Source organism: Patiria miniata, unplaced genomic scaffold (assembly GCF_015706575.1).
Source record: "Patiria miniata isolate m_02_andy unplaced genomic scaffold, ASM1570657v1 HiC_scaffold_22, whole genome shotgun sequence".
NCBI classification, from domain to species: domain Eukaryota; kingdom Metazoa; phylum Echinodermata; class Asteroidea; order Valvatida; family Asterinidae; genus Patiria; species Patiria miniata.
This window is the reverse complement of record NW_024037061.1, coordinates 10,457,866-10,590,939: the sequence shown is the minus strand read 5'-3', so window position 1 is coordinate 10,590,939 and position 133,074 is coordinate 10,457,866. Positions and strand designations below refer to the sequence as shown.

The 133,074-nt window shown below is 40.2% G+C and overlaps 10 protein-coding genes and 2 pseudogenes across 13 annotated transcripts; 5 read left to right on the top strand and 7 right to left on the bottom strand.

Moving 5' to 3' along the window:
• Positions 1-4,980: 4,980 nt before the first annotated feature.
• Positions 4,981-12,630, bottom strand: LOC119730042 (ficolin-3-like). Its single transcript, XM_038202831.1, has 5 exons — positions 12,585-12,630; positions 9,538-9,675; positions 8,765-8,940; positions 7,672-7,939; positions 4,981-6,840 (listed from the first exon to the last, which is right to left on the bottom strand). The coding sequence occupies exons 1-5, from the start codon at positions 12,628-12,630 to the stop codon at positions 6,554-6,556; spliced, it is 915 nt and encodes a 304-aa protein (XP_038058759.1). The 3' UTR covers positions 4,981-6,553.
• Positions 12,631-13,333: 703 nt separating this feature from the next.
• On the bottom strand, positions 13,334-18,338 carry LOC119730041 (asialoglycoprotein receptor 2-like). Its single transcript, XM_038202830.1, has 3 exons — positions 18,020-18,338; positions 16,423-16,557; positions 13,334-13,449 (listed from the first exon to the last, which is right to left on the bottom strand). The coding sequence occupies exons 1-3, from the start codon at positions 18,336-18,338 to the stop codon at positions 13,334-13,336; spliced, it is 570 nt and encodes a 189-aa protein (XP_038058758.1).
• A 3,504-nt stretch (positions 18,339-21,842) lies between these two features.
• LOC119730771 (development-specific protein LVN1.2-like) lies at positions 21,843-26,957 on the bottom strand. The gene is made up of 6 exons (XM_038203799.1): positions 26,826-26,957; positions 26,194-26,339; positions 25,663-25,747; positions 23,744-23,911; positions 22,288-22,379; positions 21,843-22,070 (listed from the first exon to the last, which is right to left on the bottom strand). The coding sequence occupies exons 1-6, from the start codon at positions 26,923-26,925 to the stop codon at positions 22,014-22,016; spliced, it is 648 nt and encodes a 215-aa protein (XP_038059727.1). The 5' UTR covers positions 26,926-26,957; the 3' UTR covers positions 21,843-22,013.
• Positions 26,958-28,873: 1,916 nt separating this feature from the next.
• LOC119729925 lies at positions 28,874-32,757 on the top strand (annotated as a pseudogene).
• A 4,636-nt stretch (positions 32,758-37,393) lies between these two features.
• On the top strand, positions 37,394-40,662 carry LOC119730501 (annotated as a pseudogene).
• Positions 40,663-40,757: 95 nt separating this feature from the next.
• On the bottom strand, positions 40,758-48,559 carry LOC119730502 (development-specific protein LVN1.2-like). 2 transcript variants are annotated; one of them, XM_038203458.1, is made up of 6 exons: positions 48,338-48,559; positions 46,837-46,982; positions 46,564-46,648; positions 44,280-44,447; positions 43,550-43,641; positions 40,758-41,660 (listed from the first exon to the last, which is right to left on the bottom strand). In XM_038203458.1, the coding sequence occupies exons 1-6, from the start codon at positions 48,435-48,437 to the stop codon at positions 41,604-41,606; spliced, it is 648 nt and encodes a 215-aa protein (XP_038059386.1). In that variant the 5' UTR covers positions 48,438-48,559; the 3' UTR covers positions 40,758-41,603. The 2 variants fall into 2 exon arrangements, with proteins under 2 accessions (XP_038059386.1, XP_038059387.1); XM_038203459.1 differs by lacking the exon at positions 48,338-48,559 and adding an exon at positions 47,635-47,775.
• A 14,301-nt stretch (positions 48,560-62,860) lies between these two features.
• On the top strand, positions 62,861-65,160 carry LOC119730040 (low-density lipoprotein receptor-related protein 8-like). The gene is made up of 3 exons (XM_038202829.1): positions 62,861-62,865; positions 63,855-64,000; positions 64,154-65,160. Exons 1-3 carry the CDS (start codon positions 62,861-62,863, stop codon positions 64,333-64,335), a joined length of 333 nt encoding a protein of 110 aa, XP_038058757.1. The 3' UTR covers positions 64,336-65,160.
• A 2,683-nt stretch (positions 65,161-67,843) lies between these two features.
• Positions 67,844-79,588, bottom strand: LOC119730345 (ependymin-related protein 1-like). Of its 2 annotated transcripts, none has more exons than XM_038203193.1 (6): positions 79,434-79,588; positions 74,215-74,360; positions 73,082-73,166; positions 71,330-71,497; positions 70,220-70,311; positions 67,844-68,785 (listed from the first exon to the last, which is right to left on the bottom strand). In XM_038203193.1, the coding sequence occupies exons 1-6, from the start codon at positions 79,531-79,533 to the stop codon at positions 68,723-68,725; spliced, it is 654 nt and encodes a 217-aa protein (XP_038059121.1). In that variant the 5' UTR covers positions 79,534-79,588; the 3' UTR covers positions 67,844-68,722. The 2 variants fall into 2 exon arrangements, with proteins under 2 accessions (XP_038059121.1, XP_038059120.1); XM_038203192.1 differs by lacking the exon at positions 79,434-79,588 and adding an exon at positions 74,792-75,075.
• A 3,326-nt stretch (positions 79,589-82,914) lies between these two features.
• Positions 82,915-90,798, bottom strand: LOC119730343 (development-specific protein LVN1.2-like). 2 transcript variants are annotated; one of them, XM_038203190.1, is made up of 6 exons: positions 90,574-90,798; positions 89,058-89,203; positions 88,785-88,869; positions 86,503-86,670; positions 85,722-85,813; positions 82,915-83,835 (listed from the first exon to the last, which is right to left on the bottom strand). In XM_038203190.1, exons 1-6 carry the CDS (start codon positions 90,671-90,673, stop codon positions 83,779-83,781), a joined length of 648 nt encoding a protein of 215 aa, XP_038059118.1. In that variant the 5' UTR covers positions 90,674-90,798; the 3' UTR covers positions 82,915-83,778. The 2 variants fall into 2 exon arrangements, with proteins under 2 accessions (XP_038059118.1, XP_038059119.1); XM_038203191.1 differs by lacking the exon at positions 90,574-90,798 and adding an exon at positions 89,855-90,097.
• Positions 90,799-96,945: 6,147 nt separating this feature from the next.
• Positions 96,946-105,902, top strand: LOC119730605 (very low-density lipoprotein receptor-like). Its single transcript, XM_038203592.1, has 4 exons — positions 96,946-97,241; positions 102,572-102,669; positions 104,601-104,747; positions 104,901-105,902. Exons 2-4 carry the CDS (start codon positions 102,600-102,602, stop codon positions 105,080-105,082), a joined length of 399 nt encoding a protein of 132 aa, XP_038059520.1. The 5' UTR covers positions 96,946-97,241; positions 102,572-102,599; the 3' UTR covers positions 105,083-105,902.
• A 2,680-nt stretch (positions 105,903-108,582) lies between these two features.
• LOC119730604 (development-specific protein LVN1.2-like) lies at positions 108,583-115,893 on the bottom strand. Its single transcript, XM_038203591.1, has 6 exons — positions 115,644-115,893; positions 115,084-115,229; positions 113,595-113,679; positions 111,888-112,055; positions 111,027-111,118; positions 108,583-109,595 (listed from the first exon to the last, which is right to left on the bottom strand). The coding sequence occupies exons 1-6, from the start codon at positions 115,741-115,743 to the stop codon at positions 109,533-109,535; spliced, it is 654 nt and encodes a 217-aa protein (XP_038059519.1). The 5' UTR covers positions 115,744-115,893; the 3' UTR covers positions 108,583-109,532.
• A 6,816-nt stretch (positions 115,894-122,709) lies between these two features.
• Positions 122,710-127,961, top strand: LOC119730602 (very low-density lipoprotein receptor-like). The gene is made up of 4 exons (XM_038203590.1): positions 122,710-122,858; positions 125,051-125,146; positions 125,713-125,865; positions 126,383-127,961. The coding sequence occupies exons 2-4, from the start codon at positions 125,077-125,079 to the stop codon at positions 126,562-126,564; spliced, it is 405 nt and encodes a 134-aa protein (XP_038059518.1). The 5' UTR covers positions 122,710-122,858; positions 125,051-125,076; the 3' UTR covers positions 126,565-127,961.
• Positions 127,962-133,074: the final 5,113 nt, after the last annotated feature.

Genomic DNA, 133,074 nt, shown 5'->3' with positions numbered 1-133,074 from the left:
TGTGAAATGTAAGAAAACTACACATTTGACAACACTTTTTGAGTTAATCTTGTTGCAAATGTGCACTTCTTTAAACATTTAACAGTTTCCATGCTTTTCCGGACTAACGCTGTTACTGTGATGTCATTTCAGTTTAGGGTTTTTTCTTACAAATTATTCAAACAAAATTTGCTAATTGAAAACATTTGTGGGAAAGGGTTGGTCATTGGCTTACTGCCATGTGCTGACACATCATATAATCACCAAATAAAAGAAATTTATGACAGCAAAATATTCAAAATTCTAGCAACTTTTTTTTGCTGAAATCTTGGCTGCCTAAAAATGAAATTGAATGAACCCCAAATGAAAAAGAAACCCCAATTGGACCACATGTGCAAAGCTCACGCGAAATTGGATGGCTGATAATGAAACTGATTATAAAAATTCGGAAATTCGCCGGGAAAACCTATATTATTTTTAAGAGCAGTTATTTACATTTTTAAGAGCAGTTATTATTATTTTTGAGAGTAGTTATTTATATTGTTCAGAGCAGTTATTATTATTTTTGAGAGCAGTTATTGATATTGTTCTCAAAAATAAAAATAACTGCTCTTAAAAATGTAAATAGCTGCTCTTAAAAATAATAATATATAAAAAGATGCAGTCTTTGATATCAATTTCACGCTCTTAATTAAATGAAATTAGCCCTGATTTTTTCGGGGTTGGGGGAGAAGAACATTTTTCGCCCAAAACCCTTGTACTTTCTCTAGCATATAAAATATTCTCAATTTTTCCTTTCTTTTTCTCCTTTTTTAGATTTTATATTTTTGTTCTTTTTGCCCCCCCCCCCGCGACGCCCATGCTTTTTGGTTTCACCGATCTGCCAGCTAATCAAGACGTATTCGATATTTTATTCAGGCGATTTTAATGAAGTTATGTTAGGTTGACAGCTTGTTGTTTTGGGGGATGGTCATTATGACTACAATATTTTGCCGAAGGCAACCTGAATTATTCATTCAATGCCATGATATACGGCTCGGCCTACTTACACTGAATAATTTAACGCGTGACCGTAGTTACGTAAATAAAATAACCAACATGCTTAAGGCCAAGAAAAAAAATAAGTCGGTCTCTGGTCAGCGCACGCGTCTATTTTAATCATGCGCGTCAATCCTTTTTTTTCAAAATGTTCCGCGGAAGCTCCAACAGCGCCCTTTATTGCCGCACTTCCTCAATTTGTTTTACCAAAGAGCACCAAGGAATGGAAAATTGCACCAAGAAGGCAAATGATCGAAAGCACCAAGGCAAATAATGGAGGACACCAATATACATGAGGACACCAAAAAAGCAAAATAGTACCCCACCTTGTCTGTACAATCCAAGCTTGAAGAAAAAAAAGAAGAAAAAGCCGCGTCGCCGCGTCAATTCCGACACTTTGGTCTGACCAGAGACCGAATATTTTTTTTTTTTTGGCCTAAACCGCTGCAGAATGTCAAGGCCGACGTGGGTAGTCGGATCGGTAAATTATTACCAAACAAATTGAAAGGTAGTTACGCTTAATATGTTAAGATGCATCCAGATCCAAACTCTGTACTAATTTCTGAAATGTTTGGTATGTCGAAACAAAGTGAACAATCGTAATACTTTCGAATGATCACCGTTGAGCGTAATGACAGACATTCGCAGTGGAGCTAATAAAGGAAAAGTTTCGGGAAAGAGCTGGAAACATGGGTGTCGCCAGGATTTTTTCTAGAGGGGGCTGGGCAAACAAATTTTCCAAAAAAATCCTGTTTTTCTCAACATATTGACTTATCAGTCCTCCCCCCCCCCCCCCCATTAAAGTTACAACAATATGACTTCTCGCTGCTTTTCTTTTCTTTTTTTTTCTCATTTTTTTGTCTTCTCTTTTTTTCTATTATATTCTATTCTGTATTGGTGATTTGTTTTTTTCATTTTCCTTTTCAATTTTTCCTTTATTCGTGGTGGCGGGAAAAACATTTTTCTTTTCATTATATTTTTTAATGGATATTCATCAATTCGTAGACCGTTAAATTGGTATTAGTGGTGGACAGCTGAATTTTGTGATCTCTTTATTAAAATAGACACGACTTGGGAATAGAGTATGCAAATTACGTGACATTTTCACGGCTACTACTCAATAACATGTTCTTTATCACAGTTATATTTTTTTTACAAAATGGGGTGTGTCATTTTTTTTATCATACGGTCACTTTCTTTTTGACTCGCCATGTATTCATCTTTTCATCTGTTATAAACACAAATTGAGCTACTGCCATGGTCACACAAAAATAGAGTCTAATTGCCTGCCTCGTCTCCTTCCTAAATGTCAATTGCGTTTGCATGAGTCGAGAAGACTTTTGTTCCATTAACTCTCTGTCATTTACCTCTGAAGGCCTGGCTAAGGCTGAAATGTATTGCCACTTAATTTGTGTTTAACTTTAATCTGTTAATCTTCCCGCCGTCATCATCATCATTAGCCTTTTTGAGAATTATGGCTGACACAATAGAAGGGCGCTGTCACAAACTGAATGGGGTGGGCGAGATGTACTTTTAGGATTCATGGCTCAGTGCCCACGCCTCTCTGTGTTTTGTACCGTGCCAGCGTATCGCCTGCATCGGCTACTTTGCCGGGCGATTTACTTAAATATTTTAGTGATTTACAAGGACGACATTGCCAATATTTTAATCGCTTATTGTGTTGGCCGTAAACGGCATATAGCGATTAAGAAACAAACATGTCGGGGCCACACAAACATGCAGGGTTGGAAGGAGAATCACAAAGAGGGATGGGGGGGGGGCAGACCAATCCATATCTGGCTACCATCTCTCAATTTTTGGGTCTACATGTACAAGTCTATATTCCATGACTGAAATTTTTAAAAATAGATCAATATTTTCTTGCTCCAAATTATTTTGGAATCAAGTTGCATTTAAGTATCTAGTCGTTAGACTAGTCATTGCTGAAACCAAGGGGGTGGCTGTGGAGTTTAGGGTCCGAGTTCCTATAATAGATGAAACATCCACCTTTAACTTTTTACTTTTGTCAAGTTTCAGCATTACAAAAAACTAGTACAAAATGTCGTACTCCTAAGTTAGAGTTCATCAGATTTACACTTTATAGTAGTTAAACTGTATTTAAAAAAAGTGGCAACAATATATGGAGTTCATCAAATTAGGTTTCCCCTTCTATAAATTAGGTTGTTTCCATTTTTTTAAATTAATTGTGACAATAAACAAATTCGGTTGTCATGTTGTAATTCATGGTATGAAGCAAACATGAAGCGCACATGACACAATTAAGCAGATACAACTAGTGATTGCTAGCTTTCAATCACTTCCTTCACATCCCCATCAACATCGTCATCTCAAGGACAGACTGTTCAGCTGTAATTACTGTCTTATTTTTATAAGAGATTAGTGTTATTTATTATCTGCGGTCTCGGTCTCGCAACTTCAGGTCTCGGTCTCGGACTATCCGGTCTCGACTACTTTTTAACATAAAGATATAAAAGCGCCACCGTTCTGTTTATTGAGATTATGTTCCTTTGTCTCCCTCCTCATTTCCAAGCACACAAGACATGGATGCGTCACTACATAAATCGATTCGATATATAGGCCCAGATTTCATGAAGGCATTTCGGAAGGTGATTTTCTTAAATAGTCGATGAATCCAAAATAATTGCAATTTTTGTAACTTCTACACGAAAATCCGATTGGAGGCATCGGGAATGGCGCCGCCATGCAGTGTTGACTTTTAAGCCCCATTGGTTCTGAAATGGCTAGATGCGATGCGAGGGCGCAGCCTATCCTACACCATCTCGGGACTTGCTAGCCTCCCTCCACTCTTCCCTATCCAGCATTAGGGTCCTCGGCTGAGTCCGTCATACGTCAGTGAGTCAGTCAAGTTAAACCAATTATTCACAGTTCGCAATGGTATAAACGTAAGCATGTACTGTCGAAAGTGTCACCACGCAGGTAACCCGTATGCTGCCCTCTATAGGTGAGATATAGGGAGCTGAAATAAAGGCTGCAAGTAAATAGCGCTGGAATGCCATCAGGACCAACTGCTTTTCTGCAGTTGATACGCCGTAGTTGGTTGAAGACATCCCATTCTTGTAGAACTGGACAAGGTTCCTGTGCAGGTAAGTATACTGGTAAGTATTCATGTCCAAAACAGGGATGTCCTCTGCGACTGATGTGAAGTGGTTATTTATGCTCGATCAGCCACTTGTTTTATAGAACTCGCTGGATCTATTCATGGTGATAGAATTATTGAGGGAATGGAATTAGACCCTCTTGTCATTGTCCGAATTTTTCCCGATACCAAGTTGCGGGGTTCGAAGCTTTGACCTTCTGAACTCGATGATGGTAATAGTTCTGCTCTGACTTGGAGATTAGCCGGATGATTTTATTTCTGACTGTCTTCCATTGAACGTTACCTCTTCTGAACAGATTTTGTTGCCTTCTTATCAGGGATTTGAACTCTGCTGTCATCCACGGTTTGTCTCTGCAATGCAATGTCACATCACAGCGGGAAAATGAAGACATATTTACTTGTGTAGTATTGCACACATAGCGTCACACTTGGAATGTACTTCTTGTACACTCCGTACCTCCATCCAGTAATGATGAACAATCCATTGGCCAAACTCTCGAAGTGCCGAATCTCGAATTGGTCGAACCCGTCAACATCATTGCAATGTTAATATCATCTTGCACCTTAGGAGACAGTCGTCACTGGTTGCCACTGCACTGTATTGTGGTCACTGTGCCCCAGTGGTGGCAAAATGTTCGGTTTTTGGCTGTGACCGGAGATGCTTGTGATGATTTTCATCAAGAACAGCTCCCACGAAAGCCGTACAAGTCAAACATTTAAACAAGTTAACATAAAACGATGCTTTAAATAAAGATTGATATTAAAAGCAATATCATACACTCTAAAAAGGCCCGTGTCGGCTTAAACAAGGAATCCGGTTTCTATTTTTAAGATTGACACTTCCAGGGTCAAAATGGACTCTTTTTGGGGGGTCAAAATGCCACTTTCGGCAAGGTTTTCTGGTCAAAATGACCCAGAAGGTAAGTCAGAGAAGTGTCATTTGGACCCGGAAATGTCAAATTTGACAGTAAATCATTGTCCATATCACCATTTTTCCATTGTGTACTAACTTGTTAAAGTGCATATTTTGATCTCTTCCGTAAAAACCATGTTTGCTCAGTCATCCATGACAATGACATAAAATTAATACTATTCGATAGAGGGCGTTCTAGCAGTTTTGTTCTTGTAGATGTCGCTTTCCGAAATTAAGAATCATTTATAAATTGGCATCCTTTTCTTTGAGACACCCTATAGAATCCGGATTCCTTGTCAATCTGACCAGATACTTTTTACTCGAATAAAAACATGAAATTCTCGATTTTGTTATCACGGGTAATAATAACAACTTGAAAGCACTCAGAGAGCGCAAAGCTCCGCCAAGGCTGAACAATTCCCCGCCATATTGTCAGTACACCTGAAAGAAATACTGGCATATCCATTGGACTTCAATATTTTATTTCACATTGAAAATGTCAATTGATTGCTCATATTCTGATTTTATCAAAAAAAATAGCAATGTTGACCGCTTTATATAGTTAGCTATTCAATAAAACAAAATTGATCCTAAACTCAACCATTTTGTAGTCTACATGTATATGCTAGTGTCGGTCTACCTCTCCACTCCCCCATTGTTAAAATGGTCTACTCCATTGACCTGTGTGGTTAAATTAGCTGAAGGGATACAAGGTCACAAGGTCAGTGCACGCCCACGAAGCTGGTCAGTTGTACACAGAGTTTAAATACAAAATGGTGCAGAATCATTTAAACCAAATCTTCTACCAGACACAGATATGGATCACTTCCAAAATCTAATCGATTTGTACTTGCACCAACGACTACTCCTAAAAACAAATTCATAAAAATCCGTTGTAGCGTGACTATACGACTCCATCAAATGTGGACTCATTGGTAGTATTGCGCGTGCGAGGGTACGATAATATGCTATTTTTAGGCTCATAATGGGAGAGTGACCTGTCACGTGCGAGGGCTTAACCAATTAAGGGGAGAAAGGGGTCCGGATTTTCATAGGAGTCGGATTTTCATATGACACCGTCAGTAACATTTTGAGTTATCCTGTTCTCAGACCAACCGACCAACCAACAAACAAACAAATCAAACAACAAACTAACCAACGCTGATGACAACATAACCTCTTTGATGGAGGTAAAATGTAGTGCTTATATACAGTGCTGTAAACCTGAGGTTTGTAAGCGCTTTACAGGTGACAATTACAATTGACAGCCAATACAAAGTAATTGTATAATAACACTGACGGCTTAAACTCTAGATTCTCAGTTTACTGGTTTCTTCGTCAGTTCATCTTGTTCAAATATATTTTCGTGTAATACCAAGTCTTGATTAATAATTCGACAAGTTCACTTTATTTTCTTTTAGTCTTACAAACAGCTCTTTTTATTCTTACCAAACCGAAAAGCCCTCACGGTCAGGCCAAGAAACTTAAGTCATACGAATCGCGAGGTGGCAAGATATTATTTGGTTACCAAACTCAAGCGCACCAGCCCACCTCACACCGCGGTAATCTTGCCCCGTGTAGTTGACTGGATAGGAATACTCCCCATTCAGGTTAGTCGGCACGAGATCCACATTCCCGACTCCTCCAGTACAAGTCTTGAACCACCAGCCTCCCTTCAGCTGAGCGGCACAATTGGCGTTGCCATCGGCGTCATTGTCGCGATCGTAAGTTGAGAACTGCTGGCCTGAGGAAACGTCAGGGAGAGAGTTACCTAGCAAACACACAAGAAATAATAGTACGCGTTGACATTTATCGAAAAGCAGTGTGCTGCTCCATTGAGCAAGTAAGACAAAAACTTCACAAGCTTCCCCGAATAGATGCGAATCCACGACTTCAAGCTGAAATTAACTGCAAACATTCGACAACCAAGGTAACCAGTGTTGATTATGACTGATACCAATCCAATATAACACAACGTGCATTTATGAAGTAAACTCCATCTTATTTTGGGCGAAGTCGAGGTGTAGAGGAATCGTAAACTCAAAGTGGCTATTTTCTGGCAAATTTCACAGGTGTTCATCAAAGACCAGTAAAACGTACATCGTGACTTTTTACTCGGTGAATAATCAAGTATATAGACTCGTAAAACAAATATGTTACGTTATGTCAATCATACGTGCAATGGTTTCAATGACATTAATTTGAATTGCTGATCACACTAAGTCCTTGTGTACACAATGATTGAAGGGATAAAGAATAAAGGTAATAACAAGAACACGCATCCAACGCTTGGTGATGCATTTGGAAAGGGTATTGTGGACCTGCTTATTGAGGCTTCGTGCACTTCGTGCGTTGTAATGCATTGTATAAACATGGTATTTCGTCATTTCAAGTACTTGAGTTCCCTTCAGTGACGTAATGTAAACAGAGGACGACTTTGGTGTTCGGTGTTTGGACAAGACTGCTTTTGATTTTTTTTTTAAATTGTTTCAGAAGGCTATTACTACAACAAGTATTGAAACAAAAGTAAAAGTTAAAACACTTTTGAGGGATTATAATGAAAGAAACACACTTATTTTGACAAGTAGATCAGATGATATACCTGTTGAAGAATGATGTTGCCATGGTTTCAGTGGATTCACATGTAGTGTGAAGTTGTCACCTGCGATCTTGAACGTTCCAAACTTTATTTTAATCGTGTATTTGGCTTCTTTTACGAACATCTGAAGTTCCCAAGTGCCTTCCGATGTGAGCTGGCGGACTATCTCGTTCCCAAGCCAGAACTCTCCCGTCATATCACCGAAGCCATCTCGGTACTCAGCCCAGCTACGGTTGAAATTCACTAAGCCGTTCTGACGCTTCTGTATCACCTGAAACAGGTCAACAATAAAGGAAGAGTCACCTACTAACTTCATCACTTTTTGTTCTGGAAAACGGGATAATGTTTTGTCTAAAAATTGCGTCGACGGACCATATACTTTCCAAGCTGCCGAAAAACTCATTTCCAAATGGGGGCGCTCTTCGAAACTGACCATTATTATGCATACTGCAAATTACACAATGTATATGCTCATTTTCACAGCGCATCGGAATGGGTACTCTCAGAACTATCTAACCATTTATTGAAATATTTGCTGAAAAAAAAAATAATTTTCAAAAAAGTCTGCCGGGGGCAAAGTGCCCCCCCCCCCCCCCCCCCCCCCCCCCCCACATTAACCATCGACTGTTGTCCTAATTTAGATCTCCCAAATAGTGGGAGATTTATATTACAAAACACCAAGTTCGCGCAAGGCAAAGCAAGGTCATACCCGTGGGAACGACGTTGGAAGCTGCCTGGATCTCCGACCAAAAGATTTTGACGATTGGTTTGATTCCGCGTGGTGTTGATTTAACGCAACCAGTGTTATTGTAGGAAGGGCCGGGTTCGGCCGATGAGTTTCGAATTGTTCTGCTTTTTGTTTAGTTTTGTTTGCTTTGTTCCCTTCAGTGTACAAAATACTTGTGTGCACAATGACATTCGTTAGCAGTATAAGCATACAACTGGCATAAGCACGACACGGTATATTGTAGTTGACATAAAACAGTTCCATTTTGGTGGTTGTCGAAATGCCGACTTTCAGGTCAGGGAACGGGCCTGACTGCTGATTTTATGTCATGAACAGACTGCATATACGGATAAACCCGAAGGAACTTACTATCCACGTGCTTTGGCAGAAAACGGTCAAGCCGTTTGGATACTGTGATGGGTAGATAGTGGCGACACCTCGATTTATCCCGCTGTCCAAAATGTCGCGGCAGTCAGCATATCGGGGACCTGAGGGTGTTGACGAAATGTTGATCTCAACTCTGGCTTCGGTTCCAATGCTGTCTTCTAATTTATTGAAAAGAGATTCAGAAATAGCTCTGAATTAATTTCGTTAATATTTAAAAGGATAAAATCGAGGCTTCTGACATTCCTAAGGAATTGTGCAATAATTAGACAATTCAACTGATAGGAGATGCTTTCGTCCTTGTGCATGGCGCACCACTTTGCTCCCTTTGTAGGTAAGATTGGTGTGAATGCTTAGACTTTTTATTTGTGGAAAGGGGGAGTAGAATAATAAAGATTCAGACCGTGAACATCACTAAAAATATTTGAATTAAAACCAAATCGGATCATTCAAAGAAGCATTCGCTGACTCATAGCATATCCTCACTTGAAAAAAGGTTGTTCAAAGACAGAGGAAAGGCATTGGAGACCCGTAACGTAGGTTCCTTTCATAATCGAGAAGATATTCTAATAAATATGGAAATAAACTGTATTTAAAGGCGCTAGATCAACTATTTGGGAGAATACAAAATACTCAACATTACATGAATGGTAGAGTATTGAAATGTAAGAAAGTACAAAATATTTTGAAAGGTGATGTCACTGATTTTCACAACAAAAATGGCAATGCATTTGAAGCTTTGATCAGATTCTCCTTACCAGTCGAATTCCGTGTCCCTGGGCATCGTTGGAGTATTTCTCGAGCCGCTGCTTTCATCCAATGTTCACCAGGAAGTGGCTCCGGTGGCGGACCGATGTAACAAGTCCTCAACTGACTCTCAACACCAGCTAATTGTACTGCAGATTGAAATTGAACCATAATCACTCTTAGTGACAATATGTTGTGCGTAGAAGTGGCAAAATAAGTTTCGCGAGAAACGGCCTGGCCCATTGATGTAACTATGGAGGGATTTGAGGTTATAGGAGGCGCTCTGTTTTCCAGTTTTTTATTAAGTTGATATTCCACAAATCCGTAGGAGGGGACGGGTACAAGTACCATCGATATCAAAACAGTCGTCTTCGTATCTTCTAGTTTGAGGGGAGTCAGGTTGGCGTAGCGGTACTTTCCTGTGACCCGGATTCGAATCCCGCCTGGGCCAATATGTGGATTGGGTTTTCAGTCCCTACCTGATTCCGTGGGTTTTCCTCAGAATATTCCTCTGGGCTTTTCCTCCCACCTTTAAAACTGTAATTTCTTGTCAATGTCTTCTCTCTACAGGTTTCTTCAGGCTTCCGGGCTACAGTGCTTAAGGCACTTTTGAGGGACCCTTGGTTTCATTACCAGAAAGAAATAAAATAAAATTAAAAAATAAATAGAAATTTTTTAGGCCTAATTAATAAAACGAAATCAAATAAACCACATAGGGAAACTGACTAGGTGCATTGCTCTATGGTTATACTATTTTTTAAAAGATGAACAAAGAAATTGACTGAAGCAGGGGTTGAACCTGCGACCCCTGGATTGCCGTTCCTGTGGTACAGTTACCCAGCCCTAATTAAAAGCCACATTCTCTATCCTACTGTTTTCTGGACAATGTTTTGGACGAGCATACAACTATCATTAACGACAGCTGCTTGTGTGTGAATGTGTTTGTTCACGAAACAGTCGTTGGATCACCACAGCCCGCCGCCATTTGAAGTTTATTTTGTCCGACTCTTCGGAATCGTACAGCAACTCTACAAATTCTATCACAAGTAAAATAGCAATTCGTAAACATCAAACAAGAAACTGTGAGTGTCTCTACATCAACCTTGATAAGTTGTGCAATAACAGGCTCCACGGCAGTCCCGATTTGCTGATTAAATTTGACATTTCAGTCGCTACGCCACAACTAACGCCACCTAAAATGATTGCGCAAGTTACGACATAATTTAGTGCGCCAGTCGCGGACTTATACGCACTATCCGACTTACGTGAAATGTGTCATAAGTGAAATGTTGCGCAGCGTGAAATGCTGCGCAACTTACGCAATAAATGTTGGCTTAAGCAGAGTTGCGCCATTGCGTAAGGTTTCGTAAAATTGGCTGCAGGTTTATACAGCATTTCGAATGTTGCAAGCATCCTGATTTTCGGCTTGATCCCTAGCTACATGGCATATACGGGTTTATGGCTTCTGACTAGCGCCTCTTGAACAAAGACATATTGACACAATACGGTACCGCCAGAATAGCTAGTATAATTGCATAATGCCAATGAGAAAACCTAATCACTCGATGGAATCCGATAGTTTTGTGTTTCAAGTAAGTTTTCCGTTCCGTTGTTCATCGGTCTTTTTTTCTAATTAGCATCTGTATATGAACTTGCTGAACCATTATTTTTTTTAGCTGTTACCATTATTGTTGAGGACTTTCTCTCCATGGTCCGAAAGGTCGGTAATTCACACGGGCAGTGCCAATCATCTACCCAATACCAACAAAGTGTGATCATCGCTAATTATTGTGGTGTCATTAGACACAGTCGATGGATTTAAGTTTATTACCCTCAGGAAAAGGAAAAAAATATCGCTCAAAAGCAGCATGGTAACACCTCATTACAATTTTTTTTTGCTTTTTTGTTTCGTATTTAGCCCGAACAAAATATATAATTTCCTATATCTAGCGATGCACGCGGTTTTTTTTTAACTTTAAATGAGCCATTGAATAAAAAATCGGCCCATGTATAGTTGAGAAAACAATACTGCACATTATTGGAATACAGGAAAGGTGGAGCACTTTTAAACGTCTGGTGTAAAACCGGTTAGGGGCCTGGTCACTGATAATGACCCCAGCACACCTGCTTACGTTACATACCTAGTGAGGACATTCTTTTGTTTTCGTGTAGTTAAGAAAAACCTGTGAAAAAAATCATTTTACTCACACTGTGAAACCTATTTCAACCCATTTTTTTTCTATGATTCCTTTTAGTGTTTCCCTCCACATTGCCACGGATAAACCTTACCCACAAATGCCTCTAAACCTGTTTTCCAAAGAGGGGGAAACATTGTGCGGACGTGGACAAGTCCACACAACGTCGCTGCTACCTGGTTTATGTGGACATCTTTTGTTCGGAAGTCCACACAGTGAATATAATACTTGTAGATGTGTTAATCGTGCATTCCAAATGACCCGCAGGTACCCCGCATTAAAAAAACAATACAACACTGCCAAAAAAACCCAGTTTTTTTGAATTTTTTGTTTTCTTTAGGTTAAAGAAATTTACCGGAGCGGGGTTAGAACAGGCGGCCTCCGGATTGCCGTTTCGTACCGGTGCTCTATCCACATTCGCCTCTTCGCAAACACATGCGTGCTAATTGGTGAGTTCTATGAGCCTTAATAGCGTGGTCGTTAGTTGCAAACGATTATTAAAAGGGGAAAAAGAGCACCTCTAGCGTCAAATGATGTTCCGCTGTTTTGGGTGTTTTTTTTTGACTTGTGGGTTTTTGTTTGACTTGTTTTTTTTTTCATGCAGAATAAACCTAGTACTTGCTTTGCTCTTCAAAGTGGTAGAATTATGAAGGTGCATTCAAGACAATCCTCAGTCCCAAAGTTATTTGCCACATTAAATCTGATCATTTGTCACACTGAATCCGATTACCAGAATAACAGTGAATGCTATAAAATGACAATAAACACATGCAAGTCTTTCATAAACATAATATACCGTGCGTGTTAAAAAAAAAGTGTAGCGGCATTCACAGTGAACATGTACGAATAAAACGTCAACTTACCGAGAACAACGATCGCAAGTGTGCCGAGGGCCACGAGTAGATTCATCGTGACAAGACTCGGTAGCTGCTGGCTTATTTTTTATTGAATTGAACTTCAAGTTGACGGAAAGTGGCTAGACATACACTCGTGTTTTGTCCGTCGGTGCCCCAATATTTACTAGCACTGTGGTGTGTATCGTGTTTATCATTTGCTGGCCTCGACATGTCTACATCGAAATACTTGACTAACAAGATTTCGGACGGATATTCATTGATGCGCCCAGCGAATTGCGTATGCATTACGTTTCCATGGAGAGGGCCAATGATAGCTCACCAGTACCACTGAGGAAACATCCATTATTAGAGTGGGGATATCTTTCTCTTGATCAGTGTACATTTTTCTCTCTTTTTTTTCTCTAAGATTTTCATCAGAATATTAAACTCATTCGTATAATTATAATAAATTACAAAATATTGTGCCAAATTATTGTTTTCTGAATAAGATAATAATATCATGGAATACCCAACGGTCAGGAATTAGCTTTTGACCCCTCGAGGAATGGGATTCGCCTCAATGTTGTGTTGCACACGGGAACAAAACGATAACGGGAACTAAAGATGTTTTTTTTAATATTTTTATAGTAACGGGTTTGATTTTTATCAGTAGTGACTAGGTGTTGAATATGTGTTTTAGATAATGCAGTGGTGGGCTGATTGCAGCTTTGCATATTGCACGGCGTTGTCGATCCCACAGCAAATCATTCCATTTCCTATTTGGCCGTGCCACAGCGCAGTCCTCCGGAGTTATCAGGTTGCAGTTGGTTTCCATCTGTCACCCTATTCCTGAACTCCACCTCATCAGTACCATCCTGACACTTCCAGATATCTATCAGAAACAAAACACCGATATACAAGAACAAGGTTGGAATTGATAAGTAAAAACATAATTCCTTCGAAAGAAGAAACAACTCTTACTTTATTTGCTGAAATCCTAATTTCTATTTACACATTTGAACGCGGCTGTCATTTTTAGAATCGAATACACATAAAGAAAAAGCAAATGCAAGCCAGTTTCAACATAACCTTCTTTCTCGAGATCGTTGCAATTGATCCACAACCTGGTAGGCACTAGTTTGCACGAGGATATCAGTTTCCTCCTGAGACTGTGGAACTACCAAGACACTTCCCATCTTGATGCACTCATCTTTGGCCCCAGACCAAGCAAGGCGATCAGTGATGGCTTTGTAGCATTTGTCACCCCCACTGGATCAAGGGGGGAGGAGGACGCCCCCATCTACGACCAATAACGAGGTCTTACACCTCTCGTTTCCGATTGTGTAAGCAATCATAAGATGAAGGCTTACTAGTAAAAGATGAACCATTTTGGCGCCATCATTTCTCAGATGTTACCCGGCTGGTGTCTATAGTGGTGAAATGATCAGACTGCACGCCAACTAATCATCTCGCAGAGTAGAGCTCCTACGTGTTCATTGTGAATGCAACATTTGGGCAAAACAAACACAAGTTGAAAGTCAGTATTTTTTGGTGTGCCCATGAATGTGTTTACCAGAACTGATAACTGGTAACCGAGATGAATTGTATTTTTGCCAGTTGTTCTCGCACAGTTTCAATATTGTGAAGAAAAAATGGACGGGTTTAATACAGGAATTCAAGGCAGACATCGATTGGTAATTTGCTACCATGCAGTAGGCCACGCAGTATAGATCCACTACACCAGATGATACTAATTGAACGTAAAACTAAATTAAAAGTCTAGTAGCATATTGAGGGGGAGTCGAAAAAGGAAACGGGAAAGGAGAAAAACTGAAAAGAAGGCCGAGGCATAAATCAAATAATTGAAAAGTCAATAAAGCAGAAACTGCCTACATGGGAATTGAGGGACCTAAAACGTTGCTATGCACACTATGCATTGATCAGATTTTTTTTACAATGCATATATTTTGACAAAATCCTTTTTACTTGGCAACACACAGATCTACTGCTTCTCATGATTTAAATTAGTTTATTTTACAATTTACACTGTCCTGTGTAGGTAATTATGCTGTCTCACACAGTTTCATAATTGTTGGCATATTTTCTCTGTTTATACACTCAATCTGCCCCCTGGGCCTCTGTGGCAAATAAAATACTTAAAAACTTGGAGTTTTGCAAAAGTTGGGATCATGAACTGGAATCTGGCACTAATTTTCATAGATTGGACCAATCACAGCCAAGAGTTTTGACCAAACACAGCCAAGAGCTTTGACTAATCAGACGAAGGATTGAAGCACTAATGACATGCGTGGAACAATGCAAGCAGTGTGTGGGTCATTCTGTCACAGATTCCTGATTCCAGCTTGACCAAATAAGTTCCGTATCTGGCAAAAAGGTTTAAATAAATTGCTTGAAGCTGTGGCAAGAAACACAAAGAGTATGTCTTGGGTTTCATTCATTAGTGAGTCCGGGTATAACACGCGATTGTATCAGACACAGCATCCGAAATATTGTCCGACATCACCTCACGTTTGTATTTTCAACAGTAAGTCGAACATACATTTACAGCCATGTGAACATCAATATGATAAGATCTACAGCTTAAGCCATGTTTTCATGAGCCATGATTATTTTTTTTCCATGCAGATATGTTATCTTCTTAATTAAAGGTCTCTTTGATTAAAATCAATTTAAAACTAAACGATAGCATTAATATACAATATAGTACATCATACATCCATAACTATTTACATTATCTTCTACTCAGATTCATTATTTTCAATACAGCACAATAGTTTTTACTGCAAGTTATTATACTGGCAATCTTTAAAGATATAGTCCGTCATTTGTAATCTGTGCATTTTGTTCGTTTGATGCAACAAAAGTGCTCAAAATCTAATGAAGGATACTGAACAACTAACCTGATGAAGTTTCAGCTCAGCTTCAGCTGTACATTCCGAGAAAAACAGCATTCTAGGATCTCAATTTCAAATCAAAAGTTGCTGAATCATGTTTTGAATTGTTTTGAATTGCAGCAAAACGCGATGTCGCGCACTGATCCGACGAATTATAGCAACCGCGCGCGCCTGTGCGTCGTGTCAATGCTTGTACGCGCTGCGCCAAATAACAAAACGAACTACTAATTTAAATTTTCTTAAGGTGCGTCTTCAGACGTACCCTTGGAAAGGCCTTCTTTCGTTGATTACTTCAAAATGATAGCTTGCCAGAAAGATTAATTTCACAGGGAGTTTAGTCCCCTTACTATCTTTCAACCAAGTATGTTTTCAACAATAATTACGCCAGTTACTTTTTCGGATGACTGCAAATGATGGACTGTAGCTTTAAGATCGATTCGTTTCTAAGACTAATGTAATTTTGTGAAGACAGAATCATTAGTATAGATTTTAGAAAGAGTAATTAGCAACAGTTCTTCGTCTATCGTCTAATACGGTACAATAGCGTTACTTATAAAATTACGCAAGACTTGCAAAATTGAATTCACAAATATTTCCAAGGTGTTTGGATCGTTATACTTTTATTTGGTTGCTTGATTACAGGTTACCATGTCTGTTTACCCATGTTTTAAACCTGGTGGAAATGTGAGTTCTTACAGTTACCGGTTCGAATCCTGTAATAGGCACTGTCGACCTGTTAATTCCATCCCACTCCTTTCTACATGCGCTGTCAAGGGTGTTGTGCTCTCGTGGTTGCAGGTTCGAATCCTTGTCGTACTTGACAAGGGATCAATTTTAATTCACTGGTTCATATATATATTCATATATATTTTTATTCACTGGTTCATTTTAGAAACTGCAGCTGTGACTCAAGCTGGTTGCAGCTTCGCATATTGAAGGCAGTCGCCTACGACACGGCAGATCATTCCATTTCCCACTTCGAAACAACTCAACGCAGTCCTCATTTCCTCCATGGTTATCGGGTTGTTTAGCCGCCCAATTCATGAACTCCACCTCATCAGTGAGATCCAGACATTTCCAGATACCTATCAGAAAAAAAATACAACGATAAACATGAACAAATTGAGAAATAATATTGAAGTCTTATTTTATCTGCTGAAATGCTAATTGTACATGTATATATCACGGTTGTAATTTTTTTAAAGAGGTTGTGGAATGCTGAAAATCGTTTTGTTTTTTATATTTTTATATTGTAGAGTAGACCCATATATAGCATAATGACAAACTCCCATTCTTTTCTAATGTGCGTTTATATGTTTATAAAACTGAAATTCATCGAGTAATTTGTTGGTCGGCGAGCGCATAAATGAAATCAACAGTCGTCGGGCTCTTCGTAAAATCAGAAAAAGCGTGACGTAAAAAACAGGACTCGTTTATACAACGACTGTTTACTGCTGCCCAACCCGCCCCGTCAGCACGTGTGACTCGCAGTCAAGCAGTGAAAAATCAACATTTTGTAAAAGACTCACGGAGATTGATATTCCTTCCCATTGCTTAATTTTTGGATGAGTATATTGAACAAGGACACGGTGACCTCTGAGCTGTTCTTCCGTATAAATTTGAGCCCCAACTATCCGAAAAAGAGACCAGCGAAAACACGGATACTGCAACTGGCCAGCTGAAAACGCCAGGCAACGCGGCTCTGATGAGAGGTAGGTCTGCGACGTTCGGCGTGAAAAAAAAAACAGCTACGTTTTATCCAAGGACTCAAAGTATTATGTTCATGATAACATTTTTAGATGAGCATCAACAGTCCTATCGCAACTTTCTTCGTGTTTTACAGACAATCTCAAACGTTATTCTGGTAAAAATTCAGTCCAAAGAGACGACAAATCGTCAGGTTGTTTTCGAATTATACGCGTACGGCACGCATAACGCATCACGGCGGTGGATGTGGTCGACCGTGTCCAGAAATAATGTTGTACGGTTAGCAGCGTCGCGGGCCCCGGTCAAGTTCCTTGCGTTGCCTGGTGCTTTTTATGTATACGTTCGCCACAAAAAATTAGTCCTCTTCTCTTTTCTTTCCTTGTGCATTTTAACCCTTGTTTTAACATCCTGAAACGATAATTACGAATTTACTTGAATTTTGAAATTGTTAACTTTATTGTTTACCAAAAAAGCCGTAAAACAACGCCAGGAGACATGTCGTTGCGCGGAGTGATTTGCAAAAAGTTTCGCTGGAACTACGCTGCATCGGGAGTCCTGTTTATTACGTCACGATTTACTATGTTTTGTTTGCTGCCCCCAACGACGACTTTTACACAAATTGCACGTTCGGGTCGAAACAGGACCTGAAAAACAGCTCTCAAAAGTACCTTTTGTATTCATTTCATGACAGAAACAATAGTCGTTTTTATTTCATCACACCCTAGGCTACATATACCCGAAAAATGACGGAAATGTCTTCGAGCATTCCACAACCTCTTTAATCGAATAAAATAATACTCATAATAAATAGATAACAAAGCCACGTTAGGTTTAACAAACCTTCTTCCTCGAAATTGTTGCAATTGATCCAAAACCTGGTAGGCACTAGACGCATGAGGAAATCGGTTTCCTCCTGAGACTGCGGCACGGCTAAGACACCTCCCATTTTGATGCACTCATCTTTGGCTTCAGCCCATGTCAAAGGATTCATGATGGCTCTGTAGCATTTGCCACCCCACTGGATCCAAGGAGGAGGACACGCCCACCGACGGCCACTACTGGAGGTCTTACACATCTCGTTACCACCAGTGCAACCCATCATCAGATGAAGGCTTATCAAGCAACAGATGAACCGTTTACGCACCATCATCTCTCGCATCTTACTCGGCTGGTGTCTAGTGGTGAAATGATCAGACCGTATGTCAATTTAATTCCTCTTGTTATTCAGAGCTCTGCCTGTGATGTTTACTTTTAATTTTATTTAGGGAAGATATCCAAATATTCACAATCTCTTTCCGTTCTGTCACTGTCACTCGCCGCGTAGCAAAGTGTGTAATCAATGTCGGGAGAAATCCAATTTGGACTCGTGATGCCACATTTTATACCAAGATGCACCGACCTGTGGTTACAGCTCTTGTTTGTAGCCTCATACTTAAAGGTGATATGCCATGAATATAATATACGTGGGATATATTAGAATGCAAGTACGTCACGTTCTATTGAGCCTCTTAATCAGAGACACGATTTGTGCAAGGTAAAAAGAGGAAAGCTAATCAAATTCCATGGCCATTAAATAAAACTGACGTTTTAAAGTTAAAAACCGACGTGCATTAAAGACACCGTTTTATTCTTCATATTTTCCGACAAGTAAATTAGAGACCTCATGAAACCTGATTTCATCAATATTAAAAGTAAATATATACTGCAGCCCTAAGAGCAGTCGGTAATGAACACCTTAATTAGATTTTAATATAGTTTTGCCAATTTCAAGTTGATTTCTCTTGTTTTCCACAGCTCCGACTGTTATGTTTACTTCTATTTTTAATAAAAGAAGATATCAAAACACATTCTTTCTGTTTCGTGTTTCGTGTTTACCGTAATGCATCAAATCTATTAGTAGTTTTTGCTGTTTGTTTAAATTACTTAAAGATAATGTGGCATTGAATAGAGATACGCAGGGAATCAAAACGCAAGTATAGGCAACGCTATGTGGAATCCTTCATTAGAGACCCGGCGCGTATGAGCTCCAAAAGCGAAAGTTAAGCAAATCTCATTAAACAACAAAATTACATTTAAAGTGTTACATACATTCACATTTCTTGATTTCAAATTAATATTGAACGTACAAAGATCAGAAGTTTACAGAAAGAGATGATGAAAAAGATTGAAAAAAAGACATTTTTCTGTAATTTAAACCGAAGGTGTCTTGCGGGTCGCCATTTTTTCCCCAAACGACATAAGCAAATAGGATGTACGTTATGAGGTTTTGGACTTGACTTCCCTAACACATGAAAAATATGTATACATACAGAGAAAAAAGAAAAATGATTTCGAACCTAATTGAATTCGTACTTTGTATTTCCCCTTAAACAAAAATCTTCCAAAGCCGCAAATTAGAAAAAAAAGCGTGTTAAACATGATTTCGAACTCGCCCCTTCCGATCTGAAAACAATAACATCCAGCTGAGCCATGAGAGAACTCGGCAGCCAACCGTAATTCCTGGCATTATATAACTGCAGATGTATGACAAAAGTATCGTAGAGGTCGCGCCATCCATAGGATGATGCTTGGAGGGGAAAAAAACAAGTCGCTGGCGGTTGGCTAATGTTGGGTCGACCAATTAGGAGGGCCCTAGCACAGACGGACGGCAACAGGCCAACAGCCAATCACACGCCGAGGGACACAGCCGTTGGGACGACCCACTGACCTCGTGTATTCCAACTGGACAGGCTGCTACACGCAATTTTTCTATGTGCGCCTTGAAACCACTGATCCACCATCTTGGATCCTTAAAACGTCAAGTTCTGCGAATGAGGCGCGGTTCTAGGGGGGCTAGGGAGGGGGGGGGGGCTGTAGACCCCCAAACATTTTGTCTAGCCCCCCCCCCCCAAAAAAAAAGAAATTCCGTAAAAAAAAAAATTGCATTAGCCAAAAGAAGGATTGTGATGTACATGCGAACGGTCTCCCCCTAAAGAAGAAATAGCCGTGACAAGGGTGCATTAGTTAATATTATAGTGTGAATGATTTTAGGATTTTATTGGCGCTCCCCATTGAAAATATGGCATGAGCCCCCCCCCCCCCCCCCCCTATTGATTTTTGGAGGCCTAAGTGTCTGGAAAAAATAACCGGTCAACATTTCAGCACGCCTCCCTGAAAAAATTCTGGATCCACCGTGCTAGCCCCCCAAAAATATTGGTTCTAGAACCGCACCTGCTGCGTATGAGGTTATTTATTTTCACTAAATAATGATTTCCCTAATTTCCCTTAATTTTTTTTTATGTTACCCAAATCTTAAAAGCCGGTCCAATATACAATTCGTATTTTCGTCGCCTTAACTCTGAAGATAAAACAAAATCAAATACCAACTACTCGTTAAAAAAATAGGGTAACGCGTTTCACTGCGCGTGCGTCACGGTTGCTCCAAGATGGCAGGCCCTGCTTCAATGTATGGGCATTAACCATCCCAACGCACTATTGCAACTGATTGATCAACACAAAATCCAGGAAAATACTCACAACTCTCACAGGTGTACAAGACATAGGCCATACATGAAATGTAGAACTTGATTCACCCTCTTTCATTCGATGTTCATTTTTTCTTACTACCTGTAGGGGATTTTTTACTCCGACGCTGATCGCCCCTAAATAAGTACGTCCCAAAGCCCATCGCCAGTTTGAAAAATGACCTCTGAAAAAAGAACGATCCGTGTATTATTTTATTCCAAATATTTCAGATAATGCCAGTTCAAAGACCAGTTTAGAGCTGTAATCTCTTCGCTGCTATGAGCCTTCAAGTGCAGGGACCACATGCTCTCAATTGAACGTGTTATGGTCATTACTTCGCCGGGAGTAGGCAATTTGGGGCCTTTTCAATGGGCAGCACCAGGCTGGTGGTTTATAACAAACGCGCTCAACACATCCGACGTCAAAACCATTGTATTGCTTTTAAAGCTGCATATTATTTTATTTATTCTCAATAAAAACTCGCATTATAAGTACACGTGGTGTAGGCTACATATTGCATTATGTTACGAGCAGAAAACAAAAATAACGAACATTGTTGAGATAAAGCAGTCCTTGACAAAAATCAACTCCATTTTGAAACTTGGTGTCTTGTTCCGGTTCCCACATGAATTATCTCCAGTATTACGTCGGGTTTTCTATCACTGAACATCTTCTGCTCAGTTGTTGCAACTTTTGTCTTTTTTTTTTTTGTATCATCTTTAAACAATGTAAACAATGTAAGCCAATCAATATTGTTTTGGTCATGTGTCCCTTAGGCCTTTGCTGACTGAAACAAAAACATTTCACTCACCAATGTTAAAGTTAGGTCTATTGAAAAGCACTTTTCTTTTTCCCGACTAGAGTTGGTGTCATGACCTAATGACTTAGTGTGAAATGATCGGTACAGACAACTTGTCAATTATCAACAGGAGCTTCAGTCGGTGGTATTATCTGTATTTTCCACTTCAAGTGGACATTTTCTATACATTCACGAATTCTCCAAGATCGGATAACGAAGATATTACCGCACAATAACCAATTCCTTTATTTGCATTCATGTTTTTTTTTTATTTCCACAATAATTGCAGCAAATATTGAAACAAGTAAAACTGGATATGCAAGCAAGCAAAACTAATGTGAAGACGACATTTCGAGAAAAAAAAAGAGTCACAAGTCATTTTAAATCCAAATATCGATTCGAATCCTAATTGTCGAAAGTATTTTACTGGCTTAGCCAAACTAAACTTTAGCAATTGATTTTGAATTGATTCCAGACTTAAACTCGGCCGATAGATTGGTTTCAGTCCAAGTATAGCCGTTGAGGGCGCACTCACAGCAGGAACGGCATGATGAAAGCATGTCCCTCTTTCGGTTCCGGAGTGAAGAACTGTTGAGAACGCAAAAGAAATTGGTTTGGCAGAATGCTAGATACTGTGAAGATGTTCACAGAGGTGACCCAGAAAAAGTCTCTCTGCAGGACGTAGAGAATTATCGTAATTTATAAAGACAATTTCAAATCCAAATATTGATTTCAAATCTCGCAAATGCCTCATCAGGAGGATAACAAAACTGAGGGTGCAGAAATGGTAAGACAGCGAACTTACCGTTGGGCAATAGTTGGGGATAGTGAAGTACTTAGAGGGGTCCTGGATCCCTGGGCTATAGTTGACATATACCCCCACGGTGAGTGTTTGAACTATAGAAACAAACACAAGTGGATAAAGCAGGAAATTACTGACAAATTGAATGTTTCCCAATATTTGACAGTAGATACAGTTTGAAAAAAAAAATATCACATGAGCCGATTAAGATGTGGTGATGAGTGTATATCACCTTTTTTATGTATTTTTTTCCTAAACTAAACAATCGGCTGAATCTTGTCCACATTTTTGACTGCGTCATTTTCTCTTTTTTAATTGATATTTTTGAATAATGTATTTTTGAATAATTTATCATTTCTTGTCCAAATTAGCAGGTCTTCTGACGCAGAAGTTACAACAGCGGTTTTTTTTAAGCCCCGCCCCGTCGTTATTCGACCAAACAGAACCTGCACAAAAGTCCAACATGTGTGCACGTGCGTATGACGCGCGCGTCTGGAACATGCAAGCAGTTTGACATTGGAGAGCTGAGGTGCAGCAGGCGCACGTGTTGCTTCCCACGTGCACAGTGGGCGGAGCTAAATGGAACGGTTTATTAAAGCCGGAGTCCATCATTTGCAGCTATCCCAAAAAAATTAACTGGCGTAATTATTGTTGAAAAACATACTGGTTGAAAGATAGTAAGGAGACTAAACCCCCTGTGAAATTATTCTTTCTGGCAAGCTCTGATTTTGAAGTAATCAACGAAAGAAGGCATTTCCAACGATGTGTCTTAAGACGCACCGTAGGAAAATTTAAATTAGTAGTTCGTTTTGTTATTCGGCGCAGCGCGCGCAAGCATTAGCACGACCATGGGCACGACGCACAGGCGCGCGCGGTTGCTATAATTCTTCGGATCAGTGCGCGACATCGCGTAAAGCTGCAATTCAAAACATGATTTAGCAACTTTTGATTTGAAATTGAGATCCTAGAATGCTGTTTTTCTCGGAATATACAGCTGAAGCTGAGCTGAAACGTCATCAGGTTAGTTGTTACAAGGGCGGATCCAGGGGGGGGGGGCCAAAGGGGGCCATGGCCCCCCCCCAAAACGAAACCAATTTTTTTTTTTTTAATGTGACATCGCAATAAAGGCAGGCAATGAGTACACCACCATCTTTTCCTAAAAAAACATTGGTTAAAGTGGTCAGAAATTGCCTCAGATCGCACCACAGAGCATCTAGAATCCAAAAAATTTTCGGGGCCCTTACGGGCCCCGAACCCCACGCCGTAATTTTTTTACCCACTTTTTGGGGGGGACCAAATTTTTTTTGGCCCCCCCAAAATTGTGTTCTGGATCCGCCCTTGAGTTGTTAAGAATCTTCATTAGATTTTGAACACTTTTGTTGCTTCAAACGAACAAAATGCACAAATTACAAATGATGGACTATGTCTTTAAATCGTGACTGTCAACGTAATGACATACTTCCCCCTGACGATCCGATGAACGTTTCACTGAATGGAATGCAGTTATCCTTGGTGACAGACAGGGTCACGTTTCCCACGTTAGATCCATCATTAACGGAGTAGCTGAACGTGTCTGCATTCAACTTGTGATCTCCAGCATAGAAAGAACCTCCGTAGGTGGCGTTACCTAAAAGGAACATCCATATGTTACCACCCATTCAGTCTGGTTCCCTGACCTGACAATTTTTCCCGACGACCAGACGTTTAAATTGTACTCAAGGCAACCTTCGAGGCTAAAAATACACATGACGATATCGACGACCCTTTTTCAAAGCTCAGCTTCGTTTCCCAATTCGCTCTTTCACTTATAGCTTGTAATGTGCCGATCAAATTTTTCAAAATTTTACCTGCTTCATTTGTCATACAGTTTAATATTTCTGTAAGAAAAAATGGACGAATGCTGACCCGTAATCTTAAAAGTTAGAACCCCAAATATCATCTTAGCAGGCGAAGCCAAAATGGAGACAACGCCGAGTTTTGAAGAAATAAAATCCCGGTAACCGTCGCTCAATTCAAACACGTAGCAGAGCTCGCCCCTCGTACAATCCTAGTGCTTAATTGATGCACAAAATCGTCATTGAATTTTAATAAGTTTCTTGATGCAATTTATGAGTATTAATTATCAACTTGGTTTGTAATTTTTTAACAATAATAATAATAATAATATCGGAGTCTTATATAGCGCACGTATCTACCAACAATTAGGTACTCAAGGCGCTGGAAAATAACTTGAAGGTAGTTTAAATACATATTCTATACCCAGAAATACCTGGGCGCTCTCTTAGATTTCGACCAAATATTATTTGGCACACTTCGGTCATTTTCGAAAAAAGAAGGCATTTCTCCTTTTTCCGAAATTCGTGACGAAAAACAGTGCGCGCGTTGTGGGGTGCACGGCTGTAAATAGGCAAACAATCCGTCCGCCGAGCTCATGAATAAAAGTTATACCCTCAAAAAAATTCTATATTAGAGAGTTTTGAGAGCCATAAACTTGGGAAATTGAAAAGATATGGTAATGAACCTTGACTTTAGGGCTTCCAATTCTGAGCATTTGGATGCAATTGGGCTCGAAGAAGGCGCTATTTTGCCATGTTGGGGAGGGATCTTTTCCAAGATGGCTACTTTTCCGCTTTGGGGAAAATAGGGGTCGGCTTCTTTGGGTGAGAATATCTCCGGCGAAAAGTCAATGGTCAACCCACCAAAAAATGAAAAGAAAATGAAAGATGACATGTTGATCATCATTCGTCTGTGCAGCTTGAATACCTGTGAGAGTACTGAGTATTTTTGAAAGAATTTTGAAGTATGAGCACTGAGAACTAGTGTCTATGAAATTTATTTTTGCAGGGTTGCACCCAGCGGTAGTGGCTACCTGACCTAAGATTCATCTAGAGTAGTCAGAATATTTTGGTCTGGGAACCAGACTAAATACCCCGTAGGACAGCGAGGGCGCCCTGTGGGCAAAGGGTGCTCCTAGTCTAGTCATGCGTGCATCTTGCGCACATATCCAATAAAGGGGGTTGTGTAATCGTGAGCAATGCTATGAGTTCCTGTGTACAGTATCCTAACGTCGTTAAAAACATTGTCGCAATTTGAATTTACTAAAAACATAACTCAAACGCAGTTATTCGGCATAATGCCTGTTACATTAAGGAGTGATATTAATGCTCACAAAATCGTGGATAGTTATATTTCCATGCCATTGCCTTATGTTGCTGATTTGGCAGGCGAGTTGAATTTTCTTGTTAATTGTAAGCATCTAGTATCATTACAGAACTTATACAAAACAGTTATTAAACTATATAATAAACTAAAATGGCAAACTTGTCAACAAGATAACAATAATAACACCCAACATATTCGAGTGTGCCATTCACTTACTTGGGACACAATGCTGCATTTGCATTGTCGGTAGTGGACTTTTCTGGCATGTCTTCATAGTGAGATTGATGACGTAAATGACGCCCTGTTCATGTTGGAGAAGAAATTTCAGTTGCATTGTTGGATTGTGAATTCCGTTGGATTAACTAATGTTATCATCTAGCACTGTTCGTTTAAGGCTAGCTCTAGATCCTTACCGCTATAGGTACAGGATTTGGCCGACAAGAATGACGATCTTACAGTCGAAATCACTATTATGAGTTATTAAATTTCTAGTGATGAAACCTATTCCCCATAAGCACCCTCTAGGCAGTGTAGGTCGAATATAAAATAATATTGCTGTGAAAACCCACGTTATTGGGTAGGGAATAAAAACTAAGAACCCAATCCAACCGTGGACCAAGGCGAGAATCGAACCCGGGCCCTAGAGGTGGAAGACCACGACAGGAGCGATGCCAACTAACCTGACGCCCCCAAATGACTCATCCCAAAATGACGCATGAGATGTCCATGAAAAAGTGTCGGGCTTACCTTGTTGTAATCTAAGACATATTGATACATACTGCCGGACATTTGGAGAAGTTCGCCCAAACGTCTGTTGGTGTAATCGAAGGCAAATTGTATCCCCGTCGTCTGAACCATACCTTGCCCAGACTGAACCGAGGCGGTAATCAGACCTGTAAATCCAAGCCCAAAAAGGGAAAGCTACATTTATTTCAAGAAATGTGTCCACTGTCCAAATCTAAAACGCTTCATCTGGAGCAATTGGCTTAAGCCACCTAGGACCATTTGCAAATACACGGAAAAGCGATATTTAGAATGAATGGTAGGAATCCTTGCTCAAGTGAAGATGAGACTGGTATAAAATACCCTGTGCAGTTATTCAACCTGGAATGGTATCGTGGGTGGGAACATTGAATATGATCTCAAGAATAGGGCGCCAGTTACGACAACCCAAAAATTATGAATATGTTTGTTGTTTTTTTTATCAAAATATATAGTGCACTGAGCTAAAAGTTCAACAGGTTAGTTTATGTGTATCCTACTGGAGATTTTGAGCAATTTGTCTACGAAAGAAAGTGTAACAGTCCAAAACTGATTAAATGTGTACAAATGTATTTAACAATCAGAAAGTGAACACGGTTCAAGTGTTCCAAAGTCACCGTCCATTGCTTCAAATTGGTCTGGGTGGCAACATTGCTTCTGGGCCTGGCTCAATGCTACTACAACCAGCAGCAGAAACAACACCGATTTGACGTCCATCTTTACCGCCTAAAAATGTGGTACTGTGCAACGTACAACTGCCTTCTAAACGTTATTGAGTCTATCGCGACCTCCGTGTTACAGTTGCTTCTTCGTTGTGTACCCAGACCACTTCAAGTAGGACTTTGACTCTGGTGATAGGCACGGCAGTCGCGTTATGTGGGGTGTGTTTGATTAGCTCATCGGGGTCGACTCTGGGTTCAGTGGCGTAGCCAGGAATTTTTCAGTGGGGGGGAGGGGGGGGGGGTCTTGGGGGGGGCTGGAACATTTCATGGGGGGCGTCATGTAGATCAATGATTTTTTTTTTGAAACTCAAAATCTCAAGGGGGGGGGGCGACTGGGGGCGACAAGGTTTCATGGGGGGCCCCCCACGCCCCCCCCCCCTCCCCCCACGTCCCCTCCCCCCACGCCCCCCCCCCCATGGCTACGCCACTGCCGTGGCGGTAGCTATTGAAAAAGCGCTGAACTTGTAAACATTAAAACAACGAACTATCACGGGCCTTGGTCCACAAGCCAATGTCCGACATCGGCACAGTGCATGGGCTATCGACCAGATAAATTATATCTCATTTGGGTACCTCTCCGATTTCTCAGATGGCCGCACTCCCTCAAATATTAAAAACCTCTGCGGGTCAACTTTTGATGTGATTCCTTGATGTAAACCTCGGGTCAATGGGGTCAGCTAGCTGGCTGCCATTGGTTGGCGTTATGACCTTGAATTTCATTTCATATGTCGAGGTATTGACCAGGTTTGCTTTTGTGATAACACCATTGATGGTAGGGTGTAGTTCCTAGATCTATAGCTCTACATTCACGCTGTAGAGCTATAGGTCTATATTGGTAATTATAGACCCATATCAGTATTGCCCACATTTTCCAAATTATTGAAAAGTTAATTTACACAAGATTAATGTCTTTTATGAACAAGCACGATATCGTGTCTGATGCACAATTTGGCTTTAGACAAAAAAGGTCAACTGATCTGGCGACATCCTATGTTCTAAGTATATGTACCGCGATTGAACATAATAATTTATCGATTGGCATATTTCTAGACTTGTTAAAAGCTTTTGATACAGTCAATCAATCAGTGATCATACCCTTCCTTTATTTGCGAATTTGAGACTCTTACAATTCAATGACTTATACTACTTTAACCTGGGCAAATTCATGTATAGATTTACACACAATGCATTACCTACTTGTTTCAACCCCTTCTTTATGCTCACATCTGATATTCATTTGTATAATACCCGAAGCACTAGGAGAAATTTATATGTCCAATTCAACAGAACAACATTGTCTTAAAAAAAAACGTTATTCAACGTGGTACATCATACTGGAATAGTCTAGATGACTTCTTTAAATCATCACCCTCCTTCTCTGTCTTTGTTAAAAATCTGAGATCACATCTACTCAATTCGTATTCGAACAACTAGTTATAATTTATGAATCTAGATGTATGCTCTCGTCTCATACCAGTTTGTGTTTTTTTTCTACGTTTATTCGAATAACTAGTTATAATTTATGAATCTAGATGTATGCCCTCGTTTCATACCAGTTTGTGTTTTTCTAGGTTGTGTCTTTGTGTGTCTCACTGTTGTCCATTTTGTCCTTTGTCACTGTCTCTGTTTTTCTTGGTCATGTCCACTTGTCTGTCGATAGGTTAGGGTACAAAAGCGTGACGCTTCACCTTATACCTAAATGTTGTCGTAAATTTGTTCTAGTATTGATCCATGTACATTATTATACACAATTACATAACTCCTTGCATTTTGCTCTGTATAATATGTTTACACGGCATTGTAACATGTTATTGTGTGGAAATGGCAACATTGAAATAAATGTTTCTACTACTACTACTACTAAGGTTACTGAGCACGTGATGCGGTATTGAGCTTCAAGTTCAATGTTCAAGTTGCCATATTTGTTTATAGACAGATTTCGTTCAAATAAGAACATCATTCGAACGGCTGATATTTAGCTGATAGGCAAAGCCGCATTTGGACTTTTGACATTCACAAGAAATTAAGGTAGGCCTTTTAATTTTAGTGATCCATAAATCATTTTAAATGCATGTACTGTGATTTTGAGAAGGAAGGTCTGCATTCAGTATGCCCACATCACGAATATCATGGGGGCACAGTCACTGTCGAGCATGCAGTGAAGTGGATTTTGTCGGGCCCATGATTACGAAAATCACTTGTGCATGTCAATTTCACGAATTAAACCTCACGGGGCCATATGATTGGGGAGGGGGGGGGGGGGAGTGCGGGACTGAGGATTTTATTATTCAGCAAAATTTGGACTTTCGGGTGTCCAACAATGTAGCCTATTTGACCTCTTCATTGCGTATGTGTGGACCCCACAACTGGTAATACCATTTCATGACTTCTAAAAATGAAACTATGGCCAGAAGAAAAGGTGTTTTGAATGGGTGAGGAGAAGGATAAGGAATCGTGCAGTTGTAACTGGAAAGAATAGGTGTGGCGTGTCCTAGTCTTGTACCCAGTTGAGTATATATACAACTTGCGTTCAGAGACTGGCGACCATGCATCTTTACACGGGAACTTTTGAAACCAAATGATCAATTCGGGTATTATATATAAATACTATTAACATTATTAAGACCTACTGTGGAATACCACTTCAAACGGATTCATCAATTCACGTTGAAAAGAGTTGCAGTACGGGCCTACCCCCGGAAGGTGCACCGCACCCGGTGTGTTATGAAATGTTGACTCCGTAAAAGAAAATCAGCATCCGGGCCTTGTCACGCATGTCGCAGTTTTTATACACAGGATAGGAAAAAATGAAGCCATAGGCTTTAAATGTTGTATTGTAAGGATAACTATCCAATAGTCCTCAATGCAAAGAGACATGATAAACATGCAGGTCCAAATTCCAGATCACACCCGAGTTCCATTTTAGTCTGTCACGTTCCATTTTAGTCTGTCACGTGACCGTCTTTCAGCCACGCATTTAATTAACATATTCCATGAGGAGGATTTAAAGTCCTAATGTTTTGGTGCCGGGGGGAGGGGAGAGAGAATACGGCCAAAACGATCATCACTCCCACGATACCATTAGGATATGCACATCAAGTAGTGTACTCATATACTCATATCCCCCTGGCTTTTACCGACGACCGAGTTCAGGAATTGTCTTTTCATCATCATCATCCGGTGATAAAGCAATGGAAGGGGGAGTTCAAGCAAAAGGAGAAGGGGGGGGGGAGTGGGACAATGTAGAATGGACAATTCATTTTTGCCTTCTATTCATTTGAAGCAACAAAAGTTTTCAAAATCTAAAGACAGATTAACAACTAACCCGGTGAAATTTTAGCTCTGTGAATTCTGTACATTTCGAGAAAACACACTATTCTCGATTTCAGTTAAAAAATTGCATGTCATATTTTGAATTGCGCCCTCTCGTGACTCAATCCCAAAAATCAGCATTAGGGACAGGGTTCTCATTTCTCTCAGGAAATGACTTTCTTTTATAGTTTTCTTCAAAATGACAGCGTGCCAGAAGAAATAATTTCACAGGGAGTTTATTGTCATTACTTTCTTTAAACCATGTAGGCTTTTAACAATAATTTGGTTGGTTACTTTTTGGATAGCTGCAAATGGTCCACTCTAAAGTGCCATGTAGTCAATGAAATAAGAACTGCCTTGAATACAGCTACGCGGTTTTATGACTATACAACTGCATGTACAGCACTCGAAACATCGTTTGATGTCCCCGACCCCTAGTAATAATCTGGATTTCTCAGTGAGCTAATACCATTCTCCAAATCATGGAAACAAATAGGCATGCCCCTGCTGTGACTTGTGATTGTGATTCCCGATCTATTCTTGTCATAATTTTCGTAGCTTCAAAGATGTACCGATTAGGCATCAAGGACCTTCTGCAGTGCTTCAGTGACGGCACCTTGACATGCGAGGCCTACACAAGACGAGTCATCCAACGAGCCCAGGACCTAAAAGTCTTCAACTACTTCGTCTCCATGAATACGGATCGGATGCTGAAGGATGCCCAGGAGGCAGATGCCAAGTACAGGAACAAGACCAACCGGCCTCTGGAAGGCATCCCGATCGCCATGAATGATAACATCGACATCGAAGGCGAGCCGACCGAAGCAGGTACCCCTGGTCTTGCCGGCCTGAAGCCCAAACACACGGCCGAGGTCGCTCGGAGGTTGTTCGATGCCGGGGCCATCCACGCCGGTCGAGCTAACATGCACGAGCTGGCTTTTGGAATCTCAAGCTGCAACGCTCATAAAGGGCCGTGCCACAACTTCCACAATTTTGACTACACCTGCGGGGGAAGTAGCGGCGGCAGCTGAGGGGCGGTCTCTGCAGACATCGTCCCGGCTGCCCTGGGTACTGACACTCGTGGATCGATCCGGATACCCTCCTCATACAACGGGGTCTTCGGTCTGCGACCGACCAGCGGTCGCTGGCCGGCTGATTACGGTGCCAAGTTGTCTCATGTGAGAGACTCAGTGGGTCCCCTTGTACGCAGCGCCGTAGATATCGCGATCCTCGACTGCGTCATGACGGGAGAAGAACCCCACGAGGAACTGAAACCGGGGCAGATTAGGATCGGGGTGCCCCGACCTCAGTTCTGGGAAGGTCTAAACGCCGAAGTGGAGGAGTACGCAGAGCTGTTTTTGGTCAGGCTGAAGGAGAAAGGCTTTGGGATTGTAGAGGTGCCAGAGGTTCCCGGATTGAGGGAGTTGCCGGAAATATACTTCACCATCAACCAAGAGATCATACCTCTGCTGGAGGAGTATCTGAGCTACCACGGCCATGACGTCACTGTGCAAAGCATCATCGACAAGATCGCCTCCCCAGATGTAAAGGAACAGCTTCAAGACGCGATGGAGAATCGTCCAACCGAGAAGGAATGCAAGGACGCAATGGCTACCAGGGAAGAGATTAGGAAGAATTTGAGGACGTACTTCGAGGACCACCACCTGGACTGCATCCTGGTCCCTGCCAACAAGATCCCGCCGCCTACCTTACGCGCTTTCGAGGATCGAAATACCGAGCTCCAGAGCCTGATCACGCCGAATGACGACTTCGGCAGCAACTGCAACAACCCTTCGCTCGTTATTCCTGGTGGGTTTGCACGGCGTAGCGGTGTTCCTTTTGGCATGCAGATCGAGGGATACACAGGCAGTGACAGGCGTGTGATCGCCGTGGCAGTAGCTATTGAGAAAGCGTTGAACTTGTAAACATTAAAACAACGAACTATCACGGGCCTTGGACTCAATATTAATGTCCTCATACATATTTGGAAAACGTTTATGGAAATAGAGCTGGAACTGTACAGACTTTTAAATTGGTGGAGGCCGGTTCATATGTCTTGCGAATGCGAAGCGAATAGAGCCTGAATGTAAGCCCTATTGAGCTTCCGGACCCTTCGCACGACCACTCTATGAGCATTTTCCACCGGGTTGCCATTGCTTTTGCTAACAATTGTGACAGAACGATTTCTAACCGTAATCACCCTAAGAAACAATAATGCTGGAAATTTATCTTGACTTTCCACAAGAATAAAATGATGAGAAGTCAGGTGAAGATGCATGGGTAAAAACGAATTGTACTGTCCGACCTTTCACATCCGGCATTTTCATACCTATAGGTCCCCTTGTTCGAACACGTTTATTTTTACATTGCCTACTTGCGTGACAACGAAAATGATTAGGGTTTGCTTGAATACAGTTCTCATTAATGGTCATTTTAGATTTGTTTGCAAATGAAAGCGAGTCCCTCAAGTTTATTAAATAAAAACTATATGTCCTTCAAGACATTTTATTCTCAATCAGTGATCGCCACAAAATTATTTCATAACGTTCGGCGGTTGAACAGTGTTGGGTGTTAATTCTTACCTTATTCGGACACGATGGCTTCAGTTTCTTTCAACAATTATTTGTTGTCACTAGCAAAATAGACTTTGATTTAATATTGCTGATCTTTACTGATTGAAATTCGACTGTCCACTGTCAAATTGGACTTCAGTCACTGTGGACTGCTTAAGTTTGAACAAGATATAGTTCATATATACGCAAGCACTTTGTATTGTTGAAGCTGTAGCGTTCACTTTAAGTTTCACTGTACTGCGCCTTTAACGCATTTTGTATATATGTTACATGTAGTTCAGAGGTCAACCTTCATGCATTCAGTTTCGTTTCGTTATCGTCCGTCTACTAGTTTTCTGTCACACACGCAATATTTACAGTGCATTTCCTATACTTTCGCTTGGAAGTTACAAGCTAGAATCAACACTATTCTTTACATGATTTATTAAACATCGGCAGAGCTATTCCAGTGAGCAATCCAAGCTTCTCTCGTGGATTTTTGTGAGTGTTTATTCACGCGCGGATCCAGATGGGGGCACACCCATCCCGTGCCCCCCCCCCCCCTTTTCGCAACTGTTTTGGTTTTTTTTCTTTCTTTTTTAACGAGTCGTCTTAAGGCGGGCGGGCATTAAATACATCCCTTTGAGAACATGGCTATCTTTTTCGGTTTTGAGGAGTCATTATGGCGGGCGGACGGGCGGTCATCAAATCAGTCGCTTTGAACATAACTATCATACATAATTATCAACACAAATATACAATGTATAAGTTTTGAAGGTCGCCTGTCAATCATTGTCTCAAAATTTCTTTCAAAGCAAGAATATATTTTTATAAGACACTTTTATATTTCCCGGCTGGAATAAATAGGGGGCACATTTAATACAGCACTTGCATTTAATGCTTCATGTCAAAATATATTCCAAAATATATTCTAGAGTAGAACATGTACCGGTACACGAAATAATGTAGGCCATGTTTTTTTTTTAATAAATGAAGAATAAAATCGTCATCCCCTTTTTTATTTTCCCGACCTCAGAGAGAGATTTACGTCTGGTTCTCTAAATGTTTTTTTTTAAAGCAAAATGATTTAAAAAAAAACTAGCCCGTTAAACTTTGCACTCTAAGTTAATTCTTTTGTAGATTCCAGGGGAAATTTAATACGAATTATGCTCGTTTTTTTAATTTTTAAATGAATATGATCAGGATTAACAACATCCCTCAAATAATAGCGTCAAAATATATTCCAAAATATATTCTAGAGTAAAACATTTTCACGAAATAATGTAGGCCATGCGTTTTATTTTTTAAATACACGAAGAATTAATCGCCATCCCTTTTATATTGTCCCGGCCTCAGAAAGAGAGAGACATCAAATAAATAGGGGTTATTTTAATACGATTTAGTATGTCTTGTTCTCTCGATTTATTTTTAAAGTAAAACGATTTCAAACACCCTAGCCCATTAAGTTCTGAACTCTCAGTTAATTGTTTTGTAGATTCCAGGGGAAATTTTAATGCGAATTATGCTTAGTTTTTCCTAATTTTAAAAGGAATACGAATAAGAGTATCAACAGCCTTTGACTTCAAACTTAATTTCAAAATGTATTCCGAAATAATTATATTCTAGAGTAACATTTACAAAAATAATGTAGGCCATGCAGTTTTATTTTTTAAATAAGCGAAGAATAAAATCGTACTACGAAAAAGAGACATCGGGAGCCCTACATTTAATGAATTATTTGGACTTGGAATATCATCCCCCAATCGTTTATCTATGTGCATGTACACAACGCGGAGGTGAAATTTCACGTTCAATTCAGTTTCCCACATTTCTCGCATAAAGTTTTCCCCTGTCTCTGAGAAGAAAAAAATGCCCAAATAAAATCTCAGCTCCGAAAAGCCTTTCCAGAGAATGATTGATAGCCGCATTGTTCAAATTGATACAATGCCACTCTTGTTCGTTACAAAGCATATACATTTCGGTTCAGCTGTAGGCCACCGAACTTTAAGGCCTTTGAGAACTTGCCGCCAGTAATTGGAAGATTCTTAGATGATAAACAGTGATGATAGTATCTCAGCCAATGAAATGAGCCGGTTCCCGGCAAATAAATATGCCATTGGTTGCTTTCATCACGGACCGTCTGCTTTCATGAATATGACTTCCTTCCACGCGCAACTGGAGTGATTAGCTATCTGAGCCACAGGTGCATGGCTGCAAGCCCATCACATTCCAACCTGGTTGCTTAGAAATACTGTTGCTAGGAGGCTCCCCTGTGATGCCTGGGACTGCCGGTTGCGTAGCCAGAAATCTTGTATATGACTATTTTGAAACCTTGTATGTGAAAGCGGCAGCTCAGGAATGCTGCCGCTTTCGGGAAATGTGTGCAGGCAAAGTTTTCATATTTTGGAAATTGGAATTTGGATGCAGTTTGCATTTCCGTTAAATAAAAGGTTGGTTTTTTTGTTTTCTTTTCAAGAAAATCGGAGCCCCCCCCCCCCCAAAAAAATACAAATGAACGATTTTCCTCAGGCCTTGACATTTCTTGAAGTGATTCGACAACGCTTGCAGAATGCAGACGATTCATTTCGTCTTAAATTATTTAGCCTGCAGACTTCAAAAGAACATGGAAAAAATGGTGGTTAAAGTGTATACAAGTGTATATACAAAGTAAGTATATATGTGACCGCAGTTACCACACATTATACTGGGACACAGACGGCAGTCTTTTTGAAGTTTTGACTAAACGTTTAAACGCTACGGGAAAATTTTGCTAATATCATCAAATTTTTTATGACAATCGAGATGGTTTTGAAATCGGTAAGTTTTATTTCTTCTTTTTGTTTGTAAAGACTATTCGTAATGTAATACTCAGCAGGCTTATAAGTTATACAACATTTTTAAAAGGAATTGGGACAGAGAAATGTTCTGGGCCGGTTGAGTTGTTCAGCCGTGGGGGGGGGGGCCTCGGGGAGACTCACCTGCTCAGCGGGGGGTGGGGGGGTGGGCCTAACATGCCTTAGTGCTGTTTTTCCCACCAACTAAGCCGCTGTTTCCCCTGTTCCCTTAGGCCATCAGCCTCGGTCCAAAATTTTGGCAACCGGTATCAAATGAAGGGAATAATCGTCATTTTTGGCAAGGTATATACCTCCCGCATTGGAAAATATATAGCTAATTGCAGCGGTGGCTGCTTTTTAGGTGTTATCACCCCTTTTTTTTTTCGAAATGTCCATCAAAATGCTTGTTACCACTCATTTTCTGAAGACTTCTGACCCATGGTAACATATTTGAATGAGATCTGCAGTTTGCACAATTGTTAGTCAAATGAATTGAGTGCAAGGGAAATTCTAATGCATGGCCTCGGCTATAATCAGGCAGTGAATCGGGGCTTCGTGAGTTAAGCTCTGTCAGTCACTTTCCTAAATTCACCGAGGAGCTCAACAAGGAGCTCAGTTGTTGAATGAATGTATCACACCATACAAATCAAGCTCATGGAATAATATTATGGACAGCTGTTGGAGATCTGGTGTAATTCACCTCAAAAGTGAAGCCAATCACATCCGCGCGAGTTCGATTTACACCATAAACAAACCCACACACACACCCAGACTTGTTTCACATACCTAGTGTGGACTTTCCTTTCTTTTCGTGTAGTTAAGGAACACCAGTGGAAAAACTCATTTTTCTCAAACTGTGAAAACTCTTACAACCCAATTTTTTTTCAATGATTCCCTTTAGTGTTTCTCTTCATTCTGCTACAGATAAACCTAACCCAAAAATGCCTCTAAACCTGTTTTCCAGAAATGGGGAAACACTGTGTGGACGTGGGCAAGTCCACACTTCGTCGCTGCTACCTACATTATGTGGACGTCTTTTGTTCGGAAGTCCACACTGCGTATGTAAGACAAGCTCACACACACACACACACCCAGACAAACGGGATGATAATGGAGAAAATACGAATTGAACTAAAATCACCAATTGTATTACATGGTAAAAGAAAGAAAACACCAGGAGAGGGGCAAAACGAAAAGGATATTATTAATGATGATGGAAGCAAAAAAAATAAAAAATAAAACGACAATAACGTCAACCAAAATGGGGTGGGGTGGGGGTAGGGGCTGCTTGGGGCAGGCTGTCCCCTAATGAAATTCAATTTATTTTATTTTCTTTGTTTGCAAGGCAAATTTCTGGGTAGAAATGTATGTTTTAATAGTATAACATGACTTTTTTTGGCTCACTCGCTCAGTTCGCTCGCAAAATAACACATGTTCATTTTTTTTCACCCGGGGGCTGTCATCAGCACCTTCCAATTTTGGGGTTCATTTTCAACTAACATCAACAGTGACTTTAAATTCTATATTTTATTAAAATTAAAAAATAAACGTTGTGAATTTTGCTCTTAAAATACTCATGATGTAGGAGAGAACATCTAAAATCGTAGAGCTTCCAGTGCCCTCAACCCCGCCCGCAAGGGATTTCGCAATTCAGTCTCGTTATGTGTGCAACGCGCACAAAGTTTTTGTGCCCCCCCCCCTTTTGAAAATCCTGGATCCGCCCCTGTGTTTATTGACCGAACTTTGTGTGCATATTGACCACGTGAGTTAAAACCAACTCGCCCCGCATTCACGGCGCGGGCAGTTGCCCCGTTCGCGTTGCGTTGTGCATGGACTCGGCCCAGTTTTGGCTGTTTATATACTTCAACTTGGTGAGTCAATTAACTCGCAATTAACTCGGAGCTAAAGTAGGACAGTATAACTAATTCCTACAAAGTCATGGATGGTCAGTATACAAGTACAAAGTCCACGAGCCAGGATCCGACATCGGCACAGTGCATGGACCATTGACCAAATAAATTATATCTCATTGGGTATCTCTCAGATTTTCTCAGATGGCCACACTCCTCCAAATATTACAAACTTGTAATGCGAGTGAACTTTTGATGTGATCCCTTGATGTAAGCCTCTGGTCAATGGGGTCAGTTGGCTGGCTACCACTGGTCGGCGTTGTAACCTTAGTGTAACTCACTTGTCGAGGTATTCATCAGGTTTGCTTTTGTGATAGACCATTGTTGGCATAGGGTATAGTTCCTAGATCTATATAGCTCTACATCCACGCTGTTACTTAGCTCGTGATGCGGTATTGAGCCAAGTGGTCAAGCTGATTTTTTTATGGACAGATTTCGTTCAAATAACAACGTCATTCAAACGGCTGATAAAGCTGACATAGGCAAAGCCACATTTGGACTTTTGACATTCACAAGAAATTAAGGTAGGCCGTTTAATTTTAGTGATCCATAAATCATTTTAAATCATGTGCTGTGATTTTGAGAAGGAAGGTCTGCATTCAGTATGCCCACATCATGAATATCATGGGGGCACAGTCACTGTCGAGCATGCAGTGAAGTTGATTTTGTCGGGCCCACACTGAAAAATTGCCTGGGTTAATTTTACCAAAGAAAGGGTGAAAACTGGAACTACCCAAACTTGGGTTGTTCTATAACCAATTGTTTGGGTTATGATTTATGTTAAATTCAACCAAAAGTTGTAGTCATACAAGACCAAATTAAATTTTGGTCTTGGATGACCACACGTTTTGGTTGAATTTAGCAGAAATTCTAACCCAAACAAACGATTACAGAACCCAACTTAATTGGGTAGTTCTAGTTGTCACCCATACTTTGGTAAAATTAACCCAGGCAATTTTTCAGTGCATGATTACGAAAATGTGCATGTCGTTTTCACTGAGGATTTTTTTTATTCAGCAAAATTTGGACTTTCTGGTGTCCAACCAACTTTTTGGATAGCTGCAAATGAGCCACTCTAAAGTGCCATGTAGTCAATGAAATAAGAAATGCCTTGAATACAGCTACGCGGTTTTATGACTACACAATAATGTACAGCACTCGAAACATCGATTGATGTCCCCAACCCCTAGTAATAATCTTGATTTCTCAGTGAGCTAATACCATTCTCCAACTCATGGAAACAAATAGACATGCCCCTGCTGTGACTTGTGATTGTGATTCCCGATCTATTCTTGTCATAATTTTCGTAGCTTCAAAGATGTACCGATTAGGCATCAAGGACCTTCTGCAGCGCTTCAGTGACGGCACCTTGACATGCGAGGCCTACACAAGACGAATCATCCATGGAAGGCATCCCGATTGCCATGAAGGATAACATCGACATCGAAGGCGAGCCTACCGAAGCAGGTACCCCTGGTCTTGACGGCCTGAAGCCCAAACACACGGCCGAGGTCGCTCGGAGGTTGTTCGATGCCGGGGCCATCCACGCCGGTCGAGCTAACATGCACGAGCTGGCTTTTGGAATCTGAAGCTGCAACGCTCATAAAGGGCCGTGCCACAAATTCCACAATTTTGACTACACCTGCGGGGGAAGTAGCGGCGGTCTCTGCAGACATCGTCCCGGCTGCCCTAGGTACTGACACTCGTGGGTCGATCCGGATACCCTCCTCGTACAGCGGGATCTTCGGTCTGCGACCGACCAGCGATCGCTAGCCGGCTGATTACGGTGCCAAGTTGTCTCATGTGAGAGACTCAGTGGGTCCCCTGGTACGCAGCGCCGTGGATATAGCGATCCTCGACTGCATCATGACGGGAGAGGAACCCCACGACGAACTGGAACCGGGGCAGATCAGGATCGGGGTGCCCCGACCTCAGTTCTGGGAAGGTCTAAACGCCGAAGTGGAGGAGTACGCAGAGCTATTTTTGGTCAGGCTGAAGGAGAAAGGCTTTGGGATTGTAGAGGTGCCAGAGGTTCCCGGATTGAGGGAGTTGCCAGAAATATACTTCACCATCAACCAAGAGACCATACCTCTGCTGGAGGAGTATCTGAGCTACCACGGCCATGACGTCACTGTGCAAAGCATCATCGACAAGATCGCCTCCCCAGATGTAAAGGAACTGTTTCAATACGCGATGGAGAATCGTCCAACCGAGAAGGAATGCAAGAACGCAATGGCTACCATGGAAGAGGCCAGGAAGAATTTGAGGACCTACTTCGAGGACCACCGCCTGGACTGCATCATTGTCCCGGCCAACAAGATCCCGCCGCCTACCTTACGCGCTTTCGAGGATCGAAATACCGAGCTCCGGAGGCTGATCACGCAGAATGTCGACTTCGGCAGCAACTGCAACAACACTTCGCTGGTTATTCCTGGCGGGTTTGCACGGCGTAGCGGTGTTCCTTTTGGCATGCAGATCGAGGGATACGCGGGCAGTAACAGGCGGGTGATCGCCGTGGACTGGGTTATACACAGGCCCGCATTATCCAATAGGCTCAGTAGGAGGCACTACGCCTAGGGCCAACGCAAAATTTGGGGCCCATGAAAATACCGCAGTGTGCCATAAAACACATAAATAGCCCTACCCACATATTCAAGTGTATTTGCTAGCAATCGGGGACCCCTTATTGTCCCTCTTTTGTTTGGTCTTTTTAAGAAGACCTGCCATAGGCCTATAATGTTTGTACACGATCGCCAAATTTGGGACCCCACTTTTGAGAAGCGATTGACGCTCTTATCGCCAGCAGGCTTAGATCTATAGGACCTATACCAGTTTATCCAGGCCTGAACATTAATATCATCAACATGTATTTGGTGCCGGTGCCTAGGGCGGAAAGGGGTCTACGGAACACTAGTGCCTAGTGCCTACGAAACACTTAATCCAGGCCTGGTTATACAACCCCGTGTTGTTCGTTAAAATGCACCGCCGAAACTAGAACATTTCGCGTCGGACTGACCGTTCAAAGACCACTTTAGAGCTGAAATCTCTTCGCTGCTATTATAGCCTTCATGTGCAGGGACCAAAAGCTCTCAATTGACCGTGTAAAGGCCGACTTAGCCGGCGTAGGCAATTTGGGGCCTTTTTAATGGGCTGCACCATGCAGACTGGTGGTTTACAACGAACGCGCTCAACACATCCGACGTCAAAACCATTGTATTAATGTTAAAGTTGCAAATACTATTTTATTTAATCTCAATTAAAACTCGCATTCTAAGTACACATTGTGTCAGCTACGTATTGCATTATGCCACGATTAGAAAAAATATTTCAACATTATTGAAATAAAGCAGTCATTCAGAATAATCAACTCCATTTTGAAACTAGGTGTCTTGTTCCCATGTGCATTATCTGCAGTTTTACGTCAGGTTTTCTACCATTGAACATCTTCTGCTCAGTTGTTGCAACTTTTGTCTTGATTTTTGCATCATCTTTAAACAATGTAAACAATGTAAGCCAAATTAATATTTTTGGTCACGTGTCCATTAGGCCTTTGCTGACTGAAACAAAAACATTTCACTCACAAACGTTAAAGTTAGGTTTGTTGAAATGCACTTTTCTTTTTCCTGACTTCATAGTTGGTGTCATGACCTAATGACTAAGTGTGAAATGATCTGTATAGACAACTTGTCAATTATCAACAGGAGCTTCAGTCGGTGGTAACATCTGTATTTTCCACTTCAAGTGGACATTTTCTATACATTCACGAACTCTTCAAGATCGGATTACGAAGATAGTTCCGTACAATAAGCAATTCCTCTATTTGTATTCATAATTTTGTTTTTTAATTCTACAAAAATCGCAGCAAATATTGAAACCAGCAAAATTAGATGTGCAAACAAGCAAAACTAATGTGAAGACGGAATTTCGAGAGAACAAGAGTCACAAGTCATTCTGATTTGAATCCTTATTGTCGAAAGTATTTTACTGGCTAAGCCAAACTAAACTTTAGCAACTGATTTCGAATTGATTCTAGACTTAAATTCGATCGGCCGATAGATTGCGCACTCACAGCAGGAACGGCATGATGAAAGCATGTCCCTCTTTCGGTTCCGGAGTGAAGAACTGTTGAGAAGGCAAAAGAAATTGGTTTGGCAATCAGAATTTTAGATACTTTGAAGATGTTATTCAGGGTGACCCCCAAAAAATCCCTCCGGATGATGCAGGGAATTCTCGTAATTCATGAAGACAATTTCAAAATCCAATTATTGATGAGCCCAAATAGTTTGTCTTTCTTGTGTGTAGTTATTGTTGAATTTGGTTCAGTGGTTTTGAAAAGACCATTAATGTAACACAAAAGACCATTAATAGTTTAACAATACATACCCTACGTGCCAAAAAAAACCTGTCCTATTTTGGACTATTATTAACTCTGTTGTCTTCCAATGGAAGTAAAAATGTGGCACACGTAAATGTGGCATGACAAAATTATGGAGAAAGTTTCATTAGTTTTGTGCATGAGGGTGATATGTAAACGCCATACGAATTCTCACTTTAAGAATCAACCACTTTTCGACTAGACTTTCTCCAATGTCGATACAGCGCTGGAGGCAGGGCTTGAGCCACGTGCTGCGACTGGAAGTGTCTGAAGGAATACAGGACCACCCTGATGTCATTGCACACCTCCTCGATCGTCCTCGTTTGTCCTCGATCATTGGCAAGGACATCAGGAGTGATCCTGCATTCATCCAGAAGCTTCAATCTTTAGAACATGGCTTCAGCCCCGTCCTCCAGCGCTGTATCGACACTGGAGGACGTCAAGTCGAAAGTGGCAAATTCTGAAACTAAGTATTTTTCGTATGGCGTTTAAATCTCGCTCTCTTGCACAAAGCTGATGAAACTCGCTCTGTTACAACTGATAATGTAGTAACCAATTGATAATGTATCACAAACCGATAATGTCACACAAATTGACCGATACTGTATCACTAACCGATAATGTAACAGAAATTGACCGATAGTGTAGTAAATGTTACTACACTATCAGTCAATTTTTGTTACATTATCGGTTAGGACCGATAATGTAACAAAAATCGACTGATAGTGTAGTACATTTTTACTACACTATCGTTCAATTTCTGTTACATTGTCGGTTAGTGATACAGTACCCGTTGGTTAGTACATTATCAGTTGTAACACTCTTCAACTATATAATTGAATTTGAAATTGGCTTCATGATTTACGAGAATTCTGTACATCCTCCAGAGGGACATTCTTTTTTTGTCTTTTCCTTTTTTTTGGGGGGGGGGGACACCCTGTATAATGATGTTAAGTCGGTTGAGGAAATAGAGAAAAAACCACGATACCTGACGTGGAGGTTTACTAGATCAACGGACACAAGAGGAAACACGGTAACATATTAAATGGATATGCCCGTTCTCATTACACATTAACTTGGTGGTAATTAAAGTTTAGAAGGTTTGCATTGGATTCCTGGACAAGAAACATTTTGAGTTTCAGATTCTTTGTGTCATTTTAAGGGTCTTAAGGGTGTGGCACCAGATTATATCAATCATCTTTTTCTATTTTCGATCCACTGGACATGTTGTATATTCGAAAGTCTCTGGGGCAGTTAATCTTAATCTATAATTAGCAAGACAGCTTACTGTGGCGATATTTTGTTCCTCAAAATTTGAGGAACAAAATATCTGGATGTAATAGACTACCGGCTACATTTTGTTCTCTGGATACCTTTCAGAACTTTAAGTCCCGTCTTAAATTTCATCTTTTTAAATCTTTTTGTTTTTTAATTGAATGTGTTTTTATCTTTTTTATCTCTTATCTTTTGTGATTTATTACCTTGATTATTTTTAGGATGTATTTTATTGAAATGCTTGAACAGCGCTTTGAGATGTTTAACATGGAATTTATGTTTTAATATTAATAATAATAATTCTCGCAAATTAGGGGGATAAAAAGCTGAGGGTACGGTAACGGCAAGACAGCGAACTTACCGTTGGGCAATAGTTTGGGATAGTGAAGTACTTAGAGGGGTCCTGGATCCCTGGGCTATAGTTGACGTATCCTGATACGCTTAACATAGAATCTAGAAACAGACAAGTGCAGAAAGTCAATTATTCAATACGAATTTTCTTCAATGTTTGACAGTAGACACGGTCAGAAAACAAATATGAATAAAGATCGCATGAGCCGATTAAGATGTGGTGATGAGTTTATGTCACATTTTTATGTTGTTGTTTTTTCGAAACTAAATAATTGACTGAATCTTGTCCACATTTTTACTTCGTTATTTTTCTCTATTTCAATTGATATTTGTTCCTGCCAGATCAATTTATTTTTGGAAAATGTAGCAGTTTTTGTCCAAATTGGCAGCGTCTTTCGACGCAGAAGTTATTGCAGCGGTTGTGTTGGAGAGCTGAGGCGCACGTGTTGTTTCCCACGTGCGCAGACTCCCATTGTTCCTGCCAGATCAATTTATTTTTGGAAAATGTAGCAGTTTTTGTCCAAATTGGCAGTGTCTTTTCCCGCCAGGAGCCCAGACAGGTTGTAAACAATCCCTGGCCATGTGAATGACCTATATGTTGTGCATGGACAGGCACGGCAGGGTTATTGACCTAGAAACACATGATATGATAAAATTCTCATGGTGGTTTCACCACGTATTTTTTTGGGGCAAGCTGTTCGAAGGGTTAAACCATGACTATTGAACGTTGAATGACATACTTCCACCCATCGATCCGATGAACGATAGACTGAATGGAATGCAGTTATCCTTGGTGACAGACAGGGTCACATTGCCAGCAACCTGTCCTTCGTTAACGGGGTAGCTAAAAGTGTCTGCAGTCAACTTGTGATCCCCAGCATAGAAAGAACCTCCGTAAGTGGCGTTACCTGTAGGAACATAAAGAGGTTTATAAAGGCCCTGTCAGATTGTCTGCGATCATAATATATATATGCGCTCTCACTGCGTCCTTGTAAAATGGCTGGTACGCAACAACAATTACTAAGTCGCAGTGAAAACTACACAGGTCGCCAGATGGGTACCTGAGGGTCTCAATGGTCTTAATGGCTCTGTCCAGGGCGCCGTAATGATGCATCCCATAGTCGAGTACCAAAACTGGAGTACCAAGTATTCCGAGTACACACAGTGCCGAGTAAAGGCCGAGTCCGAGTACTTTTAGTCAAGTCCTGTGCCAAAAATCCGAGTTTGAGTTTTTCAGAGTCCGAGTACGGGCCGAGTACGAGTACAAAGATATCAAGTACATCCTGATTACATTTTCAAACTTAAGAATTATGGAAATTAGCACCGTTACTTTACATGTAATATGTAAAATAATTACCCAGTGTTCCCAGAAATTAACACGTACACATATTAAAAATCCGCAGCCCACATGACTTGCATACTGCGCTGTGCTGCTTCTGTCCGTTAGCGAAATATTCATTGTGATCTCTAAACCCCCAAGATATAATTTCTGACCAAGAAGACATGTCTACGTCTGGATTGAACTCATCGCCATGCGCCAGAGAATGTGACGCGTTTCCAACAAAGAGTGAAGTGCACAACCTTTTCCCCACGGATACGATCTCTCCGCGCCTTGTTAGTTAGAAAATGCCTCGTGTGATGAACGCACATGCAGCCCATGGAGAAAAGGTTGCGATTTAATTCGCTGGTATTCTTGTAGTATTCAGTAGGAATAAGACAGTAAAAAAAAATTGTGCACCAGCGATAATGCGAGCGCTTATAATTCCAATACCCATTCACGAATACTCTATTTTGAGTCGATAAAGAACACAGCGCAATACTTTCATCATTTTCACAAACACTCTGTGAAATTTTAGGTCAAAGCTTAGTATCGACAAATTAGTATCGAAAAAGTCCTAATTTTCTTTCGAGTACTGCGCGACAGGGATCGAGTTAACCGAGTACAATTTGTCGAGTTAACGGACGAGTCCGAGTACAAAATTACGAGTACGTGCCGAGTACTTGGTTTTGTTTTTTTGAGTACTTATGATCGAGTACACCGGCGGCGGAACAGGGAGGGGGGCAGGGGGGGGGGGGGGGCCACTGCCCCCACACTCTTTCCACTGGGGGGCATGCCCCCCCTCCCCACACTTTTATCGGGTCACAAAAAACAAAAATCAACCATACACAGTAGCGTGGTTGGGTACGCTCGGCCAAACATAAACAAAAGAAAATCTTGTCTACTACTCTCATTGCATGGAGTTGTCAATCATCCACTGCTTGCAACAGACTGTAGGGTACAGGAACCCGTCCCTAAATGGTACTGCCAGAGGACTGAGAGACTGGGCAGAGGGCAGAGGACTGAGTGCAATGTAGGCCTAAAACTCCCTGTTTTAGTCTTAGATTGGTTAAATTACACTGACTTCAAACTTGAATTAAATGAATAGTTACATGTATATAAAATGTTCATGCAATTTGTTCTAGCACTTAATACTAAATCTAAACTTTTGATAATACATTTAGGAACTGTTAAAAAAGGTTCAACATCAGAAAGCAACGTTCTTGGAACAATTTATACATTAAATACATGTTCTAAATTTGAAAACAGAAGAAACTTTACAAGAGCAGGAGTATGTATTTCAAACAAAACAAAATTTCGTATAATTCTAAAGACTTCTGCTCGAAACAAGCTCGTTGTGACATCGCGGGCAAGCTGTATTCTGATGTGGTCACTTGTATGACGTCGTTAACAGATTTTGTAGCAAAGTGTTTTTTACTGACATAACCCAAACGGATTTTTAGCATGCCTGCTTTATTAAGGTTTGATAGTACTGCTCACAAATATCATGGATATTTAGATTTGTATATCATTGCTTCACGTTGCTATTTTGCCAGGCGAGTTGAATTTTCTTGTTAAGTTTAAGTATCTAGTATGTTACAGAACTTTAAACAGAACAGTTGTTAAACCGTAAGTATGAAACTTAAATGAGAAACTTGTCAACGATTTAACAATTTAACACCCAACATCCCTAGGTGTGCACTTACTTGGAACACAGTGCTGCATTTGCTTTATCGGTAGTGGACTTTTCTGGCAACTCTTCATAGTGAGATTGATGACGTACATGATGCCCTGTTCATTTTGGAGAAGAAAAGGAGAGGATACTTCAGTTGCATGGTTGGATTGTGAATCCCACTGGTTTAACTAATATTATCCGCTGCCTATTAAACTGATTCCCCAAAATGACTAATCCCAACATGACATATGAGATGATATCACCAGGAACTTGCCCGATGTCCATGAAAAAGTGTCGGGCTTACCTTGTTGTAGTCTAAGACATACTGATACATACTGCCGGACAGTTGAAAAAATTCGCCCACACGTCTGTTGGTGTAATCGAAGGCAAACTGTACCCCCAACGTCTGAGCCATACCTTGCCCAGACTGAACCGTGGCGGTAATTAGACCTGTAAATCCAATCCCAAAAGGGAAAGCTACATTTATTTCAAGAAATGTGTCCAGGTCAAAAACAGCCTCATCCGGTGCAGTTGCCTAATTTAAAAGCTACCTGGGATCGTTTGCAATTACACGGAAAGGCGATATATATTAAGAATTAATGGCAGGAAATCTTGCTAGCTCAAATTGAAGATGGTGTAAAATACCATGTAATTATTATTGTTACTATTGTAATTTATTCGGCCAAATAACATGATACAACAAGCAATCCACAAAAGTAAACAAATACTAAACAGAAACAATCCAATCCAAGCTGGCCAGGATTGACAAAAGTATAATATCGTTGGGAAGAAAGGTAACATTGAAGGTGATATCAAAATTAGGGTGCCAGTAACGATAACCCAAAAATTGTACATACGTTTATTGTGGTGTTTGTTTGTTTGTTGGGGTGTTTGTTTGTTTGTTTGTTTGTTTGTTTGTTTGTTTGTTTTTTCAAAATGTATAGTGCACTGAGCTAAAAGTTTAAAAGGTTAGTTTATGTGAACCCTCCTGAAGATTTGGAGCAATTTTTCTGCGAATGAAAGTGTTACAGTCCAAAACTGATTACATGTATACAGATTATTTGATCAGAAACTGAACGCGGTTCAAGTGTTCCAAACTCACCGTCCATTGATTCATATTGGTCTGGGAAACAACATTTCTTCTGGGCCTGGCTCAATGCTACTGCAACCAGCAGCAGAAACAATACCGATTTGACGTCCATCTTTACCGCCTAAAATATGGTACTATGCAATATACAACTGCCTTCTAGTGTCACGGACAAGCGAAGTATTGGGCGGGATAAGCCTACAAATCAACAACGCTATCATGGAGTCACGTAACCTTCTTTTTATACTTCTTTGTGTAAACAGACCACTTGAAGTAGGACTTTGACTATGCTAATAGGCACGACAGTCGCGTTTCGTGGCGTGTGTTTGAATAGCTCAACGGGGTCGACCCTGGGTTATGCAACCCCGTGTTAAAATGCACCGCCGAATCTAGAACATAAAGGGGAGGAATGACCGATCAGCTTGTACTTAGGAGATGGGAACTCGACCTTATTTGACATTCTTTTCCCCTTACCTTTTTTTAAAGTAATATTTACCAAATTCGTCGAAGGAAAGGCAGTAAGCAGACGACAGCGTGGATTTCAAACGGAGGTCTTCACTTTAAGGGGTCCATGCAATGTAATTTTCAATTTCATTTATTTTCAAGGGGAAGATTTTGAGCAATTTTTCTGCGAAAGAAAGACAGTCCAAAACTGATTACATGTTAACAGGTTTATTTGATCTGAGAAACTGAACGCGGTTCAAGTGTCCAAACTCACCGTCCATTGCTTCATATTGGTCTGGGAAACAACATTTCTTCTGGGCCTGGCTCAATGCTACTGCAACCAGCAGCAGAAACAACACCGGTTTGACGTCCATCGTTGTTAGGTTTGTGAAATAAATAGACACAAGACACGAGCTTAAACTGTCGTGTTACTTCATATTGTAATCCGAAAACCAACATGGATGCCAGAAGCGGCAAGGTTACAGTGGGTAAGAACAGCGCCCTCATGAGAGCTTAACTGGTACATGTAAACAAAATTAAAGCAAGTTACAAACACAACATATTTTCCCCCCTTTGGAAAATCCCAGTTCATGAACAGTCGAAGTCCTTTAGGTGATGAGGCTCAGTGCAGGTGCGCTGAGATCGGCGTAGTGGAGCTTGAGCTGTTGCAGGGGTTGCGTTTTCCATTGGGAAGCAGAATGGAAGATCATGTGTGTCGTTCTGTGTGGCTGTAGGTGAAGGGGTTGGAATAAGTCGGCGTGTATTCCAACGGGTGCCGTCATTAAGTTGGTATAGGTGCTGGGACTGAACCGACGAGCGATTTGCTTTTGGGAGGTTAATCTGATTCATCCTCGTCGCCAAATTATGTTAGGTTTGTGAAATAAATTGACACAAGACACGAGCTTAAACTGTCGTGTTACTTCATATTGTAATCCGAAAACCAACATGGATGCCAGAAGCGGCAAGGTCACAGTGGGTATGAACAGCGCCCTCATGAGAGCTTAACTGGTACATGTAAACAAGATTAAAGCAAGTTACAAACACAACAATCGTTACCACCTAAACTATAATACTATGCAATGTACAACTGCCTTCTAAATGATAGAGCGTTAGTGTTACAGGGAAAAGCGCTTAAAAGATGGTACTGGTACTATGCAATGTACACGATGCCTTCTAAATGTTAGATCGTTGGTGTTATAGTGAAAAGCGCTTAAAATATGGTACTATGCAATGTACACAATTGCCTTCTAAATGATAGAGCATTAGTGTTACAGGGACAAGTATTAGGCGGGATAAGCCTACAAATCAATTATGCTATCATGGAGTCATATAACCATCTTTTATACTGGTTCTTCTTTGTGTACCTAGACCACTTGAAGTCGGACTCTGCTAATAGGCACGACAGTCGCGTTTCGTGGCGTGTGTTTGAATAGCTCAACGGGGTCGACCCTGGGTTATGCAACCCCGTGTTAAAATGCACCCGCCGCCGAATCTAGAACATTTAGGGGAGGAATGACCGATCGACTTGTAGTTAGGAGATCGGAACTCGACCTTATTTGACATTTTTTCCCCTTACCTTTATTTTTTTTAGTAATATTTAACAAATTCGTGGAAGGAAAGGCAGTGAGCAGACGACAGCGTGGGTTTTAAACGATGGTCTTCACTTTAAGGGGTCCATGCAATGTAATTTTCAATTTCATTTATTTTCAAGGGAATTTTAGTGCCTTTTTGTTTTTTATGTTAATGCAAATTTTCATATTCATGAGCAAAATGTGTGATGTTATTTCAGGCGGAAACCGCAATGTTGCAGCTATTTCTGCACAAAAAAGTTGCCTGAATTTGGAGTTTTCGCTGTGGTAAATTTTCTTTTCTTTGGTGTTTCTTGTCTGTACACATAGCGCAGCAGTACCTTCAATAAGCACTTTTCTCACAGAATATTTTCAGAAAGCAAATTGTGGGTTCGCAATTTGAACAGAAAATCTGTCAACTCAACAGTGTCTTCCTGAAATGACTTCACAGCAAAGCGCCCTCAGTTGTTGGGAAAAGCATGGGAAATGTTAAATATTTAAAGACGAACACTTTCTAATGGAATTAACCAAAAAATGGCTGCCAAAATGTTTTCATACATTTAGGAGGAGTCGACAGTTGCATAATTCATTTCATGGGCCCTGGGCCCTTTGAATCCTATAAAAAAGACAAATCAGATTTTCCTTTTTATTTTATTCTCTCCCCCCCCCCCCCCTCTCTCTCTCTCTCTCTCTCTCTTTTTTTTTTTTTTTTTTTTTTTGGGGGGGGGGGAGGGGGGTTGTTGTCTCCCTGCCCCTCCCTGGGCCCCCTGGATCCGCTGCAGTAAAGAAATGTGGCATTATTCCTGTGGCTAACCCATTATTTCGGGATCATATTGATGAAGTAGCGACAAAAATTTCAACAAACATTGAAATAATGAATCGTTTGAAATATTACGATCCGAGAAAGATTTTATTAACATTGAATAATTCTTTTGTTTTACCATACTTAAATTACTCAATCTTGACCTGGGGTAGTTTGCCATCTAAATGAAACAAATTACTTACTTTACAAAAACGAGTAGTTGGTGTAATTTCGAGTGCTGGCTATCGTGATCATTCTGCTCCATTATTTGCTCAATTAAATATATTACAATGTAATGACTTATATAACCTTCATTTAGGAAAACTAATGTATAAATGTATGCATAATTTACTTCCGTCATGTTTTAATTCTTGTTTAACCTTAGCATCTAACATTCATGTATATAACACTCGAAGTAGGGCTAGGGGAAATTTGTTCGTCCGATTTAACAGAACGGCAATGTCAAAAAATAGTGTTATTCAGCGAGGCACTTTGTACTGGAATAGTTTAGATGATTCTCTTAAATTGTTACCTTCACTATCTGTCTTTGTCAACAATTTAAAAACTCATTTTCTCGAATCATATTCATCAATTGAAATTCCATTATTTTGTGTATGAATATTTAGGCCTTGTCTCGCACTTGTCCTGTCTGTCTCACGTATTGTTTTGTTTGTCCCTCGGTCGTATGTTTGTCCATAGGTAAGGGCACAAAAGCGTTCTGCTTAACCTTATACCTAAATGTTGTCATTTAATTTCACACTTTAGAATCACTGTGTACATTACTATCAAATATTATACTACTGCTTTTTTCTAATTTATACATGTTTAATTGTAATGAATGACATCATTGAAATAAATGTCACTACTACTACTACCATGGCTCACGCCATGACCGTCTCCGAAATTCCATGGCGATATGCCAACCGTCCTGTGCGTCGTGCGCAAGCGGAGTCCAAATAACGTCCAATGGGCCCTTAGATAAATTAAAGCCTATCGACCGCCTTGCATTATATTCCATTGTACAGGCGAACGTTCGCTAAGCCTGACTCGCGTGGCTAACCCGTCTGCCTTTCCCGCGTACAGTCATCGAAGAAGTTACTCGAAAGCACACGTGCAGCTGTTGTTTTATCACAGGTCAAGTGGCTCTCCACAAGTTTAGATAGGACACACATCAGGTGACTTCAATATCAAAACTGGTTTTTCACGTGACTATGATGAAGTTCAACGAGTGTAAAGTTTCGGCTGATGCAAGGCATTTTCAAAACCTTATACTTATAGGTTATTCCATTGTACAGGCGAACGTTCGCTAAGCCTGACTCGCGTGGCTAACCCGTCTGCCTTTCCCGCGTACAGTCATCGAAGAAGTTACTCGAAAGCACACGTGCAGCTGTTGTTTTATCACAGGTCAAGTGACTCTCCACAAGTTTAGATAGGACACACATCAGGTGACTTCAATATCAAAACTGGTTTTTCACGTGACTATGATGAAGTTCAACGAGTGTAAAGTTTCGGCTGATGCAAGGCATTTTCAAAAAAAAAATACATTTAGGCCTTCTTCAATGATCCCCAAAGCTAGCACGTCTGCATGTACCCGTGTTCACTCATCGAGGACGTTACTCGAACGCACCCACGAAGTGGTTGATTTCCAACAGGAAAAGTGACCCTAAAAACCCGTACATGTAATTTAGAAAAGACGCAAATCAGGCCATTTCAATAAAGACACTCGTGTTTCACGGCATTATCATCATGAAGTTCAAAGAGTGTATTGGCGCACTTTAAAAAAATACCATGAGGCCTACTTCGACGATCCCCAAGTTTATTACTCAGCACAAATGTATTGACAGAAGTATATCAATAATGGTTCAGCGCAAGAACAGAGAGCGCAATAACGTTTTAGCAAATAGTTTTCAATCGAAATGAAATCTTGCTTTTGTTTGACCTGCTGCTAGAGGGCGCCTTTTCAGATTAGGACTTTATCATGCCGTATTTTGTGTTCGGCATTCTGGTATTTAACATTTACATAATTAGCATAATTGCAATACAATTCATTTCTCATTGCCTTTCCGGTAACACCGGAAGTAAAGGTCAAACGGCTTCGTGAAGGGAATCAAAAATGTTCCCAAGGCAATATTTTATCCCCTTCCCCAAAAAGAACAGAGTACTCCAGTGAAAAAGTTATTGTTCAATTATTGTTTCCAACTTTAACCTCTAATTACTTATAATTTAATTCCGGATGACGTCATGACGACGAAGAGGGTTTCATCTTTTTCCCATGACCCATGAACAATATTATTGAAGTGCATTTCTGGTGCTACACTTATGGTTTAGTCAACATAGAATCCGTATCGACAGACTTCAGTATGCAGTTTGACGGAGACTTTTACGTCCTTGGAGTCTAGACAACATAATAATGCTTGTCTAAAAATAACAGTTTTATGACACGTTTTGTCTGCATGCAGGGGCATAATAAAATTCCGCTCTGAGCTAACGAAAAGAATGATTCGTGGCTAATGTACGAAATTTTAATTTTCTGCTATGAAATATGATAGGAAAACTGGTGGGGTGCGATTGCAACTGTGAATATAATTCTTCATTTGGTACATGAGTTATGATGTAATAAATCGGTCATTTTTGGAAGTAAGATCACTTATAATTTGAGCAAGTTAATCAAGTTGATCAAGTTCTTGAGACCAGCCAGAAATGAAGGTGGCCCCTAAATCAGGACAACAAAAATCTGCTTTCAAAAATGTGTTCTTTAAAGTTTGTAAGTTTTGAAGTTTGGAGAAAAAAAAATTATAAAGCGAATAATTTCATATAAATGATTTTGTAGTCTTATTGGAAGAAATTATGGCTGAATATAGGGACTAAAGAGTTGCAGTCAAATTTCATCTGATCGCCCGGCGGTGCCCGGCTCCATAATGTACACGTGCGGCTAAATTTACTACGCACAACCAACTATTAAACTAGACACCCCTGTTGGTCATCACTTCAACCTGCCTAACCACTCCATTTCTGATATGATTTTGAAGGGCATTGAATCTCTTGGCCATCGCAAGGACTCAGTTCGCCTCAGCAGAGAGAAAGTGTGGATGAATCGTCTTCGAACTATTCAACCACATGGTCTCAACATCCAACTTGGAAATGACTAATCCTTTTCTTCCTCCATTGTCTTCTGTTACAGATAATCCATCTGGTCTTCCTTGTTTGTGTTTACCCATCTTCCCCCATCTTTCATCCCTTTCCACCTCAATACTGCCCCCCCCCCGCATCATCCCTTCACTCTCACACTCTTTTGTCCGTTCCCACTCCCTGTGACCTTTGATCCTTCCCCTTTCTGGTCCCTCCCCTGTTCACACAAGACCCCTTGTGGTTTGCCATCTCCCGTTGTTTCTTTGTTCTCTCATCCACCCTCCCCTGCATCTTTCCACACCTTTCACACCTAATCCTCCTTTTGTGTTTCTTCTTTCAGCCCTGCATGTTTGTGTGCACCCCCATGTTAATGTATGTACATGTACCTCTGTCATTTCTGTTTTAGCCTCTGAAGAAGAACTTGCTAAGCTCGCAACGTCAGGCCACATTAATTTTAAGAACTATTAAAGAAGCTATATGCCTAAACACGCTGACGAAGTAACCAACATACAAAGGGAATTTGTATCCTTGTGGGGTCATTTCTTTGTTCTCGTGTACTAAAGTTTTCGAGTTTGAAAGTGTAGTTTCAATATGCTCCTACTTTAACCAGAATTAATTTCCTGGGCTGAAATTCGGACTTGATAGCGTTCTTTCGTTTTGGACGGTTAGTCATGACGGTTCCTCATGACAGCTCGTCATGACGGTTGTCCTGTCCAATCATATTCCTCGCTGAAACGAAGGGGCGTGATCAATAAATTTGTGTCAATCAACTGGCTCCTCTGTACTGTAACCTTTGTCATTCGTAATAAAGACTTTTGAATGCAACAACAATGCAACAAAAATGGAAATTGAAAGCCAGCCCATGCAGTTGCTCACTTTGAATTAAACCATTGCTATGAAGTCACACTTTTGTTAAAAGTGTGGATTCGGGACATAGAGGCTCCGTCAAATTCCAAATTGAAGTCTACTGACACTGTTTCTGTTTTTGTGTAGTCATAATGTGAACCAAAAAAAAGTGGATCACGTCTCCTATATTAGGCAGCTTTTTTCTGCTTCTCATATTTTGACTGGGTGGCTGGCTTTTAAAAAAAAATGTCTTCACAAATTAATATTCATGAGTAGAAACGAGGAAGAACAACTGTTTTAATCAAAGACAAATGGACAATAATTTCACCCTCTCATTTCTAACGAGCCTCCTTCTACAGTACGGAGGGGGCGGTTGCAATTCCCTCCGACGTTCAGCAGCTGCCTAATTGTATAAACTATTGAAATGGGACCAACAAATAACAGAGCAAACTGTTATGATGCCCTGCAAATACCAAAAAGCCACAAAATGCATTTTGTTTTTTTAGAAAATAAGCATATTTTATTGCTTATGCAGAAAATTAATGATTCGTACAGTCTAGCCACGAACCATTCTTTCGATAATTCAGAATATAATTTTATTGCGTCTGTGCAAAGACAAAACAGCCATAAAACGTGTACATGTATTATTAGATGACAGGCATGTGTTACAATAACTCCAAAGACTTTAGAGGCTCCGTCAATCTCCATATGGAAGTTTGACTTTTTTGTTTTCGGGTCCATGTGCAGCACCAGAAATGCGCTTCAAAAGTTAGATTATGTCTTCCATATTATTTGCCGAGGCAGCAACCAACTTCCAATTGAGCAAGCAGTGATCAAACTCCTTTTTTTTGAGCCGTAGCGTGGTTAGGGTTTGTGATTCATGATCAGAGGGTCAGGAGTTCGAATTCAGCTGCTGGCCATTATGTTGTGTCCTGCTGGCCATTATGTTGTGTCATCCACACTTGCCTCTCTCCACCAAGGACTATCAATGGGTGCCGGCATTAGCTGCGATGGACTAGCATCCCATCCGGGGGAAAAGAAATATTCTCTGAAACCGGAGATAAATGCCGGCGCTGTCCATGACCCAATGGGCCACATTTGCTCCTGACAGACTTTACTACTTAATTACTACTTTTTATCATCTAAAAAAGTGGTGGGTTAATGCCCCCATGCCCACCCTCAAAAAACAAGATAAAATGAGAATATGCTGGCAAAAGTACAGGTATTTGTTTGTTTTTGGGTTTTTTTTTTTTTGGGGGGGGGGGGTGTTTGGGGGGAGGAGGGGGGGGGGCGAAATGTGCATTACCCCCTCTAGAAGAAATCTTGGCAACGCCCAAGGCATTCGACATAAAACTGCTCTCCCACACGATCATTCCCTTTAGTAAAATTCGTTTCTCATTGCTCGTTGGATAACACCAGAAGAAAAGTGATTTAGAAACAAAAATAAACTAGCCTTTCTCTGATGTTATGACGATTTCCATGAGGAAAATGGGACGCTCGCTGGATTACAATTTGCTGTACCCCGTGTCAAGGCAGTCTGTATTCGTTTAATTTCATATTTCCTCTAAATAAATTATAATACACGGCTGCAAATGTTGGAATTTTCCAACAAATTATTATCAAGGGATTACTTCCCGAATGTTGCCTGCACATGCTTTTTTTTTGGGGGGGGGGTTCTTCTCTACTAAACACTTACAAAAACACAATTATGATTAAAAGCAGAAACAGACCCAAGATTGCGGGCAAGATTGCCTATACTCTATCCCATTGACTCTCACCATTCAGACAAAACGTGAAAGTTTCAATAAATCTTCATCAAATAAAAAATCAACTCCCTGAATGTTGCCTGCACATACCGATTTGTCCTTGCTATTTTCTCATATATGAAAACACTTCTTGTACGTAATAGGCTCTGTCATACATAGTCTATCAATACGGATTCAACCATTTTTTTCTATAAATACTTCCACCTATCGCTTACCTGGGCATATACATCGTTCAGAAATCGAGACTGAAAACACTGCCGAACAGCCTTACTGAAGACACGCACACCACGGTATCTCTGAACCGGTAGAAGATTGCCGCCTTTTTCGTGAGGTAAGAGATGTAACCACTCTATCTTCTCATTTCATGTTTGACTTTTCAGGTTATATGCTTTATCACTATCGAAGTTAAAGGCATATAGGATTATTTGTATCTATCCCAAACGTAGCCTACGGAATTATTATCAAACAGTCTACTTGGATAAAAGATCGTACTGGTACTAAACACCCCGTGAAATATTCCGTCTGGCTTGCTGTTGGTTCGAAGAAATCAAGAAATGTCGGTGATTTCCAACGAGCAGGAAATTGACTGGTTTTTTTTAAATAAAGAGTGCTATTGATGAAAGGTTGTGCTTGGTTTTCTTTCTCAATGTTTTCCATAAACATGTAATATCCACTCTAAGCTGAAACTTCAAAAGGTTAGATTTTGAACATTGTTCTTTTGATTTTCAGTGGTGTAATTACTATTGGAAACGAACAAACTGCATGAAAAGCAATGATCATATTACAATGTATATGCCTTTAATGAAAATCTTCAATGATGAGCCTTTCGTTTCAAGGAGTCAATCTTTGAAAATAAAGTGCTCAAAAATGTAAACATGACTTTAACCAAATAAAACCGACAGTCTGTTTTTATGTTTTAACCTGATATTAATACAAATCAAGGCACTTTTATACGTTGAAGATATGCGGTTTTCGTGTAATTATTGCAAGGAGGAATTTTGCGGTGCAACATGTTGATCCACCAAATCGACCTTTTAGCGTGCTGGTCTTTACTCAAGCCACATAATGTTTCTTTGCTATTAGGTTGCTTATATCGAACTTTCAGTATATTGACCTGATTTCTCAGGATGAATTGTCAATTATACTTGATTATGTGCATAGTAAAATGCGGCGCAAAAGTGATCTGGCTCGCAATTTGATGGCTATAAAGCGCTGCTGGAAATGCTACGCTAACTAAAAAGTTAGGCAAATGGTAAAGTAGGCGCATGCAGACCAATGTTGGTCAACATACAAACCACCTACACTCTTGAGCAATTTTTTTCCCGAATAGTTGGTCAATTGTTACCGGGATTAACCTATAATGAGGCAATTCATACCGAGGTTGGGCAAATAAAATGTCCCAACAGTTTATTACCCAACTGTGTTTGACAATGTTAAACCTGCCGCGTCAGATATAAACGAACATGGTTTTCAACATGTTCTTATTCTTGTGTAAGACATTATGATGTAAGTAGCGGGAAAGTGATGGTTCTGAACCACGGCCATTTTTTCCCTGTCCACCTCATTCTACTCAATCCGTCTTCTCTCATTTTTTTTTCTCTCCCCTTCCCCTAAAATTATGCTCTCTTTCTTATTTTTATTTTTTTTTAAATTAAAGTGTTAAAATTAATTCTATTTTTTTTATAATGTCTCTGCGACCCCTCTCTCTACAAAATCTCTAAAAACCTGGTCTATTAAGAAGAATAATTTGGTCGTGAAAAAAACTTTTTAAAAATAAATAAAATATTTTATGTTTATATAATTGAAATGGAAGAGACAAAGAATGCACGAGATGTCAAAAACCAAATGTCGATACTCGAGTTCAAAGTCGGTCGGCGAGAGACCTAAGACTGTAACTCTTTGCATTGATTACGTCACGATACGTCTGCCTAACCCGGGTATACACGGTAGAGAACGCAGAGATTGCAAACCCGTCGCGATAGTAAACAAAAAAAGTGTGTTTTAAGATTGTAAAAAGTGCGACTTGCGATGTGGTTTATACGACAAAAAAACATTTTATCGACGAGAAATTTGTAAAAGATTAACTCCATTGGGAACAATGATATAATGATCTTTGTTATCAAGCCAAACTTCAGTACATAAAATACGCTCCTAATCTGCCCAGACTAGATCGTTGCCGTCACTATATGGGTCAAATCAAATCAATTGAATACTGAGTTGTTGGGATTATTCAAGCGAGAAGAATTAGATTGATGTGACAAGATCACCAGAACCTTTGTGATTAAAAAAATAATTTAGTAAAGTAAAAAGTAATTTGTATCACTTACAGTTATTAACCAGAAATGAAATTTCGGTCTGATAGCTATCTGGTATGGCTTCGGGTCTAGAATTGTTTTCGCTAAAATAGGGTTGTATCTCTATAAATTTTAAAAGGAGGAAATAACTTTAGCCGGCGTTCGAATCAAAGACCTTATAAGAAATCGCCCAAAGCCAATGATGAAACCACGAATCGGAAAATGCATTTTATAGTGCGGTTCCTTGATAGTATTTTGTGCGTTCCATAACCACAAGGTGGGAGTCTGTGACACGTTGTGCGTATGTTCTGTACACGACAAGCGGCCGCTGTACCGTACTGTAATCGCAAAGCGGCGTGAACATAAATGTTGCGCCGTAAGTCATTGCAAATATTTTTGCAAAGTTTTGCTTTTATTTGTGGGACTCGAGTCTAATTAGCCTTCGCTCGAGTCAAGTCGAGTTTTCTGATGAGAGACTCGAGTCGAGTCGCGTCATTTGCTCACATTGACTCGAGTCGAGTCGAGTCATTTACTCATATGGACTCGAGTTGAGTCAAGTCATAAACAATTGTTACTCGATCGGACTCGAGTCGTTTCATTGACTCGAGTCACTACAACTCTGATTTGTAGAAATCAAGAGTTTTAGAAATCGTACAAGTCGAATTGCTTTCGTATCTTCGTGTACATCTGTTTTTTAATGATTAAGAATCTGTGTCGGTGTACATTATTCTAACTCTATCCGCACATCGTTTTTATTTGATTGTAGTAAAAGTCGTACGTGAGAGTTGTTTAACAGCGCTTTAGTTTTCGTACATTTGAGGAAAAAAAATGATAATTTACAATGCGGTGGTCGATTTATAATTTGGTGTAGACACAATTTTGTATTTTTTCTCTTGTTCGTCTCTGAGTAGAACTGTATTTAGTCTATTTCTCACGTCTCCATTGTCTTGCTAAATACTGAGTGGTTCATCATATAAAAAATATATATATTTTTCAATGTCTAACTTTTTTTTTTCTGAGTCGAGTGTTTTTGTCCATGTACGACTTCACCCAAGGTTTCTGCGTAAATTATAGAGCGCAATGTACTTTTTCGAGTTTTAACCCAAGCTCCGGATACATCTGTGGCGCGATGTAATGTAATACATTATTTGCGTTCAGGGTTTAGTGTACCGGACAATTTTGGTTCGGCTCGATCGACAATAACATTCGTTGATACACAGACACATATTCCTCTGGCATGTATTTTTCGGGGTGCTCCCCGAAAAATACATGTTTGTCTACTTCTGGCAACAGCTCCAATTCGATTTGAGAGTGTTTTAACAGAGCGTCACACAATAACCCGGGTGTTGTGTGATAATTAATTGGATCTAACATATAGGCCCACTTGACTTTACACACTCGCCTGGAATTCTCAAACACGCCGGGAGCATAGCGTCTTCGTAGTCACTTAGAAGTCACGATATTCACCCAAGGTTTTAACGTTCACGTTCTGCCACGCTCGTTGCGCTCTGACGTCATCTTCTGTTGAGATGTGTTCGTTTTTTGAGACTGCTGTAAAATTGGCTTCTCGGCGGTGAGCGGGTTTGATTAAATTATTGAAACGAGTACCGATTAGTGTCCTTTTTTTGCATATAAGAAGATCCGTCTTCTGATTGTCAAATGAGATGCACTTTTCGGAATGTTTATAGCAATGCACGTCATTTTGCCGTCGTGAGTAGAAATGCCTTGCATAATCAAATGTGCATCGTAACCTGTGAAAGATGACGGTTATCGGAGTACGGGTTCTTGAAGACTGCAGTGCACACATTGAAGAGAATTTGAAGACTGCAGTGCACTCTCAAAACGTTGTTAAAATGTGGTTGGTTAAAACAGTTGGTTAAAAGTTGAACCAACACTGTGTAAAATTTGCCAGTTTTGCCCAACTTTTACCCAACGGGCACATTTCGTCAAACGTTGGGTATTTGTTGTGCTGTTCACCGGGTAAACAACAGTTGGTTAAATTTTTACCAAACCCTGGTTAAAATTTGGATAAATTTTAAAAGCGTTGGGTACAAGGCACTGTCGCTTGCATTCCTCAAGAAACCTGTAGAGAGGAGACGATGAGAAGAAGTTACAGTTTTACAGGTGGGAGGAAAAGCCCAGACGAATATTTCGGGGGAAACCTACGAAATCAGGCAGGGGACTGAAAACCCAATCCACATATTGGCCCAGGTGCAATTTGAATTCCGATGCAACTTTTAGAATTTAATTAATAGACCACTGCTTAATCTTTGTCAGTCCCGCGCGTTGATCATTTGAAGCAGCATTATATTTATTTCAAATTTGTTTGTCTTGTTAAGGAGAGTAATGACATATTTTGTCTTTGGAATTTGGTAGGTAATGTAATACGGGACCTAATGTTACTATGAACAAGATGTTTCGAGAAACAAAGAGCTATTTTGTCATCATGACTCAAAAATTGAACATTCAGATGAGATACAATTCGTCACCGACACCACGAAGTAACACTCCACCGTGTTAAACCTGTTTTTTTCTTCTTCGATTTTCAATTTTTTTTAACATGTTCAAACATTATTCATCAAGGCCCACCATTTTACGAAGTTTCAAAGCTTCAAGAGGTTCACTTTAATAATTACGCTAATTATCCATGGCAACTTTTGCGCAAAAGTGACGATTTTCGTTTTTACGAAGTAACACACACTCAAGTTCCATTTACCATTGCAATGCATGGCGCGCGCTCTGCTCAAATGTGAGCAAAAAACGTTTTCACGAACTAACACCCTCCTTGTATGAGCGCGCGCGCTGACCTGAAGTTGCACTTTCCTCGTTTTGTATACATTGAAGAGTGTTACTTCGTGCAAACGAAAATTTTCGTTTCTCAGCTTTTGCTGTCTTATTTCTCGTTGATTTAATACACAAATGGGTGAAAAACAGCCGATTTAATGATTTCAATTCATCAAGTGTCCACAACGAGAAACCCAACTGAAAATACTCTGCCGTTTTGACGCAAAGTGTTGTTCTGGAAGGCGTTCAACTTTGGATGCTATTTTCTCCGATTGCTAGTTTTCACTGGTATGTACATGGGTGTTACTTCGTGGTGTCGCTGACAAATAGAGAAATTAAGATGTGTACATATATCTTTGTGGAATCCTACTGAACGTGTAAAACTTATGTGTACGGTATTAAAGTGTAATTGGTATTCCAAAAGATACGATTGAACTGACAACTTTGTCACATCATTAGTGATACGTCGCAAAAAAATGTAAGGCAAAACATTCCAATTTTGCAATTGTGGACTTCACGCAATTGTTATTGAGTATTGTGATGGGACTTACATTTAATCTGATTTGTTTAATATACTTTCAGGAGAAAGTTTTCCACCCATCATCCAAAAATGAAGCTTGAAATTGCATCTGTTATCGCAATCATCTGTTTCTCGCTGATTGTTTCGACCAGTGCACATAGTAAGTATCAACCAAATCTTTCCATGATAAGTACAAAACCTACCGAGGGCGGACAGAGCACACTGACCGGTTCTTTTCAGAACTACACTTCTTCCAAGAAGAGATCTCTTTCTACATGGTGTTACCCGCAAACTTTATAATTTAATAACAAAAGTGTTCCTCATTCTCCAAGGCCCTCTGATTCTTCTTCTTCTTCATCTTTTTTTTTTGGGGGGGGGGGGGTGTTCAATTCTTCTACCGTTTCCTTTAGTTGAGTTTTGAACTATCTTTCGCTAATTATTATTGTACTCATTGTGTCCTGCCCGGGGTTCTCCTCATGTTGTTGCCGATTTCATGTGCGGATTCATGTCGCCATTTTCCGACTGAAATTACGGCTTTTCTATGGGTACATCTTCTATAAGCTACAGTCACTCATGTTGTCATTTTCCTCACTTAAGTTTTACGCCTTATCTGTCGCTATTTTCCTAACAGAAATTTTTACACAGTGTGGGGACCCTTTTGGAATTTAAGTCATCCTGTCGCTTCATTAAAATGAGTAAAACTGCTGCAAGCTGCTTGCTGACTGCATTGAACCGAAAAAGTACAAATCAACAAACATAACAAGGCCAAAGTTTAGAGCGCTGTTGTCCAATGGAAATAGGTTTTGACTCACGTGGTACGTGGGTTCGAATCCTAAAGTGGAACATAGTACTTTGTTCTTGGGCAAGCCACTTTACTACAATTGTTTCTCTTCACCAAAGAGTATTTATGGGTTACTGTGAAGGTAGAGACCAGAATGCGCTGATCTCGAGCTGCTGAAAAAAAAACAGGTCTCGTGGCCTGATGAATAGTGCTAATAATTATTGTGACGAGCCTTAAGACCTTTGGTATGAAGCGCTATAAAAAAAAACTATTATCATTATTTATTATTAGCTGTTCCCAATACCGAATGCTGTATTTTCATTGGCCTAGAACAATCACGTGTTACTTAAGTTTATAACCAGTCACGGCACACTCCCTGTGGGATATCACGTACGTGATATCCTGCAGGGAGGGTGCCATGTACGCACGGTGTACGCACGGTGTACGCACGGTGTGAAACGCTTGTATCGTTGGTACCCACGCTATTATCACCGTATGCTTTCACACACGAGTAGGAGCAGCGAACTAGCAGACGATCAGCACGCAACATGCATATGAGTTGCCATTCGATTGTCATGATTGTTGTGTTTACTGCTGTTTGTTTTCGTGGTTTTTACACCACAATCCAACGAATCAAAGACGGTGTACAAAACAGTTGTTGACTGCTGTGATGTGAGATATGTTTTGAACACCCGAGGGGCGCATATAGCACCCGAGACAAAGCGGAGGGTGATATTCCCACCTTCGGGTATTCGGCTTCTCCTCGGGTGATATTCCCCCCTTCGGGTATTTGCACCGGGTGCTATGTGCCCCTCGGGTGTTTAAAGCGCATATCCCACATCACAGCAGTCAACAATTGTTAATTAGCACTGAACAACATAACCAGATAAACATATTGCATTCTTATCAATGTGAAATTTATCGTTCTCGTGTTATGACGTCATGAATATTTAATGAGGCAATCTTTATAGTCTTATCACTATAAAACTATTGGACCAATTGATCTCAAACTTGGTAAATAAATAGACACGGAAGTGTCTATTTATTTACCAAGTGTATGTCAAAGTATATGACCCTTACTTCCGGTTTCAAAAAAATATTCAGTTATTTTCTACAGTCCAATCAAATAATAGGATATCAAAAATATGTTGGGAACAGCTCTGTGGTTGTTCGGTTACAACCACATCTAGTTATTATTATTACTATAAAGTTTTGATCCCAGCAGAATCTTTGTTAAAGGCAGTCTGTCACCATTTTGTTCCTTATTGAGTCTTTACCCTTCTTCCTCTCTGTGTGAATAGTCTCTTGTGCCACGTTCCAAAAGTACAAGTTCCGCACTTTCAGTGTCGGACTGGGAACGAATGCTGGATGGTTTTTTATGAATGCGACTACGTGCCGGACTGCCGGGATAACTCAGATGAGGACCACTGCGAAGAAAAACGCGCTGGTAAGATGCAACTCTGTATGCACTCAAAACTCAAGCACGTTTCAACAGCTGTGAATCATTTGTCAGCTAAGTCAAGTGTCAGCGATTGAAATTCATGGACTGTTTGATGTCACTCGAGTTATTTCTTTATATATTTCCCGTTTCTTCTTGCAGTCGATTGCGAGCTAGATTTCCAAGATAAGATGGCAAGTGACGGCAAGCCCCTTCAGAGCTTCCAGTGCGACAATGGCATGTGCATCTTGGGATGTCGGCAGTGCGATGGAGTGATGGACTGCGCAGACAACTCCGACGAGTCCGGCTGCAACGGCACGGAGGTCATACCACCATGCCAATAGAGAGTGACAGGAGATAGTTGCTGGTTTAACAATATCCGGGGAAATAAATGTATGTTGTCCATGCGTGATGAGCGTTTATCGGTATAATCTTGTATGCCTAAAGTTTTGAGGTGCAACAACTCGAATCAGATTTGGACTAGATTAAGATTGCAACATCCCCAAAATACACTTTTCAAAAAAAAAAAAAGAAGAAGAAATAAAGATATACTCAAATATGGGAAAAACATTTTACACGCAGGTATTAACGACTTATGCAAATTAGGCACCCTTCCCAAAAGAATTTCAGGTGTCACCCATTCTAAATGTCTTCTCTAGGGCTATAAGAATCCATCTTTAAAGTTGGGCGCTTTGGACCAGTCGGTCACGATTCCGACCATATGCCATCTGACTATAGACGAATTCTTTTGTTGTAAACATGGGCGCCATTTTATATGGGCTGCCGCAAGCGCATTATTTGAAGCCGTGGTTGGCAACATGTTTTTCCCAAAAAAGTCCCCATAACGTCCTCAATACAAAGTAAAAAACATGTTTAGGAATTATGTTGTAGCGTTGTTGACAATATTGTATTTCCAACAATCAAATAATATTTTGGTGATCTGTAATAACTCTTCTTCACTTTTGCAGTTGTTGGACCTTCCATAGTTTTGCAACCTGGGTTGGCAAAAATGCAGTTTGCCAACCAAGCGTAGAAAGGTCTATTGCAACATCTGACAAAATTTAAATGAACATAAGGATTTTATTTTACCCCTCATGATAATTGTTGAAGGGATATAGCATTTCAGTTTTAGGATTTATTGATGCCTTCAATAAACACGTCTATGTGTTGGTAAATCAGAACATTAGTTACACTGTCAATTTCTTGAAGTATTTTTTTATTGTGGTTACTTATAACACTGCCCTCACTTACAAAAATAACAGATCCAATCCTTTCCCATCAACCGAAAAAAATGGCGTTTGTCTTTTTAAATTCTGAGAATACGGGGAGAACGACGTGAACATATTCCGTAGGCGGGTAAGGCAATTCATGGATGATTCAGTAGTTTCGAAGGATATATTTATGTTTATTCATGAAAAAGAAAGTGACCATTGATATAGAATATGGGCAATACATTATATCATTTTAAAGAGGAAATGCCATGTTGCCACAGTAGCCTATGCTAAGGCTCGGTAAATACCTGGTTGGAATCCACAGATGTAGCCTTTTCCTTCCACTATTGTTTTTCGGTCTTATAGATAATTTTTATTGAAGGGAAAGAATCCAAGATCATATTGCGTCTTGTAATCATTCCATAAAAACTACTGAATTATAAAAAAAAAAAAAAAATTAAAAAAAACCTAGGGGTCCGGGAAGTCTCCGTGGCTTTATGGAGACCGTGCCCCGTCATTTATTGTAGAACTGCACACTGAAAAAGGCTGGCAAGAAACCACCGATGAACAACCAAACGTAAACAAATACCAGAAACACAAAACGTACTGGACACTACCAAGTAATTATGTCTTTCCCATTCTCATGTGAAAACAAGAAAGTTATTGCCGCCTCACAAACGCAGGAGTGTCAGTGCCATAGTGTTATGCTTCTTAGTAATAGCTTGGATGTTGTCAGAGACAAAAGATTAAGAAAAGGGGGAAGAGCGCCCATTAAAGCGTCAAATGAGGTCCCCCCATTTGAAGTTTGCAACATCCGGCCGGTCAGCGGGTTCCCTCTGGATTATTTTGGTTCTGGATCTCGATCAGCAAGTGGCGGTTCTACGGGGGGGGGGGGGCAAATTTTTGTCTAGCCACCCCCCAAAAAATTCCATACAAAAATTGTACAAGCAAAATGTAAAAATGTGACGAACGTGCGAACGGTCTCCCCTAAATACAGTCGTGAGAATGGTTCATATTTTGTACACTTTCATTAATATAGTGTGCCTGATTGTAGGGTTTTATCAGCGCTCCCCATTGAAAATATGGCACGAACATCAGCCTTGGCTCCCAATTTTTGTGTACAAAACGTACCGAACATTGTTGTTGGAAATGTCAACAGAAGAGCGACAAATGGCTATTATTGAAAACTGTGTAATTGCATGATTCAATAGTTGCACGTGTTCGAAGTCTTTCAGTAACTACCAGGGCGTACTTGGTGAAGTTCTGCTACGGAATTAAAAAAATATTAATGGACAAGTTTGGCGACTCCGCGCGTGGTTTGTAAATGCAAGTACACAATAACAGTAAGTAAAAGGGGGCGCCACGTATGTGTGAAAATCGCTATACCGAACGATTGCTATTACGAACAATTTCTGTGGATCCCACGATATTCGTTATAGCGACGTTCCAATGTATTAACGAATCTTTTGTGAGTTTGTGAGGCTCTGAAAAAAAAAACAAGGCAAGCTTCTTTTCAGAATTTCAAAAAACATACCAAAACGGATTTGGAAACTCAATCTGAATGTTTGATCCTGTTATTTACTTACAATCAATCAGGACATTTCTGACCATTTTGGCAGTTACCTTTAAATGTACTCATGTGCGATTGGAATGACGAATTACAATGCTTCATTTTGGAGGACCAGAATGAAGCCCGAAATTCATTTTTGCATTAATTACACACACATACCGTGAGTTTTTGAAGTTGTTCTTCTCTTGTACTCTATTTTATTGACGATCTTTTCAACTATAGGTTTTCCCGGCCAATTTCCTGAAATGTTCATTCACTTCTGAAAAACGGTCATTTTTTTTCCGCCGCCCCTGAATGCTACTTCAATGTCTTGATAATAATAATAAAAACCGTACATGTATTATTTTGTAAAACCACAAATCTTAACGTGTCGATCCATGATGTGAGCATGTTACATCAGAACAAAAAACCAGGAGCAAAAACTAGTCGCAGCAGCAAGAACAGCGCCCTCCAAAACAATATCTTGGCATGACCATCACAAAAGTGCCACTCCATTAGATTGATCTCGCCTCGCTCACGTGATAATTATACAGGTTCCATGCTCGGGTGGGGGGGGGGGGGGACCGGGAAGACAGGGCGGTGTGCGCCCAAGAGGTGCAGACCAGTAAATACAAATTTGGGGAAATACTCAAAACTCTCACAGGTGATGTTCGAGGCATACATCGAATTAAATCTTGATTTGTCCTCTTTCACTCTCTATTGTGTTTAAGACAAATTTCGGGTGATTTTTTTTTCACACAAATCAGGATTACCCCTTCAAGTTAGTCCTGAAGCCCATCGCCATTGTGAAGGATGACTCCTCTACTACAATGAAACAGTGAGCGACTTTTGGTCCACCGTCTTTCCCAATATTTCGGATAATGATAGTTCAAAGACCGGTTTGGAGCTGAGCTCTCTTCGCTTGCTACAAAATCTCAAGTGCAGAGGTCAAAACTCTCTATTAAGAGAGCAATGGACGGTGACAGATCATGCTTTGGCCGGCGTTGGCAATTTGGGGCCTTTTTAATGGTCTACACCGGGCTGGGTTGATTTACAACAAACCCGCTAAACACATTCGACGGGAAAACCATGTTACTGCTTTTCACCTGGTATCGTATTTTAATTAATCTCAATTACAACTCGCACTAGATATGTGGTGTGCTTTATAAATTGAATTATTCCACGATTAGATTACAAAACCTAGCTAACTGCGACATGATTTTAATAGAAAAGACAACCATTTAAAAAAAATCAGCTCGATTTTGAAACTAGATGTTTTGGTCCTTTTAAGCAACTTTTTGCAGGATTAAGAAACATGCACTATCTGCAGTAATATATCAGGTTTTCTAATAATTGAAAATCGTCTGCTCTTTAAACAATGTAAACAATGTAAGCTGTGACGTCACGATTCTCGGTTATATCAAAAGTGAACCAAACTTGTATTTGTTTGTCATGTCTCCCTCAGGCTTTTCGTAAATGAAGCGAAAACATTTCACTGATAAAAGATGGGACTATTAAAGAGCGGTATTTTTCTTTTTCCTAACTAGATTTGGCCTCACGAACTTACATGACTTGGTGTGGCATGATATATAGACGTAACTAATAATACATCAACAGGATCTTGAGTCAGTTGTGGTAATATCTTTATTTTATATAATTCAAGTAGATACTTTCGAAGAAAAAAAAAGGAAACCAATCCGAGCCAGGACATCGAATTCATCCAGATCGGATAGCTCGTTAATGTTTGAAATTATACAATGAATTATTTCATCAAACAAAATTGGATGTGCAAAGTTGCAAACAGGCAAAATCAATATTTTTTAAAAGTCATTCAAAATTCAAATACGGATTTTGAATCTTCACTGTCGAAAAGCATTTTACTGGCTAAATAAAATTGATTTCAAAATTATTCTAGACGTACACTCAGGCGATAGATCGGTTTCAGTCCAAGTATGGCCGTTGAGGGCGCACTCACAGTGGAAACTTCATGGTGAAGGCAGGTCCCAGGCCCTCTTTTGGTTCCGGAGTGAGGAACTGTTGAGCATGCAAAAGGAATGTGAGGAACAACATTATATTTTTCAGTGATCATAATGACTCAAAGTTGATAAAAAAAAAACACCGATTACTAGTTCAACGGACACATGAGAAAAACACGGTTACATATTGAACGGATATTGGTTCTCATTAAATGAAAAAGCAGGGGGATGGGGGGGGGGGGGGGACTGGTACCCATCTCCGAATGGGGGCTCTTCACAACTGACCATTATTTTGCATCCTTGAAAATGAATGCCGATATTCACGGCGCATTGTTATGGCTTTGGAGCAGGTTTTCTTTTCTTTTTCAATGTCGGAACTCTATTAGCATTTATGAAAATAGTTGCTGAAAAAAAAATTCGTTCAACAAAATCCGCCAGCCCCGGGGCCTACTCCCTTGATGGTAATTAAAGTTTGGAAGGTTTCCATTGGCTTCCGGTACAAGAAACATTTTGACTTTAAGATTCTTTATGTCATTTTAAAGATTTTAAAGGTTATGGCACCAGATTATCTGAATAATCTTTTTCTTTTTTTCGATCCACTGGGCAAAATTTATTGTGTATTCTAAAGCCTTTGGGGCAGTTAATCTATAGTCTGTTAGCAATACAGCTAACTGCTACTTACTGGATACCTTTGAGATTTTTGTCTCCGGTCTTAAGACTAATCTTTTTAACTCTTTTTTTTTTCATTTTAAATCAAGTGAGTTTTTATCTTTCATTTCGAATTTTTCACATGTAATTAATTACCCTAAATTAAGTTAGGGTTTATTTTTATTAAAATGCTTGAACAGCGCTTGGAAATAATTAAAGGGAATGTACGTCATTGGCTTTTGCTGTATTTTTCAAAAATGAACTATTTGAGGGGTTAGTATAATATATCAAATATTGTTTCACTGACATGTTTGAAGTTTTGTGTTCAAAAATGCTGGAAAAAAACAAGCAAAACAAAAGTGTTCAAGTAGTCTGGTTCCCTGACTCCACTAAAGATGAAATGGATCAATTTATATAGATGCCGGAAAATTGTAAGGTAAGGGAACTAGTCTAGCTGGTCTGCACCCGTTCATGACGTGTAACCAATAGCAAACAAAATTTGGACTGAAAAAATGGTAAATTTGGAGCACTAGTTAAAAAATAGTTAGGTTTTTCCAACGGTGGTCGGCCGACCATTGTTGGAAATTTATACAAAATACCACTTTTCTTGAAAATGACTTCACACCAGGTGCCATAATTTTACAGGATGATTTAGACTGTCATTTATCAAAATCCTAGTATTTCGTAAATATTTGATAGTTTTGTTTTTTTCGATGTTTGCAAATGTTGTATATTCCCTTTAACATGGCCTTTTTTGTTTAAATAATAATAATAATTCTCGCAAATAGCCCATTAGCAAGATTAAAACAATTAAGCTACAGTAACGGCACATCGGCGAACTTACCGCTGGGCAATAGTTGGGGATAGTGAAGTACTTAGAGGGGTCCTGGATCCCTGGGGTATAGTTGACGAATCCCGCCACGGTGAGCATTTGATCTATAGAAACAAAGATGGGTGGATAAAGCAAGAAATCACTCAATTTGGATTTCATTAAATTTTTGACAGCAGGTACAGTCAGAAAGCAAATCTATGAATCAAATAAAGACAAGCTAAGCCCATCAAGATCAGGGCAAATTTTAAGGCTCTGATCTGCTGATCACACGATTTTATGAGGCTCCGTCTATTTCCAATGGAGGCCGTAAGCAGTAAGCACAGCTAAAGGCACGCTTACCTCAGAGGAAACATTTGCTTAACTTCTTTGAAATAACTCCATGCGCGCGTATTTTATAGCACACCGACGTCGTGCAATAGTGCTTAAGGTTAGCACAATGTTCTGCTATAGCACAACTTTTCTGCTAACTGTTAAGCAGCGCCATGAAATAGGGCCCTGGTGGTGAGTTTAATGTCACCTTTTTGTTTATTAACTAAACAATCGTCCGAATCTTGTCCACGTTGTTCTTTTTTGGGGTTTTTTTTCCCCCCCACTATTTCTATTGATATTTTTTTCATCATTCATCTGTTTCTTGTCGAAATTTGTAGCGTCTTTCGACGCAGAAATTTTTACAGCCACGTCGTGGTTTGACCAACCTGGGCCCAATTTCACGGCGCTGCTTAACAGTTAGCAGAAAAGTTGTGTTTAGCATAGCAGAAAAATATGCTAACCTTAAGCACTATTTCACGGCGTGTGTGTGCTAACGGTCGCGCGTGCATGGAGATTTCTATTGTTACGTCACTAAGTTAAGCAAATTTTTCCTCTGAGGTAAGCATGCCTTTTGCTGTGCTTATGCTTACGGTCTCCATGAAATAGAAGGAGGCTCTGTTAGCAGAAAAACGTGTGCTTAGCAGCGCCGTGAAATTGGGCCCAAGTCCGACATGATTGCACGTGCGTATGACGCGCGCGTCTGCACCATGCATCTAGTTTAACATTGGAGATGCGCACGTGTTGTTTCCCCACGAAGGTGGGGCTAAAGGGAACGGTCTATTAAACAGTGACCGTCAATGTTGGATTACATACTTCCCCCTGACGATCCGACGAATGTTTGACTGAATGGAATGCAGTTATCCTTGCTGACAGACAGGGTCACGTTGCCCACGGCAGATCCTTCGTTAATGGAGTAGCTGAACGTGTCTGCATTCAACTTGTGATCCCCAGCATAGAAAGAACCTACGTAGGTGGCGTTACCTGCAGGAACATACAGACGGTTAAAAACCATAGAGCGGGGCTGCGCGCGGAACCGGGGGGGGGGGGGGGGGCAGGTGGGGGGCACTCGACCCTCAGATTTTCCCAGGCCAACAAAAGTGCCCCTCTCGCGTTCATAAATCTGCCTTCTCGAGATGAAAAAAACTGACCCTCAAACGCACACATGAAAGCATTATGATTGCGCTTACACCTTGTCTCCTCTCTTGTAATACAAAAGTGCCCCTCAAAAATACAAATAACCCTCGCGCATTAACAAGATTGTGCACCTTCTCGAGATGGAAAACTACCCCTCGAAAGCACAAATACCCCTCTCGCAACAGAAAAATTGTGCCCCTCTCGAGATGGAAAATTGGCCATCAAAAACAATAGTGCTCCTCGCGATAACTTATCGAGATGGAAAACTGCCTCTCGAAAGCAAAATAGCGCCACGCTCGCAGCATTAACACAGTGCCTCTCTCAAGATGGACAACTGGCCTGTAAAAAAATAATAGTGCTCTTCACGCGAATAAAATGGTCACTGAACTGGCCATCAAGAGTATAGTGCCCTCTCACGACAAAAAAAATAGCCCCTTTGCATAGGCCTATCTGGTCAAATTCAAGGGCGGACCCAGAGAGGTACTGCCGGGGGTGTGCTGGAGGCCGGAGGGCTCTCTCTTTCGGTGAAAAAACATATTTGAGAACAACACGGCGTTATTGAGACTATTTCAGGAATAGGCCTGGTCTGCCATTTTTGGAGTAAGGGAATTAAGATTTTTAAAATTGTTAACGCAAACATGTTTCAAATTGTATATCACTGTTGTTAGTAAATTTTGTTCCGGGTAACATGTATTCCATGCAATGTGAACGGATATAGTTTGACAATTTTTTCCTCTTTCACAACAGAAGGAAGGTGCCTTTTTTTCTGAGCAAGTGCCCCTTTTTGGTGATCCCCCCCCCCCCCCCGTTTGAAAATCGTTCCGCCGCCGCTGCCATGGAGCTTTATTAAATTATAAATAATATAGCTCTATTATATATAATATAGCTCTATTATATTTAATATAGCTTTATTATATAGCTGTATTATATTTAATAAAGCTCTATTTTAAAAACCAATTTAGGACAGCGAGGTCGTGAGCAAAGGGTGTGCGCCTAGTCACGTGTGCGCACATGTCCAATAAAGAGGGTTGTGAAATCGCGGGCAATGCTGTATTCTGATGAGGTCATTATGTGTAAAGTTTTCTGACGTCGTTAATTAATAAAAGTTTTGTCGCAGTGAGGTTTTACTAGTATACACTAAACGCAATTATTCAGCAAAATGCCGGCTTCATTTACGTTTGATATTTCTGCACACAAAATCATGAAAATTTAGATTTGCCTGCCATTGCTTCCTATGACATAATTGCTCATTTGGCAGGCGAGTTTAATTTTCTGGTTAAATTTAAAGTTTCTAGTGTTTTACAGAACTTTATAAAGAATAGTTGTTAGACTAAAAAAATAAAAATGAGAAACTTGACAACAGCGTACAAGTCACCAGTCTACAAGCGTACAAGTTAACACCCAACATATTCGGGTGTGCAAATCACTTACTTGGGACACAATGCTGCATTTGCATTGTCGGTAGTGGAACTTTCTGGCATGTCTTCATAGTGAGATTGATGACGTAAAGGACGCCCTGTGAAAAAAATGGAGAGGAATCTTCAGTTTAATTGGGTTGTATCCTCTGCCACCAGGTGGCGTAAGTCGTGGAAGCTACAATCCCAGCAAAAATGGTTGGGACACTTGGAAAAAAAAACTCAGCCTCCCACGGTCACCCACTCCCCGGCTCCCCGGTCAGTGTTGTTCTCTCTAGCTGATTGAGCACACACCAAGCAATGAGAGCCAACATTGAGCGGGCGGGGGGGGGGGGGGGTAGGGCCCAGCGAGATTTGGCCAGGATTGTAGCTCTGAATCTACCGCCAGGTACAGGATTTTTAGCACCCTGGGCACTATATTCTTCCATATTAAATTTTGACCTATATATAGGTCAACATTTAATATGGAAGAATATCCTGGTGAAAACCCACGACGTCAGGTAGGAACTGAAAACTCAATCCACCTGTGGACCTGGGCAGGAATCGAACCTGGGTCATACAGGTGAAAGGCGAGGAAAAGGACCACTGCCTAATCTGACTCCCTAAAAGACCAATCCCAAAATGACGAATGAGACGTTACACTATAGCAACTTCCCCGATGTTACATTTGCGTTTGTTTTTGTATGCGGTGTCTGGGGTTAAAACAGAATCAATTCATCGCAGCGCGAGCATGACGTGAGTTACGAAAACACGATTTTATTTTAATGAAACTGTAGCGATCTTTACGAGACAACATGCAGCATCAAATTTCATATTTATATTAACAAACTGGAAAGGAAATGAATATTTTCGAGAAGGCGCGAACGAATGGTCGCGAAAACACGTACTGCACGTTGTGAATAACAACACCAAGTAAACGATATACATCCATTTCTAGCCAATTGCGGTATCAAATCAGGATACAGGAAGAAGGTTTCCTATCCAGGGCTTACTATTGGAAACGAGGATGGAAATAAAGTAAGCAGTGGGGACGAGGTTGCCAATCCCCCTGGTCTAAAATTTCGGGGATATATACCCCGCATCCCCCCCCTCCCCCCGCCCTGGGATTTACGCCCCTGCCGATGTCCATGAAAAAGTCCCAGCTTTTACCTTGTTGTAATCGAAGACCTCTTGATACATACTGCCTTGAACTGTTACAATTTCACCCAATCGCCTGTTGGTGTAATCGAAGGCAATTTGTGCCGACGCTAACTGAACCGTACCTTGCCCAGACTGAACCAAGCCGGTAATCTGACCTGAAAATCCAATGCCAAAATGAAAGAGCTGAATTTCATTAATGAGTCCAGGTCTTAAACAGCTTCATCTGGGGCAAATGCCCAAAGCCACCTTGGATCGTTTGCAATTACACGGAAAAGCGATAGTACGAATTAAACGATAAACACCTTGCTCATTGCAATTAGGACAGGTTTCAAATACCGGTACCCCGTGCAGATATTCCACCAACACATTATGCACACGTTTGCTCTCTGTTGTTGTTTTGGTTTTTTTTCCAAATGTGTATTATAATACACTGAGCTGAAACTTCAGGTTAGTTGTTGTGAACCCTACTGGGGATTTTGAGCAATTCTGTTCCTTGTACGCAAAGTATATAACAGTCCAACACTGGTATGCGAAATCATTTAGCCATCAGAAATAATTGAACGCGGTTCAAGTGTTCCAAACTCACCGTCGATTGCTTCATATTGGTCTGGGAAGCAACATTGCTTCTGGGCCTGGCTCAATGCTACTGCAACCAGCAGCAGAAACAACACCGATTTGACGTCCATCGTTACTGCCTTAAATATCGCACTGCTACGCGAAACTGCCTTCTAAAAGTTAGTAGTCTGTCAGGAAAAAAAACAAGCACTGGGCGGGATTGAATATCAATAACGCTATCGTGGAGTCCATCGCAACCTTCTTTTTATACTTGCTTCTACTTTGTGTACCCAGACCACTTCAAAGAGGACTTTGATTTTGCTGATAGGCACGACAGTCACAGTCACGTTTTATGGGGTGCGTTCGAGTAGCTCACCGGGGTCGACCCTTGGTTTACCCCGTGTTGTTTGTTAAAAATGCACCGCCGCGCCGAATATAAATCATATATTTAGGGGGTTGAATTGAGCGACCACCTCAATGAATTTTATTTGACATTTTTTCCTTACCTTTTACTTTTTAGTAATATTTAACCAATTCGTGAAAGGAAACGGGGAATGAGCAGACGACGGCGTGGATTTAAAACGGTCGTCTTCACTATATATAAAGCGAAAACAAAACAAAAAAAGTAGCACCCTCCCCCTTTTTGCGGGGGAGTTTTGGTCTCCATGCCCCTCCCCGTGTCCCCTAGACTCGCTTTAGTGAAGAAATGTGGCTCTCCTTGCAGCCATGACCCGCCATGCCACCCGTCCTGCCGTTCGCATGCGGAGTCCAAAAATCGTCCAATGCAGGCACAGATAAATTAAAGGCTTTTATCGCCCTTGCGCACATGGTCCATTGTACAAGCGAACGTTCGATTATAAGCCTCGACTCTCGTGTGGCTAACCCGTCTGCCTTTACCCGTGTTCAGTCATCGAGGAAGTTACTCGAACGCACCCGCGAAATTGTTTTCCCAGGCTCTACATTTCATTTAGATAAGACACACATCAGGTGACTTCAATATCGAAACTCAATATTCACGTGATCATGATGAGGTTCAAAGAGCGGCAACTTTTGGCTGATGAAACGCATTAATTTCATAAACTTTAACAACGATCCCCGGGTTACTGTTCAGCACAAGTGTAAAATAATTGAGCAATTATGGATTCCTGCATGTGAACAGTAGGTGGCGCAATAACATTTTAGCAAATGGTTTTTAAATCTAGAAACGAAAAAAACTCATCTTTCGTTCACATGCTGCTAGAGGGCGCCCTTTCAGGTTATGAAGTCATAATGCCGTATTTTGTGTTTCGGCATTCCCGTATTAAACGTTTACATTTGCATGTAGGCCTATTATAATTGTAGTAAAATTCATTTCTCATTTGCCCCTCCGGTAATACCGGAAGTAAAGAAATTGAAAGTTTTCCCGAGACAATTATTTTATACGATACCCGAAAAAGGAACACGGAACTCTATTCAATGCAAAAGTATAGTTCAATGCCTTTTTCAGCGTTTAAACTTAAGTTGCTTATAATTGGATAACCGATGACGTCATCACGACGTCACATATCTGTTCTCATCTGCGGAGAAGGGTTTCATGTATAGTTTTTCTTGATCCGTGATAAGCAAATTGTATGAAGTGCCTTTCCGGGTGCTAGACGTCTGGTAAGTCAAAAAAGAATCCGCATCCGATTCGATGGACCACGGATTTGATGGAACCTCTTACTTCCTTACGTCTATACAACAAAAAAGAAATTGTTTATGACGTTTTGTCAGCATGCGTAGACATAACAAATTTCTGCACTGAGCTAACGAAAGAATGCACCAAGCATTTATTTTCTGTATGAAGATAATTATGATAGATAAACTAGTGAGGTATGCTTGCAATCAGCCAGTCAAGGGTAGCCATCGTTTGGGGCTTTTTTGCGTCCGGCATAGGGGTGCACACGGGTAAATAGGAAAAACCCATCCGCCGAGCTCATAAATGAAAGTTATACACTCAAAACATTCTATATTAGAGAGTTCTGAGAGCCATATACAATTAGGGAATTGAAGAGATATGGCAATGAACCTCTGGCTCAGACTGGGACTTCCAATTCTGAGCATTTTGGATGCAATTGAGCACGAAAGTGGAGCTATTTTGCCATGTTGTGGAGGGATCGTTTTTCAAGATGGCTACTTTTCCGCTTTGGGGAAAATAGGGGTCGTCTTCTTTGGGTGAAAATTTCTCTTAAAGTCCATGCTCAACCCACCCAAAAAGTGGAAAACCTATGGGGTGGGGGCAAAAGTAGTTTAAAGGTAACAACAAGGCTGTTCCGCAACAGATGCTCCCAAATCGTAAGGGAGCCGTAGTCCATCAACCGATTAGGCCGATTGAGCTTCAAAGTAGCTGAAACTCAATTTACTGTCGTTGGGGACGCTCTACAGCTAGCAGGCGCAAAAAAAGCGGCGCTAATTTCGGGTCTAATATCGACCTCGGATAATTTTTTCTTTCAGTTTTTTTGATGGAATATGAATAACCAACACTTCCTCTTTGCCCTAAAAGTTGTTTGGGGGGCATTGCAAACTTTCGGACCTACTAAAGGGTGCACAACCGTGACGGTAAATAGGCCAAAACACATCCGCCGAGCTCATGACTAAAAGTTATACCCCTCAAAATATTCTATATTAGAAAGTTCTGAGAGCCATAAAATTGAGGAATTGAAGATTAAGAGATATGGTAATGAACCTCTGACCCGGACTAAGGCCCTCCAATTCTTAGCATTTTGAATGCATTATTGGGCTCGATAGTGGCGCTATTTTGCCATGTTGTGGAGGGGTCGTTTTTCAAGATGGCTACTTTTCGGCTTTGGAGAAAATAGGGGTCGTCTTCTTAAGGTGAGAATTTCTTGAAAAGTCAATGCTCAACCCACCAAAAAATGAAAATAAAATGAAAGATGACATGTTGATCATCATTTTTCTGTACAGCTTTAATAAGTATACCTGTGGGAAACTGAGTATTTATAAAAGAATTTTGAAGTAGGCGTATGGGCATTTAGCACTGGTGTCTATGGAAATTTTAATACAGGGTTGCACCGATGGCGATTTTAAGCCATCGGTACTTAAAATAGCGTCTGTCCGTTTAAATGGCGACCTCTTTTGCCCTACTTGAAGTGCGCCATCTTTTGACTGGATTTGTTAAGTGTATATTCATTTCCCCTTTTTGCCGTTTCGAAGTGCAAAATGATGTTTCTTAAAAATGTACTTCTTAATTTTGTTTTAAGTAATAAATTGTTGCAAAGTTTATAAAGTAGTTTATTTATAGAGCTTTATTATGAAAATTGTGGTTGTAAAGTGTGTAAAGTAACATTATGAATGGACCGGAACGTAATAAAATCGACACAATGAATAAAAACATCAAGGAGAAAAAAAGGAGAGGAATGGAGGAAGAACACCTACTACGATGGTTTACACACATCAGCGGCGCCCTCTTTTGACCAATAGTGAACTGGCATTTCTCACATCCCGCGGCCGCACGCAGCGTCGTCATGAAATTTCAGTAACGGGTGACTTTTCCCTTAATTCTGTTCATTAAGTGGAAAATAATTTACCACTTATCACTCTTCAACATTCAAACACGACGTAACGATGGGTTGTTTGACGTTCGGGAATTAAATATGGCCCAAATTGCGTTTAACATAACCAGTAGTTTTTTTTGGTTAATCTGTTGATTATAGTCAATAAGTATTCAGTACGTTTTGTACATGAAGCGGGAGCCGGGATGATGTTCGGTTTGGCCGAACGTTCGGTATAGCGGTGTTCGGTACAGCGGCATTCCACATCCGCTGCACTGAGTTCTTCGCGTCATTAGCACACATCGTGAAAAAAAAACAAATGCTTGGACAAAATTTCATGTTTGTAGAAGGGTTCATCTTCATCCCTTGAACCGTTTTGAAAAAAGTGTTTGTTTTAATATTGATGTCTCATTAGGAATTTTAAATTAGCCCAACTTTGACTTTCCGGTAACCCCGGAAGTAGAGGAATAGCGGCTTCGCTGCATACACACCAAAAATGTCATCTGCAAGCGCTACTGATTATCATGAGTCTGAGAATAGGGTAGTTTGAAAATGAAAAAAAAAATTGTAATTTTTTTTAACTAGCTGCTTGAAACTCCCGAATAGAGATTGGTAAAGCCGGGTTTAATAGAGTTATTAAGAATTCCTCATCTTTTCTGTCCTTTCGCTATTTCATACCAGTTCTTCCTTCATAAAGACGGGAAATATAAACCTGCTCCGTGGTTCAACTGATGACGGCAATGGGAGATAACCCGGAACGTTCACCATGCTATATCCTTCATATAGCCCTCGAAATATGGAGACAGGTGTAACCGTGTCAGTTATTATATCCGGTGTGCTGATCTTTCTTGGAAGACCAATTCCGATGTAGGAGGCATGCGAGACGGTGGCGCACAACCACGATTGTTTTAATCCTTTTCCCACAACTTAATACAAATCCCATACAATCACGATTGCACATATCCATCAGATGTGCGTGTAATACGTGTTTACCGTGCACCATGTGTCAATTGAAGCTTTGCCCGATTCTAATAGGTCAGCTCCTTTTCCCTTTAGAAAAGTCCGTCTCCTGCCTTTGCAAAATTGTTTCTAACCTGACTATTATTGCAGTTTTGTGAACGCGGATCAAGTGTCCAAACTCACCGTCCATTGATTCATATTGGTCTGGGAAACAACATTTCTTCTGGGCCTGGCTCAATGCTACTGCAACCAGCAGCAGAAACAATACCGATTTGACGTCCATCTTTACCGCCTAAAATATGGTACTATGCAATGTACAACTGCCTTCTAAATGTTAGAGCGTTAGTGTTACAGGGACGAGCGAAGTATTGGGCGGGATAAGCCTACAAATCAATAACGCTATCACGTAACCTTCTTTTTATACTTCTCTGTGTACACAGACCACTTGAAGTAGGACTTTGACTATGCTAATAGGCACGACAGTCGCGTTTCGTGGCGTGTGTTTGAATAGCTCAACGGGGTCGACCCTGGGTTATGCAACCCCGTATTAAAATGCACCGCCGAATCTAGAACATTTCGGGGAGGATTGACCGACCGGCTTGTAGTTAGGAGATGGGAACTCAACCTTATTTGACATTATTTTCCCCTTCCTTTTTTTTCAGTAATATTTAACAAATTTGTGGAAGGAAAGGCAGTGAGCAGACGACAGCGTGGATTTCAAACGGTGGTTTTCACTTTAAAGGGCCCATGCAATGTAATTTTCAATTTCATATATTTTCAAGGGAATTTTGGTGCCTTTTTGTTTTTTTATGATAATGCAAATTTTCATGAACAAAATGGGTGATGTCATTTCAGGCGGAAACCGCAATGTTGCAGCTTTTTCTGCACAAAAAGTTACCTGAATTTTGGATATTTCGCCGTGGTTAATTTTCTTTTCTCTGGTGTTTCGTTGTTACACAGCAGTAATTTCAATGAGTACTTTTCTCAAAAAATATTTTCAATAAGCAAAGTTTGGGTTCGCAATTTGAACAGAAAATCTGTCAACTGAACAGTGTCTTCCTGAAATGACATCACAGCAAAGCGCCCTTAGTTGTCCGGAATTAAAAAGCATGTGTTAAATGTTTAGACGTGCACTTTTCAATAGAATTAACCAAAAAACGGCTGCCAAAATGTTTTCATACATTTACGAGGAGTAGACAGCTGCACAATTCATTTCATGGGCCCTTTAAATCATATAAGACAAACAAATAAGAATTCTCTTTTCCATTTTGTTTTCTTTTTATTTTATTTTCTCTTTTGTTATGGGGGGGGGGGTTCTTGGTCTTCCTGCCCCTCCCTGGGCCCCCTGGATCCGTTACAGTAAAGAAATGTGGCATTATTCCAGTGGCTCACCCATTATTCCGGTGGCTCACGCTTAGATCGTCTGTGAAATTCCATGCCAACCGTCCTGTCGTGCGCAAGCGGAGTCCACAAATCGTCCAATGAGCGCACGGATAAATTAAAGCCCATCGACCCCCTTGCATTATAGGTCCATTGCACAGGCGAAGGTTCGCTTAGCCTGACTCGCGTGGCTAACCCGTCTGCCTTTCCCGTGTACAGTCATCGAGGAAGTTACTCGAACGAACCCGTGCAGCTGTTGTTTTATCACAGGTCAAGTGACTCTCCACAAGTTTAGATAAGACACACATCAGGTGACTTCAATATCAAAACTTTCACGTGACTATGATGAAGTTCAACGAGTGTAAAGTTTCGGCTGATGCAAGGCATTTTCAAAAAAAAAAATATACATTTAGGCCTTCTTCAACGATCCCCAAAGCTAACCCGTCTGCATGTACCCGTGTTCACTCATCGAGGACGTTACTCGAACGCACCCACGAAGGGTTGATTTCCAACAGGAAAAGTGACCCTAAAAACCCGTACATGTAATTTAGATAAGACGCAAATCAGGCCATTTCAATAAAGAAACTCGTGTTTCACGGCATTATCATCATGAAGTTCAAAGAGTGTATTGGCGCACTTTAAAACATAAATGCCATTTAATAGGCCTACTTCGACGATCCCCAATGTTATTACTCAGCACAAATGTATTGACAGAAGTATATCAATAATGGTTCCGCGCATGAACAGAGGGCGCAATAACATTTTAGCAAATAGTTTTCAATCGAAATGAAATCTCGCTTTTCTTTGACCTGCTGCTAGAGGGTGCCCTTTCAGATTAGGACTTTATCATGCCGCATTTTGTGTTCGGCATTCCGGTATTTAACATTTACATAATTAGCATAATTGCAGTAAAATTCATTTCTCGTTGCCTTTCCGGTAACACCGGAAGTAAAGGTCAAACGGCTTCGTGAAGGGAATCAAAAATGTTCCCAAGGCAATATTTTATCCCCTTCCCCAAAAATAACAGAGTACTCCAGTGAAAAAGTTAGTGTTCAATTATTGTTTCCAACTTTAATCTCTAATTTCTTATAATTTAATTCCGGATGACGTTATGACGACGGAGAGGGTTTCATATTTTTCCCATGACCCATGAACAATCTTTTTGAAGTGCATTTCTGGTGATGCACGTATGGTTAGTCAAAAATAGAATCCGTATCGACAGACTTATGCAGTTTGACGGAGACTTTTACGTCCTTGGAGTCTAGACAACATAATTATGCTTATTTAATATTAGCAGTTTTGTGACATGTTTTGTCTGCAGGGGCATAAATACAATTCGCTCTGAGCTAACGAAAATAATGGTTAGTGGCTAATGTTCGAAGTTTAAATATTCTGCTATGAAATAATATGATATGAAAACTTGTGTGGTGCAATTGCAACTGTGCATATGAGGCTTCATTTGGTACAGGAGTTATGTTGTAAAAAAAGTAAATCGGTCACTTTTTGAACTAAAAACACTTATAATTTGATACATGATCAAGTTCTTGTGTTGATCCGTTTGTAAGAAAAGCTGCAGATAATTATTGCCTAGAAAAAAAGCTGTTTTACATTATTTTGGTTTTGTATGTAACAATCGCATGGTAATCGGGCATGCAACTTTTTCATTGGACAATATGTGCAGATCAGTTTAGAATAGAATAGAATAGTTTTATGTAAAAAAGAGGAAAAAATATGAAGTTAAGCCTTTTTCCACTTTACAATTTTTTTTTAAATGTTGCTTTTGAGTTTGAAAGATTTCATTATACATTTAATTAGCATGTTACTTGCGGTTTGATAACGTTATCAGCCAAAAGAAGCGTGCGAAATAATGGTGATTTAGTTCACTCGGCATGCATATGCAAGACACAGTGAAAACAACTTCACAAAACACAAACATTACATGGACGCATGTTTGTATATGCATAGATTTCATCCAACTTCCGGTTTGATGACAAATGCCTAAAGTCAACAGTGTAGCTGATATCTCCAAAGTTGCATGCTGAGTGTGCATGTTAGAAGTGTGTGGTCAGAGCAAACGCAGTGTGGCTTGATATGTTGCACTTTGCGTATCAGACGCGTCCATTTCTTGTTCACGAATATGTAGTCTAGACGACATTTTCGTTTCCGATATCCATGAAAGGTCAGCAGCTTGGTACGACGTTATCGCATATCACCATTACATGCTTTTAATGGGCTGCACCGTGCAGGTTGGTGGTTACAACGAACGCGCTCAACACATCCGATGTCAAAACCAAGTTGCAAATACTATTTTATTTAATCTCAATTAAAACCCGTATTCTAAGTACACATTGTGTAAGCTACGTATTGCATTATGCCACGATTAGAAAAAAAATATTTCAACATTATTGAAATAAAGCAGTCATTCAGAATAATCAACTCCATTTTGAAACTAGGTGTCTTGTTCCCATGTGCATTATCTGCAGTTTTACGTCAGGTTTTCTACCATTTAACATCTTCTGCTCAGTTGTTGCAACTTTTGTCTTGATTTTTGCATCATCTTTAAATAATGTAAACAATGTAAGTCAATCAATATTTTTGGTCAAGTGTCCCTTAGGCCTTTGCTGACTGAAACAAAAACATTTCACTCACAAACGTTAAAGTTAGGTTTGTTGAAATGCACTTTTTTTTTCCTGACTTCATAGTTGGTGTCATGACCTAATGACTTAGTGTGAAATAATCTGTGCAGACAACTTGTCAATTATCAACAGGAGCTTAAGTCGGTGGTAACATCTGTATTTTCCACTTCAAGAGGGCATTTTCTATAAATTAACGAATTCTCCAAGATCGGACAACGAAATTCCTATATTTGTATTTATGGTTTTTTTTAATTCTACAATAATCGCAGCAAATATTGAAACAAGCCATATTGGATGTGCAAACAAGGAAACCTTATGTGTAGACAGAATTTCGAGAAAAAAGGAGTCACAAGTCATTGTAAATCCAAATACAGATTTGAATCCTAGTTGTTGGAAGTATTTCACTGGCGTAGCCAAACTAAACTTTAGCAACTGATTTCGAATTGATTCTAGACTTAAATTCGATCGGCCGATAGATTGGTTCAGTCCAAGTATAGCCGTTGAGGGCGCACTCACAGCAGGAACGGCATGATGAAAGCATGTCCCTCTTTCGGTTCCGGAGTGAAGAACTGTTGAGAAGGCAAAAGAAATTGGTTTGGCAATCAGAATTTTAGATACTTTGAAGATGTTATTCAGGGTGACCCCCAAAAAATCCCTCCGGATGATGCAGGGAATTCTCGTAATTCATGAAGACAATTTCAAAATCCAATTATTGATGAGCCCAAATAGTTTGTCTTTCTTGTGTGTAGTTATTGTTGAATTTGGTTCAGTGGTTTTGAAAGATCATTAATGTAACACAAAAGACCATTAATAGTTTAACAATACATACCCTACGTGCCAAAAAGAACCTGTCCTATTTTGGACTATTATTAACTCTGTTGTCTTCCAATGGAAGTAAAAATGTGGCACACGTAAATGTGGCATGACAAAATTATGGAGAAAGTTTCATTAGTTTTGTGCATGAGGGTGATATGTAAACGCCATACGAATTCTCACTTTAAGAATCAACCACTTTTCGACTAGACTTTCTCCAATGTCGATACAGCGCTGGAGGCAGGGCTTGAGCCACGTGCTGCGACTGGAAGTGTCTGAAGGAATACAGGACCACCCTGATGTCATTGCACACCTCCTCGATCGTCCTCGTTTGTCCTCGATCATTGGCAAGGACATCAGGAGTGATCCTGCATTCATCCAGAAGCTTCAATCTTTAGAACATGGCTTCAGCTCCGTCCTCCAGCGCTGTATCGACACTGGAGGACGTCAAGTCGAAAGTGGCGAATTCTGAAACTAAGTATTTTTCGTATGGCGTTTAAATCTCGCTCTCTTGCACAAAGCTGATGAAACTCGCTCTGTTACAACTGATAATGTAGTAACCAATTGATAATGTATCACAAACCGATAATGTCACACAAATTGACCGATACTGTATCACTAACCGATAATGTAACAGAAATTGACCGATAGTGTAGTAAATGTTACTACACTATCAGTCAATTTTTGTTACATTATCGGTTAGGACCGATAATGTAACAAAAATCGACTGATAGTGTAGTACATTTTTACTACACTATCGTTCAATTTCTGTTACATTGTCGGTTAGTGATACAGTACCCGTTGGTTAGTACATTATCAGTTGTAACACTCTTCAACTATATAATTGAATTTGAAATTGGCTTCATGATTTACGAGAATTCTGTACATCCTCCAGAGGGACATTCTTTTTTTGTCTTTTCCTTTTTTTTGGGGGGGGGACACCCTGTATAATGATGTTAAGTCGGTTGAGGAAATAGAGAAAAAACCACGATACCTGACGTGGAGGTTTACTAGATCAACGGACACAAGAGGAAACACGGTAACATATTAAATGGATATGCCCGTTCTCATTACACATTAACTTGGTGGTAATTAAAGTTTAGAAGGTTTGCATTGGATTCCTGGACAAGAAACATTTTGAGTTTCAGATTCTTTATTTCATTTTAAGGGTCTTAAGGGTGTGGCACCAGATTATATCAATAATCTTTTTCTATTTTCGATCCACTGGACATGTTGTATATTCGAAAGTCTCTGGGGCAGTTAATCTTAATCTATAATTAGCAAGACAGCTTACTGTGGCGATATTTTGTTCCTCAAAATTTGAGGAACAAAATATCTGGATGTAATAGACTACCGGCTACATTTTGTTCTCTGGATACCTTTCAGAACTTTAAGTCCCGTCTTAAATTTCATCTTTTTAAATCTTTTTGTTTTTTAATTGAATGTGTTTTTATCTTTTATATCTCTTATCTTTTGTAATTTATTACCTTGATTATTTTTAGGATGTATTTTATTGAAATGCTTGAACAGCGCTTTGAGACGTTTAACATGGAATTTATGTTTTAATATTAATAATAATAATTCTCGCAAATTAGGGGGATAAAAAGCTGAGGGTACGGTAACGGCAAGACAGCGAACTTACCGTTGGGCAATAGTTTGGGATAGTGAAGTACTTAGAGGGGTCCTGGATCCCTGGGCTATAGTTGACGTATCCTGATACGCTTAACATAGAATCTAGAAACAGACAAGTGCAGAAAGTCAATTATTCAATACGAATTTTCTTCAATGTTTGACAGTAGACACGGTCAGAAAACAAATATGAATAAAGATCCGATTGAATGAGCCGATTAACATGTGGTGGTGAGTTTATGTCACATTTGTATGGGTTTTTTTTTCCGAAACTAAATAATTGCCTGAATCTTGTCCACATTTTTGCTTCGTAATTTTTCTCTATTTCAATTGATATTTGTTCCTGCCACATCAATTTATTTTTGAAAAATTGTCATTTTTTTCAACGGGCCAATAAGACCAAGCTTCCATGTAATCCTCGCCCCTACTATACACCACAAGCCTGTAGACTCCCATTGGCCAGACCCTACCCACTCCGGAGTAAGGAGTGTTGAAAGACAGAAGCCAAAATGGCGCCCAATGCCTTTGTGCAGTAATGGGAGATCTTAGTGGCCAACCCCTAAGTGCCGCCGATCCCTTTGTGTCAACCCCTCGTGCCGCCAGGAGCCCAAACAGGTTGTAAACAATCCCTGGCCATGTGAATGACCTATATGTTGTGCATGGACAGGCATGGCAGGGTTATTGACCTAGAAACACATGATGTGATAAAATTCTCATGGTGGTTCCACCACGTAAATTTTTGGGCAAGCTGCTGGAAGGGTTAAACCATGACTATTGAACGTTGAATGACATACTTCCACCCATCGATCCGATGAACGATAGACTGAATGGAATGCAGTTATCCTTGGTGACAGACAGGGTCACATTGCCAGCAACCTGTCCTTCGTTAACGGGGTAGCTAAAAGTGTCTGCAGTCAACTTGTGATCCCCAGCATAGAAAGAACCTCCGTAAGTGGCGTTACCTGTAGGAACATAAAGAGGTTTATAAAGGCCCTGTCAGATTGTCTGCGATCATAATATATATATGCGCTCTCACTGCGTCCTTGTAAAATGGCTGGTACGCAACAACAACTACCAAGTCGCAGTGAAAACTACACGGGTCGCCAGATGGGTACCTAAGGGTCTCAATGGTCTTAATGGCTCTGTCCAGGGCGCCGTAATGATGCATCCCATAGTCGAGTAGCAAAACTGGAGTACCAAGTATTCCGAGTACACACAGTGCCGAGTAAAGGCCGAGTCCGAGTACTTTTAGTCAAGTCCTGTGCCAAAAATCCGAGTTTGAGTTTTTCAGAGTCCGAGTACGGGCCGAGTACGAGTACAAAGATATCAAGTACATCCTGATTACATTTTCAAACTTAAGAATTATGGAAATTAGCACCGTTACTTTACATGTAATATGTAAAATAATTACCCAGTGTTCCCAGAAATTAACACGTACACATATTAAAAATCCGCAGCCCACATGACTTGCATACTGCGCTGTGCTGCTTCTGTCCGTTAGCGAAATATTCCTTGTGATCTCTAAACCCCCAAGATATAATTTCTGACCAAGAAGACATGTCTACGTCTGGATTGAACTCATCGCCATGCGCCAGAGAATGTGACGCGTTTCCAACAAAGAGTGAAGTGCACAACCTTTTCCCCACGGATACGATCTCTCCGCGCCTTGTTAGTTAGAAAATGCCTCGTGTGATGAACGCACATGCAGCCCATGGAGAAAAGGTTGCGATTTAATTCGCTGGTATTCTTGTAGTATTCAGTAGGAATAAGACAGTAAAAAAAATTTGTGCACCAGCGATAATGCGAGCGCTTATAATTCCAATACCCATTCACGAATACTCTATTTTGAGTCGATAAAGAACACAGCGCAATACTTTCATCATTTTCACAAACACTCTGTGAAATTTTAGGTCAAAGCTTAGTATCGACAAATTAGTATCGAAAAAGTCCTAATTTTCTTTCGAGTACTGCGCGACAGGGATCGAGTTAACCGAGTACAATTTGTCGAGTTAACGGACGAGTCCGAGTACAAAATTACGAGTACGTGCCGAGTACTTGGTTTTGTTTTTTTGAGTACTTATGATCGAGTACACCGGCGGCGGAACAGGGAGGGGGGCAGGGGGGGGGGGGCCACTGCCCCCACACTCTTTCCACTGGGGGGCATGCCCCCCCTCCCCACACTTTTATCGGGTCACAAAAAAACAAAAATCAACCATACACAGTAGCGTGGTTGGGTACGCTCGGCCAAACATAAACAAAAAAAAATCGTGTCTACTACTCTCATTGCATGGAGTTGTCAATCATCCACTGCTTGCAACAGACTGTAGGGTACAGGAACCCGTCCCTAAATGGTACTGCCAGAGGACTGAGAGACTGGGCAGAGGGCAGAGGACTGAGTGCAATGTAGGCCTAAAACTCCCTGTTTTAGTCTTAGATTGGTTAAATTACACTGACTTCAAACTTGAATTAAATGAATAGTTACATGTATATAAAATGTTCATGCAATTTGTTCTAGCACTTAATACTAAATCTAAACTTTTGATAATACATTTAGGAACTGTTAAAAAAGGTTCAACATCAGAAAGCAACGTTCTTGGAACAATTTATACATTAAATACATGTTCTAAATTTGAAAACAGAAGAAACTTTACAAGAGCAGGAGTATGTATTTCAAACAAAACAAAATTTCGTATAATTCTAAAGACTTCTGCTCGAAACAAGCTCGTTGTGACATCGCGGGCAAGCTGTATTCTGATGTGGTCACTTGTATGACGTCGTTAACAGATTTTGTAGCAAAGTGTTTTTTACTGACATAACCCAAACGGATTTTTAGCATGCCTGCTTTATTAAGGTTTGATAGTACTGCTCACAAATATCATGGATATTTAGATTTGTATATCATTGCTTCACGTTGCTATTTTGCCAGGCGAGTTGAATTTTCTTGTTAAGTTTAAGTATCTAGTATGTTACAGAACTTTAAACAGAACAGTTGTTAAACCGTAAGTATGAAACTTAAATGAGAAACTTGTCAACGATTTAACCATTTAACACCCAACATCCCTAGGTGTGCACTTACTTGGAACACAGTGCTGCATTTGCTTTATCGGTAGTGGACTTTTCTGGCAACTCTTCATAGTGAGATTGATGACGTACATGATGCCCTGTTCATTTTGGAGAAGAAAAGGAGAGGATACTTCAGTTGCATGGTTGGATTGTGAATCCCACTGGTTTAACTAATATTATCCGCTGCCTATTAAACTGATTCCCCAAAATGACTAATCCCAACATGACATATGAGATGATATCACCAGGAACTTGCCCGATGTCCATGAAAAAGTGTCGGGCTTACCTTGTTGTAGTCTAAGACATACTGATACATACTGCCGGACAGTTGAAAAAATTCGCCCACACGTCTGTTGGTGTAATCGAAGGCAAACTGTACCCCCAACGTCTGAGCCATACCTTGCCCAGACTGAACCGTGGCGGTAATTAGACCTGTAAATCCAATCCCAAAAGGGAAAGCTACATTTATTTCAAGAAATGTGTCCAGGTCAAAAACAGCCTCATCCGGTGCAGTTGCCTAATTTAAAAGCTACCTGGGATCGTTTGCAATTACACGGAAAGGCGATATATATTAAGAATTAATGGCAGGAAATCTTGCTAGCTCAAATTGAAGATGGTGTAAAATACCATGTAATTATTATTGTTACTATTGTAATTTATTCGGCCAAATAACATGATACAACAAGCAATCCACAAAAGTAAACAAATACTAAACAGAAACAATCCAATCCAAGCTGGCCAGGATTGACAAAAGTATAATATCGTTGGGAAGAAAGGTAACATTGAAGGTGATATCAAAATTAGGGTGCCAGTAACGATAACCCAAAAATTGTACATACGTTTATTGTGGTGTTTGTTTGTTTGTTGGGGTGTTTGTTTGTTTGTTTGTTTGTTTGTTTGTTTGTTTGTTTTTTCAAAATGTATAGTGCACTGAGCTAAAAGTTTAAAAGGTTAGTTTATGTGAACCCTCCTGAAGATTTTGAGCAATTTTTCTGCGAATGAAAGTGTTACAGTCCAAAACTGATTACATGTATACAGATTATTTGATCAGAAACTGAACGCGGTTCAAGTGTCCAAACTCACCGTCCATTGATTCATATTGGTCTGGGAAACAACATTTCTTCTGGGCCTGGCTCAATGCTACTGCAACCAGCAGCAGAAACAATACCGATTTGACGTCCATCTTTACCGCCTAAAATATGGTACTATGCAATATACAACTGCCTTCTAAATGTTAGAGCGTTAGTGTCACGGACAAGCGAAGTATTGGGCGGGATAAGCCTACAAATCAACAACGCTATCATGGAGTCACGTAACCTTCTTTTTATACTTCTTTGTGTAAACAGACCACTTGAAGTAGGACTTTGACTATGCTAATAGGCACGACAGTCGCGTTTCGTGGCGTGTGTTTGAATAGCTCAACGGGGTCGACCCTGGGTTATGCAACCCCGTGTTAAAATGCACCGCCGAATCTAGAACATAAAGGGGAGGAATGACCGATCAGCTTGTACTTAGGAGATGGGAACTCGACCTTATTTGACATTCTTTTCCCCTTACCTTTTTTAAAAGTAATATTTACCAAATTCGTCGAAGGAAAGGCAGTAAGCAGACGACAGCGTGGATTTCAAACGGAGGTCTTCACTTTAAGGGGTCCATGCAATGTAATTTTCAATTTCATTTATTTTCAAGGGGAAGATTTTGAGCAATTTTTCTGCGAAAGAAAGACAGTCCAAAACTGATTACATGTTAACAGGTTTATTTGATCTGAGAAACTGAACGCGGTTCAAGTGTTCCAAACTCACCGTCCATTGCTTCATATTGGTCTGGGAAACAACATTTCTTCTGGGCCTGGCTCAATGCTACTGCAACCAGCAGCAGAAACAACACCGGTTTGACGTCCATCGTTGTTAGGTTTGTGAAATAAATAGACACAAGACACGAGCTTAAACTGTCGTGTTACTTCATATTGTAATCCGAAAACCAACATGGATGCCAGAAGCGGCAAGGTTACAGTGGGTAAGAACAGCGCCCTCATGAGAGCTTAACTGGTACATGTAAACAAAATTAAAGCAAGTTACAAACACAACATATTTTCCCCCCTTTGGAAAATCCCATTTCATGAACAGTCGAGGTCCTTTAGGTGATGAGGCTCAGTGCAGGTGCACTGAGATCGGCGTAGTGGAGCTTGAGCTGTTGCAGGGGTTGCGTTTTCCATTGGGAAGCAGAATGGAAGATCTGTGTGGCTGTAGGTGAAGGGGTTGGAATAAGTCGGCGTGTATTCCAACGGGTGCCGTCATTAAGTTGGTATAGGTGCTGGGACTGAACCGACGGAGCGATTTGCTTTTGGGAGGTTAATCTGATTCATCCTCGTCGCCAAATTATGTTAGGTTTGTGAAATAAATTGACACAAGACACGAGCTTAAACTGTCGTGTTACTTCATATTGTAATCATGGCGAAAACCAACATGGATGCCAGAAGCGGCAAGGTCACAGTGGGTATGAACAGCGCCCTCATGAGAGCTTAACTGGTACATGTAAACAAGATTAAAGCAAGTTACAAACACAACAATCGTTACCACCTAAACTATAATACTATGCAATGTACAACTGCCTTCTAAATGATAGAGCGTTAGTGTTACAGGGAAAAGCGCTTAAAAGATGGTACTGGTACTATGCAATGTACACAATGCCTTCTAAATGTTAGATCGTTGGTGTTATAGTGAAAAGCGCTTAAAATATGGTACTATGCAATGTACATGTACACAACTGCCTTCTAAATGATAGAGCATTAGTGTTACAGGGACAAGTATTAGGCGGGATAAGCCTACAAATCAATAACGCTATCATGGAGTCATATAACCATCTTTTATACTGGTTCTTCTTTGTGTACCTAGACCACTTGAAGTCGGACTCTGCTAATAGGCACGACAGTCGCGTTTCGTGGCGTGTGTTTGAATAGCTCAACGGGGTCGACCCTGGGTTATGCAACCCCGTGTTAAAATGCACCCGCCGCCGAATCTAGAACATTTAGGGGAGGAATGACCGATCGACTTGTAGTTAGGAGATCGGAACTCGACCTTATTTGACATTTTTTCCCCTTACCTTTATTTTTTTTAGTAATATTTACCAAATTCGTCGAAGGAAAGGCAGTGAGCAGACGACAGCGTGGGTTTTAAACGATGGTCTTCACTTTAAGGGGCCCATGCAATGTAATTTTCAATTTCATTTATTTTCAAGGGAATTTTAGTGCCTTTTTGTTTTTTATGTTAATGCAAATTTTCATATTCATGAGCAAAATGTGTGATGTTATTTCAGGCGGAAACCGCAATGTTGCAGCTATTTCTGCACAAAAAAGTTGCCTGAATTTGGATTTTTCGCTGTGGTAAATTTTCTTTTCTTTGGTGTTTCTTGTCTGTACACATAGCGCAGCAGTACCTTCAATAAGCACTTTTCTCACAGAATATTTTCAGTAAGCAAATTGTGGGTTCGCAATTTGAACAGAAAATCTGTCAACTCAACAGTGTCTTCCTGAAATGACTTCACAGCAAAGCGCCCTCAGTTGTTGGGAAAAGCATGGGAAATGTTAAATATTTAAAGACGAACACTTTCTAATGGAATTAACCAAAAAATGGCTGCCAAAATGTTTTCATACATTTAGGAGGAGTCGACAGTTGCATAATTCATTTCATGGGCCCTGGGCCCTTTGAATCCTATAAAAAAGACAAATCAGATTTTCCTTTTTATTTTATTCTCTCCCCCCCCCCCTCTCTCTCTCTCTCTCTCTCTCTCTCTCTCTTTTTTTTTTTTTTTTTGGGGGGGGGGGGGGGGTTGTTGTCTCCCTGCCCCTCCCTGGGCCCCCTGGATCCGCTGCAGTAAAGAAATGTGGCATTATTCCTGTGGCTAACCCATTATTTCGGGATCATATTGATGAAGTAGCGACAAAAATTTCAACAAACATTGAAATAATGAATCGTTTGAAATATTACCTTCCGAGAAAGATTTTATTAACATTGAATAATTCTTTTGTTTTACCATACTTAAATTACTCAATCTTGACCTGGGGTAGTTTGCCATCTAAATGAAACAAATTACTTACTTTACAAAAACGAGTAGTTGGTGTAATTTCGAGTGCTGGCTATCGTGATCATTCTGCTCCATTATTTGCTCAATTAAATATATTACAATGTAATGACTTATATAACCTTAATTTAGGAAAACTAATGTATAAATGTATGCATAATTTACTTCCGTCATGTTTTAATTCTTGTTTAACCTTAGCATCTAACATTCATGTATATAACACTCGAAGTAGGGCTAGGGGAAATTTGTTCGTCCGATTTAACAGAACGGCAATGTCAAAAAATAGTGTTATTCAGCGAGGCACTTTGTACTGGAATAGTTTAGATGATTCTCTTAAATTGTTACCTTCACTATCTGTCTTTGTCAACAATTTAAAAACTCATTTTCTCGAATCATATTCATCAATTGAAATTCCATTATTTTGTGTATCAATATTTAGGCCTTGTCTCGCACTTGTCCTGTCTGTCTCACGTATTGTTTTGTTTGTCCCTCGGTCGTATGTTGTCCATAGGTAAGGGCACAAAAGCGTTCTGCTTAACCTTATACCTAAATGTTGTCATTTAATTTCACATTTTAGAATCACTGTGTACATTACTATCAAATATTATACTACTGCCTTTTTCTAATTTATACATGTTTAATTGTAATGAATGACATCATTGAAATAAATGTCACTACTACTACTACCATGGCTCACGCCATGACCGTCTCCGAAATTCCATGGCGATATGCCAACCGTCCTGTGCGTCGTGCGCAAGCGGAGTCCAAATAACGTCCAATGGGCCCTTAGATAAATTAAAGCCTATCGACCGCCTTGCATTATATTCCATTGTACAGGCGAACGTTCGCTAAGCCTGACTCGCGTGGCTAACCCGTCTGCCTTTCCCGCGTACAGTCATCGAAGAAGTTACTCGAAAGCACACGTGCAGCTGTTGTTTTATCACAGGTCAAGTGACTCTCCACAAGTTTAGATAGGACACACATCAGGTGACTTCAATATCAAAACTGGTTTTTCACGTGACTATGATGAAGTTCAACGAGTGTAAAGTTTCGGCTGATGCAAGGCATTTTCAAAAAAAAATACATTTAGGCCTTCTTCAATGATCCCCAAAGCTAGCACGTCTGCATGTACCCGTGTTCACTCATCGAGGACGTTACTCGAACGCACCCACGAAGTGGTTGATTTCCAACAGGAAAAGTGACCCTAAAAACCCGTACATGTAATTTAGAAAAGACGCAAATCAGGCCATTTCAATAAAGACACTCGTGTTTCACGGCATTATCATCATGAAGTTCAAAGAGTGTATTGGCGCACTTTAAAAAAATACCATGAGGCCTACTTCGACGATCCCCAAGTTTATTACTCAGCACAAATGTATTGACAGAAGTATATCAATAATGGTTCAGCGCAAGAACAGAGAGCGCAATAACGTTTGTTTGTGTGCACCCCCATGTTAATGTATGTATGTACATGTACCTCTGTCATTTCTGTTTTAGCCTCTGAAGAAGAACTTGCTAAGCTCGCAACGTCAGGCCACATTAATTTTAAGAACTATTAAAGAAGCTATATGCCTAAACACGCTGACGAAGTAACCAACATACAAAGGGAATTTGTATCCTTGTGGGGTCATTTCTTTGTTCTCGTGTACTAAAGTTTTCGAGTTTGAAAGTGTAGTTTCAATATGCTCCTACTTTAACCAGAATTAATTTCCTGGGCTGAAATTCGGACTTGATAACGTTCTTTCGTTTTGGACGGTTAGTCATGACGGTTCCTCATGACAGCTCGTCATGACGGTTGTCCTGTCCAATCATATTCCTCGCTGAAACGAAGGGGCGTGATCAATAAATTTGTGTCAATCAACTGGCTCCTCTGTACTGTAACCTTTGTCATTCGTAATAAAGACTTTTGAATGCAACAACAATGCAACAAAAATGGAAATTGAAAGCCAGCCCATGCAGTTGCTCACTTTGAATTAAACCATTGCTATGAAGTCACACTTTTGTTAAAAGTGTGGATTCGGGACATAGAGGCTCCGTCAAATTCCAAATTGAAGTCTACTGACACTGTTTCTGTTTTTGAGTAGTCATAATGTGAACCAAAAAAAAGTGGATCACGTCTCCTATATTAGGCAGCTTTTTTCTGCTTCTCATATTTTGACTGGGTGGCTGGCTTTAAAAAAAAAATGTCTTCACAAATTAATATTCATGAGTAGAAACGAGGAAGAACAACTGTTTTAATCAAAGACAAATGGACAATAATTTCACCCTCTCATTTCTAACGAGCCTCCTTCTACAGTACGGAGGGGGCGGTTGCAATTCCCTCCGACGTTCAGCAGCTGCCTAATTGTATAAACTATTGAAATGGGACCAACAAATAACAGAGCAAACTTTTATGATGCCCTGCAAATACCAAAAAGCCACAAAATGCATTTTTTTTTTTTTAGAAAATAAGCATATTGTATTGCTTATGCAGAAAATTAATGATTCGTACAGTCTAGCCACGAACCATTCTTTCGATAATTCAGAATATAATTTTATTGCGTCTGTGCAAAGACAAAACAGCCATAAAACGTGTACATGTATTTTTAGATGACAGGCATGTGTTACAATAACTCCAAGGACTTTAGAGGCTCCGTCAATCTCCATATGGAAGTTTGACTTTTTTTGTTTTCGGGTAGCCATGTGCAGCACCAGAAATGCGCTTCAAAAGTTAGATTATGTCTTCCATATTATTTGCCGAGGCAGCAACCAACTTAAAATTGAGCAAGCAGTGATCAAACTCCTTTTTTTGGGCCGTAGCGTGGTTAGGGTTTGTGATTCATGATCAGAGGGTCAGGAGTTCGAATTCAGCTGCTGGCCATTATGTTGTGTCCTGCTGGCCATTATGTTGTGTCATCCACACTTGCCTCTCTCCACCAAGGACTATCAATGGGTGCCGGCATTAGCTGCGATGGACTAGCATCCCATCCGGGGGAAAAGAAATATTCTCTGAAACCGGAGATAAATGCCGGCGCTGTCCATGACCCAATGGGCCACATTTGCTCCTGACAGACTTTACTACTTAATTACTACTTTTTATCATCTAAAAAAGTGGTGGGTTAATGCCCCCATGCCCACCCTCAAAAAACAAGATAAAATGAGAATATGCTGGCAAAAGTACAGGTATTTGTTTGTTTTTTGGGGTTTTTTTTTTGGGGGGGGGGGGGTGTTTGGGGGGAGGAGGGGGGGGGGCGAAATGTGCATTACCCCCTCTAGAAGAAATCTTGGCAACGCCCAAGGCATTCGACATAAAACTGCTCTCCCACACGATCATTCCCTTTAGTAAAATTCGTTTCTCATTGCTCGTTGGATAACACCGGAAGAAAAGTGATTTAGAAACAAAAATAAACTAGCCTTTCTCTGATGTTATGACGATTTCCATGAGGAAAATGGGACGCTCGCTGGATTACAATTTGCTGTACCCCGTGTCAAGGCAGTCTGTATTCGTTTAATTTCATATTTCCTCTAAATAAATTATAATACACGGCTGCAAATGTTGGAATTTTCCAACAAATTATTATCAAGGGATTACTTCCCGAATGTTGCCTGCACATGCTTTTTTTTTTGGGGGGGGGGGTTCTTCTCTACTAAACACTTACAAAAACACAATTATGATTAAAAGCAGAAACAGACCCAAGATTGCGGGCAAGATTGCCTATACTCTATCCCATTGACTCTCACCATTCAGACAAAACGTGAAAGTTTCAATAAATCTTCATCAAATAAAAAATCAACTCCCTGAATGTTGCCTGCACATACCGATTTGTCCTTGCTATTTTCTCATATATGAAAACACTTCTTTAAAAAAAACACGTCTGATTTGAAAAAAGGAAAAAACATAAACATAAAAAAGACCCATAGGCAGGCCCTGTCATTTACGTGGTTATTCTGGGGAAAATAACGTCAACAATGAAACTGGGAGCTGCCATATTAGGTGAATTATTATGCTCGCATGGCATGACGTCATTACTGAGTTGATTATCAATGCGCGCATAAGTGATATAGTTCCAACATATAGTTCCGGTCATGCACAATACATTACAGGCCCCTATAGGCTTCTCGAGCTCACTGGACTAAACTTTCAGACCAAAAAAGTATTTTTGTTTCTCTCTTTTTTTTTAAGATAGCAAGCGTATGCTGCATAAACTCCATGTACGTAATAGGCTCTGTCATACATAGTCTATCAATACGGATTCAACCATTTTTTTCTATAAATACTTCCACCTATCGCTTACCTGGGCATATACATCGTTCAGAAATCGAGACTGAAAACACTGCCGAACAGCCTTACTGAAGACACGCACACCACGGTATCTCTGAACCGGTAGAAGATTGCCGCCTTTTTCGTGAGGTAAGAGATGTAACCACTCTATCTTCTCATTTCATGTTTGACTTTTCAGGTTATATGCTTTATCACTATCGAAGTTAAAGGCATATAGGATTATTTGTATCTATCCCAAACGTAGCCTACGGAATTATTATCAAACAGTCTACTTGGATAAAAGATCGTACTGGTACTAAACACCCCGTGAAATATTCCGTCTGGCTTGCTGTTGGTTCGAAGAAATCAAGAAATGTCGGTGATTTCCAACGAGCAGGAAATTGACTGGTTTTTTTTTAAATAAAGAGTGCTATTGATGAAAGGTTGTGCTTGGTTTTCTTTCTCAATGTTTTCCATAAACATGTAATATCCACTCTAAGCTGAAACTTCAAAAGGTTAGATTTTGAACATTGTTCTTTTGATTTTGAGTGGTGTAATTACTATTGGAAACGAACAAACTGCATGAAAAGCAATGATCATATTACAATGTATATGCCTTTAATGAAAATCTTCAATGATGAGCCTTTCGTTTCAAGGAGTCAATCTTTGAAAATAAAGTGCTCAAAAATGTAAACATGACTTTAACCAAATAAAACCGACAGTCTGTTTTTATGTTTTAACCTGATATTAATACAAATCAAGGCACTTTTATACGTTGAAGATATGCGGTTTTCGTGTAATTATTGCAAGGAGGAATTTTGCGGTGCAACATGTTGATCCACCAAATCGACCTTTTAGCGTGCTGGTCTTTACTCAAGCCACATAATGTTTCTTTGCTATTAGGTTGCTTATATCGAACTTTCAGTATATTGACCTGATTTCTCAGGATGAATTGTCAATTATACTTGATTATGTGCATAGTAAAATGCGGCGCAAAAGTGATCTGGCTCGCAATTTGATGGCTATAAAGCGCTGCTGGAAATGCTACGCTAACTAAAAAGTTAGGCAAATGGTAAAGTAGGCGCATGCAGACCAATGTTGGTCAACATACAAACCACCTACACTCTTGAGCAATTTTTTTCCCGAATAGTTGGTCAATTGTTACCGGGATTAACCTATAATGAGGCAATTCATACCGAGGTTGGGCAAATAAAATGTCCCAACAGTTTATTACCCAACTGTGTTTGACAATGTTAAACCTGCCGCGTCAGATATAAACGAACATGGTTTTCAACATGTTCTTATTCTTGTGTAAGACATTATGATGTAAGTAGCGGGAAAGTGATGGTTCTGAACCACGGCCATTTTTTCCCTGTCCACCTCATTCTACTCAATCCGTCTTCTCTCATTTTTTTTTCTCTCCCCTTCCCCTAAAATTATGCTCTCTTTCTTATTTTTATTTTTTTTTAAATTAAAGTGTTAAAATTAATTCTATTTTTTTTATAATGTCTCTGCGACCCCTCTCTCTACAAATTCTCTAAAAACCTGGTCTATTAAGAAGAATAATTTGGTCGTGAAAAAAACTTTTTAAAAATAAATAAAATATTTTATGTTTATATAATTGAAATGGAAGAGACAAAGAATGCACGAGATGTCAAAAACCAAATGTCGATACTCGAGTTCAAAGTCGGTCGGCGAGAGACCTAAGACTGTAACTCTTTGCATTGATTACGTCACGATACGTCTGCCTAACCCGGGTATACACGGTAGAGAACGCAGAGATTGCAAACCCGTCGCGATAGTAAACAAAAAAAGTGTGTTTTAAGATTGTAAAAAGTGCGACTTGCGATGTGGTTTATACGACAAAAAAACATTTTATCGACGAGAAATTTGTAAAAGATTAACTCCATTGGGAACAATGATATAATGATCTTTGTTATCAAGCCAAACTTCAGTACATAAAATACGCTCCTAATCTGCCCAGACTAGATCGTTGCCGTCACTATATGGGTCAAATCAAATCAATTGAATACTGAGTTGTTGGGATTATTCAAGCGAGAAGAATTAGATTGATGTGACAAGATCACCAGAACCTTTGTGATTAAAAAAATAATTTAGTAAAGTAAAAAGTAATTTGTATCACTTACAGTTATTAACCAGAAATGAAATTTCGGTCTGATAGCTATCTGGTATGGCTTCGGGTCTAGAATTGTTTTCGCTAAAATAGGGTTGTATCTCTATAAATTTTAAAAGGAGGAAATAACTTTAGCCGGCGTTCGAATCAAAGACCTTATAAGAAATCGCCCAAAGCCAATGATGAAACCACGAATCGGAAAATGCATTTTATAGTGCGGTTCCTTGATAGTATTTTGTGCGTTCCATAACCACAAGGTGGGAGTCTGTGACACGTTGTGCGTATGTTCTGTACACGACAAGCGGCCGCTGTACCGTACTGTAATCGCAAAGCGGCGTGAACATAAATGTTGCGCCGTAAGTCATTGCAAATATTTTTGCAAAGTTTTGCTTTTATTTGTGGGACTCGAGTCTAATTAGCCTTCGCTCGAGTCAAGTCGAGTTTTCTGATGAGAGACTCGAGTCGAGTCGCGTCATTTGCTCACATTGACTCGAGTCGAGTCGAGTCATTTACCCATATGGACTCGAGTTGAGTCAAGTCATAAACAATTGTTACTCGATCGGACTCGAGTCGTTTCATTGACTCGAGTCACTACAACTCTGATTTGTAGAAATCAAGAGTTTTAGAAATCGTACAAGTCGAATTGCTTTCGTATCTTCGTGTACATCTGTTTTTTAATGATTAAGAATCTGTGTCGGTGTACATTATTCTAACTCTATCCGCACATCGTTTTTATTTGATTGTAGTAAAAGTCGTACGTGAGAGTTGTTTAACAGCGCTTTAGTTTTCGTACATTTGAGGAAAAAAAATGATAATTTACAATGCGGTGGTCGATTTATAATTTGGTGTAGACACAATTTTGTATTTTTTCTCTTGTTCGTCTCTGAGTAGAACTGTATTTAGTCTATTTCTCACGTCTCCATTGTCTTGCTAAATACTGAGTGGTTCATCATATAAAAAATATATATATTTTTCAATGTCTAACTTTTTTTTTTCTGAGTCGAGTGTTTTTGTCCATGTACGACTTCACCCAAGGTTTCTGCGTAAATTATAGAGCGCAATGTACTTTTTCGAGTTTTAACCCAAGCTCCGGATACATCTGTGGCGCGATGTAATGTAATACATTATTTGCGTTCAGGGTTTAGTGTACCGGACAATTTTGGTTCGGCTCGATCGACAATAACATTCGTTGATACACAGACACATATTCCTCTGGCATGTATTTTTCGGGGTGCTCCCCGAAAAATACATGTTTGTCTACTTCTGGCAACAGCTCCAATTCGATTTGAGAGTGTTTTAACAGAGCGTCACACAATAACCCGGGTGTTGTGTGATAATTAATTGGATCTAACATATAGGCCCACTTGACTTTACACACTCGCCTGGAATTCTCAAACACGCCGGGAGCATAGCGTCTTCGTAGTCACTTAGAAGTCACGATATTCACCCAAGGTTTTAACGTTCACGTTCTGCCACGCTCGTTGCGCTCTGACGTCATCTTCTGTTGAGATGTGTTCGTTTTTTGAGACTGCTGTAAAATTGGCTTCTCGGCGGTGAGCGGGTTTGATTAAATTATTGAAACGAGTACCGATTAGTGTCCTTTTTTTGCATATAAGAAGATCCGTCTTCTGATTGTCAAATGAGATGCACTTTTCGGAATGTTTAGCAATGCACGTCATTTTGCCGTCGTGAGTAGAAATGCCTTGCATAATCAAATGTGCATCGTAACCTGTGAAAGATGACGGTTATCGGAGTACGGGTTCTTGAAGACTGCAGTGCACACATTGAAGAGAATTTGAAGACTGCAGTGCACTCTCAAAACGTTGTTAAAATGTGGTTGGTTAAAACAGTTGGTTAAAAGTTGAACCAACACTGTGTAAAATTTGCCAGTTTTGCCCAACTTTTACCCAACGGGCACATTTCGTCAAACGTTGGGTATTTGTTGTGCTGTTCACCGGGTAAACAACAGTTGGTTAAATTTTTACCAAACCCTGGTTAAAATTTGGATAAATTTTAAAAGCGTTGGGTACAAGGCACTGTCGCTTGCATTCCTCAAGAAACCTGTAGAGAGGAGACGATGAGAAGAAGTTACAGTTTTACAGGTGGGAGGAAAAGCCCAGACGAATATTTCGGGGGAAACCTACGAAATCAGGCAGGGGACTGAAAACCCAATCCACATATTGGCCCAGGTGCAATTTGAATTCCGATGCAACTTTTAGAATTTAATTAATAGACCACTGCTTAATCTTTGTCAGTCCCGCGCGTTGATCATTTGAAGCAGCATTATATTTATTTCAAATTTGTTTGTCTTGTTAAGGAGAGTAATGACATATTTTGTCTTTGGAATTTGGTAGGTAATGTAATACAGGACCTAATGTTACTATGAACAAGATGTTTCGAGAAACAAAGAGCTATTTTGTCATCATGACTCAAAAATTGAACATTCAGATGAGATACAATTCGTCACCGACACCACGAAGTAACACTCCACCGTGTTAAACCTGTTTTTTTCTTCTTCGATTTTCAATTTTTTTTTAACATGTTCAAACATTATTCATCAAGGCCCACCATTTTACGAAGTTTCAAAGCTTCAAGAGGTTCACTTTAATAATTACGCTAATTATCCATGGCAACTTTTGCGCAAAAGTGACGATTTTCGTTTTTACGAAGTAACACACACTCAAGTTCCATTTACCATTGCAATGCATGGCGCGCGCTCTGCTCAAATGTGAGCAAAAAAACGTTTTCACGAACTAACACCCTCCTTGTATGAGCGCGCGCGCTGACCTGAAGTTGCACTTTCCTCGTTTTGTATACATTGAAGAGTGTTACTTCGTGCAAACGAAAATTTTCGTTTCTCAGCTTTTGCTGTCTTATTTCTCGTTGATTTAATACACAAATGGGTGAAAAACAGCCGATTTAATGATTTCAATTCATCAAGTGTCCACAACGAGAAACCCAACTGAAAATACTCTGCCGTTTTGACGCAAAGTGTTGTTCTGGAAGGCGTTCAACTTTGGATGCTATTTTCTCCGATTGCTAGTTTTCACTGGTATGTACATGGGTGTTACTTCGTGGTGTCGCTGACAAATAGAGAAATTTAGATGTGTACATATATCTTTGTGGAATCCTACTGAACGTGTAAAACTTATGTGTACGGTATTAAAGTGTAATTGGTATTCCAAAAGATACGATTGAACTGACAACTTTGTCACATCATTAGTGATACGTCGCAAAAAAATGTAAGGCAAAACATTCCAATTTTGCAATTGTGGACTTCACGCAATTGTTATTGAGTATTGTGATGGGATTTACATTTAATCTGATTTGTTTAATATACTTTCAGGAGAAAGTTTTCTACCCATCATCCAAAAATGAAGCTTGAAATTGCATCTGTTATCGCAATCATCTGTTTCTCGCTGATTGTTTCGACCAGTGCACAGAGTAAGTATCAACCAAATCTTTCCATGATAAGTACAAAACCTACCGAGGGCGGACAGAGCACACTGACCGGTTCTTTTCAGAACTACACTTCTTCCAAGAAGAGATCTCTTTCTACATGGTGTTACCCGCAAACTTTATAATTTAATAACAAAAGTGTTCCTCATTCTCCGAGGCCCTCTGATTCTTCTTCTTCTTCATCTTTTTTTTTTTTTTTTTGGGGGGGGGGGTGTTCAATTCTTCTACCGTTTCCTTTAGTTGAGTTTTGAACTATCTTTCGCTAATTATTATTGTACTCATTGTGTCCTGCCCGGGGTTCTCCTCATGTTGTTGCCGATTTCATGTGCGGATTCATGTCGCCATTTTCCGACTGAAATTACGGCTTTTCTATGGGTACATCTTCTATAAGCTACAGTCACTCATGTTGTCATTTTCCTCACTTAAGTTTTACGCCTTATCTGTCGCTATTTTCCTAACAGAATTTTTTACACAGTGTGGGGACCCTTTTGGAATTTAAGTCATCCTGTCGCTTCATTAAAATGAGTAAAACTGCTGCAAGCTGCTTGCTGACTGCATTGAACCGAAAAAGTACAAATCAACAAACATAACAAGGCCAAAGTTTAGAGCGCTGTTGTCCAATGGAAATAGGTTTTGACTCACGTGGTACGTGGGTTCGAATCCTAAAGTGGAACATAGTACTTTGTTCTTGGGCAAGCCACTTTACTACAATTGTTTCTCTTCACCAAAGAGTATTTATGGGTTACTGTGAAGGTAGAGACCAGAATGCGCTGATCTCGAGCTGCTGAAAAAAAAAACAGGTCTCGTGGCCTGATGAATAGTGCTAATAATTATTGTGACGAGCCTTAAGACCTTTGGTATGAAGCGCTATAAAAAAAAACTATTATCATTATTTATTATTAGCTGTTCCCAATACCGAATGCTGTATTTTCATTGGCCTAGAACAATCACGTGTTACTTAAGTTTATAACCAGTCACGGCACACTCCCTGTGGGATATCACGTACGTGATATCCTGCAGGGAGGGTGCCATGTACGCACGGTGTACGCACGGTGTACGCACGGTGTGAAACGCTTGTATCGTTGGTACCCACGCTATTATCACCGTATGCTTTCACACACGAGTAGGAGCAGCGAACTAGCAGACGATCAGCACGCAACATGCATATGAGTTGCCATTCGATTGTCATGATTGTTGTGTTTACTGCTGTTTGTTTTCGTGGTTTTTACACCACAATCCAACGAATCAAAGACGGTGTACAAAACAGTTGTTGACTGCTGTGATGTGAGATATGTTTTGAACACCCGAGGGGCGCATATAGCACCCGAGACAAAGCGGAGGGTGATATTCCCACCTTCGGGTATTCGGCTTCTCCTCGGGTGATATTCTCCCCTTCGGGTATTTGCACCGGGTGCTATGTGCCCCTCGGGTGTTTAAAGCGCATATCCCACATCACAGCAGTCAACAATTGTTAATTAGCACTGAACAACATAACCAGATAAACATATTGCATTCTTATCAATGTGAAATTTATCGTTCTCGTGTTATGACGTCATGAATATTTAATGAGGCAATCTTTATAGTCTTATCACTATAAAACTATTGGACCAATTGATCTCAAACTTGGTAAATAAATAGACACGGAAGTGTCTATTTATTTACCAAGTGTATGTCAAAGTATATGACCCTTACTTCCGGTTTTAAAAAAATATTCAGTTATTTTCTACAGTCCAATCAAATAATAGGATATCAAAAATATGTTGGGAACAGCTCTGTGGTTGTTCGGTTACAACCACATCTAGTTATTATTATTACTATAAAGTTTTGATCCCAGCAGAATCTTTGTTAAAGGCAGTCTGTCACCATTTTGTTCCTTATTGAGTCTTTACCCTTCTTCTTCCTCTCTGTGTGAATAGTCTCTTGTGCCATGTTCCAAAAGTACAAGATTCCGTACTTTCAGTGTCGGACTGGGAACGAATGCTGGATGGATTACTATGAATGCGACTACGTGCCGGACTGCCGGGATAACTCAGATGAGGACCAATGCGAAGAAAAACGCGCTGGTAAGATGCAACTCTGTATGCACTCAAAACTCAAGCACGTTTCAACAGCTGTGAATCAGTTGTCAGCTAAGTCAAGTGTCAGCGATTGAAATTCATGGACTGTTTGATGTCACTCGAGTTATTTCTTTAGATATTTCCCGTTTCTTCTTGCAGTCGATTGCGAGCTAGATTTCCAAGATAAGATGGCAAGTGACGGCAAGCCCCTTCAGAGCTTCCAGTGCGACAATGGCATGTGCATCTTGGGATGTCAGCGGTGCGACGGAGTGATGGACTGCGCAGACAACTCCGACGAGTCCGGCTGCAATGGCACGGAGGTCATACCACCATGCCAATAGAGAGTGACAGGAGATAGTTGCTGGTTTAACAATATCCGGGGAAATAAATGTATGTTGTCCATGCGTGATGAGCGTTTATCGGTATAATCTTGTATGCCTAAAGTTTTGAGGTGCAACAACTCGAATCAGATTTGGACTAGATTAAGATTGCAACATCCCCAAAATACACTTTTCAAAAAAAAAAAGAAGAAGAAATAAAGATATACTCAAATATGGGAAAAACATTTTACACGCAGGTATTAACGACTTATGCAAATTAGGCACCCTTCCCAAAAGAATTTCAGGTGTCACCCATTCTAAATGTCTTCTCTAGGGCTATAAGAATCCATCTTTAAAGTTGGGCGCTTTGGACCAGTCGGTCACGATTCCGACCATATGCCATCTGACTATAGACGAATTCTTTTGTTGTAAACATGGGCGCCATTTTATATGGGCTGCCGCAAGCGCATTATTTGAAGCCGTGGTTGGCAACATGTTTTTCCCAAAAAAGTCCCCATAACGCCCTCAATACAAAGTAAAAAACATGTTTAGGAATTATGTTGTAGCGTTGTTGACAATATTGTATTTCCAACAATCAAATAATATTTTGGTGATCTGTAATAACTCTTCTTCACTTTTGCAGTTGTTGGACCTTCCATAGTTTTGCAACCTGGGTTGGCAAAAATGCAGTTTGCCAACCAAGCGTAGAAAGGTCTATTGCAACATCTGACAAAATTTAAATGAACATAAGGATTTTATTTTACCCCTCATGATAATTGTTGAAGGGATATAGCATTTCAGTTTTAGGATTTATTGATGCCTTCAATAAACACGTCTATGTGTTGGTAAATCAGAACATTAGTTACACTGTCAATTTCTTGAAGTATTTTTTTATTGTGGTTACTTATAACACTGCCCTCACTTACAAAAATAACAGATCCAATCCTTTCCCATCAACCGAAAAAAATGGCGTTTGTCTTTTTAAATTCTGAGAATACGGGGAGAACGACGTGAACATATTCCGTAGGCGGGTAAGGCAATTCATGGATGATTCAGTAGTTTCGAAGGATATATTTATGTTTATTCATGAAAAAGAAAGTGACCATTGATATAGAATATGGGCAATACATTATATCATTTTAAAGAGGAAATGCCATGTTGCCACAGTAGCCTATGCTAAGGCTCGGTAAATACCTGGTTGGAATCCACAGATGTAGCCTTTTCCTTCCACTATTGTTTTTCGGTCTTATAGATAATTTTTATTGAAGGGAAAGAATCCAAGATCATATTGCGTCTTGTAATCATTCCATAAAAACTACTGAATTATAAAAAAAAAAAAAAAATTAAAAAAAACCTAGGGGTCCGGGAAGTCTCCGTGGCTTTATGGAGACCGTGCCCCGTCATTTATTGTAGAACTGCACACTGAAAAAGGCTGGCAAGAAACCACCGATGAACAACCAAACGTAAACAAATACCAGAAACACAAAACGTACTGGACACTACCAAGTAATTATGTCTTTCCCATTCTCATGTGAAAACAAGAAAGTTATTGCCGCCTCACAAACGCAGGAGTGTCAGTGCCATAGTGTTATGCTTCTTAGTAATAGCTTGGATGTTGTCAGAGACAAAAGATTAAGAAAAGGGGGAAGAGCGCCCATTAAAGCGTCAAATGAGGTCCCCCCATTTGAAGTTTGCAACATCCGGCCGGTCAGCGGGTTCCCTCTGGATTATTTTGGTTCTGGATCTCGATCAGCAAGTGGCGGTTCTACGGGGGGGGGGGCAAATTTTTGTCTAGCCACCCCCCAAAAAATTCCATACAAAAATTGTACAAGCAAAATGTAAAAATGTGACGTACGTGCGAACGGTCTCCCCTAAATACAGTCGTGAGAATGGTTCATATTTTGTACACTTTCATTAATATAGTGTGCCTGATTGTAGGGTTTTATCAGCGCTCCCCATTGAAAATATGGCACGAACATCAGCCTTGGCTCCCAATTTTTGTGTACAAAACGTACCGAACATTGTTGTTGGAAATGTCAACAGAAGAGCGACAAATGGCTATTATTGAAAACTGTGTAATTGCATGATTCAATAGTTGCACGTGTTCGAAGTCTTTCAGTAACTACCAGGGCGTACTTGGTGAAGTTCTGCTACGGAATTAAAAAAATATTAATGGACAAGTTTGGCGACTCCGCGCGTGGTTTGTAAATGCAAGTACACAATAACAGTAAGTAAAAGGGGGCGCCACGTATGTGTGAAAATCGCTATACCGAACGATTGCTATTACGAACAATTTCTGTGGATCCCACGATATTCGTTATAGCGACGTTCCAATGTATTAACGAATCTTTTGTGAGTTTGTGAGGCTCTGAAAAAAAAACCAAGGCAAGCTTCTTTTCAGAATTTCAAAAAACATACCAAAACGGATTTGGAAACTCAATCTGAATGTTTGATCCTGTTATTTACTTACAATCAATCAGGACATTTCTGACCATTTTGGCAGTTACCTTTAAATGTACTCATGTGCGATTGGAATGACGAATTACAATGCTTCATTTTGGAGGACCAGAATGAAGCCCGAAATTCATTTTTGCATTAATTACACACACATACCGTGAGTTTTTGAAGTTGTTCTTCTCTTGTACTCTATTTTATTGACGATCTTTTCAACTATAGGTTTTCCCGGCCAATTTCCTGAAATGTTCATTCACTTCTGAAAAACGGTCATTTTTTTTCCGCCGCCCCTGAATGCTACTTCAATGTCTTGATAATAATAATAAAAACCGTACATGTATTATTTTGTAAAACCACAAATCTTAACGTGTCGATCCATGATGTGAGCATGTTACATCAGAACAAAAAACCAGGAGCAAAAACTAGTCGCAGCAGCAAGAACAGCGCCCTCCAAAACAATATCTTGGCATGACCATCACAAAAGTGCCACTCCATTAGATTGATCTCGCCTCGCTCACGTGATAATTATACAGGTTCCATGCTCGGGTAGGGGGGGGGGGAACCGGGAAGACAGGGCGGTGTGCGCCCAAGAGGTGCAGACCAGTAAATACAAATTTGGGGAAATACTCAAAACTCTCACAGGTGATGTTCGAGGCATACATCGAATTAAATCTTGATTTGTCCTCTTTTACTCTCTGTTCATGTTTAAGACAAATTTTGGGTGATTTTTTTTTCACACAAATCAGGATTACCCCTTCAAGTTAGTCCTGAAGCCCATCGCCATTGTGAAGGATGACTCCTCTACTACTATGAAACAAAGATCGACTTTTAGGTCCACCTTCATTCAAAATATGTCGGATAATGCTAGTTCGAAGACTGGTTTGGAGCTGAGCTCTCTTCGCTTGCTACAAAATCTCAAGTGCAGGGGTCAAAACTCTCTATTTAAGAGAGAAATGGACGGTGAAAGATCATGCTTTGGCCGGCGTTGCAATTTGGGGCCTTTTTAATGGTCTACACCGGGCTGGGTTGATTTATAACAAACACGCTAAACACATTCGACGGGAAAACCATGTTACTGCTTTTCACCTGGTATCGTATTTTATTTAATCTCAATTACAACTTGCACTAGATATGTGGTGTGCTTTATAAATTGAATTATTCCACGATTAGATAACAAAACCTAGCTAACTGCGACATGATTTTAATAGAAAAAGCAACCATATAAAAAAAATCAACTCGATTTTGAAACTAGATGTTTTGGTCCTATTAAGCAACTTTTCTGCAGGATTAAGAAACATGCATTATCTGCAGTAATATATCAGGTTTTGTAATAATTGAACATCGTCTGCTCAGTTGTTGCTACATTCGTCTTGATTTCTCCACAAGGATTTAAGTATTTCCAGGAACGTTTTCACATCCTTAAACAATGTAAACAATGTAAGCTGTGACGTCACGATTGTCGTTTATATCAAAAGCCAACCAAACTTGTATTTGTTTGTCATGTCTCCCTCAGGCTTTTCGTAAAGAAGCGAAAACATTTCACTGATAAAAGTTGGGACAATTAAAGAGCGGTATTTGTCTTTTTCCTGACTAGAGTTGGCCTCACGAACTTACATGACTTGGTGTGGCATGATATATAGACGTAACTAATAATACATCAACAGGATCTTGAGTCAGTTGTGGTAATATCTTTATTTTATATAATTCAAGTAGATACTTTCGAAGAAAAAAAAGGAAACCAATCCGAGCCAGGACATCGAATTCATCCAGATCGGATAGCTCGTTAATGTTTGAAATTATACAATGAATTATTTCATCAAACAAAATTGGATGTGCAAAGTTGCAAACAGGCAAAATCAATATTTTTTAAAAGTCATTCAAAATTCAAATACGGATTTTGAATCTTCACTGTCGAAAAGCATTTTACTAGCTAAATAAAATTGATTTCAAAATTATTCTAGACGTACACTCAGGCGATAGATCGGTTTCAGTCCAAGTATGGCCGTTGAGGGCGCACTCACAGTGGAAACTTCATGGTGAAGGCAGGTCCCAGGCCCTCTTTTGGTTCCGGAGTGAGGAACTGTTGAGCATGCAAAAGGAATGTGAGGAACAACATTATATTTTTCAGTGATCATAATGACTCAAAGTTGATAAAAAAAACACCGATTACTAGTTCAACGGACACATGAGAAAAACACGGTTACATATTGAACGGATATTGGTTCTCATTAAATGAAAAAGCAGGGGGATGGGGGGGGGGGGGGGACTGGTACCCATCTCCGAATGGGGGCTCTTCACAACTGACCATTATTTTGCATCCTTGAAAATGAATGCCGATATTCACGGCGCATTGTTATGGCTTTGGAGCAGGTTTTCTTTTCTTTTTCAATGTCGGAACTCTATTAGCATTTATGAAAATAGTTGCTGAAAAAAAAATTCGTTCAACAAAATCCGCCAGCCCCGGGGCCTACTCCCTTGATGGTAATTAAAGTTTGGAAGGTTTCCATTGGCTTCCGGTACAAGAAACATTTTGACTTTAAGATTCTTTATGTCATTTTAAAGATTTTAAAGGTTATGGCACCAGATTATCTGAATAATCTTTTTCTTTTTTTCGATCCACTGGGCAAAATTTATTGTGTATTCTAAAGCCTTTGGGGCAGTTAATCTATAGTCTGTTAGCAATACAGCTAACTGCTACTTACTGGATACCTTTGAGATTTTTGTCTCCGGTCTTAAGACTAATCTTTTTAACTCTTTTTTTTTTCATTTAAATCAAGTGAGTTTTTATCTTTCATTTCGAATTTTTCACATGTAATTAATTACCCTAAATTAAGTTAGGGTTTATTTTTATTAAAATGCTTGAACAGCGCTTGGAAATAATTAAAGGGAATGTACGTCATTGGCTTTTGCTGTATTTTTCAAAAATGAACTATTTGAGGGGTTAGTATAATATATCAAATATTGTTTCACTGACATGTTTGAAGTTTTGTGTTCAAAAATGCTGGAAAAAAACAAGCAAAACAAAAGTGTTCAAGTAGTCTGGTTCCCTGACTCCACTAAAGATGAAATGGATCAATTTATATAGATGCCGGAAAATTGTAAGGTAAGGGAACTAGTCTAGCTGGTCTGCACCCGTTCATGACGTGTAACCAATAGCAAACAAAATTTGGACTGAAAAAATGGTAAATTTGGAGCACTAGTTAAAAAATAGTTAGGTTTTTCCAACGGTGGTCGGCCGACCATTGTTGGAAATTTATACAAAATACCACTTTTCTTGAAAATGACTTCACACCAGGTGCCATAATTTTACAGGATGATTTAGACTGTCATTTATCAAAATCCTAGTATTTCGTAAATATTTGATAGTTTTGTTTTTTTCGATGTTTGCAAATGTTGTATATTCCCTTTAACATGGCCTTTTTTGTTTAAATAATAATAATAATTCTCGCAAATAGCCCATTAGCAAGATTAAAACAATTAAGCTACAGTAACGGCACATCGGCGAACTTACCGCTGGGCAATAGTTGGGGATAGTGAAGTACTTAGAGGGGTCCTGGATCCCTGGGGTATAGTTGACGAATCCCGCCACGGTGAGCATTTGATCTATAGAAACAAAGATGGGTGGATAAAGCAAGAAATCACTCAATTTGGATTTCATTAAATTTTTGACAGCAGGTACAGTCAGAAAGCAAATCTATGAATCAAATAAAGACAAGCTAAGCCCATCAAGATCAGGGCAAATTTTAAGGCTCTGATCTGCTGATCACACGATTTTATGAGGCTCCGTCTATTTCCAATGGAGGCCGTAAGCAGTAAGCACAGCTAAAGGCACGCTTACCTCAGAGGAAACATTTGCTTAACTTCTTTGAAATAACTCCATGCGCGCGTATTTTATAGCACACCGACGTCGTGCAATAGTGCTTAAGGTTAGCACAATGTTCTGCTATAGCACAACTTTTCTGCTAACTGTTAAGCAGCGCCATGAAATAGGGCCCTGGTGGTGAGTTTAATGTCACCTTTTTGTTTATTAACTAAACAATCGTCCGAATCTTGTCCACGTTGTTCTTTTTGTGGTTTTTTTGTTTTTCACTATTTCTATTGATATTGTTTTAATAATTGATATTGATATTGTTTAAATAATCTGTTTCTTGTCGAAATTTGTAGCGTCTTTCGACGCAGAACTTTTTACAGCCACGTCGTGGTTTGACCAACCAGATCGCAGAAGGCCGACATGATTGCACGTACGTATGACGCGCGCGTCTGCAGCATGCATCTAGTTTAATATTGGAGATGCGAACGTGTTGTTTCCCACGAAGGTGGGGCTAAAGGGAACGGTCTATTAAACAGTGACTGTCAATGTTGGATTACATACTTCCCCCTGACGATCCGATAAACGTTTCACTGAATGGAATGCAGTTATCCTTGGTGACAGACAGGGTCACGTTGCCCACGTTAGATCCATCATTAATGGAGTAGCTGAACGTGTCTGCATTCAACTTGTGATCTCCAGCATAGAAAGAACCTCCGTATGTGGCGTTACCTGCAGGAACATACAGACGGTTAAAAACCATAGACCCCCAGATTTTCCCAGGCCAACAAAAGTGCCCCTCTCGCATTCATAAATGTGCCCCCTCGAGATGAAAAAAACTGCCCCTCAAACGCACACATGAAAGCATGATGATTGCGCTTACACATTTACTCCATTCTTGTAATGCAAAACTGCCACTCAAAAACTCATATAGCCCTCGCGCATTAACAAGATTGTGCAACTTCTTGAGATGGAAAACTACCCCTCGCAAGCACAAATACCCCTCTCGCAATAATAAAATTGTGCCCCTCTCGAGATGGAAAATTGGCCATCAAAAACAATAGTGCTCCTCGCGATAACTTATCGAGATGGAAAACTGCCCCTCGAAAGCAAAATAGTGCCCCGCTCGCAACATTAACACAGTGCCTCTTCTCAAGATGGAAAACTGGCCTGTAAAAAAAATAATAGTGCTCTTCACGCGAATAAAATGGTCACTGAACTGGCCATCAAGAGCAACAGTGCCCTCTCACGACAAAAAAAATGCCCCTTTGCATAGGCCTAACTGGTCAAATTCAAGGGCGGACCCAGAAAGGTACTGCCGGGGATGTGCTGGAGGCCGGAGGGCTCTCTCGGTGGAAAAAAATATATTTGAGAACAACACGGCGTTATGGAGACTATTTCAGGAATAGGCCTGGTCTGCCATTTTTTGAGTAAGGGAATTAAGATTTTTTAAATTGTTAACGCAAACATGTTTCAAAGTGTATATCACTGTTAGTAAATTTTGTTCCGGGTAACATGTATTCCTTGCAATGTGAACGGATATAGTTTGACAATTTTCTCCTCTTTCACAACAGAAGGAAGGTGCCTTTTTTTTTAGCAAGTGCCCCTTTTTGGTGATTGCCCTCCCCCCGTTTGAAAATTGTTCCGCCGCCGCTGCCATGGAGCTTTATTAAACTATATACAGCTGTATTATATATAATATAGCTCTATTATATGTAATATAGCTCTACTTTATTTAATATAGCTCTATTATATAGCTGTATTATATTTAATAAAGCTCTATTTTAAAAACCAATATAGGACAGCAAGGTCATGAGCAAAGGGTGTGCGCTTAGTCACGTGTAAGCACATGTCCAATAAAGAGGGTTGTAAAATCGCGGGCAATGCTGTATTCTGATGAGGTCATTATGTGTACAGTTTCCTGATGTCGTTAATTAATAAAAGGTTTTGTCGCAGTGAGGCATTACTAGTATACACCAAACGCAATTATTCAGCAAAATGCCGGCTTCATTTACGTTTGATATTTCTACGCACAAAATCGTGGAAATTTAGATTTGCATGTCATTTTTTTCTTATGACATAATTGCTCATTTGGCAGGCGAGTTTAATTTTCTGGTTAAATTTAAAGTTTCTAGTGTTTTACAGAACTTTATAAAGAATAGTTGTTAGACTAAAAAAATAAAAATGAGAAACTTGACAACAGCGTACAAGTCACCAGTCTACACACGTACAAGTTAACACCCAACATATTCGGGTGTGCAAATCACTTACTTGGGACACAATGCTGCATTTGCATTGTCGGTAGTGGAACTTTCTGGCATGTCTTCATAGTGAGATTGATGACGTAAAGGACGCCCTGTGAAAAAAAAATGGAGAGGAATCTCCAGTTTAATTGGGTTGTATCCTTTGCCATCAGGTGGCGTTCGTCGTGGAAGCTACAATCCCGGCAAATATGGTTGGGATCGACACTTGGAAAATAACCTCAGCCTGCCACGGTCACTCACTCCCCCGCTCCCCCGGTCAATGTTGTTCACTCTAGCTGATGGAGCACACACCGCGCAATGAGAGCCAACATTGAGCGGGCGCCGGGGGGGGGGGGGATTAGGGCCCAGCGAGATTTGGCCAGGATTGTAGCTCTGGATCTACCGCCAAGTACAGGATTTTTAGCACCCTGGGCACTATATTCTTCCATATTAAATTTTGACCTATAGGTCAACATTTAATATGGAAGAATATCCTGATGAAAACCCACGACATCAGGTATAAACTGAAAACTCAATCCGCCTGTGAACCTGGGCAGGAATCGAACCTGGGTCATAGAGGTGAAAGGCGAGGAAAATGACCACTGCCTAACCTGACTTCCTAAAAAGACCAATCCCAAAATGACGAATGAGACGTTAAACTAATAGCAACTTCCCCGATGTCAAGTGGCGTAAATCTGTGCCGGGGACTGGGGGGAGAGGGGTGACTAAACTAAAAAAAAATGGCCCGGCTGGGGAAATTCCAAAAGCGAGAGGGTGGGGGGGGGGGGGCTTGCTGAACACCACATGACACTAGGGGGCGATGTTCGTGATACAGATACATCTTATGTATGTACTTACACCCCTTAACCTTACATCAGAACGGCGCATCTATAAAGCACCATTTAACACATTTTGGGTTGTTGGGAAGTTCAAAATATACCTCAAATCCACCTTTTTGGTTTCTTACCAGAAAAAGTGGGGGGGGGGGTGATCTAATTGCCCATCACCCAACCTCGTCCCGAGGGTGTCGAGTAGTACGCGCCTATTACTACCTGCTCTCTCACCCTGGTACTGGATTATTTGCATGTGCGAGCATGGCGTGAGTTACGAAAACACGATTTCATTCTAATTAAACTGTTACGATCTGAACGTGACAACATGCAGCATCAAATTTCATATTTATTTTAACAAACTTGAAAGGAAATGAATATTTTAGAGAAGGCACAAACGAATGATCGCGAGAACACGTACTGCACTTTGTGAACAACCACACCAAGTCAACGATATAAATCCATTTCTAGCCAATTGCGGTATCGAATCAGGATACAGAAAGAAAGTTAGGCTATCCAGGGCTTACTATTGGAAACGAGGTTGGAAATAAAGTAAGCAGTGGGGACGAGGTTGCCAATCCCCCTGGTCTAAAATTTCGGGGATATATACCCCGCATCCCCCCCCCCCTCCCCCCGCCCTGGGATTTACGCCCCTGCCGATGTCCATGAAAAAGTCCCAGCTTTTACCTTGTTGTAATCGAAGACCTCTTGATACATACTGCCTTGAACTGTTACAAGTTCACCCAATCGCCTGTTGGTGTAATCGAAGGCAATTTGTGCCGACGCTATCTGAACCATACCTTGCCCAGACTGAACCGAGCCGGTAATCTGACCTAAAAAATCCAAAGCCAAAGGGAAATAACTGAATTTCATTTACTTCAAGAAATAAGTCCAGGCATAAAAACAACTTCATCCGGGGCAAATACCTAATGCCACCTTGGATCGTTTGCAATTACACGGAAAAGCGATAGTACGAATTAAACGATAACACTTTGCTTATTGCAAATAGGACAGGTTTCAAATACCGGTTCCCCGTGCAGATATTCCAACAACAGATTATGCACACGTCTGCTCCGGGTGTTGTTTTTCTTTTTCAAATGTGTATTATAATACACTGAGCTGAAACTTCAGGTTAGTTGTTGTAAACCCTACTGGGGATTTTGGGCAATTCTGTTCCGTTATTCTGTTATGCGAAATCATTTATAACCATCAGAAATTGGCCGCAGCTTTAAGTGTTCCAAACTCACCGTCGGTTGCTTCATATTGGTCCGGGAAGCAACATTGCTTCTGGGCCTGGCTCAATGCTACTGCAACCAGCAGCAGAAACAACACCGATTTGACGTCCATCTTTACTGCCTTAAATATCGCACTGCTACGAGAAACTGCCTTCTAAAAGTTAGTAGTCTGTCAGGAAAAAAAACGAAGCACTGGGCGGGATTGAATATCAAAAACGCTATCGTGGAGTCCATCGCAACCTTATACTTGCTTCTACTTTGTGTACCCAGACCACTTCAAAGAGGACTTTGACTTTGCTGATAGGCACGACAGTCACAGTCACGTTTTATGGGGTGCGTTCGAGCAGCTCACCTGGGTCGACCCTAGGTATACCCCGTGTTGTTCGTTAAAAATGCACCGCCGCGCCGAATATAAATCATATATTTAGGGGGTTGAATTGAGCGACCACCTCAATGAATTTTATTTGACATTTTTTTCCTTACCTTTTACTTTTTAGTAATATTTAACCAATTCGTGAAAGGAAACGGGGAATGAGCAGACGACGACGTGGATTTAAATCGGTCGTCTTCACTATATATAAAACAAAAACAAAAAACAAAAAAGTAGCACCCTCCCCCTTTTTGCGGGGGAGTTTTGGTCTCCATGCCCCTCCCCGTGTCCCCTAGACTCGCTTTAGTGAAGAAATGTGGCTCTCCTTGCAGCCATGACCCGCCATGCCACCCGTCCTGCCGTTCACATGCAGAGTCCAAAAATCGTCCAATGCAGGCACAGATAAAGCCCTTGCGCACATGGTCCATTGTACAAGCGAACGTTCGATTATAAGCCTCGACTCTCGTGTGGCTAACCCGTCTGCCTTTGCCCATGTTCAGTCATCGAGGAAGTTACTCGAACGCACCCGCGAAATTGTTTTCCCAGGCTCTACATTTCATTTAGATAAGACACACATCAGGTGACTTCAATATCGAAACTCAATATTCACGTGATCATGATGAGGTTCAAAGAGCGGCAACTTTTGGCTGATGAAACGCATTAATTTCATAAACTTTAACAACGATCCCCGGGTTACTGTTCAGCACAAGTGTAAAATAATTGAGCAATTATGGATCCCTGCATGTGAACAGTAGGTGGCGCAATAACATTTTAGCAAATGGTTTTTAAATCTAGAATCGAAAAAAACTCATCTTTCGTTCACATGCTGCTAGAGGGCGCCCTTTCAGGTTATGAAGTCATAATGCCGTATTTTGTGTTTCGGCATTTCCGTATTAAACGTTTACATTTACATGTAGGCCTATTATAATTGTAGTAAAATTCATTTCTCACTGCCCCTCCGGTAATACTGGAAGTAAAGATATCAAAAGTTTTCCCAAGACAATTTTTATACTATACCAGAAAAAAAGGAACACGGAGCTCTATTCAATGCAAAAGTTGTTGTTCAATGCTTTTTTCAGCGTTTAAACTGAAGTTGCTTATAATTGGAAAACCGATGACGGTCATCACGACGTCACATATTTGTTCTCATCTGCGGAGAAGGGTTTCGTGTATAGTTTCCTTGATCCGTGATAAGTAAATTGTTTGAAGTGCCTTTCCGGGTACTACACGTCTGGTAAGTCAAAATAGAATCCGCATCCGATTCGATGGACCACGGATTTGATGGAGCCTCTTACGTCCTTGGAGTCTATACAACAAAAAAAGAAATTGTTTACGACGTTTTGTCAGCATGCATAGACATAACTCATTTCTGCACTGAGCTAACGAAAGAATGCACCAAGTATTTATTTTCTGTATTAAGATAATTATGATAGATAAACTAGTGAGGTATGCTTGCAATCAGCCAGTCAAGGCTAGCCATCGTTTGGGGGTTTTCTGCGTTCGGCATAGGGGTGCACACGGGTAAATAGGCCAAACCCATCCGCCGAGCTCATAAATAAAAGTTCAACCCTCAAAATATTCTATATTAGAGAGTTCTGAGAGCCATATACAGTTGGGGAATTGAAGAGATATGGCAATGAACCTCTGACCCGGACTTGGGGCTTCCAATTCTGACTATTTTGGATGCAATTGGGCTCGAAAGTGGAGCTATTTTGCCATGTTGTGGAGGGATCGTTTTTCAAGATGGCTACTTTTCCGTTCTTCTTTGGGTGAAAATTTCTCGTAAAGTCAATGCTCAACCCACCCAAAAATGAAAATAAAATGAAAGATGACATGATCATCATTTTTTCTGTACAGCCTAAATACTGTGAGAGTCTGAGTATTTATGAAAGGATTTTGAAGTAGGCCTATGGGCAATTAGCACTGGCGTCTATGGACATTTTAATACAGGGTTGCACCCATGGCGATTTTGAGCCACCAGTATGGCGTCTGTCCGTTTAAATGGCGCCCTCTTTTTCCATACTTGAAGTGCGCCCTCTTTTGACTGGATTTGTTAAGTGTATATTTATTTCCCCTTGTATGCCGTTTCGAAGTGCAAAATGATGTTTCTTAAAATGTACTTCTTAATTTTGTTTTAAGAAATAAATTGCTGCAAAGTTTATAAAGTACTTTATTCATAAAGTTTATTTATGCAAATTGTGGTTGTAAAGTGTGTAAAGTAACATTATGAATGGAGAACATCGTAAAATGGACACAATGAATTAAAACATCACGGAGAAAAAAAAGGAGAGGAATGGGAAAAAGAACACCTACTACGGTGGTACAATTTTCACTTATCAGCAGCGCCCTCTTTTGACCATGAACTGGCATTTCTCACATCCCGCGGCCGCACGCGGCGTCGTCATGCAATTTCAGTAACGGGTGACTTTTCCCTTCTGTTCATTAATGAAATAAGGGAATGAAATATGTCCCAAATACAGTAAAATATAACCGGTAGTTGTTTTGGTTAATCTGTTGATTATAGTCAATAAGTATTCAGTACGTTTTGTACATGAAGCGGGAGCCGGGATGATGTTCGGTTTGGCCGAACGTTCGGTATAGCGGTGTTCGGTACAGCGGCATTCCACATCCGCTGCATTGAGTTCTTCGCGTCATTAGCACACAACGTGAAAAAAGCAAATGCTTGGACAAAATTTCATGTTTGTAGAAGGGTTCATCTTCATCCCTTGAACCGTTTTGAAAAAAAAGTGTTTGTTTTAATATTGATGTCTCATTAGGTATTTTAAATTAGCCCAACTTTGACTTTCCGGTAACCCCGGAAGTAGAGGAATAGCGGCTTCGCTGCATACACACCAAAAATGCCATCTGCAAGCGCTACTGATTATCATGAGTCTGAGAATAGGGTAGTTTGAAAATGAAAAAAAAAACTTGTAATTATTTTTTTTAAGTAGCTGCTTTAAACTCCCGAACAGAGATTGATAAAGCCGGGTTTAATAGAGTTATTAAGAATTCCTCATCTTTTCTGTCCTTTCGTTATTTCATACCAGTTCTTCCTTCATAAAGACGGGAAATATAAACCTGCGTGATTCAACTGATGACGGCAATGGGAGATAACCCGGAACGTTCACCATGCTATATCCTTCATATTGCCCGCGAAATATGGAGACAGGTGTAACCGTGTCAGTTATATCCGGTGCCAGTGCTGATCTTTCTTGGAAGACCAATTCCGATGTAGGAGGCATGCGAGACGGTGGCGCACAACCACTATTGTTTTAATTGTTTTCCCACAACTTAATACAAATCCCATACAATCACGATTGTACAAATCCATCAGATCCATCACGTGTAATACGCGTTTACCGTGCAGCATGTGTCATTTGAAGCTTTGCCCGATTCTAATGGGTCAGCTCCTTTTCCCTTTAGAAAGGTCCGTCCTGCCTTAGCAAAATTGTTTCTAACCTGACTATTGCAGTTTTGTGTCCGTTAAACTGGACAGTTTGGTGTCCGCTAACCGGCGGATAACTAAGCATGTGACGTGCTCGATTGCCCATGGTGAGACCGTAAAAACCGGATGAGCGGATGGTTTCCTCGTTATAAAGAGTCACAGGTTTCCCGTAGTTGGCTTGGCCGGACACCCGTTGAGTCAGTTAACCCCTGTCCTTGATCTCTGGAGATCCTAGCCTTGACCAAGGCTATCACTTGTTCCCATATGAGCTTGTTCCCGCTACCGCACACCGCGCGCGCAGCGACACAATGTTGTACTATACCGTTAGCCCCAACGACCCTTGCGTGTGCTTTGTGTGCATGTACATGTTGTACTTACGCCCCACACACACTTCCGCAAACAGCCGTACAGTAAGTCGAGGCGGAAATTAGCCGTGACGCAACCGTGTATGCCGAATATGATAATTAGTACGCGCTATGGTAAATAGTCTTCTCTTATTGGATAACGGCTGACAAAAAAATGAATATTTATTGCATTACATAATAAGACCAAAGGTTTATAAACCAGACGGCCGGTGGTAACAATAATTATTGTAAACACCCCCTTAAAATCTTAAATAATAGTAGAATAATATTTATAAAGTTACACATAGTTTGGGTCGAAAATGAAATGAAAAAGGATGAAAAATTAGACCTTCGAAAAACGGCAAACGGTACAAAACCGCACGCCGGCAAAAACGATGTCACCATGCACAGAGGCCACGTTGGGGCCGTCCACTGTAGGCACCGGCCCGGCTGGCGCCATGCAGTAAGACACGCTGCGCTTTCACGTTCAGCGGCAAAAAAAGTGCTCACACTATTGAGTATATCTACCGCTGACTTTTTTTTGGGGGGGGGAGGGTATTTCTTCTAAGCTGTCAAGGGGATATGGGAAAAAAATATCTCTCCTTCAGCAAACTTATTCTGTAAGACTGATTTTAACTTGTATGAACAACTTATAAGTTATATGTCGTATGTACGACTAATATATCGACAGGGTACGACATATTTCGACAGGGTACGACTAATATCATCGACAGGGTACGACATATATGTCGACAGAGTATGACATATCAAACATGTGACAAAATGTCGACAGGTGCCGGTACAACATATATGTCGTGCATAAGTCGAGTCGACAGGGTACGATATAATTTTGTCGCATACGACAAAGTCGTATATAAGTACGACTTAATATCTCGTGTGTACAAAATATGAATTGTAACTCGTATGTTTGACTTGTTTGTCGATTATGTCATACATGGAACATATCTTGTGAGAACGACTTGTATCTTGTGCGATTTACATCTACGACTTACATGTCGTACGTATGTCATAGGTACGACATATACGATTCATACGTACGCGTTAAAATACATGTGTCGTACGTATGAGATGTAATTTGCACATGGTACGTATTCAGGGAGAGTTTTGTTTTCACCATGTACCTGACAGTTTCGTATATTTCCATCCCAAAGTCAATAGCTCGTTTCTTGCAGTTAATTCATACGGGTGCTTATAGATACGAGTTAACCTGCATTCGATTAAATGGGTATGATTTGACCTGGGTCCGAGTTGACCTGTCCCCTACATTCGCTGTCAGAATAGCACGGGCAGGTAGCGGCGTGATAATGTACGCTGTTGCACCGACAAAACGTCGGCGGACTGTCTTGAACTGTCCAATTCGCAATACATTGGAAATAGTATCATTTTGAACAAATTGTTCACTCATATAGCGGCATGTTTCATTTGTTTGTAATAAAACTGGAGAAATGATTTAAAATGGGATTGAAATACCTGGACATACCATGGTTTGAGTGAACATACATGTACATGTACATGTACATGTACGTGGTGTATACAGTAATTTGTGGGTCATGAATATGTATGTCGCAGGTCAAAGTTTACGGGCTTTGATTGGATATCGTGTAATATATGCGCATCAGAAATTTTTGGCCGATTTCGGTCGAAACTATAAAGAAACACATAAGGAATTCGCCACGGATGCGTCAAGGCTATCTTGCGCTTCGACGTATTGTACGGCTGTTTGCGGAAGTGTGTGTGGGGCGTACGTACAGTACATGCACACAAAGCACACGCAAGGGTCGTTGAGGCTAACGGTATAGTACAACTAGTGATTGTGTCGCGGCGCGCGCGGTGTGCGGTAGCGGGAACAAGCTCGTATGAGAACAAGCTGATAGCCTTGGTCAAGGCTAGAGATTTGAGTGATGGATAAAGTAATGTCATTTCTTTATATTAGAGAGGGCGCGCTAATTCAAACCTTTAAAGATGGAATTTCCACGCCCCTTTTTCACTTCAGCCAAAATACTGATTTATTTCCAAATGTAAACGTATGCAACACTTACGCCTAAAACTACGCGTTTAGCCTCACAGCACTCCCTTTTGGAACAGTGGCGTAGCACGGTCATTTTTATTGGGGGGTAAAAATTTTTGAAAAGGGCACTTGCACATCCGTGGTGAAATGTAGACAGATTTTTTTCTCCGGACACTTGGCCTCCGTAAAATCAAAAAGCCGGGGGGGGGGGGGGGGGGGGAGGGGTGGGGGGGGGGGGGCTGGTACCATCTGTCGATGGGGTTGCTGTACAAAACCGACGATTATGCACACAAAGGTGCCAATATATGGTACTTTTCTCGGGCGATACTTATGCAAAATTCCGAAAAAGGCACCCAAAACGACGAATGACACAAAAAAGGGCACTTGTTCAGAAAAGAAGGCACTTCTTAAAAAAAAAGGGGGGGGGCACTCTTTACAAATTATTGGCGGGGGGGGGGGAAGCCCGCTGAAAAAAAAGGGAATTTGAATGGAAAAAGGCAAAATATTGGGGGGGGGGTAAATACCCCCTCCCCCTTACTCCCCCCCCCCCCTCCCCCGCTGGCTACGCCTATGGGGAAGTATATGGGTGAAATTATTCTTGACTCGCTATAATTCTCTTAATAACAACTGTCCGTTCTCAGAAATATTACGTCCAGTTTTACTATTCATATCCTGAATTGATCATGACGAATTTATCACTCGTTCCTCCATTGTCCAAAACTGTTTATCGGGAAAATTCATGCTGACCCCATAAATAATTGACATTTCAAAATAAGGCATCCCAGTTCTCGCGAACCGGAAATGAGGTAATGCTTAGGACTAAAACAGGTGTTCATATGGGCGAGTATAGACATCCGTCTTTTGTTTGACATTGTGTGACATGTACGGGAGTTTTCTATAAATACTGCCATCTAGCGCTCACCAGGGCATACCTCGTCAGACATCGATACCGAAAACATTGCCAGAAACAGCACACCGGCAAAGACATCACACCTCGATATCTCTGAAGTGATAGAAGATCGTCGCCTGTTCTTGTGAGGTAAGAGGAAATATAACCGCTCTGAAGTATACTCTCGTTTCATGTTTGACTTTTCTGGGTGTATAGGCTTTATCATAACAGATGTTAATTAACGAAGATCTACACATAGCTGTCGAGTTAAGAGTCAACTTTTGAAAATAAAGTGCGCAATTACTTGATCGTCTGGTTCTATGTTCAACCTGATATTGATTCAAAGTGAACCTTGTCAGTTGACGTTTGTGTTTATAATAAATGCATATTAATTTCAAATGATGCACTTTTACACATTGAAGATTTGCGGTTTTCTAGAGAACTTTCGCAAAACGAAATGTTGCTTCCAACCTTCGATATCGAGCTGTTAGAGTGCTTGATCGTCTCGATTCCTGAAGTCACTCAGGTTTCTTTTCGACAAGGTTGCTAAAAATTATTGGACCTGATTTTAAATTGCCACATAGGCCTACACTTGTTAATTTTATGCATTCAAATGCAGCTGGCAAACTCATGGCTATAAAGCGCCGCTGGAAATACCAAAAGTTGCCGCGTCAGATGTAACGAATTGTTTTTTTTCACCATGTTCTTCATATTATGTAAGACATTATGATGATGATTTCTTGTGAATCAGGCTTTTGAAATATGGTTAGTTAAAAATTTAAGGAACTAAATTCTTGGTGATCTCTGGACGAATGTGTCCTTTAATGCCATCGAAATGCACTTCCCAGAAAAAAGTGAAACGATAGAATAAATACATGTATGTTCCTGGCCACGACAGTGTAGGCTACATTTATATTTTAATTGTTCCCGTCAGTACGAGGGGAATGCGTCAAATAACCACTCAGTGAAACGATACAACACAAGGCGTGTAATGTTTACATAATCATAGCATTACTCATGGGATATTGCCGTTCTAATCCCCACTTAACACCTTTGATAATCTAATTAAATGAACACTGCTTAATCTTTCTTAATCCCGTAGATCCTCTTAAGAAGCATTAAATTTATTGCAATTTTTTTGTGTGTTGTCATGGCGAGTAATATGAAGCGAACATCTCTGGAATTTGGTCTGTAATGAATGACCGGGTCATATGTTATAAGCAAGATGCTGTTGAGGGGAGCTGTTTTGCAATCATGACTCGAAAGTTGAACATTCCGGTGCGATAACATTTTTTTCGCATAGACAGCTTTGACAGAATAACCTCAGTATACCTGCTTTGATGCCGATCATGTAGCCACAATATTTTCTGTCCTTATACAGGGTGAGTCAAAAAAGCGGAACCCGAACCCCATAAAAAATAGTTTATATTTAAAAAATATGTAGCACCAAAAATAATAATGATTGGAAAGCCAATTTCATACTTTTAGATGAAAAATTCCTGGATATTTTTCAATCCGTTCAAAGAAGATCACCATTAAACAAAATGACCTTAAACCTGTCTCGTCCAAAAAAAGCAATTCATTGTGTGTTTTACTGTTTGGAACAACAAAGAAAATGACACAAAATACTTGTTTTAACAACTGTCACCAACTGCAGTACACAATATCTAAACAACCCTGGTTAGGCAAACAATATGATTTACAAAGTCTACTTTTTATAAAGGATGGGCCTTCAAAGGGATTCTGTTGATATTTTAACGTTTAAACTGAGATTTTATCGCTGGTGATGTGTGGAGACAATTGCGACGACGATTCTTGAAATCGCATTTTTTTTCTTTTATTGGACGAAACAGGTTTTAGGGTCATTGTGTTTAAATGGTGATATTTTCTGAACGGATTGACCAATTTCAATCATTTTTTCCTCTAAAAGCACCTTACGAAATTGGCTTTCCAGTCATATTATTTTGTGGTGCTACATATATCTTAAATGTGAAACATAATTTTGGGGGTTTGGTTTCCGGTTTTTATGACTCACCCTGTAGTGCTCGTGTGTGCACCATATCAGGAGTAATTTTATTCTTCATTGAAATTTGTCGATCATAGAAAGATGTGTACATGTATCTTTGTTGAACCAAGCTGAACGTGGGAACTTCTATGTATGGCATAAAAGTGTAAAAGGTTTCCTATAAGATGTGATTGAAATGACAAATTTATCACATCATTGGTGATACGTCGGGGATGTTTTAGGTTTAACCGAAGTTGAAACTTTTGGATTTCACGCGTTTGTTGTTGAGTAGTAATGGGAGACTTACGTTTAATCTGATTTTTGTTTGTACTTTCAGGAAGAAGTTCTACCCATCATTCAAAAATGAAGCTTGAAATCGCATCTGTTATCGCACTCATCTGTTGCTCACTGATCGTTTCGACCAGTGCACAGAGTAAGTATAAATTAACCGAACAGTTGCTGCAATTTCTTTTGTTATCTTTTTGGTGGTAATTAGCTTTATATTCGTATTCGTTTATTTAAATATATCACTGTATTATACTTATATTATCCAACGTTGTATTGGTTTATTACGGTGCTAAATAAATGTCAACTGAATTGAATGGAATTGAAAAAAATTAATACGAAAAAAAATAGTTCCTCATTCTCGGAGGCCCTCTGATTCTTTTTTTTTTGGGGGGGAGGGGGGTAGGGGGCTCAATTCTTCTCCCGTTTCCTTTAGTTAAGTTTTGAACTACTCTTTTGCCGATTATTATTTAACTCATTGTGTCCTGTATGGGGGGGATCTCCTCATTTTGTTGCAGATTTCATGTCTGGATTCATGTTGCCATTATTTCCGACCATAAAGTTACTTCTTAGCTTATTGCTTTCACTAATTTCCTAAAAGTTACTGAAATGTTGACAGTCTCTGGATCCTTTTTTGTCTGAAGTTTAACTCATTTTGTCGTCATTTTGGTACCTGTCTGAGCGTGTATACCCTTCTTCTCCTCTGTACAATAGCCAAACCCACTTGTGCCCAGCTCCAACAGTGGAACATTCCCTACTTCCAGTGCCAGTCGGGCGACGAATGCTACTTCAAATGGTATGAATGCGACTCCATTCTGGACTGCACAGATTTCCCAGATGAGAACCACTGCCAAACAGAACACACAGGTGAGATCAGACTCCCGCCATTATATCCATCATCAAGTACACGGGGTTCATTTATCGATCCTAATTCCATTCGAATATATTTCTCTCAAAACTCTTGACAAGTGCAGCCATGACCCTTTCGACAACCAAGTCAAGTGTCAGCGTTTAAAAGTTATCATTTATAGCCTACTAACTTGATGTCACCCGAATCATTCTCATCATGCAGTTATGTCGTAGGTTTACATGCAAACATTCGCTTTCAAAAGCAACCGACAAGTCCACTTCGGTTATCGTGGGGATATAAACCCCTAACAAAAGTTAAGCACGAAAGTTAAACTAAGCAACTTCACTCTATGAAGCAAAACCGCTCCTGAATCTTTATGAATTGAAGTAACTTTATTTCAATAATAAGCCCCTGTGTCTGTGTTTGCGTTTTCAAGGCTTTGTGTCAGCAAAAGTCCCTTCCAGAGTTTCCTATATGAGAGTTATAATGTAACTTGTGTTTTTTTCTTCTGTATATTTCCCGCTTCTTCTGCAGTCAACTGCGAGAAAGATTTCCTTGGGAAGAAGACAAGTAACGGCGAGCCCCTTCAGAGCTTCCAGTGCGACAATGGCATGTGCATCTTGGGATGTCAGCGGTGCGACGGAGTGATGGACTGCGCAGACAACTCCGACGAGTCCGGCTGCAGTGGCACGGAGGTCATACCACCATGCAACTAGAAACTGACAGGGGATAGTTTCATATTGTTTAATAGGGTCCAGGGAAATACTTTTTATATTGTCCACTCCTGTGGATTTATCTGCAATCTAGTACGCCTAAATGTGTCTATGAGTTCCTCGCAAGTCGTGAATCTCATTAAGATTGGGTTACTGTTTTTAGACCATAATTACAAGCTTTTGACCTCATGTTATTTGTAGGGACTTTATTTGATTGTTATTCACACCATTGAAGTTTGGGGATCTAATTTTAGGTTTTGACCTCATGTGAATTGCTCATGATTATGCAACTATAATTTCACACTTATATTTCGTTCAATCTAAGGTTTTTTCCAATCGTTTTTCAACCAGCATTGAGAAAACCATTCTTTTGCCATTAATTTATTGTAATTATTTACTGGTTTGCAGTTTTTAATGCTTTTTGAAATTACTTTGTTTTAACCGCTGAAATCACCGTTGCGGAAACCGTTCATTTCTCTTTGTCTTAATGTATTGAAATTACCGCTTTGTATTAATACTGCCAGCGTATCTATTATTTTTGTTCCATAAATGTGTATCCGACTGAACAAGTATTCGTGCAGGCCTAACTCGTTGGTCACCAAAGCGCCCTCTATAGGTTTGCTATTTGCAAAAGAAATTTGAAGAAATTTCGTGCTACAGTTTCAGTTCGCTCGTCTCCCACCGTCCCCGTCCGAGGGCGCTGTTGACCGCCAATCCGTTTCGCTAAAACTTGTGAAGGAAACTCAGGTTTTCTAGATCTAGTCGTGGGCTGTTCACTTGTCATGCGCACACGGATCATGCGCACACGCTGGGTCACTGTGTTTACATGAAAGCTCGAGCAATATCACCAGTGACCAAAATGAGTTCGTGTTTTGCCATGCATGTACATGTATTATATTTTTGCCGTGTGTGATTAATTATTCTTAAAGGAAAGTCCACATCGTAGGAAAGACATCCGTTGCAAATTGCAACATCTGACAAAAATTTACATGAACGTGAATTTTCATTTGCTCCTGATAGTTGTTGTTGAAGGATTTAGCACTTGTATTTGTATTATTTTATAGTTTTATTTATGTCTTTTTAAACATTACTGTGATTGTTGGTAAATTAAAATATTAGTTACACTTTGAACTTGTTGGGGCGAATCGGCCTCTGGCTCAGGGGGAGTAGTAGTTTTTTACCCATCATCCAAAAATTGAATGAAGCTTGAAATCGCATCTGTCATTACACTGAAAGCTAATTGTAATGCCACATCACTCTTGATTCCAAATAATTGTTGAGGGATTTAAACATATATTTGTATTATTTTTTTCACTGTAGTTTTATATAATTTATATGCCTTTCAAAAACATAATTTTGATATGTTGGTAAATTAAAATATAAGTTATGCTGTGAATGTATTGAATTTATTTTTACGGTTATTGAGGATGCTTCTAACAATTCCCCCCCCCCCAAGAGATCTTTATGAATTTATGAATTGATCAACCCCCCCCCCCCCGGCCTTATAAGAGACCGTGCACCGTCATTATGTTGCAGAACTGTAGTCTGTGGAATACATGTATCCCCTTGCACAGCAAGGGTCTATGGTATTCGCGAAGATTCGGCGATTAATCATGCAAAACAAGACTGCTTCATGACCTCGAGATTCTGACCATTCAGCGGGCGCCTTCTGTCGGGTCTTCGGTAACCCATTGTCATATTACAAAAAAATGGCAGCCAAATGGACAAATCAACAGCTTAGCCCACATTCCTGATCGAAATGACGTCACAATTTCTGAAGACGATTTCGATAGGCTGAAGCGCCGGCGTTGCATACAATCTGCATGCTCGGATCTCGAGACGTTCGTAGTCTGGTTTTGCACCCGTGAATGCCTGTTTCTCAAATTACCGTTGGGAAGAGGTTGGCGGAGATACGATTACTCATTATTAATACCAAAAACATAATTTTTCTTTAATCTCTGAAATGTGTCCAACTCGCAACAATGCAAGTGTCTGACTGGGTTAAATATTTGATTATGTACTCGTTGAACACTGAAATCTTGACGTTGAATAAACTGTGATATAGTGGAATTTCAAAAACTGTTCAAAAGAATAAATCTACATATTCAACATGTTCGCCATTACTGAGCCCTAAAACCTGTTTTAATTCACTATGTCGAATAGAACGGGGTAATGTAAATGTTTGCAAGAGGAAAGATGAAAAAAAAAAACATTTCCTTGTTTTCTTAGAATGTCACAAATATTTTGAAATACCTAGTATTGTGTAATTTGATTCATCCATTACACGGCGATGTAAAACGATTCATTTACAGGAAAGCTGTTGGTCTCCGGCTTTCCATAGAATATGGCCTTGAACGTTTTCACCGAATTACAACCACTTTTCATATATGTAAATTGGAGTTTCGAGTTACCAAACATCGAGTCCGGGTCCAAGTCTGAGTCACCTCTCCCGAGTCATGCAGGACGAGTCCGAGTCGAGAATCACTAAGGTCCAGTCCGAGTCACAAGTCACCTTTAAGGATAATTTTGAGCCGCACGCGCTGTGTATGTAAAGTAGTTACGCGTTTCTTCTTCACCGCACTGACTGTATGGCTTGAAAAAGAAAAGATGGTCTTCAAAATCTGATTATATTGTTGGAAAATAAGTGGTTTGTGGTAATTTTGATCGAGTCTCGAGTCACGCAGGTCGAGTCCCGAGTCCAAGTCTCGAGTCCACAAGATCGAGTCCGCTAAGTCCGAGTCCGAGAAACGAGTCATGGGGGGGGGGGGGGTAGCTTTCAAGGGGGGGGGGGGGGAGTAGCAGGCATATGGCATATTTTACCGTGATGTTCCTGTTTTGTGGCCTGGGGTTAAACCGCCTACCTCCCCCACCCACACATAGATCCCCACTGCATTGTCTGGTCCTTTGTAAATAATGGGGAGTTTTGGAGTGTTTAGATTTTTTGTAATTTGACCTGCTGATTTCCAGATTTTGATGAAGTATTAGGGATTCATAAGAGAAGATTTGTATGTTTTCCGGTTTCCACATGTATGACCTGACCAAGGAACTTTTCTTAAGACTAAAAGTTGGGAGATAAAATTGCCAGATTTTTTTTACTTGCTCGTCACAAAATTTGCCCGTTTGGACTCGAATTCTCCAAATCGGGCTGAAGTCACCAGGACCCGATTTCATAGTCGCTAGGCAAATAAAATATTGCTTGGGAACCAGTCTGTGGACCAGTCAACAGAAACTGACAGCGCACACATTTCGGCTGGTAACAGAAATTCGTTAAGCACAAATGACTTGGTGTGCTTAATTAAAATCTTCGCTGGTCCCATGGGGCAGGCCCATAGTCGTCCTTGTGTCGTTGTAAGCAACCACCAGAAAGCTGTTTCAGCCTTCATCTAAAATTTCTGCACACAAAAACGAATTTCCAATTCCGATTATCCAAAACCTGTCATGGTGTTTCATGCACATTGTGCTTCGGATTCGTGCAGTGTTTCGGATTCGTGCAATAGGGCCTAATCAAAACTAATTTCAGCTTGTCCGTTTCGGAAAAGCAGTCATTTGATTTTAAGATGGTAAAGCTTTTGTTGTAAAGCGGGAGAAATCGACCAAATGGTTCGATTGTTTGGGGTGTCTGTTAAGGAGAATACACGAAAAATGTGGATTCGTATAATTTAAGAATTCACGAGGCGCGAAGCGCCGAGTGGATTCGTAAATTATGAATACACACTTGCGAGTGTATTCTTCGACTTAAAACCATTGCGTCAAAAGGAGAATTGGCATTAACAGTGAGTGGAGATGTAAAGACTTGGGGAAAATATTGCAACCTGACGCCACTTCCGCGATTGTGTACAAAGTCAAGACAATTTTCTAAGTATTTCCTAACAAAATTGGAAATATTTCACAGTCCCAGATTAATGTCTTATCATCATTTTTTCAATGAATGACCTTCATTGAGATGATATATGAAGAAAAAAGTGGCGTCAGGTTGCATCATTTTTCCCGGCTCCTTCCGTCAGACGATGATTTCTTTCTGACTCAAAGTAGGTTTTGCAGTGACGGCGGAGAATCTGACAGTGAAAATGCATTGGTAATTTCGGAAGGAAAGTTTTCACGCATACGGTCCTATTAATGCTCATAATGGAGAACAATATTGTCCGACGTGTTCGAAGTGTGGATTCGTAATTCCGAATCCACACTTTACTAAAGATTCTTCGTTCCGAATCCACACTTTACTAAAGATTCTTCGTTCCGAATCCACACTTTTAACAATAGTGTGACGTCATAAAGTAATGGTTTAATTATAATGAGTTGTCTACGACCTTCATATACTTTTTGCTGTTCCAAGAGCGCTAGCCTAGTGTCCTCTTTGCACCTGTGTCACACTGACTGATTGATTGACGACCGACCGACCGCGACCGACCGACAAACAGACCGACCGACCTAATTTCGGACGGACCGACCTAATTTCAATGCTAATCTGCTTACCATTAGCCAAAAATCGCCGCTAAAGTCCGGCGCGCGCGACTTTCCGATATTACCGGTTCACCGGGCCATCGTACAGAGGTATACGTGTGCGCTGAACAATTCGGATCGATCTGACCGTACACCGGGCGACCGGATAAACTCCAACATGTTAACGTTTTTTTCGCATCCGATTCCACCGGATCCGATGTCATCGGAAAGGTGTGACGGCTGTCATTTTGTCATCATGTGACTGGTCATTATGTGCCTGATCATCATGTGACCGATCATAGAACGGAATAGGGCAGGTAAGTTGCGGTCTAGCCGCAACGGTTAAAAAAAAAATAAAAAAAAAAGTACCTCTGATGGGGTGATCCGGTAAAAGCGGAAAGGTGTGCGCCGGGCCGCGAATCTTTTTTTCCCAAACGACATCCGTTCCTAATCTTCTGATTGGTCCATTACATGCATATCTAAAGCCTTGTTCTCGAAATGTTCCTCCCTCACTTATTTAAAAGGTAACATGAGAAGAAGTGAAAAACGCTCACTGAGATTCGAACTCGGATCACCTGATTAGAAGTCAGGACTTCCTCAACCAGTCCACGAATGAGCTGCCAATCGTCGGTGATTTAAACAGCATTAATCCTTGTTATATAACTTATTCTATAAAGCCCTGGACACCCTGAATAATGCATAACGTGGAGAGAGCACCCTCTTTTGATATTGTCCGATCTCGTTTGGGGAAAAAAAAATCGGCGCCGGCGGGCCAGGCTAAAGGATTTTGTGCTTTCCCCCCGGCATAGCGCAAATTTCTTTGTTACCTCGGTTAGCACAGAATGACAGGCCGTAAGCGCGGAATCCAGTGTTGCGGATTTTGTGAAATTGGGCACAGAAACATGAAAAGGCTTATATAGCAGCAATATCCACTCTGTATCAATTGGAAATAATTGTAGGTAAGCCCTGGATTCAGCCTGACTGGGCTTGCCTCGTCTGCTTTCGTTTACAAAACCGATACGTGAAGCACTAAAACACGTAGCAACATTTCTCAACGAGGAAGTAAACAGCAAATTCAGTATTATATGGAAATCAAAACAGAAAGTATTCATAACTGTGCACGCAATATATCCAGATTACATTATGTATTATGCAAGCAGATAGCATTGGACGGTACGGAATTTTCAGTTTCACTTTTTTTTTTAATTCTACTACAATAATGACGGATTGTTCAAAGTACAAACAGGGGTGATCCTAACAATTGAGGAAAGATTAAGAATTGAAGAATATTAACAAAACACTGGTAGGAATTACATTTCTACAAATTTATGACCATTTCTCAACATATATGGAGCCAGCGTTTTAGGCAAAACAGCAGATAATATGACATTATTGGTGTTTGATCATTGACTCGGTGATACGAAATTTCGGTTATGATATTCGTCTGTGAAGTTCATGCAAACATGCACAACTTGCTCGTCCCCTTATTTATTATAAGTAGTCAACGAAGAACTTATCTGTTATAGGTACAAGAATGTATTTACAAAGCAGAACCGCCCCATCCTTAAAGGAAATATACAACATTTGCAAACATCGAAAAACAAAACTACAATTGTTTTTACAAAATACCTTATTAGGATGTTGGTAAATGACAGTCTGAAGCATCCTGTAAAATTATGGCACCATGTGTGAAGTTATTTTCAAGAAAATGGGTATTTTGTATAAATTTCTAACGGTGGTCGGCCGACCACCGTTGGAAAAACCTAACTATTGTTCAACTACTGCTCCAAATTTACCAATTTTTTTCAGTCCTAATTTTGTTTGCTATTGGTTACAATGTTCATAAACGGGTGCAGGCCAGTTAGACTGGTTCCATTATCTTACAATTTTCCGGCATCTATAAATGATCCATTTTATCTTTAGTGGAGTCAGGGAACCAGACTACTTGAAATTTTTGTTTTTCTTCGTTTTTGCAGTATTTTCGAACACAAAACTTCAAACATGTCAGTGTAACAATATTTGATCTATTATACTAACCCCTCAAATAGTTCATTTCTGAAAATTAGAACAAAA

What these genes read in the sequence shown, in the direction of transcription:
- LOC119730042 (XM_038202831.1), bottom strand. Translation starts at nt 12,630, where the DNA reads ATGAATCTACTCGTGGCCCTCGGCACACTTGCGATCGTTGTTCTCG. An exon ending in ACTTGCGATCGTTGTTCTCG is followed by an intron (nt 9,676 to 12,584) that starts GTAAGTTGACGT and finishes TTCAATCTGCAG; the next exon opens with TACAATTAGCTGGTGTTGAG. An exon ending in AGGGACACGGAATTCGACTG is followed by an intron (nt 8,941 to 9,537) that starts GTAAGGAGAATC and finishes TCAATAAATTAG; the next exon opens with AAGACAGCATTGGAACCGAA.
- LOC119730041 (XM_038202830.1), bottom strand. Translation starts at nt 18,338, where the DNA reads ATGCGAGAGATGATGGTGCGTAAACGGTTCATCTGTTGCTTGATAAGC. An exon ending in CAACAATTTCGAGGAAGAAG is followed by an intron (nt 16,558 to 18,019) that starts GTTTGTTAAACC and finishes TTTTTCTGATAG; the next exon opens with GTATCTGGAAATGTCTGGAT. An exon ending in ATGGAATGATCTGCCGTGTC is followed by an intron (nt 13,450 to 16,422) that starts GTAGGCGACTGC and finishes TGTTTCTGATAG; the next exon opens with ATATCTGGAAGTGTCAGGAT.
- LOC119730771 (XM_038203799.1), bottom strand. Translation starts at nt 26,925, where the DNA reads ATGGACGTCAAATCGGTGTTGTTTCTGCTGCTGGTTGTAGTAGCATTG. An exon ending in CCAATTTGAAGCAATGGACG is followed by an intron (nt 26,340 to 26,825) that starts GTGACTTTGGAA and finishes TTGGATTTACAG; the next exon opens with GTCTGATTACCGCCTCGGTT. An exon ending in TCCCCAACTATTGCCCAACG is followed by an intron (nt 22,071 to 22,287) that starts GTAAGTTCGCTG and finishes CGTTCTCAACAG; the next exon opens with TTCTTCACTCCGGAACCGAA.
- LOC119730502 (XM_038203458.1), bottom strand. Translation starts at nt 48,437, where the DNA reads ATGGACGTCAAACCGGTGTTGTTTCTGCTGCTGGTTGCAGTAGCATTG. An exon ending in CATCGGATCGATGGGTGGAA is followed by an intron (nt 43,642 to 44,279) that starts GTATGTCATTCA and finishes GTCTGTTTCTAG; the next exon opens with ATTCTATGTTAAGCGTATCA. An exon ending in TCCCAAACTATTGCCCAACG is followed by an intron (nt 41,661 to 43,549) that starts GTAAGTTCGCTG and finishes CCTTCTCAACAG; the next exon opens with TTCTTCACTCCGGAACCGAA.
- LOC119730040 (XM_038202829.1), top strand. An exon ending in CTGCGAAGAAAAACGCGCTG is followed by an intron (nt 64,001 to 64,153) that starts GTAAGATGCAAC and finishes TTCTTCTTGCAG; the next exon opens with TCGATTGCGAGCTAGATTTC.
- LOC119730345 (XM_038203193.1), bottom strand. Translation starts at nt 79,533, where the DNA reads ATGGACGTCAAATCGGTATTGTTTCTGCTGCTGGTTGCAGTAGCATTG. An exon ending in CCAATATGAATCAATGGACG is followed by an intron (nt 74,361 to 79,433) that starts GTGAGTTTGGAC and finishes TTGGATTTTCAG; the next exon opens with GTCAGATTACCGGCTTGGTT. An exon ending in AATGCAGCATTGTGTCCCAA is followed by an intron (nt 71,498 to 73,081) that starts GTAAGTGATTTG and finishes ATGTTCCTGCAG; the next exon opens with GTAACGCCACCTACGTAGGT.
- LOC119730343 (XM_038203190.1), bottom strand. Translation starts at nt 90,673, where the DNA reads ATGGACGTCAAACCGGTGTTGTTTCTGCTGCTGGTTGCAGTAGCATTG. An exon ending in ATGTCTTAGACTACAACAAG is followed by an intron (nt 88,870 to 89,057) that starts GTAAGCCCGACA and finishes CAAAATGAACAG; the next exon opens with GGCATCATGTACGTCATCAA. An exon ending in TCCCAAACTATTGCCCAACG is followed by an intron (nt 83,836 to 85,721) that starts GTAAGTTCGCTG and finishes CCTTCTCAACAG; the next exon opens with TTCTTCACTCCGGAACCGAA.
- LOC119730605 (XM_038203592.1), top strand. Translation starts at nt 102,600, where the DNA reads ATGAAGCTTGAAATTGCATCTGTTATCGCAATCATCTGTTTCTCGCTG. An exon ending in TGTTTCGACCAGTGCACAGA is followed by an intron (nt 102,670 to 104,600) that starts GTAAGTATCAAC and finishes CTGTGTGAATAG; the next exon opens with TCTCTTGTGCCATGTTCCAA. An exon ending in ATGCGAAGAAAAACGCGCTG is followed by an intron (nt 104,748 to 104,900) that starts GTAAGATGCAAC and finishes TTCTTCTTGCAG; the next exon opens with TCGATTGCGAGCTAGATTTC.
- LOC119730604 (XM_038203591.1), bottom strand. Translation starts at nt 115,743, where the DNA reads ATGGACGTCAAATCGGTGTTGTTTCTGCTGCTGGTTGCAGTAGCATTG. An exon ending in AGGTCTTCGATTACAACAAG is followed by an intron (nt 113,680 to 115,083) that starts GTAAAAGCTGGG and finishes TTTTTTTCACAG; the next exon opens with GGCGTCCTTTACGTCATCAA. An exon ending in TATCGGATCGTCAGGGGGAA is followed by an intron (nt 111,119 to 111,887) that starts GTATGTAATCCA and finishes TTGTTTCTATAG; the next exon opens with ATCAAATGCTCACCGTGGCG.
- LOC119730602 (XM_038203590.1), top strand. Translation starts at nt 125,077, where the DNA reads ATGAAGCTTGAAATCGCATCTGTTATCGCACTCATCTGTTGCTCACTG. An exon ending in CGTTTCGACCAGTGCACAGA is followed by an intron (nt 125,147 to 125,712) that starts GTAAGTATAAAT and finishes TCTGTACAATAG; the next exon opens with CCAAACCCACTTGTGCCCAG. An exon ending in CTGCCAAACAGAACACACAG is followed by an intron (nt 125,866 to 126,382) that starts GTGAGATCAGAC and finishes CTTCTTCTGCAG; the next exon opens with TCAACTGCGAGAAAGATTTC.